The sequence below is a fragment of the Lepisma saccharinum genome, chromosome 10, assembly GCF_977018435.1.
Source record: "Lepisma saccharinum chromosome 10, izLepSacc3.1, whole genome shotgun sequence".
NCBI lineage: Eukaryota > Metazoa > Arthropoda > Insecta > Zygentoma > Lepismatidae > Lepisma > Lepisma saccharinum.
Window position 1 is genome coordinate 37177071 of NC_139238.1, and position 144179 is coordinate 37321249.

Consider the following 144179-nt stretch of genomic DNA (forward strand, 5'->3'; position numbering starts at 1 on the left):
TCTAAGGTGGCGCATTCAGCGGGGAAAGAGCTTGACCTGCAATGCACATTGACAAAGAATGTCAATGTCCAGCGGGCATTTCGGGCTGCTTCCCTAGAGTTGTCAGCAGCTCTTAGGACAAGGAAACGTGTCAAGGTCAAGTTAAAATAATGTCCAAGCTCTCTCCACATTCAATCTTCTCTTGTAGACTTACGCAGGTGTCTACTTCGAATTAAGCGAAACCAGTTTTGCCGAAGGGTCTTGTAAACAAATTCGTATTAAAAATTATCCGTATTTCGATTTATCCGTACTGAAATACATTATAAATCCTATCTTATCGGCTGGGGAATGGGAAGAACTTCGGATTAAAGGGTACTTCGTATTAACCAATATCGTATTAACGAGGTTATCCTGTAATTGATGATTAGAAGAATTTGATGAAGAAACTCATACCCAGGAACTTTGGTAGCAATGAAGAGAACTTGTATATTCAATTTTTCTTATCTGCAACATTATTATCTACATATTATCAAAAGCAATTATTATTTTCATGATGTGACCTGTTAAAAAAGTCTTCTTTATTAAATAACTTGTTCACGGTTCCAATATACAAAACATTCAAAACCAAATGCAGTCTTTCACAAAGACAATATGAGGCACACACATGTACTCGAAAAACTTTCTCCTTCCCTTCATATTTTGATATTAACATGCGCACAGTCAAGTTCACACACCATAAAATCTTCTTCAAAAAGGCATAACAAGTTCTTGTTCCAGCAACGGTTGTAATAAAAAAAAAACAGTCCTGATATTTTTCCCCCTGTGTAACGATTACTGTGGAATAATCATTCTCCGGCTGCTTCCTGGTCCTTATAATGGCGATACTCAGGCTTCAGCTCCCACATGTTCTTGTGAGGATTCTTTAAGTTGTAGTTGCAAACTTCCTTCAGTATCTCTTTCAGGTAAACCTGGAATTTAAAAGCACAGGAATAGAATGAGGAAAAGTGCTAGAAGGGCAGGTAAACAAAAATATGTGAGGTAGGAGACAGTAAACACTTACCCCAAATCTGAAATGATTACAATATTTCATAGCATTGCCGCATGTTCCCAAAGTAGAAACACAGACTATTGAAGCTGGCCATGGTACATAAGTGTAGCCAGAAAAAAAAAGACACATATAATGGGCATTGATATGAAGATGCTTTTGCCAGTGTTTACTCCACGCTAGGTGGCAGGTGAACTTCAGGAGGCAGGGGGTATAGTTGCGTACATGCCTGATATGCCATTACCCTGCAGGAAAAGGTGTCTGTGCATGAGGGTAATATATGGATAATGGCCATACGGAAACAGTTGTTAAAGGTGGTGTTGTGGCTGGTGGTGTGGGTGGTGACAGTGAGGTTGGAGTTTTGGGTTGAAGAATGGTGGTTTTTGATACTGAGGTTCAAGGGGGTAGAAGTTACCACAGATTTGGCAGATGAGGATGTTTATAAGGTTGGAGGAGTGGCAGGTGCCCTTCGGGTGAAGGGTGAAGTCACCAGCAGAGGTAGAGATCTGGAGGATGGGGAGGTGATGAATACAGGGTAGTTCTTACACCGGGGTTTGTTGCACCTGTGGGCTGAAGTTGGTGTATAATTTTAAAAAATACGTATATGACATCAAGTAGCAACATAATAACATTGCTCCATCTGTAGTTAAGGGCCTCATGAAGGAGTTGGAACCTGTCTGTCCACCCCCTTGAAAACGGTTATTGCTCAGATAAAATTAAAAGAAAGCTTTTCTTTTTTTTATATTGGGCAATTCCATTGTTAAAAGTTTTGATTTTACTTTACAAAGGTATTATTGGCATATTTTACATTTATATTTTGTGGATTAAGCTGATGTACTGATAAAAATATAATGTTACAGACATAACTTGCATTAGTACACACTTTCAGTTGACTATGTTATTTCTGTGAGATGAACAGGTAAACATGAAAAACTTCTTATGTACAAACAATGACAAAAGATAAAGCTTTTTATAAACTGGACAGTTGTTCTTAGTTCTTAATTACAGCACATATTTACATTATGGACATAGCTTTAATGTTGTCATCACAGCAGCAAGAAAAAATTAAACACACACATGCGAGGTTCAGAGCACAAGTGGCGTAACTCCACTCACGACAGTGTTGAGAATAAAGCAAATTTAAATAATGTAGTACTATGTTTAGCTGTTGAAGCACAAACATTGTGATGCATCTATGAACAAGAATTTGAAACTTGGGAGTGTACTTACTTCTAGCACTGAAAGGTTGAAACTTCACAGTTGTAAGTTATACATATACGTAACTCCATTTCCACGAAAAGTGGAGTTACTCTACTTGTTCTATGAACACCTCATATATAAAGCAAATGAGAAGGAATCTGAAATACCGGGTGTTTCAAAAATATTTGAGGGGTTACAAAAATTTATTGCAAGTAAACTATTGAACTTACGTTAATGAAACCAGTCCAGAACAATTGAGGAATGCAAACAGTTTGTGTGTGTGTGTATGTTTTGTTAAGCTGAAGGTTCATATCCCTTCTGCTAGGCGACACTCAAATCACCCACATCACTCACAATGTTTTGTGAAATGTTTTGGTCCCCAAAATCACCGGACCTTACACCGTGTGACTTCTTTTTGTAAGGTTTCATGAAAGACAGGGTATTCGTCTCACCGATGCCGCATGATATTGCAGCCCTAAAGGAGCGCATCATCGCAGCTATGGACACTTTCGACAGGCCAATGTTGATGCGAGTGTGGCAAGAGGTAGACTATTGTGTTGATGTGTGCTGTGTCACCTGTGGTTCACACATTGAACATGTGGGGAAAAAAAAAAAAAGTGGAAAAAAAATTTTGAGTTCCTCATTCATTCTGGACTGGTTTTATATTAACACAAGTTCAATACTTTACTTGCAATACATTTTTGTAGCCCCTCAAGTATTTATGAAACACCTGGTGTAAATAGATAAAAGATGGTGGCAATGCCATCCACATTTGAAGAAGTGACCAGTGGCCACAAAAAATTTAAATTTTCCAGTGTCTGGTGAGTGTTTCCTATTTCCTTCTCATTTGCTGGCTTTCTGGCTCTTCCTCCTTCCATTCACCCCCCCCCCCAATCCCCAAACACACACACATGTATGCATATATACATGCATTGTTGGTGATTTATGCTAAAATCACAGGTCAGTCCACCGACAAAAGGAAATTTGTTCACCTGAAGATCAGAGAAGAGGTGCTGTCGTAACATGGTACGTATTACAATAAGTATAGTTAAAAGCACTAGACAATAGATGATGCTAGAAGGTAACCACTGTGGACTAAACAAGGAACCTTCACTGAAAGAAAATTAGTCAGCACAATCAACAAGTTCAGAAATAACATAGCAGACTCAACAAGAAAGGCTCTAATACTGCACTACCACAATACTACCTAATACTACTGTAAACTACATCTGTACGGATTATCAAAAATAAGCACAAACCAGAAAGAAACCCTTTGTCCAATACATGCATATGCCAAACATATACATGGGGCTTTCCAGCATTGTGTGCGATATTGACACATAAAATGTAAGATTCTAGACATGCGATTGGATTAAAATATTCGTAATAAACTGATTTCATACAAGTATGAAGTACTTTGAACTAGCAAATGAAAAAATAGTATGATGACAGCACAAATGCCATTAACAAAAATGTGTTGTGTGTGTGATGTTTTAAAACTAGCAAGGTTTGATTTCATTTGACTGTGAAGCATGTGGGTACTAATAATATTTGTTGGTGAACATACAAATTACATGCATTCACAAACATTAACCTTAATGCATTAAAAACAATAATAATATCCAGATTGATTCATTTTGTTATTTACATGGAGTAGGACCATGGAATGCCCCACATACATGTACATGTCTATGTGTATGTGTGTATGGGGGTAAAAAGGTAAAGTGTTCCCCTGTGCTTAGCACCATGCCATGAAGGCATATAGGGGGTGTGGGGGTAACGCCCCACACTTTCTTGATCCGGTCGTGAGTGGGGGTGATGTGATCAGCATCACACCCCTGACCGCCTTTACCCCCCAGGGTTTCCCCCAGGTACCCATGTTATTCGACGCTGGGTGGGCGCCGGGGCCGCTTCCAACGTTAGAAAAGTTCCCGGATTTGAACCGGCCAGGCATCGAACCTGGGACCTTTAGCATGGTAGTCAGACGCATTACCGACTGAGCCACCGTGGCCACTGTGTATGGGGGAGCATTTGTAAAGTTTATTTCAATGAGGAATGTAGCCTGATGGGAGTTTCCACCCTGAGAATTGCCATTATATAATCTCTCAATTTCCTCCTCCGTGAACGTGCGGTCTAAGGTGCTGTGATTTGGACTCTGACTGTGGGACGGCATTGGTTGAAGTCCGCCTGGGTTCAGTCTCTGCATTCTCAGCCTGTGCATAGGTCCGGTGGCAACCCACCATCATGGGGAAGTTGAGGAGCTACGAGTGAGTAGCGTAACCCGGTCTCGGAAATCTCCTATAATGGCTGGGAGTTCGACGTGCTGACCCCACATCACCCCATTACCAGTTCAAGATCTCCACACCTCTAGGTAGGATTGTGGGAGGGAGACTGGCAGTCGGGAGATCAGCCTAGGACCTTCGAGGGCGGGTTATTATTACTTATTATAATCTCTCAACATATTTGGTCAATTTTGAAAAGAAACACTGAGTACACACACTATATAAATAAGGTAGTGTTAATTAAGCGGAACGGCAAGGAACACATGCAATTAAGGGAAAATGTGTCTGATGGGACACAAACACTGTCATCTTTATAAAAAAAATACTGGCGAATGACATATTGCAGGTAAAAGTACAGAATCAAAAGTGTAAGACAGAATATTATATTACACCCTTCATTAGTGCACACCAGTGACGTATTCTGGAAATTTGACCTGATTTACAGCAATAAAATCTTATTTATTGTATATATTTATTATACATGCCACCTAGATTAGTTATATGTAACAGAATAAAACACCATTACCACAAGTAAAACAAAAATATATAATATAAGTCAGGCAATTTCTATACTTTTCATAAAATCTACCTTTTTACCTCAAATTGGACCTAGATTTCGTTGCACCAAGGGAAATTTCACTACTGTCCCTACCAAGCATGGCACGGAAAGCAGAAAGGAACAAGAAGTTTTCTCCTGCCAATGTTGTTTGCAGTGGTGGAATTGATCCCTGCAGCCCATGCATATTTAAATAACCCCCTGCCCTGACATACAACCTGGTTTTCAGACAGATGCAATACATAAACCAGTCTTAAACTTCTTTAAATAATTTACTTTAATTCTGGTTTAGAAGCTTGTTTTAATAGTTCGTATAATACATAATGAATAAGGGGTGAATTTATATGCACTACAAAGGCCAAAATATGCATTAAAAGCAGGCAAAATATGCACTTTTAATTTTTAAAAGGTGTCCTAAAAATTGTACATTACTATCTATACAGGGTGATTCAGAATTCCTATTACACACTTCTGGGGATTGTAGAGGGGACTTAGTAGATCAAGTTTTGAGAAGGAACCTATGTCCGGGAACGTACTGTTTTGGTACTACACAGATGACAAGATCACATAATTTCACATCTCCCACTTCACGGTAGGCAACCCACATTGACAGAGGGTGCTGCTTCCATCCTCTGTTTACAATCCGGTGTGCTTCGACCTTCACGTCAGTTGCTATTCAGGCGTTGCGGAAGACAGTACAGTATGGTTGAATACACGTTTGCCGAGAACACCGACATGTTGTTAATTTACAGCAAAGCTGGACGTAATGGTAGAGCTCCGCAACGTCTGTATGCAGAGCATTTTCTGCATCGTGTCACTCCAACACATACCATTTTTGCCCGATTAGATGATGGAGATGTGAAATTATGTGATCTTGTCATCTGTGTAGTTCCAAAAGGGTATGTTTCCGGACATGGGTTCCTTATCAAAACTTGATCTACTAAATCTCCTCTACAACAACTAGAAGTGTGTAATAGGAATTCTGAATCACCCTGTATATGCTTTATGACTGCATCAATGGTGGTAAATGCTGTTCATTGAGGAATTGTGGCCATGACAGATGGCGAGAAGTTGATGTGTGTGACAATAATAGTGAAAGAATACTTTAATGTCCATGTGAACCACAAGAAATTATCCTTGATACCTAGATATATTAAATTTAATACTTAAATATTCAGAGTAGACTTGACATTATATTATTATTGTGAATAACTGTGGCACCGGTGGTAACCACATCATTGCTGAAGACATTTTTTCTTCAAGCTTTCAGTATTATACATTTCCTACTATCATTCATCCACAGCAAGCATGGAGTGGATGTAAACAGATGCATATGGGCAAAGATAAATTCTACTGGTTATTTCTAAAGGCAGCTCTTCCGAAGCATAAAAAAATACAGCATTTGGAAAAGGAATGCCATTTACCTAAGCTTCTATACTGAAACAGGGGGGGGGGGGTGTAAAATAAGCAGACATGAGAAATACGAAAAACAAGTCAGAACTTCACAAATCACATACTTTTGTTTACATTTACTTCATTCTTATGATGTATGGAGAATAGCACACACCAGTGTAGTACTTTTAAATATCGAGGGTAGCTACGATTTTTTGATTATGAAATTCCCCGACATTTCCAGGTTTTCCAGTTGAAAAATGACATTTTTCCAGACACGTTTATCATCACGATTTTTGCTCTTGAACCTTGTGTTTTTCAGTTAAATATATCATCCGTTAATTATGAATATTCACTTTTTTTTAGCAAATTCATTCTACACACAAGACCACGTGAAAATTCGAAGAGTAAAATGTTAAATTACAATTGGCATCAAATGTATTGGGTGCTACAATCACATGCATCTAGCCTTCAGGCTAAAGTAACAGAGGTACATTATTTCACCATAACAGATCTCCACAACATAAAATCAACAGAAAAAGTTCATAAACCATACACACTTTTTCATTTTCTGGAGGATTTATAGTGTCGTAGATAATGCTGCTTTTTTGCTTACATTTATAACTACACAGCATCTGGAGAAATTTTTGTTGCATATAGGAATTTTATAGAAAATGCCTACAAGACTAAGATCTATAAAATAATAGACGATAACCTCATGTTCACCAACCTTTTCGATAATTATGATCATATTGTCAATGTACTTCGATAATTATGATCATATTGTCAATGTACTTTAGTTATCCATCAGATACTGAACTGCAAGTTTTACTTTGATATTCTTTCTAATATCTAGTATTACAAAAGTGAAAATTTATTACAGAAATTCAAAGGAACCACAATTCTGCACAAGATTGAGAATCATAAGAACGAAAGAAACAAGTTTCTAAACTGAATCTTTTTTGGGAGTGGAATCACAAGAAATGAATCCAGAAGTGGAAGTGAACTGCTTGTTCATTTTGCAACTATTTCTCTTGCAGACTCCAAAATGTACGTAAATTCCAGACGATATGCAAAATTCCCTGACATTTCCCAGTTTTCCAGACACGTAGCAACCCTGATATTTCCACCACTGGTGCACAATAAAACTGCTACAAGTGGCAAACCTTAGTAAACATACATTACTTTAATGTTTATCAGATCTTACATGTTTTGGAAGACCCGTTGCTGTGTTGCTTGCCTATCTCACACACATCTGCCAAAATTTAAGAAAGAGTACATTGATAGAAATCTGAGCAGTAAATATAACTTACAATTGGTTGCCTAGTGATCTTCACCAGATCTTTGATGTTGTAGTACTGGTGCTTCTCAAAAGCAGCGAACAGCATTTCAAGAACCTTGTCCTTGTCGTCACGAGCCTTCTTGCCTTCTGCCTTTTTCTTCTCCTCCCACTCAAGCTGGAACAAAGAAATAAATAAGAGTTGTTTCTACATTGTTAGCATAGTTTTGGACAACACTTTCAGTACAGAATGGATAAGGCCCGCTTAAGGCGGAAGCATTCACTAACATTTTTGCTAGAATAAATGCTATGTAAATACTTCCAATTACAATGTATAATATATACACCACAAAAGGCACGTCGAATTACACCCTCTATGGCGAGTGCATGGAGCGTTTGAAACAACTAAAATATTCTTCCATACGTGTACTGTATACGTTATGAAGTATGTATTTAAGCAGCGCCATTGTTTTGTACCTAAAAACGTTTTACATGAAACTTAATTCCTCTACGTTGAACAGTTATTGGCTATTAAAAATATGGTGATACGTTGTTTACATCTCACTCACCACCATTACATCTGCACTTGTGACCTAGAAGTTGCTTCTGATAGGTTATGCTACGAAAAATGTTACAGAAATATGACCAATTCTATCCTTGAGAAATGCCATGAAATATGCCAAAAAAATTTCACTTTACACTGTAGCATTTTGGTCATGGCATAAACGTTAAGAAAAGTGCTACGGAAAATGCTTTTGTCTACAGCGGGTCTTATAATGTTAAAAAATCACAGGATTTGCACACTTGTGGAAGCTTCCATCATGGCTAGATATACGAGGGATAGTGTATAATAGAAGACATAGCACAAATAAAATTATAACTTTAAACTGAGCTTTCAAACATTCCTGTTCCCTTCTCCTGATGATGGCCTTTGGATACAGTCAAAAGCTCTGTTCCAATTTTGTTTGCGATTTTTCTTTCATTTTACCTACTTCAAGGTGAGTCAAAAAAGAATATTTTGAGTTTATTCCCCTGCCCTCTGTGGGCACTCCTGGTACTACCAGTAATTCAATTCCGTAAAAAAAAAAAAAAAAAAGTGCAGGATCTGGTATGTCGGTCAACTTATAATCTGTTTTTGTGAGAATCACATCAAATCTATACTTATTACTTAACTCTTTCACTGTGGGAATTTGGCACGCTGATATAGCTTTCGCTGCGTAGTTTTGGGGCGAAATTTTCAGAATTGCATAAATTTGTAAAAAATATATTCTAAAGTACTGATATGAATTCTACCACTATTCCTTCAACAAAGGACTATAGCCAGGAGTCGCCCTCCACCCCCCCCCCCCTTGGTGATAGATTTTCATTGTTATTTAAGTGGATACAGTGGCGTGCACAAGGGGAGGGTAGGTGTCAAACCCTTCCTCTTGGTCAAGGAATTCCTAAAAAAAAAGAACATCAAAAGCAGGAAAAGATAGCAAAATGAGGGCTGACTACTAAAAAAGTACACATACCCCCTCCCCCCCTTTTGGAAATCCTGGGCACGCCACTGAGTGAATAAATGATCCCTGTTGCCATTGCTGTTTACATACACACAGCCGTACACGTATTTCATTTGTTCAGAAGCAAAGCGAGTTTCTTTGGAAAACAGATCAAATGCCAGACACTAGATGGCAGCATATTCTGGTAATGCTTTTTCTTACAGGGGGTTGCCTTCGCTCGACATCAGCAGCGATGAAAATATTTTAAATCGACTGCAGTTGCTTTCAGCAGCAAAAGAGTTAAAACAGTTTTTATAAATTATGTAATATACAAGATACCTAGTACACATTTAAGTTTGAGTTTGTCCACTTTATGCACAGATAGGCTAACCGGGACTAGACCTTCAGTTTAATGTAGGATCTGACCCACTATGTGCATCCATCATGTACTGAACCAGAATTCCTTGATTACAAGGCAACAATGTTACCATGTCATCACATCAAGGAGGCCCCAAGAAGCTTTAGCTGATGATAGAATACAGTTCTGATAGTTGTCCTTAAAATGCCAATACACTTTAACTTGATGATACACTAGGTAGTAGATATCAGATATTTCCTGGACATCCATAGCTCAGTTTTGAGACTAGTAACCGAGCTTAAGGAGTGTACAACCAGAGAACAATGCACCATCATGCTGCTTTTTTTTTTTAGTGTTCTTGAGAGGTGTTTGTTTTACAAGCAGGGAACGGATTTATATGTAAATACATATTTCTGTATGAAGCTGAAGTCAGTTATATTTTGTACTATCTTTGCATATTGTGGCATGTAGTCTCAAAAAATTAAGTTTTTTTTCCCATATTTGTACATATTTTAGGTTTTGGCTCATATTTGACATATTTTAGTTATTTTTACATATTAATTCCACTTGCAAATAACTGGCAAAAGTCCAAAGCAAAATTAAACAAATGAAAGTTTACAACCTTTATATACCCTTCAATTGTGTTAATTACAAGTTTTCTGTCATGGGAACAATAATGTTTTTTTCCTCTTCAATTTTACACCCCAACTGTGTCAATAATAGGGCTCAAGCATTGGCTTCTGGTTGTTACAAATGTTAATTTGGCAATATTGGAAGGGAGTACATAGTCAAAGTGTTTTAAGTCCACTTTATGCACAGTAAGGCTAATCGGGACTGGACCTATAGTTTAAAGTGGGATCCGAACCACTATGTGCCTCCACCGGGTATCGAACCAACTTTTTGTTGCAATTGTTGGATTGTGTTTGGTACATATTAGGATTAATACATATAGTACTAAATTTTACTATAATTATGTAACATTTATGATTTTTTAAATCATTATTTTTTATTTATTATTAGTCAATACATGGCAAGTATTGCATAAAAGCTCATGTCCCTACCTCAACAGTCAATTCTTGTCCAGTTTTCATTCTTGTTATTACTTTTAACTTATGTAGTGTGTTTCTAAGGGTAGTGTCCTTCTTGTAACAAATGTGCAAATACATGAATTGATGACTTGGTCTGGAAAATTTTGTCTGTTGGTCTGGAAAACCTGGAAAAGGCAGGGAATTTTGTTTTTATGAAATTGTAGACACCCTGAGTGTTTTATCAATAGATATTTGAACCTATTTACTGATTTCCCTTCATAATACAGTGGAACTTTGATTTTATGTTTTTCAAGAGATTGTGGCTAAGGAAAGTAAATGTATCATGGAAGAAAATGAAATGTATGCAGTTTTAATTTTATTTTAAAATTATGTTAAGACTAGAACAGGCATATGGTACTGGTACTCCCCGACCTCATAGTCCTATGTTTATTATACACATGTGCATACATTTAGGAAAGTCGCTGTTGGAGAATCATCCCTAAAAACTAACCACGATATATCTTATAAAGTATTCTTATATTCGCATGTAACAGAACTTCTGTTGCTCATTTTGCTTTAATTTGTTTATGTATAACTTCAATTGTTTATTTTGTGTATATCCAATGCTTTAAGAAACCTGCACTCCCATTGGTCAATTCATATTGAGTGCGGTGTCTAGTTGCCGCCATCTTAGCGCGGTAGTTTGCTTCCGCCAGTGTGCGTGGAGAAGCCACTCGGGCAACAGCTAGAAACCGTGTCGCAGATAATTATGGACACCGTAAGCCTAACGTGGCTACGTTTCATTAGTGGCATGTTATTGTAACACCAGCTGCAAACCTCATGTAAACAGTTTTCCCTTGACAGGAGTGCAGGGAAGTGCAATCAAGTGTTATGTGTATATACCTTATAATACATAGTTCTAGTTATCAGTGTGTGTGCTTGTGTTTTCTTTACAACTCACAAGAGGATCGCGGTGAACTTATCCCTGTAGTGACACAATCCATTCCAGAGAGATGTAAGTGGTAACCTACAAATTCGCTTACATTTAGATCCTTCCGGTCCGGATCATCATTCATTTTTTGGTCCCTTACGGTCCGGAAAGCATACATTTCTGGTCCTTCAGGGCTGGACAGGTTTAGCAAAGAGTCGCATTTGAACAAGTCTGGATTGTATTAACTTGACAAGATTGTCCAAGATTGTTGTAAATCCACTTTTAACTCGGATTGGTTAATTGGGACTGAATCCGGAGTTGTAAGTGGAGTTTGAACCACTGTGTTTCAACCCAAGATCTGTCGACTGCTAGTTTTAATTTTAAGTTTTGTCTCCCTCATTTCACGATCATGTACTCAATAGTGAAAAATCCAGTTTTGGCCATCCCTACTTCACACGACTTGCAAGAACACTGTTATTTATCATCACTGACCTGCTCACGTGTAACTGGAATTATCAATGTAAGAACAGCACCTTTCTTAGCCTCTTCTTTGGTGCAATTCCTAGTAATTCGGATTGTAAATCACGTTCCTAACATTCCGGTAAAAAGTATTAGCAACTTGAAATGTTGTCTTTTCGATGATAGCCTTTGCTCTGCCAATTTTTTGGAACTTTTTATCAGACGGAAATATATGGTAAAAAATATTAGTATTTTTTGTTTTCTTGAGATAGTGCGGACATACGCTTACAGAACAGTAAGCTATTATCATTACTCTGACACTATAATATGAATAGCATAAAAAAATAACTGGAAATATATGAACACAAAGGAAAGAACACAGAAACATGTTTCCTTTGCTAACGGATACCAAACTTTACCCAGTGATCATTCATCCCTATGATGTCACATGTTTTACAACCACCTCGACTTGTCAAAAAGGGGCCTTATGACCAGACCTTCTGAGCCAAGCGGCAAACAAGATCGATAGACCTTGGTATCAACCCATGGTCTCTTGATCACAAGGCTAAAGTGTTACCACCAGGGCTGCGATTAATATGTACGAATGCAAATCGAAAAGTCTTTGTGCCTAATTGTTTTCTAGCTTGTTATAAGTGTTATTACAAAAGCGAAACATACGAGCGATGCAGTAGGCTTTTCTTGGAACGGCTCTATTGTAACTTCCGATTTCGTCCACGGCACGGTGCTGTTATCAGTTGGCAAGGATGGCCGGAGTGCACAGGAAGTTCACGCCATATGAGCAGTGAAGTGTTATTAGTTCTTTATGGTGCAAAGGACAAACAGCCACAGATATCCACAGGGAAATGGAGCCAGTGTATGTGGACAAGTGTTTATCAGTGCGAAGTATACAGTGGTAGTGCAAGGAGTTTGAAAATGGATGGGAAAATGTGGAGGACAATAAGCGATCGGGCCGACCTCGTTCCTCGCTGACACCAGATCGCCAAACTTAAGTCTTGTGGGTGGGAGATTATGGAGCATCCCCATACAGCCCAGACCTAGCCCCCGGTGATTACCATCTTTTTGGTCCATTGAAGAAGTTCCTGGCAGGACAGAGGTTCACGAATGACACTGGAGTGCAGAACGTTGTTCGTCATTGGTTCCGTGATCAGCCGGCCACCTTCTATGCAACTGGCATTGTGAAACTTGTGGTACGGTGGGACAAGTGCCTCAACAGGTGTGGTGGTTATGTGGAAAAATAGCTAAAACAGGGTGGCTACAAACAAGCAGAAATGAAATTCCCCGACTTTTCCAGGTTTCCCAGGACAAAATTTACATTTTTCCCTGACAATTACAAACTAAACTAAATCGATGTTTTTGCAAATGGAAATAATAAACTCATACAGATCCACGTATGGTTGTGTTAAGTACCAATATTATCTTCTATGAAATTGACTTAATTTCTCTATTCTCTATGATTTGAATTCAAACTGCAAAATAGCGAATTTGGAAAAATATTACAATTCACAAGCTAGGGAAGGATTACGGAATTTTGTCATATGCAGTAAGTTTAAAATAAAATACTTGATTATTTTTAAAATTACAACTAAATGAGATAAGAGTGAAGAGTGATTAAGAAATACAATTTGTAATTTATCAGTCTCCTTATACATTCTCGGTATTAAATGTTGATATTTCCACTGAGGTTTGGAACCCTCTGCTTGCATGAACCATCATGAGTGCGGACTCATTTTTCGATGCATAAAGCTACTTACTTCTCTGTTCTCTGCAAAGCAAACAACTTAACTCTTTCAGATAAGTGAAGCAATTAAATCAAACAAAATAAAGTGTCATATTTCCTTACATTATCAATGGGATTTCTGCTTCAGTACAGTATATCCAAGTGAAGTACTGTGAAACTGACAACTTGCAGTTATACCATAAATGCTGATGAAAAGGGTATGTAGGTATTAGCAATTTAACGCAAGGAATTTATAGAATTGCATTGTATAGGTACCTGATTTAGCTAACCACACATTAAAACAGGAACACTCTGTTAATAACAGCTTCTGGAAGTTCATATACGAGGGACGTCCTTAAAAAAGCTCCAAATTATGCTATACGCAGCACTAGTGGTTGGAGAGCGACACACACACATGCAGGCAGGAAGAAGTGGCATGTAGCTGTAATCTGGTACAGTTGCAATGCAGCCGTTTTAGGACAGTTCTAGGTTAACCCATTAGTGCCCAGTGCCCACATTTGTTGGCGCATGTTGGCAATTATTGATCATGCCCACAAAGTATGTAAATAAAAATTGATCGTGAAATTGTTGGTATTATTAGTTACGAGTTGGTAACAGTGATCTGCAGTAGCGTTATCAAATTGAACATTGCATTCGTTTTGGCGCGAGCTATTGTTGAAGTACGTTGTAGTTGATAAGTCTACGAGCATGGCGAGTTCCAGAAGGTAAGTTATTTTCTCATTGTTTATAAAAAGATCTACATACTATTTGTTAGGGTCATTTTAAACTACTATGATCTATGTTTATTATTATAAAGTAAAAGATTCTTTGAACTTCATAGCATAGTAACAGTAAGAGTTTAATTTTTACTGCCCACTTTTGTTGGCACTGGGCACAAGAGGGTGGGTGAACTTCTACAGCAGTTTTCGTAGCTACTTATTTTTAACATTGAACCGTAGACCTATATTTCACATGAATTGCAGTTTACACAAAAAACATAGGTTGCAAAAGGAACATAGAATATTTACTACATCGCATTTATAAATTATATACCAAAACGATTGAAGTTTATGAGTTTTCTTCATTGCGGAAACGGATTTCCTTTGTATGTGTTTTGTTATATAGCCATCGAATTTTTTCTAAATGGAATGGCATAAAAGGTAGGCTTGGAAATACTGTCATTTAATGCCTCCTTGCCGTTCGTTCTTTTCAAGTTGAATGACATTTTGTTTATATCTAATGGTATCAGATAAATACAAGCATTTATTTTTCTTTCCAGGCTAAATGTTGAAGAAATCGCAGCTCTTCTTGAAGAGGATGACGTACTTCATGCGGATGTGTATATTCAACCACCTGAAAATGCATTGGCCAGCGATGAGGATAGCGCTTCTGAAGAAGATTTTGATATCACACATTTATCTGGTAATCAGCTTCGAGGTGGAACCATTCCAGGCCAGGGTGCCTCAACAAGTAATACTGTTCCTGAACTTGGAGTAGGTGGTTCTGTTGTTACGGAACTGGTCAACAAAATGCCACCTGAAACTACAATTTCTTTGCGTCCCTCAGATTGTTTGACTCCTTACTTCAAAAAAGGCATGATGCAGTTGGTACAATCGAGTAAATCGAGTTGAAAAGGCGCCTCTCATTAATTCCAAAGTGTTCAAGAAGGAAATCCGTGGTTTGTATAACCAGGTCACGGGCACAAAATCTGCAGTAACTTTGGTGCAATACAATGACAACAACGTTGTAACTGTAGCATCGACGAACTGTGGTGTGCATCCATTGGGGAAAATTAAAAGATGGTGTCTAGCAGAAAAGAAGTATATTTTTATAGAACAGCCAGCTTGCATTGCGAGGTACAACACTTACATGAGTGGAATAGACCAAATGGATCAGAACATATCTTCTTACGGCATCACAATTCGAAACCGAAAATGGTACTGGCAACTTATTGCTTATTTTTTAAATGTTACAATGAATAATGCTTGGCAGCTGTACATTGTACCCATTGGACATCAGCAGGATCTAGATCTTCTCGCATTCACCCGCTTTGTAGTTCAGAATGATTTGTCTAGGTACAAACAAGAGCGTCCAAGGCAGTCACGAGTATCCACAACTGGGAAAAAACGAGTTGATAATATTCGACTAGATGGTGCTCTTCACATCTTAGAAACCAACAAAACACAAATACGATGTGGAGAGTGCAAGAAGAATACTTGGAAAAAGTGCAGAAAGTGCAACGTGGATGTCACATCAAATGTTTTGAACGGTTTCACAGTTACAAATAAACTTTTGAAAATTCGAAGAGATACTTTTCTAAATCCACAAATGTGCTTCAAATTTTATAAATTTATTTGAAGCTCATGTAGACGAAATATTTTGGGAGTAATTTACTAAGGAAAAAATCTACCATTATATATACAAGGAGATATTCTGTAATTTCTAGTATACTTCAGTGCATAAAATGTTGAACAGACCAACTGTACTTTCATAAATTTAGAACCTTTGCATTATAAATTACTTTAAAGCTCTTGTAGAAAAGTGACTTATTATAATTGCTCTATCATAATAAATATCAGGAGATCCATTAGTACCCACTGCCCACATTTGTGCGCAAGTAAACACCCCACCCATTAGTGCCCAGTGCCCACATTTGTGGGCCCCCCTCCACTCTTTAACAAGTAAAGATATCACATCGAAACTGAAGTTAAGCATAATATCTGACCTTCAATAGGCTTATATTCAAGTATAAAAGATATATCTGAAAAAAAATATTCTGGGCACTAATGGGTTAAAGACTGCAGCTCTCATACAGTCTCCCACTGACTGCGATGTAGCCTACATTGCATGCTCAGAATTTGGTACAGAGCCACCAGCAATCGTGTGAGGTGTGCAGACCGGACGTCGTGAGTGATAGTATGGTCAGACGACTGTGCAGACAATCAGGGAAGGCCAATCGAAAGTGCACAACCCCATACAGCTGAGTACACACGGGCCCTTTGCATCACTTCAGGTGAGAGATCTTGGACCACTCCCTGTACAGCCCTGGCCTTGAATGTACCGACTTTCATCTCTTTGTTTAACTGAAGAGGTTTCTGGCAGGGCAAGGATTTGACTGAGGTAGAGATAGTTCCAGTCTTTGCTGTCAGAAACATATACCATGGGCATACAAAATTTAGTGCTATGCTACAACAAATGCCAGAACAACGGTGGTGATTATGCCGAAAGTTAAGTTAGGAATCACTGTTACTAATGCAATAAATTACAACTGATATTCTTGTTTTACTTATGCCTTATCGGTAGGGACCTTAATACTTTGTTATTTTTTTCAAATTGGTGTATTTTCTTATTTTTTAATATACGGTGTTATTTTTCCCAAAATTCACATTTTCATTTTAGCGCATTTTCTGGCAAATATCTGAAATTATACCTTCATGGTGTTTTTAAGCTACTGTTTCAAATTGTAAGTCACATGGCTTACGCCTCTTCGTGAAAGTTTGATATCTTGAAAGTTATTTTCCATACCCGTTTTTTAAATTTTAAGGTAAGGATTTTAGATAATGGCATTTTCCACGTATATACTGAAGGGTGCATAATGACCATAAGAGGCGACGCACCCAAAAAATTAAAATCAATCAATCTCACGTGACAAATACCGATATACTATGGCACCAAAAATTGGTATCTTTTTTTGAATTGTTAGTGTTACGTTTCCCAAAATTCGCGTTTTTGTTTTAGAACATTTATCTGCCAAATATACCAAAACTTAATACGCCATTGTGCATTTAAACTATTATTTTAAATTATAGGTCACATGGTCTACGTATTTTCGTGACAGTTTGATATGTTGGAACAGATTTTTGAGGAAGTAAAAGTAAAGTGCTCCCCTGCACTTTTCCATGAAGGTGTATAGGGGTGTGGAGTTAGGGCCCCACACTTTGTATTAGTATTATTACTTAGTATTATTTCTTTGAAAATAATACTAAAGTTCGCGACCTCTCCCAAAAATAGTGGGGGAAGAAGGGGCAAACTACAAATTTTTGTTTTTTGCATTGAAATTCAGGGGTCGTACCCCCCCGGCCGCCTTCCTCGAATCGGCGTCCTGAATTGTACACGGTTGCAGGCTATGATGTTTTAGCTGAAAAACAAAACTTATCCGACGTAGATTCCTCCCATAGTGCCTGAATTATAACAATTTTCCTCCAAAAATGCAAATTACCTATTTTTCGTAAAAACAAAATCACAGTTTGGCTTATTATTCAACTTGTATAGCATCCAAGAACATGAACCATGTTTCATTCTCTTGAGAAGTCCATTCTTTGAAAAAGAATACGAAAGTTCGCACCTTCTCCCCAAAATAGTGGCAGAAGAGGGGGCAAACTCAGATTTTTATGTTTTTTTTGCATTGAAATTTGGGGGTCGTGCCCCCAAACCCCTTCCTCGGTTCGGCGTTATGAATTGTAAATGGTTGCATACGCTATGTTTTATCTGCAAAAACAAAAGTTATCCGAAGTAGATTGCTCCCATAGTGCCCAAGTTATAACAATTTTCCTCCAAAGAGTGTTCGAATTTAAAATTCCCGCCGAGAAAAATTTCTCTCTCTCTCTCTCTCTCTCTCTCTCTCTCTCTCTCTCTCTCTCTCTCTCTCTCGCTCTCCTCCTGCCATCACTGGTTTCTGGTGCCGTGGTTGTGTTGCATATAAAAGGGACCTAAAAGTTGAGGCCGAAACTTACGAACGAGATTTCCTGTTCCCGTGCAGAGTTCCATAACGATATCTTTGAATAAATAATTTTTTTAAAAAAATGTCAATAAAGACGAAATTCCGTGACATTTCCCTGACTTTTTTTGACACCTCAAATTCCCTGACTTTTCCCGGTTTTCCAGGTCTGTCGCCACCCTATAAAAGTACGTAGAAGATTGTGTATATCTTGTTTTTCTTTTATGGTTTGTAATCGGGCAATACATAGCTAGGCGCAAAGACTTTTTGATTTGCCGTCATACTAACACATGCATAAAATGACCCAAAATGATGCAAAGACTTCTTCATAGTGATTTCCTCATTTGTGTGATTTCAAATAAAAAAAATATTATTGTCTACTGCATTAATGCTTGAAAATGACAAGCCACAGAAAACCACTTGTGTGAGAATTAATTATTATTATTATTGCCTTGGTGTGATGGGCGACATTTGGCTACCATTGTTGTCTTCCGCAACAATAACAAGTACATACACTGCCAACAGACGATAATCCACATGACTCTTTCATTTGCTATGAACTTGAAGCCCATCAAAGCATGGCAATTTTAACAAAGAAAACAATATGCATTGCACTGAGCAGCAAAAGTGACAACCTCCTCTATACAATGCTCATGGAGCCACATCATTTCTTACTTTTGAACAATTCCAAATTGATGAAATATGAACAATATGTGAAATAAACCTCTTCAAATATGTAAAATTAAGTATTAAAGTTACAAATGTGGGAAAATATTGACAATAAAATGTCTTAAATCACTACAACATTATTATTCGTAAAGATATTACAAAATTTCAGTGGTAATTCGTCAAATTAAAATATGTATTTACATATACAGTATGTAACATTGTTATTCGTACACACAGAATTTCCGGGGAAAAAATGTCATTATCTACTAGTAAATATAATAATTTTCATATATACCTGGAAATTAATGTTATTGAAGGTTTCACCAACAAATGTCAATAAAAATGTATGTTCAAAGTGTATAAACAGAGCATGTAATTTGTGTGAAAAGACAAAAACATGCTGTTTCATGCAACATTGTTATTCGTACAGGCAAGAGTTTCAATCTTCCTCGCATACAGCGCCACCGCTATTCGGGCAATTTCGTGCAGTTTGCAACTTCATAACAAGTTTGAACATGCAGGCGCGCTCCCTGTCAAGCGGAATGCTGGCGTAGGTATTGTTGTAGGCCTATCGTCTATCTATCAGCATGTTCGAAATGGACAAGGTGAAGGAACTTAGTTCCGATCTGAAGGATGTTATTATAAATGTGGCCCTTAGAGGTTATTCGTTATGAAAAAATGGACAAAAAGTCAATAAATCACACTCCACAGTTCAATACATAGTAAACAAATTTAGAGAGGAAGGTTCAACACAGAATGTGCCGAGAAAACCAAAAGAGAGATGGTTGAATAAACGTGATGAACCCTTTATTTTAAAAAGAGTGCGAGAAAATCCCTGACTAAGTGATCCTCAGTTACGACCGTTAGTAAAAAATGTTGCTGGCAAGATGATGTCCGATCAAACTGTCCGACGTGCCTTGTGAAAGCATGGATATCATGGCAGAATACCACGAAAAAGGCCGTATGTAAATAAGGTGAATCGCAGGAATAGACTTTCATTCGCGAAAGAGCACATCCACAAGGACCAGGAATTTTGGGTAGTGTCATATGGTCAGACGAGTCCAAGATTAATATATACGGGTCAGATGGGATAAATAGGGTCTGGAGAAAATCAAATAAAGACAATGATCACATAACACAGATCCAACAGTTAAACACGGTGGTCGGTCATTAATGATTTGGGGCTGTATGTCGTCCAAAGGTGTTGGTACCATCCAGTTTATTGATGGTATCATGGATGCATATGTCTATTTGGACATATTGAAGAACAATGTAAAGCAGAGTGCCCAAAAAATCGACATGCCGCCTATCTACAGATTCCAACAAGACAATGACAGTAAGCATAAGGCGCGAGTTAACATGAATTGGCTAATATGGAATGTGCTCAAACTACTACAAACACCAGCTCAAAGTCCAGACTTAAATTCCATTGATCATTTATGGGCAATTTTGAAGAGGCGAGTCCATGAAGCAGGCGTCAAGTCCAAACAAGAGTTAAAAACTGTTGTGCAAGTCGAGTGGAATAAAATAAGCTCTGGTTAATTCTATGAAGAACAGGTGTCAAGCAGTAATTACAGCCAAAGGATACGCATCAAAGTATTAGAACTGTCAGTCAATTTGCTCTGAATATACTTTTTTCTTCTATATTATTAAGTGTACGAATAGAAAAGTTGTACAAAAAATGGCATGTTTCTCTTTCAGTTTCATTTAATTTATTATTGTCATTGGTTACACAGAATTTGGGTAAGATTTTATATTCCTAATGATATTAGTTATTGAATTGTAAAGAAACAATTTCAAAAGAGTGTATTTCCTTTCAGTTATTAAAGCATTTTCTTTGAAAATCCATGTGTACGAATAAGAATGTTACATACTGGAAATCCTAGCCCTGGATATCACTGTCATGCGGAGGTTCGGACAAGAACATGCTCTAAAAATAACAATTCTTGTATTTTTATGTTTGTGGTTTTTCATAACTAAAGGCAAAAAACAGACAGAAAGAGCAATACTCTTATAAAAGATTTGCAAACTTACATGTGTAACATTCCAAGTTTGGTATTATTTTACACTCTACTAAGCCAAGGCTCTCACTTGATTGTTATTATTTGTTTATAGTCATATGTCATTACAATAACCCCAACAGCATACAAGACCGTGAGTCAAGTACTAGTACGAAGGTAAGGATTTGGTGAAGATAAATTATACTGTCACCTGAATTCTGAAAACATATTTCTACTAAGCAAATCTTATGCATCTAATAGTTTTTCTACTTACATCATGTTTATGTTTAGAAATTGGTTTGTAACTTTGTACTATGCGATCCAGCTGCATCACTTTCCTTACTGGCTCTGAAGCTTTACGAATTCTAACTTTGTTCAACTCCATATACTCAGGATTTGCTGAAAAAATAGGGAACGCAATGTTACAATCATCTATCACAACTTCTTGAAATTATGAGTAAGTAAATCTTGCTTCATATTAGTCAACACACAATATGCAATCAAAAATAACAAATTATCACGGAACAATAATGAAAATAAGATTACTCAATAAATAGAGTTGAGCTCATGGCAATATATTTTCTGATTTTTATCAACACTGTAATAATGTAATGTTGCTCAAATAGTCATAAACTAAGGTAACACTATTATCTGAATGCATCAGTTTGAATGTAATCATCAATACCAACAGATACTTCTAGGTACCACGTGGAATCACCAAAAAAAGACACACGACCTTTCGCAGTGTCTAATTCATGCAAATATGTAATTTTAATTCATTTTGCAGAACCTTTGCGGGGCAAATGTGGGTTTTGAAATTATACGACAGCTAATTGACTATTTTAGTGTAATTATTTGAATATTTTATCAAATATATATTGTGCAATTGCAATGTAAATAGTTACAAACATGGTCATAACTTTAGGTGTAACGTTTGTTGGGGGCAGAATTGAGAAGATAAAAATAACATTCAGAATTATTTGCTAAATAACTGTGACAATTACAAAATAAAAAAAAATACTCTTATTACTCTTCTCCTTAGGCTCCTGGAGGTTAACAAAAGTACCCTAATTTTTTTTAAAAAATTAAAATTTTGGGGCCACCTATGAACAGAAATGTTCAGTATATTTTTGAAGGGCAACAAAACTTACAGCATTCTGATTATATATAAAAAATTAAATTAATAACGTTCATTTTAACAAATTATCCCCTATATGCCTTCATGGCATGGTGCAAAGCACAGGGGAGCACTTTACTTTTTTTTTTACTTTTATTCTGAGTGCAAGTTAAAGCGTTTTAAAGTGTTATCATTACTCCCATCACGGAGGCCGAGAGAGGCTCTAAAAATAACAAACATTAATCATTTTCTTTATTATGTAATTTTTCACAATTAAAGGGAAAAAAACCATGGAAAGTAAAATACATTTATAAAAGATTTGCAAACTTACAACATGGGCGACATTCCAATTTTTGAACTATTTTTCCCTCTAGTGTTAGTTTTTCAATTTCAGGAACTACACAGTCTGAATCTGTTGATGCTATAAGGAGAAGAAAAGTAAGCATTGGAAATAGAAAAAAAATACCTCATACTTACCACAAACCAAAACACTAAATTTACAGTAAAATGTACACACACAAATTCTGGACATCAATATTTTGGCAGAAACTATAGCTGATGCCATCAACGTAGTCCAGTCAGGGTCACATGCTTTCGGTGTTTTCCTGTGCCTCCTCCATACCTTTGCTCCTCTTGATTGATTAATTGATTGATTTGGTGTTTTGAGTCCACTTTATGTACAGAAAGGCTAATTGGGACTGGACCTACAGTTTAAAGTGGGATCCGAACCACTATGTGCCTCAACCGGGTATCTAACCCAGGACCCCTTGGCCCTCTAGTTGCCACACTTGGTCTAAGCTGCTCTGTAGACAATTCACACCTTGCACTATGCAGTTGATTTCATTTTTACAGCTGTTTTGTGTAAGGGTTGTTTGGTTTTCTATTTATTATTGGTGATATTCAGGAGCAGCATCCTACGTGTGGTAAATTAACTGGTGGAAATAAAGCACATATGCTTGCCAAATGGACATTAGAAAGCACAGTAAAATAATCATTGAAAACATTTACAAGTTTTTCAAGAATCTTGCCTGTAACAAAGAAGCCAGGAAGCTACTTTTACTTTAATGTAATAGTGGCAGTCTCCACAAATACCAGCATCTGCTGTCTCTTTTCCATCAGCATTGTTAAGAATGGTTCCCTCTTTTGTTAATTACCAATAGCTTAGTGTGAGTATATTTTCCTTTTTGAGCATTGTTGTTAAAAGCACCACTTAGTTCATTACAATTGTGACTTGGAATGTTATACACAACATAGCATACCAATGACTGTAGTAAAAACTTGCAAAAATGAAGTGCCTCATCCATAAGTGGTCGATTTGCGATCTTGCAACTGAAGTTCACTGGTTAGAGTCCCGGCCTTGTGTTCTTTGTGAGTGTCCCTTCATCAATGTCATCAAATCATTAATCATCCTCATCATCGTGATTGCTAAAAGTGGCAGAAAAGCTATGCTAAGTTACACAAATACACAAAAATTAAGTTAATTACTATGGTAGTCTTCACTTTCATTGGCATGTTTTCATAGAAGCCTACAAAAGTTGATTGATATTTGATGTGGTTGCTCAAGTATGCATGTATGTTTCACGTTTTCTTTATTTTCAACATTGTACCCCATAAATTTAATTCTGTAACCTCTCAGCACTCCTAGATGATTAATCGTGTCACCACCGCTGTGAGAGAGAGAGATATAGTGATGATTCTTATTGTGGATGAGGTACAAATATAACATTTTGTGCAATTTAACGGAAATATTTGGTTCCCCTGAAAGTAAATAAAGCCTGGCAAAAATCACAGGTAGCAAGCGATCAGATGACAATATTAGTCCAGGGGCATATGTCAATATTTCTATAGTCCGTGGGTTTTTGAATGAAGGGAATATATGCCTACCAGTAATATGTTGCTAGTGTGTACACAATAATGTACTACCAGGTGTTTTGCCCGCAATTGTGGCAGAAGGCCTGTGTAATGTCATAAATCCAAGATGGCTACCGTTTCATGCACTAAGAAAATCCATCATAACTCCTTTAATAGTGGTTTTGGGGGGAAAAAATTATAGATACATGTTTGTTCAGAATTGAAAAAGGAACAAAAGTGATTCTTACAGTTTTTTTCATAAGGGAAGAAATTACTGCCTGTGACATTTTATTGATGCCTACTATTGTGGCACATTGCCTGTGTGACATGATACATCCAAGATGGCTGCCTCTGCAGACATTAACAAACAAAACAACCCTATCTCCTTAACTCCTTTAGGAGTAATTTCGACCATTTGTAAATTCGTTGGGTTTTTACATGAAGGGAAGACATGTGTATGGAGGATGCTTTCATTTGGAGGCATGCAATCATGCTTTACCATTACAATGTGTAGAAACCACACATGACGTCCGAAATCCAATTTGGCCGCCTTGGAGGTTCTGCACATGATATACTGTCCATATCCTGATTTAGAGTTCGATTATCAGATTTTTCCACAGGCATTTTCGGTTAATAATTAAAAAGTGAAAAATATTATTATAATTTTTATAACTACAGTAAAAAAAAAAAATGTCAAGAAACAGCAATATAACGCCATGGATGTTCCCAAGGTAAAATATTCCGGAGGTAAAATAGTCCCCCGTTCGGATCTCTGGGTGGGGACTACTTTGGGAGGTCCCTGGACTAAGGATAATATCTACATTAGGAATAAGGATATTAAATTAGGCACCTGGAATGTTCTGAGCCTTTACCGGCCTGGGGCATTTCAGTGTACAGTTAATGAGATAGTTAAGTATAAATTAGATGTAGTAGCTGTCCAGGAAGTTAGGTGGCCAGGAGAAGGGAATTGTAAAACTAAAAATTATACTTTTTTCTATGGTGGTACTGAAAATCATAATTTTGGAACAGGCTTTTTCATAAATAATAGAATTATCTCGGCTCTTAAAACAGTAGAATTTATTAATGATAGGATATCATATGCAGTTTTACAGGGTAGGTGGTGTAAAATTATTTTAATAAACATACGTGCTCCAACGGAAGATAAAGATGATAATACTAAAGATGATTTTTATACAGAGTTAGAACAGGTCTTTGATAAATTTTCTCAGTATGATATCAAAATTCTGTTAGGTGACTGTAATGCACAGATTGGCAAAGAAGAGACATTTAAACCCACGATTGGTAAAGAAAGTCTTCATGAATTAAGTAATGATAATGGTATAAGATTGATTACTTTTGCAACCTCAAAGAATTTAATTGTGAAAAGTACCACTTTTAAACATAAAGATATCCATAAATATACTTGGTCTTCTCCAGATGGTAAAACTCATAATCAGATAGATCATATTCTCATTGATAATAGAAGGCATACTAGTATAATTGACGTTCGTACACATAGAGGTGCTGACTGTGCCAGTGACTATTATTTAGTAATTGCTAAATTAAGAGAAAGACTCTGAGTAATAAATCATAAGCAACAAAATCTAAAAGTTCTAAAATTTGATACAGGAAAGTTTACTGATGAAAGAATTAAGAAAGATTACCAAATTAAACTGTCAAATAGATTTGATGTTTTGCAGGATTTAAATGATGATGAAAATATAAATGAAACCGATGTAAATAAGAATTGGGAGCACATACGTAACGCAATAGAATCAGCAGCTAAAGAAAGTATAGGATACCATAAACCGAGAAAAAGTAAGCCATGGTTTGATAATGAATGTCATAATCTAATAGAAATAAGAAATCAGGCTAGACTTAGGTGGTTAAATAACTCTGATGATACAAATCTAAGCAATTATAATAGAATAAAGCGAGAAGTTAACCGCACGTTTAGAAGTAAAAAAAGAGATTATTTGAAAAGCAAAATTAACGAAATTGAAACAAACAGCAAAAATAAAAATATCAGAGATTTATATAAAGGTGTAAATGAGTTTAGAAAGGGGTGGCAACTTAAAGTAAACTTGATAAAAGATAAAGACGGTGATTTTCTAGCTGACCCAAGCGATATTCTAAATAGATGGAAGAACTACTTTAATGACCTTTTAAATGTCCATGTAGGAGATAAATCAGAAGTAAATGAAGTCCACACAGCAGAACCTTTAGTTCCAGAACCTAACTTGACTGAAGTTAAATATGCTATTAAAAGGCTAAAGAATAACAAAGCACCTGGCATTGATTTAATACCAGCTGAGTTAATTAAATATGGTGGAAATTCATTAATATGTCAAATTCATAAATTAATTTGTTTAATATGGAATAAAGAAGAAATCCCTCAACAGTGGAAAGAATCCATAATTGTTCCTGTGTTTAAAAAAGGTGATAAAATGAACTGCAATAATTACCGTGGAATTTCTCTACTCTCAACAACATATAAGATATTATCTAACATTCTTTTAACAAGACCATATGCTAATGAAATTATAGGTGATTATCAATGTGGATTTAAATGTAACAGATCAACTACAGATCAAATTTTTCACATCAGACAGACACTTGAAAAAAGTGGGAATATAATCAAAATGTCCATCAGCTATTCATTGATTTCAAAAAAGCATATGATTCGGTCAAAAGAGATAAATTATATAATATATTAGTAGAGTTTGGAATACCTAAGAAGCTTGTTAGTATGATAAAAATGTGCACCAGTGAAACAGAAAGTAAAATTCGTGTGGGTATTAATATGTCTGACAAATTTACAATTCATGATGGGTTAAAACAAGGAAATGCATTATCTCCATTGCTCTTAAATTTTGCCTTAGAATATGCTGTAACGAAGGTAAAAGAAACTAAAGAAGGACTAAAATTAAATGGTGTGACTCAGTTGTTAGCATATGCAGATGATGTAGACTTACTGGGGGATGATGTGAATACAATTAAGAATAATGCTAAAATATTTTTCAAAACTGCTAAAGAGATAGGTTTGGAAGTTAACAAAGAGAAAACTAAATATATGCTTACAGGCCGAAACCAAGTGTTAGGTAATAATCAAAATCTAATTATTGATAACAACTCGTTTGAACCAGTTTCCAAATTCAAATACTTAGGAGTAATATTAACAAATGAAAATTATATTAAAGAGGAAATGAAAAGTAGGCTTAATTCAGGAAATGAATGTTACTTCTCTCTTCATAAACTTTTGTCTTCTTGTTTAATATCTAAGAAACTAATAGTTAAAATATACAAAACAGTAATTTTGCCTGTAGTATTATATGGGTGTGAAACTTGGTCCCTTACATTGAAAGAGGAACATAAATTGAGAGTATTTGAAAATAAGATCCTTAGGAAAATATTTGGACCTAAAAGGGATGAGGAGACTGGTGAGTGGAGAAGGTTACATAATTTAGAACTACATAATTTGTATTCATGTCCAGATATTATTAGAATAATTAAATCAAGAAGACTTAGGTGGGCAGGCCATGTGGCACAAATGGGAGAGGAAAGAGGAATTTACAGGATTCTTGTTGGGAAACCTGATGGTAAGAGACCTGTAGGAAGGCCAAGACGAAGATGGAGGGACAACGTTGAGATGGACCTAAGGGAAATCGGTAGGGATGGAAAAGACTATATAGAACTTGCTCAAGATAGGGAAAGATGGAAGGCCTGTGTTGCTGCAGCCATGAACCTTCGGGTTTAAGAAGGCTAGGGAGTGAGTGAGTTAGTTAGTTAGTTATAACTACAGTAGTGTCCAAAAGTTAAGCATAACTAAGATATCAGAAAATGTTTTATTAATAATGTGACAGAACTGCATAAAACAGTGAAAATTAATCAAAATGTTATATGGTATACAATAGAGTAGAATACATGAAATGAACAATTGTATTTTAGTGGAAAGACACACATGCAAAAAATAAAAAAATAGAAGATACTTCCTTGACGAAAAAAAGAGGCTTGTATGGGGGTGAAGTTACCCCTAACAGCTACACAACCTTGCAATAATGTAGCATGCTAGTTACAAGGTGGTTCAAGAGTTCTACAAGCAGGTGATTCCATTTCCTATGAAGAGGAGTGCGGAGCTCTGGAAATGTCTTTTGGAGGATCTCGTAAGTAATGCATTGTGAAAGTAATCTGTTTACCTTGGTACTGTCTTGGCTTGCTTATGTTTATATTTATGTTTACATTTTGTTTATTTTATTTTATCTTGTTTCGTGTGTTCTTTTTAACACTAGGGTACTGTTTTACTGTTGTGTCTTTCTTGTTTAAAATGGCTTCTGCTGTACTGAAAATTGCAATAAATAAATAAATAAATAACTCGTCTCCTTAAGACACTACAGAATTTATGTCTGGGGACCTTGGTGGTCAGTCCATGCAGTGGACTTATTCACCTTCAAGAAAGTCATCCATGAGTTCGATGAGCATATGTATTATCATCTCTTCATCCTTGAAGTTGAAGTCTGAGCCGACTGCGCCTCTGAAAAGTTGCATACGTTGTTGGTGTACCTTGTTTCTGTGCCTCTAGGCAGTAAGAGTACCTCCAGCAGAGACGTGCAGCTCTGTACGCCCACTGAGCATGATGTCTTCCCATACCAGTATTCCATCTCAACCAAACTGATCCCTTTCCACGATATTCCTTGGATTAAGTCGTGATCGAGGTTTTCTCCAGATGAATGTACGACGGGAATCATTTTGCAAACTGAATCTGAACTGATCTGTGAAAGAGTACGTTCCTCCATTCGTTCAGGTTTCAATCTAGATGATGCTGACTCCACTGTAAGCGGGCCCTTCTGTGCACTGGATCAAGCGGGGCACACATAGAGACCAGCTGTCCTGAGTCTCCGGTACACAGTTTGGCGAGAGAAACTCTAACCCCTGAGGTGGCTGCAAGATTTGAAGACAGTTCGCTTGCAGGCATCGTCCGGTTTCGTCGTGCAGTTAAAGCCAGATATTGGCCCTGTTGTGGCGTTGCTACTTGTTGACAAGCTTGTTCTGGCCTACCATGAACATCTACTGTGTCTTGGAACTGTCGCCAAAGCCTGGAAATGACTGTGGCACAGTCAAGGCTGCCATAACTTCAGTCTGTGTTTGACCCGCTTCCAGACGTCCGATGATTCTTCTTTGACGTCTTTGTGCCATGTTCTTACTGTACATTGAACACTTTACCAAGAGATTGTCCTCTAAACACAATGAGCCTTCGATACAGAATGAGGCACTCGTTCTTCTGATATGTTGTGTTTTGTTTACCTTTCAATCATGGGCCTATCGGACACTAGTAGTACTGTTGCCTATGCCCGTAAGGTGAGATACACTCCTTGATGATTGATGTTGATCGTGCAGGTCTCCCCCTTTCATTTTTCTACTTCTTGGACACTGCCGTATTATGGTAAAGGAGTAATGATGTCACCTGTGACTTCCTCATTCAACATTCTCTGGAGCTCTAGGCAGTGTCAATATGACGGGAATGATCTTCTTGTCATCCTCATTTTCTCTTTTCCCATCAACAGCCTATTGAGATGGGCATATTTGGATGATCCTTTTCTGCTTTTATTTGACTCCAATACTTGGAAATAACTCCTTCTGATAAAAAGTGTGAGGGAAACTTTGTTTGGAGCAAGACGTGAGCCTTAAACATCCCTTTTCACGAACAGACACCATGGTAATTTGCCGAAATATTTGACTTTGGTGTCCTGCAAAAATCCTGTCATCATATTTGGGGTGTAAGAGACACCCAAATATCAACCTCACTTCCAACGAGTACACCCTGGACTGCATTTTGCAGACTAACATTGCTCTCACGTCTAGGGCCTTCCCGATTGCACAGTGGTATCGTTGTCGCCTTGTAATCAAAGGGTCCGGAGTTTGTTACCCAGTGGAGGCACATATAGCGGTTCAGATCCCACTTTAAACTGTAGGTCCAGTCCCAATTATCCTTACGGTGCATCAAGTGGACTTAAATAAAACACCAACTCAATTAATCAGTCAATGCTCTGGCATCTGGACCCATGGGACTTGAGTTGTGTCCTGCCCATATGTGTTTGTGATTGTCCTTTCATTTATTTCATCTTATAATTCATTTTAATCTTTGAAATAAGCCAAAAGTAGCAGAAACGAGAAGTAAAATAAATCAATTCATTCTTTCATTCTGTCATCTTGTTCATCGAATCCAGGAGAACCAAGATTTGCAAGAGATTCAAGCACATCATCCTCTGCGCCACCAAATGCGTTCAACAACCATTTTTTTTGCCTTCTTTGCAAGTACACACACAAACTGGGATTCCATTAATAGATAGTGTGAACGCTACCGCCAAAGTGACCCTCACACCTTTGACGAGGAGGAGTTACCTCAAAGTATTGGAGTGAAATAAAAGCAGAAAAGAAACATCCAAACCTACCCAGCCCAATAGGCTGTTGAATGGAGAAAGAAGAAAATGAGGATGACAAAAAGATCATTCTTGTCATATTCACACTACCTAGAACTTCAGAGAAGATTACAGTTGACATGTGGTTGCGGAAAGAGGAAATGTTCATGCATATGCCAGGATCAGTCCCTGTGACGTACTAAACTGTCTCTTTGTAGTGCAGATGAAGAAAATTGTGAAACAATGACTTACGGGACAGAGCCTCAGATAAGAGTGACGAGGAATTTGAATAATGTTACTATATTGATAAAATGATATTTTCCAAATGATTACAAGCACTCTCAATCTTGATGACAGGTGAGCTGCTGAAATTTCAAGACAATGCAGAATTCACAGACGACTCCTTTACTGTAATATTTATAATAATAATAATGATAATGATGATAATAATAATAATTAATATATTTCACTTGTTATTTATTAACAGAAAATCTGATAAACGAACTCTAAATCAGGTTATGGACAGTATTTCATGTGCAAAACCTTCAAGGTGGCCATAAGGGGGTCATGCGACATCAAAATGGGCTAGAATATCACCAGGAAAACAACTGTGACATTTGTTTTCACCTAACTTTAAATTTAAGGGTGATTCCCTCATGGGAGAGTGACACGTCCTTTCCTTTTTGCTTAAATGTTTATTGTTCAAATTATCGTTAGTATGGACCGGATATTGACTTACCGGTATGTACATATCTTGTAGGGAATTACGATTGTGTTTTGTCTTTACATAAAAGTTTAAAAGAGTGATGATGTGAATTGATCATGTCAAAAGTAGCACATTTCCTTTTTCACTAATCTGAACGAAAATGCCCCTAACACGTGAGGAACGGATTGCCATCATATTGATGTCAGGGGAGAGAAGTATGCGTGACATCGCCGCAGACTTCAATAACCGCAATCCTGCAAGACAACCGGTGTCACATGTGGCCGTCAGCCAGTTGCTGGCAAAGTTTCAAGATACTGGATCTGTGGACGACAAGCCGCGACATGGACGTCCGAAAACAGCCACGGATGAGGGCACTGCTGTAGCAGTGTTGACATCAGTTGCAAAGTCCCCAACCCATAGCACACGGAGACTGGCGCTGGAAAACAGTGTCAGCAGGGGTTTAATTCAAAGGATTGTACGTGACCACCACTGGCATCCGTATAACATACAGCTGCAGCAGCACCTTAGTGAGGACAATCCAGACAGGCGTTTGCAGTTTTGTGATTGAGCTATAGCACAACTGCAACGTGACCCTGCCGTCAGTAGCAAGATTCTGTTCAGTGATGAGGCTAATTTGTATGTGTTGGGGGATGGTGAATAAGCAAAATCTGCGGTACTGGTCACCCGAAAATCCACATTGGACAGATCTCAGCAAGGTGACAGGAGGAAGGAAGCTAATGCTGTGGTGTGGTACTTGGGGTTCCCAACTTGTTGGTCCATTTTTCATTGAGGGCAACTTAAATGCACAGGGCTACTTGCTTCTGCTACGGGAGCAGATCTTACCATCCTTACTGTCCGAGGATGGGAGCTTTCCTGAATGGTTCCAGCAAGATGGTACTCCACCGCACTATGGGATGATAGTCCGTCAGTACCTGGATCAACAATTCCCTCACCACTGGACTGGTCGCCGAGGGACCAGTCCTGCACGCTCACCTTACCTGATACCATTGGACTTTTACCTCTGGGGACACCTGAAAGCCATGGTGTATGCTACAAAAATCAGGAATCTGGCCCATTTGTGCACACGCATTGTGGATGCCTGTACTGCAATAACTCCTGAGGTTCTTCAGAATGTGGTAAGATCATGCGAGAGACGATTACGTGTGTGTTGCGCAAGAGGGACGTCATATTGAGCATGTGTTATAACTTTATGGTATTGTTAACTCGGCAACAATTAAAGTGAGGTGAAAAAAATGTCACAGTTGTTTTCCTGGTGAAATTCTAGCCTATTTTGATATGTCGCACGACCCCCTTCCCATTTAAATTTCTAAAGTTGATTTCAAGATGGCTGCCGACCATGCAGGTGACATCAATGTGGTTCCCTCTTGGCCAGGCAACGATTGGTCATCGTCATTTTCACGTTCCATGCTGCAGTGGCCTTGTACTGGGGGTGTTAAGTGACTTATTGAGCCACCCTGTATATTAAATTCAGGACAAAACTTTTAAATGGCAGAATCAACATCATTTCAGACTTCTGCATTATTTTTCACTCAACACCAGAAATTACAAATCATAAAGTACTCACGCAGTACATGAGAAAAGACGCCAAGCGTTTGATGGGTAACAGGCGTAACATCTAACCGATAATCTCGAGGAACTGAGTCTTCGTTCGATTCCTTCATGCACAGGATGGATTCTGCTAGCACCATAGACACCTGTGACTTTTGATGGGGAACCCTGGATAAATAAGTAAAGGACATCTTTTATTTAAAAAAACAAATTCAGCAAAAAATTAAATGAACTGAATACACATTACACTTCTACATCACCATGTTTGTTTGTTTATGTTTTAGTTCAACTTTTACTGTAACTATAAAGACACAACAAAGCATGCTGAATCAACTGAATACTACACATACCATATAGAAATGAGTTTGAGTCCAAAATTATACGATGTAGTGTGCAGGTTTCTGATATTGGCCTAACGGTTGCTATTGATAGTGTTTCAGTATTGATTTTAGCAATGATCATATTCGGACTCAAATTAGTGTGACATATGGAGAGCACCTTGTGACTTGCTATGCTTATTTTTAAGTTATACATTTTTTATTTAAGATTTGCAGAAAACAAGAAAATTTCTCACTCTGAAAAGAAACTTCACCTAAATGCCCTTTGTACTATCTAAAAAGAGGATGTGTCCAGGGAAAACAGGATGTATGATAACCCTGCTGTCGCATGAGGTGCAGCAACTAAAAACTGAATTGGTGCTATAAATGTAATTTACACTTCTTATTTGAGTATCATGCATGTTTTTACATACTAAAACCATGTATGCGAAGGTTACATGGAAATAGAAAAATTGAAGTTTTCTGTGAAATTTATGGAAGAATATTCTTACCTTGTACTGCAAATCAACCTCCTGGCATTTTAAAATGCCATCTGACACATAGTAATTTGTAAAAAGATCAGTGCTTGCTTGTGGTATTTGTTTTGGCCATTAACCCATAACTGGCATGGTGCCAGATTGTAACGCACATGGAGTGGCGTGGTCCACTATTTCCATAAGTTATCGAAACAATATCGAACTTTTTCACAAATTATCATCTATTTTGGACATTATTTATGGAATTATGATAATTTTTTGTCCACTATTTCCGTTATTGTGGTTTATATTACTCAATTTATGTAATGCTACAAAAATCTGTCCATTTTTTATAAACGGGCTCTGTAAATACATTTTCATGAGACTGTAAGATACAAAAAATAATTTAGTTGTTCAATCATCACAGAACATGCATGTAATTACCCAATGAAAACAAAATCACATAAAAAATTCTGCACAATGTCAAAATGTGGGGCGAAAGCTAATTGATCGTAGTGATAGTCAGCAGAGATAAGTACTTAATCACTTTTATCAGACTCCAGATCTGATAATTCACTTCCGCTTGCAACTTATTCAAGTTTATTTTTTTATTTCAAGAGTATTTTCACTAAAAAATGGATCGTCAACTCTGGTTCTCGCACCTGGTTCCTTGCCGAAGGACTTACGCAAATGGCATCACGTGTCCGTGGGACCCACGAGTGTCTATTGCTCTGAAACTAAAATGCAGCTAGCGAAGTGGTGCCGGCAGGTTATGTAATACTATTCCAAAATATGAGACTACCAAAAAGGAGAGGGAAGTGTGTGTTATTGCTTCTGAGAGGAAGAGGCTCTAGGCTGCGGGTCCCTGGGACCATGCCACGCTAGTTACGGGTTAATATTCTTAACGTCTTTCAGGAATTTAAGTACTCCAACCTTTCTACAACTTACAAGGAGAGGCTACAGCTTGGGAAATTGAGTTTGGGATGGGACTTTGCGCAGTGGTAGTATACCCTACACTTATTAATATGCCAAGGTAATGGTGCACTAGCCAGCTATTTCCAAGAAAAAGCACTTCAAAGTTTCAAAGCTTTACAAGCATGTCTCATGAGGAAAAGATATTCTCCAATTTCCAAGTGGGCCGGAATTTTCTGAAAAAGAAAATTTATACAAGGGTCGTTCAAGGTTGACCGGGATTTTCGTACGTAAAAAATCGATGAATAGCCGGATCATGATGAAACGTGCGGGTGACGTAATGTATTCCTTCGCGAGTAACTTGCGCCCGGCATGACGTATTTCGCGCATGCGCAGCAGTTGCAGCGAACATGGCGGCAAGCAGTGTGTCTGTGGCTGTGGAGCAGCGGTGTGTAATCAAATTTCTCGTGAAGGAGAAAGTGAAACCAGCTGAGATTTTCAGACGATTGCAAGCACAGTATGGTGAACAAAGGATGTCGCGGACAAGAGTGTACGAATGGTGTGAGCAGTTTCGCGAAGGACGGGAGCTGGTGACAAATGAAGCACATGGACACATTTGCCCGACTGCAGTCACACCAGTGAATATCGCACATGTTGAGCAAATGATTCTTGAGAACCGGCGAGTAACAGTGCGGGATATTGCTGCCGAGGTGAATATCAGTGTCGGGAGTGTTGAGACAATCATTCATGACCACTTACGCTTCCGCAAAATCTGTGCAAGGTGGGTTCCCCGCCAGCTGACATTCGATCAGAAGTGGACACGCAGGACGGTCTGTGAACAGCTTCTGAATCGGTTTCGAGCAGAAGGTGATGAATTGTTGCAATCCATCATCACGTGTGATGAAACATGGTTGCACAATTCAACCCCAGAGACGCAGCATGGAGTGGCGGCATAAAGGTTCCCCGCCCCCCAAGAAAAGCAAAACGCAGCCGTCCGCTGGAAAGATCATGGCAAGTGTCTTCTGGGACATGAAGGGCGTTATCCATGTGGATTTTCTGGACAAAGGGAGCACGATTAATGCCCAGTATTACTCCACATTGTTGAGTGGTGCTGTACGAAAGTCCATTCGCAAGAAAAGACCTGGGATGTTCTCTGGAAATGTCATTCTTCTCCATGACAATGCCCGCCCTCACACGGCCAATGTGACAACAACAACTCTGGCCGACATGCGCTTTGAAGTTCTGCCCCATCCCCCCTACAGTCCGGATTTAGCCCCCAGTGATTATCATTTGTTTGCACCCCTTAAAGACCATCTGGGAGGGAAAAAAATTCACGACAGACGAAGCACTGCGGAGCGATGTCCTCCAATGGCTACGACAACAACCAAGTTCTTTCTACGCCAAAGGAATTCGGGAGCTGCCAGAACGATGGCAACGGCGCCTCGGTGCGCACGGAGAATACTTTGAAAAACTGACATAGTTTGGTGTTTCTTCTTCTACCTATTTCCTCTGCAGAAATAAAAGTTCCGGTCAACCTTGAACGACCCTTGTACCTTTCACTACACAATATTTTGTCAAATATAACACATGGGTAATTTAATATGCAAAAGTTTGTAAAATGAGAACATTCAATATCTCAAATCAATCATTTTCGTAAATAAAAGTTTAAAAAACATTAAAAAGGAGGATTTTACTAAAAAAAGATAAATAAAATTTTATTTCATATCTCTTTCAATAAATCATTAAATAAAATATAATAAATAGTTGCTAGAGTTAATAAAAAGAATTGGGGGCAATCAAACCAAGAACCAATGAAAATGATACATTACCATGGGATAACTGTGCCACTTGGTAGTCAGACTCATGAGGCATGCTTGCAAAGCTTCGAAACTTTGAAGCACTTTTCTCAGAAATGGCTGGTTAATACATGTTAGCACCTTGGCATATCAATACCTACACGGTATGAAGTCCTGTCCAAAACTCCATTTCCCAAGCTGTAGCATTTCCTTATTAGTATATAAACTATGGTAACTGGTACTACTTAATGAAAAGAACAAAAGAAATCTTGTATTAATTGGTGATTGTGAAATGGAGGAATAAATCTTCTGCTGTGAAAATGCAATGCTGCCAGATTATAAAAATACGAACTCAAAATCTGCGAACACAGTTTATTCAGGGGTGTAGGATACTCGAGTAAATATTGAATTCAAATCACATTTATTTCTTCCACTTTTCACATGCCAATGCATGTACAGGGTGGCTCAATAAGTCACTTAACACCCTCAGTACAAGGCCACTGCGGCATGGAATTTCAAATTGGCGATGACCAATCGTTATCTGGCCAAGGGGGAACCACATTGACGCCACCCACACGGTCGGCGGCCATCTTGATGTCCGCCATCTTGTATTCAACTTCAGAATTTTAAATAGGAAGGGGGTCGTGCGACATATCATAATGGGCTAGAATTTCACGAGAAATGCAATGGTGAAGGTTCTTTCGACGTATCTTTAACCAGTAAAAAGTTAAGACTGAATTCTTGTACCAATTTGCTCCTTTTCGAGGTGTTAGAAAAATGACTTAAAATTTGTTTAGCGCTTCGGTAATGCATCGAGATCAAAGTGACGTCTATGGAGAGACGTTCGCATGCCATTGCACATTATTTTAATCGGATACATCCATGAAGAGCTGTGCATTATGAATGGTTGTCGCGAACAATTTACAGTGTGACGCTTCCATTGAATTAAAAGTCCTTCACAGTGACAAGGTTAATGTTTATGTTCATAAGGAAGTTCATAAACAGAATATTCGATGATTTTTATCTGATAACTAACTTTGGACAAAAACTGGTTCATAACGTTCCCATAAGTGTTCTGGTGTTCTTCCCTATTGATAAAACTCTGTAAAAAGTATCTTCTTCCATAAGCAAGGATGAAAAAAACTGTTTATTTAACAAATCCAAGTAGCCCTAAGCATTTAAGGTTCCGTTGATTGAAAATTGACTAACCAATCGTGTTCCACACAGCACGCCACACCATTAACTTATCAACACTAACCACTCAGCTTTGATCTGTCGAAAATGGGTTATCAAATAAAAATCATCGAATATTCTGTTTATGAACTTCCTTATGAACATAAACATTAACCTTGTCACTGTGAAGGACTTTTAATTCAATGGAAGCGTCACACTGTAAATTGTTCGCGACAACCATTCATAATGCACAGCTCTTCATGGATATATCCGATTAAAATAATGTGCAATTGCATGCGAACGTCTCTCCATAGACGTCACTTTGATCTCGATGCATTACCGATGCGCTAAACAAATTTTAAGTCATTTTTCTAACACCTCGAAAAGGAGCAAATTGGTACAAGAATTCAGTCATAACTTTTTACTGGTTAAAGATACGTCGAAAAAACCTTCACCATTGCATTTCTCATGAAATTCTAGCCCATTTTGATATGTCGCACGACCCCCTTCCCATTTAAAATTCTGAAGTTGAATTCAAGATGGCGGACATCAAGATGGCCGCCGACCGTGTGGGTGGCGTCAATGTGGTTCTTCCTTGGCCCGATAACGATTGGTCATCACCATTTCCATGTTGCGCGCTGCAGTGGCCTTGTACTGGGCGTGTTAAGTGACTTATTGAGCCACCCTGTATTGGCCCTTCAAATGTTCATAGCAATGTTGAATGTAAGGTAACTTTTCTGTCAAGTAAGCCATTTTTAACAAAAAGGTCACATTGTACAGAAATATCTAAAAGAAGTTTAGTATGAACTCCCACAGCAAAGATGTGAACTGATGAAATATAAATTTGGCAATGCACTAAAATTATGTTAACTGAATGAAATAGTTGTGTGATGAAGGAAGGATCATGTTTAGTGTAATCCACTTAATAACCACATGGAACATTGAAAATCACAGAGTTGAACAACTGGTATGACCATGGTGATATCTTGTGCATTTTTATGCAATTACTAACAAATTTTCGTAATAATATTTTAGAACTACAGCTGAGTAATTATTATGCCATACTGGGTATGATAAATCTATTTGCCCATTCAAAGCAGGTTTTTATTATCACTATTATTATTTTCAGTAACAGTAAAAGACTTCAATTAGTAATTTCGTTCATTTAAATTTTTTAACAAGATTGTAGAAGTTGCAAAATATTTACTTGGTATTACCACATTTTCTTCAGTAATTTAGTACAGAATAAGCTTTTATTCTCAATAATACTCACCGAGACTTCACAATTTTCAATTTCCCTACTTCAATATTTCCTGGCGCTTTATCCCATCTACTGGCGATGTACTTTGGCACCTGAAAAGCATTTCTCATATCAGATGTTTCTTTTAGTGAGGTAAAAACTAGTGATGTATCATCACTAACCAAGAGTATACTACACTGTTTACAGCATATATCAAGAATCAAAACCTGAAACGGATTGAAAACACAACCACATTTTCTATTTGCGTACCATGTTGTTATTCATGTGATTTTAGTAGGTTAGGATTGTTAGAATGTTGATGCCTTAATCTCCTGCACATGTGTACCACCAGTTTCCATGCGAAAATAATGCTTCAGACAGTGGCAAGAGTCATCACTTACACAACCTAATTGCTCACAAATTAACACTTTCTTGATCTTTAAAACATACAGACACAATGGTTTCTCAGAAATTTAAAATTACTTCCACAATCATTTCCAGTATTCTAGATGCATTCCTCATCCTTCTGCAAAACTTCCTCCCTAAATCAATGCACACCATCATAGTCATTAGCCAAAAGAAGCTACAAAGCAACATAAAATAAAACAAATCTACATCCAGTATAAAAATATGCTAGATCTGTATGTGTGTGTGTGTGGAGGGGAAGGGTTATGTCGTATTAACTTCACCAACAATCGATTGAATGATTTGGTTTATTTTACTTTGCATTCTGTCTTTGGCTAATCACAAAGATGAGGATGACTAATGAAAAATGATGAAATTAAGGAACATATTCAAAGAACATACACACACCGGAACCCCTGGCATCATAGCAGGCTGTGCTAACCACTCCACAATGGAGGTCGGCTTCACTAACAATCACATGGCAGTGTGCAAAACATGCCAATATTTAATTTAAAATGTATTATTTCAAACCATCAATTATATAAATTAGCTATTACACTTTGGGGAATAAAACTGAAAACCAACTGTGAAACATGATGATAAAATTGATCACACATGTTTGTAAAGTAGAAATCTACATTATTTGTTGTGAATCTCAAATATTAATTACATATTTTTCTTAAAAACAGTAATTACTTACTTTTACTAGCCAGATTCCTCTGCCACAATTTGACAGATCTAGCTCACGATCAGGATGATGGGTCTCTTTAGACATTGTGAATCCACCTGGAAAGAAATGTATTGTTAGCACAGCAATTGGTAATGAAATTATGGTTGCATAGTAATTAATTTTTTCAGCGTACTTTATTCTTACCCAACAAGTAACACCTACTTATGTCTTCCCAAGTTACTTGTTGGGGCCAAATATCACCACAATAGTTTCCATGGTTTGCATACAAACCATGTTTTACCACTCTTCTAAGGTTTTAAAACTCACTTGACACATAAGCTCCATCTACTTCACTGCACTTTTGATTCTCTTTGCACCGAAGCAACTAGTTGGTTACAAGGTGCAACACTGACTCATCTACTTCGTCGATTTGATGTCAAGTAGTATATTTGGTGTCTGCACCATTTGCACTATGTTCTGCAGCAGTGTGGCATGCGGTGTACGGTCACGTGGTGCATGCTAACTAATCAAATGAATGTTTAAAGCAGCAGACAGGCATATGTTGAATCTTCTGAACTTCAACACAGCTATTTGTCTACTTGGTTGAACGCCATTTCGTTGCACCAGCCTGACACCGGGGTACACCTGCACTACACAAAGTGTCAAAAAGTGCAGTGGACCAGATCTCAATGTAAAAAGTTCTGGGTTAGAGTCTTGTGTTGTTAGCCGATTTGTGCACCTATATCAACAATCATGGACAGTCTGAGAAGATGAAAGATTAAGGAAAGGGTCAAGGGAACCTGGACCATTAGGACAAACGATCGCAGATAGTTCATGAATTCCCAAATTAATTTGTCACTAGCATTAAAATTGGGGGGAGGGGAGCCAGGGAACTTCCCCCTCTCTACATTCTGTTTCCTAACAAATACATTCTTAACTTATTACCTGACCAAGAATTAACCCCCTGCATTTTCTACCAGTTTTGTTGTTAGTAACGAAAAAGTCAAAGTGAAAATCAACCAGTCCCAGTAGACCAGCCAAGAAACAAAAAGGCTTAAAAAAATTATTTTACCTGCATGGAATGTTAATGATTGGTACCCATCAATCAGTCATAGCTCAGACAGAAATACTAAGGTGGATGCCATATTGTGACCCAAAAGGTCAAATCAGAAAGTCTTCCAAATATAGTCATGTAATATATCAAAACAAAGGTATGGACGAGACAAACAGTTTGGTATATTTTTAGGTCAAAGTATAGATCTCGAAAGTATGTCATTAGATCAAAGTGCATTCCAATATTTCTCTCAGACCTGTAGCCGTTGGTTTAGCATTGGTGCTTGCTCTTAACATTCCATGGATTAAAAGGTTTTTTTAAAGCCTACTCAGGGACAAATAGCTCATGGTCCTTGTAGCCTAGACTGTATGCTATGTACTGTCCTGAAAATAATTTTATATACAGGGTGAGGCAAAAGTCCAGCAACACCCTGTTAATTTGAAAATGGCTTGACGGAGGATGATGAAACTTTGGATATGGGTAATGGGGGTGGAGGCACACTAGATGGGGCCAGTATGCACCATGGTAGCCATCTTGGAATTACCTCCAGATTTTCAAATAAGAAGATGGTCATGTGGCACGTCATATAAGATGTGCATTTTCTCAGAAACAAGAATATGCAGTTACTTTTCCCCTAACATTATTTGGTGAGGATATTTTGACAGTTGAAGTTCACATTTGGTGTAATGTAATGGATTGTTATTTATTCCTTCCAGGTAGAAATTGTTCTCATAAGTGTGGATCGCAGTGTCAGGGTTGTCGTCGCAGAGGATTTCCAATGCCCAGCATCCAGAGAGAGACGACATCTCACATACCATGTCGCGGAAGTTTAAAGAGACGTGATACGTGCATGACAGAGAACGTAGTGAACAACAGACGAGGAAGCAGCAACGGCTTTGGTGGAATCCTTGGTCAAGAGCCCAAAATGCAGTACCCCGACATTTGGCATCAGTGTCAGGAGCAGTCAGAGATCCATACTCCGGGTGTTGCATTCGAATAAATGGCACCCCACTGAGTGGCCAGTCCGTTCTCTGGACCTTACACCCCCTGACTTTTACCTTTGGGGCCATCTTAAAGTAATGGTTTATCAAGACAAAATCATTGACCTCTGACATCTTCCACCACCGGATCCAGCAAGCATGTGACTTTGTGGACCCTGCAGTGATATTGGGTGACCATGAGGACTGGCGTAAAACGTCTTGCAATTTATGTGCCACAGAACAGGCAACACATATCTTGTAGGATGCCAAATGTGAACTTCAACTGTCAAAATATCCTCACCAAATAAAGTTAGGGGAAAAATAGCTGCATATTCTTGTTTCTGAGAAAACGCACAATGACATGACAGATGAGCCCCTCCCATTTGAAAATCTGGAGGTAATTACAAAATGGCGGCTTCCAAGATGGCCACCATGATGCACACTGGTCCCATTTTGTGTGATCCCAGCCCCATTACCAATATCCAAAGTTGCATTGTCCTCCGTTGAGCAGTTTTCAAATTAAAACTGTGATGCTGACTCTTGCCTCAACCTGTATATTAAAAAGAAAAAGTAATGATATTCCAATAACAAACTTTCGTATGAAAGTTTTCATTATATGATGCTATTGTAAACGAACAGCAGAAATTCCAGATACTTTAACGATGCCAATAAACAACTTTATTCGACACACATACCAGGTATACTGGTTAATAATTCTTAATTTCGTCGCTGGATGGCGCTGGAAGCAAGGGTTGGTCCACAGTCTCAACTGTTACGTCAGTGTGTTGCCAGGACAGTACCTGTGAAAATGCCGTGGATGTGCAACCGAATGCGAGTGATCGTGATATTGGGTTTGTGTGGGAAACATGTTGTTGACCTTCAAACCAAATAAGGAGCATGTCCTGCTTTTCTTGTTCAATCAAAAGAAAAACACGAGTGAAAGCCATCGTATCCTTGTGGAAACGTACGGTGACAATGTCCTAACGCAAGACGCGTGTGTGCGTTGGTTTTGACGATTCACAAGTGGTGATTTCGACTTGAAAGACAAAGATCGCCCGGGCCAGCTGAAAAAATTCCAAGATGCCATTCGCAAGCACTGTTGGATGGAGACGATATGCAAACGCAACAACAACTGGCATAGAAGTTAAATGTTGGTCGCCAAACCATATCTGATCGTCTTCATGCCAAAGGAAAGATCCAGAAGGCAGGAAAATGGGTCCCACATAATCTGAACGACAGACAAATGGAAAAGTGAAAAATGGTGTGTGAAGTGTTGCCTTCTCGTCATGAAAGAAATTCTTTCTTGCATCGGATAGTGACTGGGGACAAAAAATGGATCTACTTCGAGAACCCAAAATGCAAAAAGTCATGGGTTGACCCAGGACAACCTTCAACATCGACCGCAAAACCGAAATGCTTCGGAAGGAAGACAATGCTGTGCATTTGGTGGGATCAGAAGGGTGTGGTGAACCATGAGCTTCTGAAACCAGGTGAAACAGTGAATGCCGTTCGCTATCATCAACAACTCATTAATTTGAACCATGCATTGATCGAAAAGCACCCAGATTGGGCGACAAGACACGGAAAAGTGATTTTGCAACACGACAACGCCTCATCACACACAGCAAAAGCATGGGCGTCTGGAAGGGGGTGCAAGGGGGGGCCATGGCCCCCCCCCCTGGAAAATGAAAGTCAAACAAAAATTATGTATTTCACACATAAAATTTCATTTTAGCCACAATAATATGTGTTAATTATTGCATGAACACCATAAATTCAAACTTAAGTAATTTTTTTTAGGGAAAATGTGACTTGTTTGCCCCCCTCTGGAAAAAAATACCTTTCTTGCCCCTCCCTGGAAAAAATCCTGCGGACGCCCATGAGCAAAAGGTGTCAGAGACACCATTTCTGCACTTGGCTGGGAATTCTTGCCCCACCTGCCATACTCACCAGACTTAGCCCCTTTGGACTACCACTTGTTTTCATCGATGTCACTCACTTTCCCAGCAACAATTCAACAATTACAAAGATGTCGAACAATGGCTTGCTGACTGGCTCACCTCAAAATGTGAATGATTTTTCTGGAAGGGCATCCACAATTTGACGGCCAGATGGGCACAATGTATAACTTGTTTTCTTTCGGATCAATTAAGAATTATTAACCGGCACACCTGGTACACTCAAGTAAATTTTGAAAATGATGGAAATATATCTAAGAATAAGCAACAACTGTTGGTATGAACACAAACACAAACTACAAAAAATTCAACAAAGAAACCGAAGCGTTCAGAAAATATCGAATCATACTTAAATTTTTGAAACTTGTGTTATGGCATCGAAAATTTGAGTTCTTGTAATCGGGACTGGGCCTTCTTTTTAAAGTAGGATCCAAACCACTATGTGCTTCCACCAAGTAACAAACTTGGGACCCCTTGATTGCAAGGGACATCGAAGTAACCTTGTTTATCTAGCTATTTCCATCCAATTATATTTTGTTTATTTTACATTGTTTATCTACCTCAAGGTCTAATCGACATAATGAACAATGAGGACAAACAAAATGATACATACATGACTTGACCAGGGTTTGAAGCTGGATCCCCTAGCTTGACACTGCCCAATCCATCATAAAGCCAGCTGTTATTTAGTTATCTTATTGTTAAAAGCAAGCAACCAGTTCACAAGACAAGAATACTCTCTTTTTAACATGCTGTGAGGTTGGCAACCCTGGAGATGATGACACTCGGCCTGCAACCACCCACCGCTCATACACTGGGATAGGGGGAAAGTAATGTATAGTGCCCGAAATGTTTGTAAAATGATAAAGAGGCCTCCAATGCCCTCTTCAAGTGGTAGGAGGCGAGTACAACACCGAGGTGCACTGCACAAATTGAAGATTTTCATCTTATGAATAGGTCCACAACAACTGAGAATGCTCATCAATTATGCAATCAGTTGCTCACATCAGCCATTCAATGAAAATGTCAGAACCTATGAACTGATCTCTTCTCACTGCCCGGTAGTATGCTTTTTCCATTCGGTATGGGTTCAGTTGTGTTGATTGTTTGCACGCCAAATTCTGTCCACAATTCATTCAACCCAGTACTTTGCTTTCATGAAGTTCACATGCGAAGACCACTTATAAGAAATAGAGGGTTATTCAAAATGATTGTTGGCATTTCAATATGACTTTCTGGAGCATGTAATGGAACATAAGGCATTTATAACAGCACCAATTGATGTAGACACCTAGTTTTCTTTCGTAAGTGTGCCCTGCTCTGGAATGCCAGACTGGAGTTCTGTACATTTATGATAAAAATACGAGGCATATTCGGAAAGTAAGTACCGAAAGGTGTAAGAAATAAAGTAAAATAGTTTTATATCTTTTTTTATTTGCATTGCATTCTACAGACCTTAAACTACTTTCCTACGTAGTTTCCACCAATTTTCAAGCGTGTCATAGCGTGGCACTGGTTTTTGTATCCTATCGTCATAGAATGTTCCCGCCTGTGATGAAAGCCATCCATGCACTCCTGATTTGACGTCATCATCCTAGTCGAAACGCTGACCACAATTTTCAATATTCCAGGCGATCTGTCACAATTTTGTAGAGAACTGTTTTCTTGAAATTCCATGGAAAGCAACGATATTGTGAAGCATCTGCTTTCACGAATTTCCACATCGACCGCATGCGCCAAATTCTCGGTCACAACAGATGGCCGACCGCTCCTTGGCTCATCGTGAACTGTTTCACGACCTTCTTTAGATCGGACTTCACAGTTGGCGGGCCGATTGATTTTCTTGAACATTTCAAACCTTCATAAACCTACGAAGGACAAGCATGACCTGCTCCCACGACTGCATGTGGCTTACTAATGGATGAAGGACGTCAACGAAAACTCACACGGTTGCGACTGCAGTGCTACAGCAGCAATATTTGCAAACGGTACTTACTACACGAATACGCCTCGTACTTTGTAAAGAACAGCTTATTGATATCAGAACCGCTCTGGAAAGCCAGAACAGAATTAACTGTGACTCTGCGATTATGCATTCCTGTTTACTATCCTGAGAAGTGTTAATAATGCTGTTGTACATTGTAAATACAATAGTCGTAACTAGAATCGTTAAATTTCACTGTACAATAAGGTAAATGTCATATTCTACTGTAGACTAATGGTTAAAAAAAATGTACATATAATGTAATATCACTCATGAGGTTCATGTCCACTGTTCTGGATCCCAGAACAGATACCACACGATGTATTGTATACACCAGGAGCGGTCCGTGAATTTTACAGCAAGGGAAGCACATGCCGTAAGAAATTGAAACTAGCATTATTATTATTATTATTATTAACTGTCCTTTATGAATTCTTCTATCACTAGATTGTAGAATCCATCTTCATTTTAATTTCAGTTTTCAGCTTCTTCTCAATTTCTGCAATAACTGTTACTTCGGCAAAGTGCTGAAAGTGACACTAGCACTAGACACCGGAATTGTTGAAAACAATTAACACACGTAACTTGAAAGAAAACAGAACATGACAAAGCAGGTTTCTTAAAATGAAACAAAAGTTATTGTCCTCCCTTCGAGATATCCGAGGAATTAGCGACACTTATTGCTCATCTGAGACGAGCAAAGACGAAATGTTGACCATTAACTTAATTTCAATGGACAGAAAGAGTCTTCAGAATAAACGTTTCTCGCGTTCTTCATATCCATTAGTTCTGATCTCCAGTTTCCGCTGTTGACCTTCTTGCAAGTCTATTCACCCATTTCATTTGAAGATAGGCCCTCTCGGATGGTATAGTGGTAACACCGTCACCTTGTAATGAACGGGTCTCGAGTTCAATACCCGGTGGAGACACATAGTGATTCGGTTTCCACTTTCAATTGTAGGTCCAATTCCGATTAGCCTATCTATGTATAAAGTGGACTTCAAATAAAAAGCATTTGAAAATAGGACGCAAAGCCAACAGTAGTTTTAATGCTCTTCTGCAACCAAACTATTATTACACATTGGTCTGGATTAAAATGAACACGTTGCTTTCTTTAATACACTCAGAGTTTAAACTAGGCTTTCAAAACTTCTCGATGTCAGGCCCTGGACGAAGAGTGTTTCCAGCACTCATCTATGCTTTTTCCAGCACCATCAGCTGGCTGCCGCAAGATGCTGAATGAGTTCTGCAGATTCATTCCCTTCGAGTCCATTGAAGCGCAGTGATTTGGCCAACTGTTTGAATAGCGCACATGAAATTCACTAGGACAACACACAGAACAAAATTTGCTGTAACTGAAGGGAAGATATTACAATATAAATATTTTTAGGCACATAAGAAACTGTTACGCTGGAATGAGTCGCGGAGCAGAAGGCTCCTTTTCCCCCAAAGTGTCACGAAATATGCCGAGGGTGAGAGACCTCCTACGGACAAGGAGAAACCTCTCGTTATTTTTACAACCCTAGAAGAAGATATGTGATAGAATGGTTTGAATGAAACTGTAAAAGTAAATTGACAACAAAAACACATTTAATAAATTAGCATGTGTTCTACTTTATAAGGGAATGAATCATTCCCTTCATTCCACGGAATATCCACCCATGGTATACACCAATTGTATTATATATATATATATATATATATTTTAGGTTTTCTTTATCCAATATTCAGGTCAGGTTTATCTAAGGAGGCCTTACACCTTTCATAGAATCACGCTACGCCACTGATATATATATATTGGATAAAGAAAACCTAAAAACATTTAACTAGCATATGTATTACTTAATGAAAATTCTCATTTATACTATAACTCGATCCGACGATCCTTTAGTCTGAACACCTCAATCACGTCGTCGTAGAATCGGGAGTTTCTGGTCAATGTCTTTGGCAGCTCCTTTTCAATGGATATCAGTCCCAAGTCAGATTTCCTTGCCTGAGTCTGTATGCTGCGTTGAAAAATGTATGAATCCTCTACAGTGCAGAAAACGACTTTTCCACCGACAAGCTTGAGGCAGGAGTAGTGAGGAACAATTCTGTTAGTTTGTACACTTGTTCCACAGCTTCATTCAAATGGGTAGTACGCAAGTACTCATGAAGTTCAAACAAACTCTTTACTCGATATTCAGCTTCAGAATAAATTACCTGTAGCTCAACTTTCAACTGGTAGCAATTGAAAAATTATGTATACAGCTTAGTTAAGGACACAAACTCTTCTTCTGGAAAGGTCATGTCATATTTTTATTCTTCTTATTATTTTTCTTTCACTAAAAAAGGCATTTGTGGGAAATGCGTAGAATACAATTTGCAAATGCATTCGAATATTACTCATTATCATGGTTACAATGTTTGCACAAATTTTGAAAAGCATATCAAGCAACTTAGTGAAAGGAAAAGGTCAAAAAAAAATTCTGTAAATCATAACGCTAAGTAGTATGCGCATGCTTTAACATTACGGGCAACTGGGATGCACACGCCAAACTTTGCGGGCACAGGCAGATCTAGGATTGCCAGTCATTCCTCTTTTATCGTTAACTTCGCTGCTTCTAATGGAGGTAATATCCAACATTATACCATCTCGTTTGTGAACTTAATAGTTAGTTTACACATTAAAAATGACACCCGTTTTGTTACATCTCAGTCAAGCATTGTTGAAACAACACGGGAGTCGAATTTCTTTGTTCTCTTCCGACTGTGACAAGCATATGAGTCATACGCAGCGGCAACCATGCCAGCGTAAGCTTCGCCTGCCTGGGGACAGAAATTCTCGCCAGTTAGCACCCACTCGTAATGCGCCTTACATCTGGCTCAGAATCGGGGTGCCCTGTCATTGGTTGAGAAGATACTACGTAAGCAAACACACCCGCCATGGGCGAGTCCAAATCATTTCTTCCATTCACCTACCGTAAGTCCTCTGAAGAAGCCTTACAGAGAAACAACTCAAATCAAAACAAGTCCTCAATTGTTTCGTTAAAAGTTCTACTTGCAGTCTGATATTTTTGTGTGTGTTCTATATAAATACGGAAATGAAATAAGTTTTCTTCAAAAATTTCAACTTGTAAGGTGGACTTACAAGCCTTACGTGGGCACTACGCCGCTGATATATATATTCCTATGTATAGTATTGTCAGCTATTATTATACTTATTATAAAATGCAACCAAATTGTAATAAATAGAGAAAATAAAGGTCACAAGAACTGTTAAATTTGGAGCAACCGACGTCCTGGTATATTCTTAGGAACCAGAACAATAAGCGCTTTTTTCGAATATATTGGGGTGGAAGCAGGCTTACTTGGGGGGTTACCCTCCACCCAAAACCAATTTTTCGAAAGTGCGCTGCTGTTGCACATTTGGCCACTGGAGGTGGGTATTACAAGATAGAGCATCATGACTCTGAAAAGGCTTTTCTCCGTTGAATTCCATCACAGGCAGTCAGTTACCATTGACCAACAAATTTCTCTGTAAGCCTTCTTTCGATATTGATCGTCAGGTGTTAAAGCTCGAAGCAGGATAGGCAATATGGCTTCATTCTTATTAGCTTTGGTTTACCGAGTTCCCAAGACTCTGTTGGAAAGCTTCTCTAATGTGGTTCACTTGTGCTTCCGGTTTTCCACTATGTCTCCTGAAACTGCACATCAACGGCGAATGGAATATGTTTGGACAACGACAACAGAATGACTATGATGAAACTCAAGCACAAAAAAGTCGTATGACCCACAATCTTGTAAAACCATACCTGATAGTGGCCAAATGCATAACTACAGGACACTGCCTATTATGAAAGAGAACTGAGTGTGTATCCATCAATCGGTGTGGTTATAAATTAAAATGTTTCGAGATATGCTCCAAAAAGAATATTGAAATGCAGACAATAATTTTGAATAACCCAGTGTAACATTCTCAAATTTGGACTATGACCTACTTCCAAGATCGATATTCTGACCTAAAAATAGTACCAAACTGTTTGTCTCACCCATACCTTTCTATTTATATATTACATAACTATATTTCGAAGACTTTCTGATTTGACCTTTTGGGTCAAAATATGACCTTGAAGTGACCTTGAAGGTCAATTTTTTAGTGGCATTCACCTTAGTATTTCTGTCTGACCTATGGCTGATTGAATTAATATGGGTGCCTGTCATCCACATTCCATGCAGGTGAACGTCACAATTTTGGTCTTTGGCTGGTCTACTATACAGTTTGTCAGTTTTTATACTAAAATTGACAATTTCACGATAAAGACTGTACTGTCAAATTTGGCTTCCTCTAAGAAATCACTGATAGAAATTAAAATTTGCAGACATGAGCACAGGGAACACCAATGGCTCTATGTACCTAGTCATATCATAAATTCTGTTACAAAAGCTTAGACAGGGATGGCAACACTGGTTGGCAAATGGTGAGAAAATGGAAGGAAGCCAAGGAAATAGAGAAGAAAGGTGAAGAAGACATAATGAACTGGAATGGGGGACTGAAGTTAAACAAAGAATGGAAGAAGGAGTTAGAAAGAGTGGAAAGGACAAGAGAGAAAGAGGAGAAGGGAGAAAAATGAAGGAAAAAGAGCGTGAGATATTCTATATGAATATCTCTTCACATTCTATATGAAAGTAATTATGTTTAGCCTTTTAGGTGAAAGTACAGTTGGAAAGTGAAAGCCACCTGCTAGAAAGTTCCTAACAACTTTCTAATAGTCTGGAGGGAGTAATGTTTGTGTATATATAATGCCCTTTTTGTGTATCTTGTTACTTTTGTACTTGATACAGAGTCTGGTGAAGACCTTGCTAGAAGGTTGGGAACGAGTTTACAATACCGGACCACTCTCCAATTTCTATGAAATTTCGCCTACTCACTAATTGTGAACTCCTAATCACGAATATGCTTGTAATAATTGGCGATCAAGTAAGTAAATCAAGAAAAAAACGAAATAAACTATGTTTTTTTTAACGTAACGTAACACAGTAGCTCCACGGAAGATGCCATTTTCCCAACATGAAGAAATCAACGTGCAATGCACTGTATAGTTCTCTAAGCCAAAATATTAATTTTTCTTTGTATTTATGCTAATGGAACCTAACCTAACAGGCCTAACCTAACCTCGTAGGGATTCCTCGTCGTGCATAAAGGAAGACCATTAAGGAATATCGAAAGATAGATGGTTCCGAATTGCTGTGTATGGGCAATCACCATGGTAAATCGCAAGGTTATTTTACAAGTTCTACACGTAAATGTACAATTTTAACAAGTGACCGCCAAATATGAACTACAGATACGTCACCAGGACACCGAAATTAGTAAGTAGGCGAAATTTTATAGAAATTGGAGTGTGGTCCGGTATTGTAAACTCATGCCGAAGGTTGAAACGTTTTAGTTTAGGTTTTTAATAAAATAAATTACTGCCTTGGTCAGCATATTTAGTTTTTCACAATTGGTAAGTACGAACCATCCGAAACACAAAATATCCGATTTTAATGTGACTCCGATATGACAGACATTTACTTTGCTGTACTTGTTAATGGAAGTTGCGGAACGAGTTTACAATACCGGACCACTCTCCAATTTCTATGAAATTTCGCCTACTCACTAATTGTGAACTCCTAATGACGAATCTGCATGTAATAATTGGCGGTCAAGTATGGAAATCGAGAAAAAAATGAAATAAACTATGTTTTCTTAACGTAACGTAACCCTACCATAAGAACAATAGCTCCACGGAAGACGCCATTTTCCCAACATGAAGAAATCAACAGGCAAGATAAGGTATAGTTCTCTTAGCTAAAATATTAATTTTTCTTTGTATTTATGCTAATGGAACCTAACCTAACAGGCCTAACCTAACCTCGTAGGCATTCCTCGTCTGTCGTCAACAAGATTGTTGTGCGTAAAGGAAGACCATTAGCTAATTAATTGCGAAAGAAAGATGGTTCCGAATTGCTATGTATGGACAATCACCGTGGTAAATCGCAAGGTTATTTTACAAGTTGTACACGTAAATGTACAATTTTAACAAGTGACCGCCAAATATGAACTACAGATACGTCGGTAAAAATTTACTATCCTTCGGACACCTCTATTTTTTCGGTTTCGTCAATTTTTGACATTGATACTTACGTATCTGCTTCGCGGAACATTCCTGAAGGTGTATTAACGTTGTTTTGATGAAATTAATTGCAATTTTTCACATTACCAGAACGTCTTTCTGGTAGGTGTTTTCCCTTGCCTGAGACACAATATCGCGAGTACACCTTCCTACATAATTGCGCGTCCGGCTTCTCTTTTGCCAAATTTTTGACATTCAAACTTACGTATCTGCTTCGCGGAACATTCCTGAACGTGTATTGACGTTGGTTTGATGAAACTAAGAGCAATTTTTCACCTAACGACTACTTCTTCCTCCTACCTTTCCGTTTGCCTCACACACAACATGGCGCGCACACCTTCGTAAATAATAACGCGTAGGAATGACGCATCGGCCTTGTTTTTTCTCGATTTTCAATTGTTATGCAGTGTTTCAACCTTCGGAACCCAAGAAATGCCCGTCGACAAACTTAATCAGATCTATTTCTTTTTAACTTTATTTTTCGCGTTCTGACACCAAATTTTAACTATGTATCCCAACCTAACTCAACTAACCTATCCACGCACCAATGGTTCGTGGGGCTAGCGCCAATGGTTCGTGGGGCTAGCGCCAATGGTTCGTGGGGTTTTCTTTTTCACTATTGAAACCATTGCGTGGCCTACTAACCTAACCACGCGCCAATGGTTCGTGGGGCTAGCGCCAATGGTTCGTGGGGCTAGCGCCAATGGTTCGTGGGGCTAGCGCCAATGGTTCGTGGGGTTTTCTTTTTCACTATTGAAACCATTGCGTGGCCTACTAACCTAACCACGCGCCAATGGTTCGTGGGGCTAGCGCCAATGGTTCGTGGGGCTAGCGCCAATGGTTTGTGGGGCTAGCGCCAATGGTTCGTGGGGCTAGCGCCAATGGTTCGTGGGGCTAGCGCCAATGGTTCGTGGGGTTTTCTTTTTCACTATTGAAACCATTGCGTGGCCTACTAACCTAACCACGCCCCAATGGTTCGTGGGGCTAGCGCCAATGGTTTGTGGGGCTAGCGCCAATGGTTCGTGGGGCTAGCGCCAATGGTTTGTGGGGCTAGCGACAATGGTTCGTGGGGCTAGCGCCAATGGTTCGTGGGGTTTTCTTTTTCAGTATTGAAACCATTGCGTGGCCCTACTAACCTAACCACGCGCCAATGGTTTGTGGGGCTAGCGCCAATGGTTTGTGGGGCTAGCGCCAATGGTTCGTGGGGCTAGCGCCAATGGTTTGTGGGGCTAGCGCCAATGGTTCGTGGGGCTAGCGCCAATGGTTTGTGGGGCTAGCGCCAATGGTTCGTGGGGCTAGCGCCAATGGTTCGTGGGGCTAGCGCCAATGGTTCGTGGGGTTTTCTTTTTCACTATTGAAACCATTGCGTGGCCTACTAACATATCCACGCGCCAATGGTTCGTGGGGCTAGCGCCAATGGTTCGTGGGGCTAGCGCCAATGGTTTGTGGGGCTAGCGCCAATGGTTCGTGGGGCTAGCGCCAATGGTTCGTGGGGCTAGCGCCAATGGTTCGTGGGGTTTTCTTTTTCACTATTGAAACCATTGCGTGGCCTACTAACCTATCCACGCGCCAATGGTTCGTGGGGCTAGCGCCAATGGTTCGTGGAGCTATCTTTTTAACTATTGAAACCTTTGCGTGGCCCTACTAACCTATCCACGCGCCAATGGTTTGTCCACACCCGCCACAAACTTTACAACACACCCACCACACGTCATTCTCCAAACCCTCGATCCACAGTTCTAACTCTCGTCGCAAACGCAGGGAGTTCGAAACACTGCACAACAACAAAACACAATCACGACGCGTCATGATAGTCACGACGGTGTACGAAGGTGATGGTGTACGAAGGTGTACGAACGTGATGGTGTCGGAAGATGTACGCGCCAAACGCTATCTCCGTCGGAGAATTAATTTTCAACGAAGAACATGAATTTCAGCTCTGAAACATTCCCAAATCACACAAAACACCTTCCCGATGTTCGACAATGCTACAGGAACTTATTACGGTAAGTAGTTTCTTCTCTACAAATAAATAAATGTGTCCGAAGGATAGTAAATTAGTACCGATTGGTTTAGTAGGTGCTTGCATTATTATTCTGGAGTTTGAAAATAGTTTCTACTTTTGATGATAGGCCGCAGAATGGTATCCCGTGTTATTCTTGAATAAATTATTGCATGGTACAAAGTTTTCATCATATCTTTTGTTAGCATATTCCTCAGGATCTTGAACAATATGAGCTAAACTTTTCGGATAATGTATATATATATGTTTATCCCACGATAGATTTGCATGAATACATATACCTAAAAATTTTCTCTGGAATTTCTTCTATTTGTTTTCCATTGTAATGAACAAGTAGTTTCTTTTCTTAAGTTCTATTAGGATTAAAATTGTGATTCATCCAGTCGGCCAAACTTTTCTTTGTGTCATCGGTTGTAACAGGTTATGCATATTACGATTAGAATATGTTAATTTGTGGATTAAGATTAGAATAATTCAAGTTTCATCTTCTGTTTCTTGGTTATTAACATATTAATTTTATTTAAATACAAATTACACTAATTACGAATAGCTAGTTTAACGAAAAAACTTACGTATTGATTGCCACGAAACGAACACAAATCTATTGCAATCGCATCAGCTGTTGCACCAGTTCACAGACTACTCGCTATCACATCTCAAGGAGAGGCACAGACTATATAGGTAAGTTTGTGGTTCAATCAAACTTCAAAGAGAGGGCAGTGATGTGCGTCTACGCGTAAACAACGATAGTCTACATTCTACACGTAGACTATTTCATACACGTAGATTACGTAATCTATGTAAACAGCATGGCAAAAGGTGATAATTTAGCAAAGGGTGCCGTGGAATTAAAAGAAAATTATACTGCGTATCAGTTGCTGATGTGTGAAAAGAACTTTTCATACTCTTTCTTCCAAATCGAAATATTCTAGTGTTTTATGGGGAAAAGACACTTTTGCTTCACGACTGCCATCTGTTGTTGTTTTTTGCATACTATTTATCTTCTTCCATAGTTGATAATAGAAGAGAAGATAAATTTTGTTGTAAATAAGATTCTTTTCATTTCGTTAGGAACCAATATAGTTGAAAATGTCACTTTCCCTTCATGAAACCCTTCAAAATTAATTTTAATGCACTTTAGATTGTCTACGTAGTCTATGTAAACTATAACCCAATGTAATCTACGCGTAGATTACGTGTAGACAACGCATGTAGACGTAAACTTATAGTCTACTGCACATCACTGAGAGGGAGTGATGCACCCAAAATTTTTCTCTTGCATCCTACGTGTAAGGAATGGATTTTTACATACGCTGGTGCAGAGGTTGTGGGTAGTTGGTGTTCCGTCGTGTTTGAAGTTTTTAAGTTCTCGCTGCGTAACAAAGAGAATAGACATCGGGATGGACAATTTGCTTGGCATTATGTTCCCCACCCCCTTCTTACCTCCATGTTCCCCACTAGGGGCGTACCCGGTAGAGGCACAAGTGGTTCGGATTCCACTTTAAACTGTAGGTCCAGTTCCGATTAGCCTTACTGTGCATAAAGTGAACTTTAAACATCAACTCAACACAACAACAACAACACTAGGGGTGTGCGGTGAACTATCACTTGTTAACTGGAAAATTATGTATTGTTCTGTAAATAATATAAATGACAAAGTGAAATTTTTAATGTCTGAAATGTCTAATTCAGCTGAAAGGGCATTTCCTCTAAAGTATGTTGTAGGCAAACTTACTAAACCCAAACCTACAAGGGTTAGAAGTAAAGAAATTGACAAACTCAAAGGAGAATGTGAACGTTTTTATGACTTTTATATTAGTACTGGTTCAAATGGCATGAAGAACCTGTATATAAATAGTAAGAAGAAATTATATAGATTAGTTAGGGAAACTAGGATTAAGGTTAATGATAATTTTATAAACAACTCCAGTAATAAGTCAAAAGCAATGTGGGATATTGTAAAAAAAGAGAGTAATTCCATACATGTGACCAGAAAAGATTTTAATAACCAACTTAGCGCCTCTGAACTCAACAATTTTTTTATTAATAAAGTTGAAGAAATCCTGAACAAAGTTTCATCTTGCCCAAGTAAAAATGATTCAAGTTTTTATTTAAATGGATTATTAAAACCTACAACTACTTTTAATTTTCATCTTGTTGAAGTAAAAGACATTGAAAGAGCAATCATTAAAATGAGTAGTAGTAGATGTGAGGATATTTATAACTTAAGCTCTATCATATTGAAATATGGAGTAAATTTTATAAAGGAACCTTTAACTCATGTTATAAATTCATGTATTATTGGGTGTGTTTTCCCTGAAGATTTGAAGCTTGTAAAAGTGATACCCATATTTAAAAAGGGTAATAAGTCTTTTCCTGATAGTTACAGACCTATTTCGTTGGTTCCAGTCATATCAAAAGTTTTTGAGATTGTCCTAAATAATCAGATTGTTGATTATTTTGAACAAAATAAGTTATTTAGTAACTCTCAATTTGGCTATAGAACTGGGCTAGGTACAGTTAAGGCTGCTGTCTCATTCTTGAAAAATTGTATATTAGGGTTAGACAGTAAGAAAGTTGTTAATGTGAAACTATATGATTTGTCCAAAGCATTCGATACTGTATCTCACTCTCTTCTGCTAAAAAAGTTAAGATTTTATGGTTTTGAGGATGGAGCGCTGTCACTTTTGCAATCATATTTAAGTGGGAGATCTCAGAGAGTAGTTTTTGAAGAAATGGAGTCAAACTTGTTACCTGTTAAACATGGAGTACCTCAAGGATCTATTCTGGGTCCTATTCTTTTTATTATTTACATAAATGATCTGCCATATAACATTTCAACACCCTTGGTCAGTAGTTACCTATTTGCTGATGATATCAATATCTGTTTGAACTCTGATTCTAATAATCTCTTAAGGTCCTCATTAAAATCTACTTCCGATATTGTACAGGACTGGTGTACTGCTAACTTGCTTTGTATAAACACTGATAAGATCCAAAACCTGGAACTTACATATAATAGTAATATTCATAATACAGGGCATGAAAAGAATTCTGTCACCTTTTTGGGATTCTTAATAGATCATCATTTGGAATGGGAGGATCATATCAGTAGAGTTGAATCCAGAGTTAGCAAAGGGGTTTATTTAATACGTAGGTTAAGATTGTGTGTAAGCTTGAAGGTTCTAAAAATTGTTTATTATGCACAGATACACAGTCACTTAAGCTATGGTACCTTACTTTGGGGTCATCAGCCTTCAATAAAAAGGTTATTAAAAATGCAAAAAACATGTGTAAGATTAATGTGTGGTCTTCCAAGCCGTGGCCACTGTAAGTTAAGTTTTGTTAGACTAGGTATTATGACAGCTCCTGCTATATTTATATTCCAATGCCTACTCTATATAAAAGAGAACATTCACAGTTATGAGGAGTTAGGGTGTTCACATGCCTATCAAACCAGAAATAGGGATTGTTTAGGATTGTTTAGATGTAATTACAAGAAGACACAAAAAACCTTCTACTACATGTCAGTTAAGTTTCACAATGCTCTCCCTCTGTCTTTAAGGCAACTGCCCTTTTTAGAATTCAAAAGAAAAGTACAAAAAATATTAACCGAAAACTGTATATATAGAGTAGAAGAATTCTTTGAAATTAATTGTATTAGGTAAAATAGTTATGATTGGAAAACAATAATGTTAACTACTAAATTTATGTAAGTGGTGTTACTTTTCTAAAATGCTTTTTGGATGTTTTTTTTTTTTTGTAAGATCTATAGATACTTTATATGTATATTTCTGACGATTGTAATACATGTGATGTTCTCAAATGTTTCTACAATAAAAAATATTATTATTATTATTATTATTATTATTATTATTAATTTCTTGGGTCGGGAAGGGATCGGGACGGGAAAAAAATTTGCAATTTCACGACTTTGAAATGTTCATAATTTCCCGAAACTCTGGAAATCTCGAATTCTATACGTCATTTTCACTTTAAATGATTGTTTTGGCATTTCTGGTACAAAAACGAACAATTTTCGATAAGTTCCAGACATTTTACAATGTAGAAAACGTCGAGTATTAACGACTTTTAAAATTGACCGTTCGGTATTTCCCGACTGCTAGGGATCCCGAAAAGTCGGGAATTTATTTCCCGAAGTCGGGATCGGGACGGGATCCCGCATACCCCTATTTCCCACTCTAATGCACTCCAATTGAAAAAATAGTAATTCTACATGGGATGGAAGGCGCACACGAATCAGGGGGGATGAGATATTTGAGTTTGGTTTGAGTTGGTGTTTTAAGTCCACTTTATGCACAGTAAGGCTAATCGGGACTGGACCTACGGTTTAAAGTGGGATCCGAACCATTGTGCCATGTGCCTCCAACTGCGTATCGAACCCGGCACCCCTTGATTACAAGGCAACGACGCTACCACTGCGGCATCGGGGAGGACGTGAGATATTTGGGAGAAAATAATGTATTTGGGGAAGATATTTGGTAGAAAATAATGTATACCGAAATTGTGGCGATATTTTATCATAAATCACATTATTTTATGTGACTTATAGGTTGCAAGTTACAGCAATTATTGCCATACCCAACCAAATGACGACAGAAAGTTTTCACCACAAACATTACAAAGGGTTCACCCGGGTTCGAGTCCTGCTCGAACCTGCATTTTTCACTGAAAATTTCTACGTAGTATATCTCCTGTGTGTGCCTAATCTACAATTACAAAATAAGTTCCTGAAATCATCGTCATTTTGCGAGAGTGAGACTGGTAGGACTACAGATCTCTAATTAGCAGACTGGAAACGTGCTTTTGTTTGAAGCCGCGCTTGGTGCTTCTTTTCTTGTGCATAGGCCAAAATGATAAAAATATGGCGAAAATGCGTATCCTCAACTGGCCCTGCAGATTAAATTGTGAAATGTGTTTCATGTATATTACTTTACATTTGTTGTTTTTGCATTTACTGCATATTCAGGGCATAGAATAGAAAAATATTTTTATTTACTATAGACCGAGGTTTAGCCTAGGCTGCTCTACCACCATACATATACACAATATGTAAAAGAAAAAAGGTATACTCTAATTTGTAAAATTCAAACTATGCAGATAGTACCGTATATTGAAATTTTATAATTTGCACAGGAGGCTAAAAAAGGGGTTAGGAAACTGGAAATTAATATGGGCGTAACTCTGATGTTCGGAGGAATTAACATGTGCCATTACGTAACAAATAATATTAGTGTGTCCGAGATTGTCTTTAAAAGTTAGTTGCGTAAGTGCCCGAACCAAAGAAGAAGATTTGAGTTTAAAAGCCTGGTCTTGTCATGCGTGTTTCTTTTCAAGTATCGCCTATGAAGTTTATTTAATTTCTAATCGTCGTAATTAGCGAAAACAGTAGAATAAACTATGAAAAATAAGAAAATAAAAATAGAAATACAAGTGATCACCAGTGGCGTGCCTGGGAGTGGTGGAGTATTTCTAAAAAAGGACTTCAAAGGCAGGAAAAGATGACAAAATGAGGGCGCTGACTCTTAAAATGTATATACGTTACCTCCAGTGTGCCAAATAACTGGGGGGATTGGTGGGGATTTCCCCCAGAAAAAAAAATATCCCGGCAAAATAAAAATATTTTATTCCTGCCAGGGATGTTTTTATCCCCCCCAAAGAAAATATATTGAAACATATGTCATACCATTTCTTAACAATGTAACAAACACAACTGAAAAATCATTCTTTTCCATTAATGGTCCAGTTATCAAAGATTTGCCTGCCGAAAAGTATGCAGCTTTTTGGATTTAAAGAGGACACCATTCTCCAACCTCACCACGTACTGATATTTGACACGTATTAAAGCGTCCACAAGAAACTTGTCGGAAGGTTAGGTGGACGATAAGTTTGAACTTGGTAGTAGGCTAGACATTTGGTCAAGTTTTCGGTGCTACTAGTTCGATATCTCTTTTTATGTATGAGTTGGGTTTTCTTAGAATGTAATTGCACCAAGTATTTCTAAATGACGTGAAAATGTTATCAAAATATTTAATGACCTAGAACCAGTGACGTGCGGTGACGTCGACACTTGGGGTAGCGATCAGTGGCGTGCTCAAGGTGGAGTTGGTGTGGCTCATGTACCCCTCCCCCCTTTAGGGCTCAGTATTCCTAGAAATAGAACGTCAATAACAGGAAATGATTGCAAAATGATGAATGAGTACTAAAAAAAGTACACGTAACCCCCACCCCCATTTGAAAATAAAAAAGATTTGATTTGACTACTAAGCCAGAGATCCTGGGGTTCGAATCTCGGCTTGGCCATGGGTATTCTGTGAGTGTGTCCCTTCATCAATTATATTGTATCATCTTTGCGATTAGTCAAAAGTGAAGGAAAAACGAAGTAAAATAAACCAAATCAAACAATCAATCAATGATTTGACTTGATTTTTGTTACTTAGCATCGCTTTTTTCTCACATTTGGTTAATTGCGAAGCTGATACGATAAATTAATGAAGGGACAAACACAAATAACACCCATGCCCAGGTCGGGCTTCGAACCCGGAACTCCTGGTGTCGTAGCGCGCTGTGATAACCACTCCTCCACGGTTGGTTGATTTGGTGTTTTAAGTCCACTTTATGCACAGAAACAAAACAGGTAACAAAACACACTTTTTTGAAGTTTCTTCAATAACATTCATTTGGCTTCTTGAGTTCTGACATACATTTTTCATTTCAAACTATTTCATTATTCACTGCAGAGTACAACACAGGAATAAGAATGCACGCTCATTACGGGTTCGAATCCCGGCCTGGATTATTCGAGATCCCTTCATTAATTTCATCACATCATCACATCATCCTCATTTTCGCGATCAGTGGCGCAGGAACGTTTTTCATTTAGGGGGGTACAAAATTCGAGCTCTATACACACATGCGTACATGGATATGGATATATATATATATATATATATATATATATATATATATATATATATATATATATATATATATATATATATATATGTGTGTGGGGGGGGGGAGCATCGTAAATACCATTTTAGAACAACAAACATAGGTTTCCTGTTCTATAATGCAAATTTTGCACACATAGTTTTTATTTAGGCTATATACAGATATTTATAATTTTATCGTTATTTTAAATATATGATTTTTAAACCTGTTGTAAATCTTTGTTCTCATTCTCGTCTCTGTCTCGACTCAAAAGTTGGTCAAAGTTTATTTTAGGTCCAGTTTATGTTCAGATAGGCTAATCCGGACAGGATCTAAGTTTAAATTGGGATTGGAACCACCAGTGGTGGCGATTAGGGGATGCGTGGAGGACACTTGCACCACCCTTTTTCCCACTTTTGCACCCGCACTATGCTAAACCTTATCTACCAAGGGAAAGTGAATTGTCCGCTACTCCCTCCCCCCATTTTGGAACCCAATCGCCGCCACTGGGAACCACTGTATATGTGCCTCTTTCCTGAATCGATCTAAGGACTGCTTGAGGGACGAAGAGACTCTTTATTTCGCCTCAAGTCATGAAATATATAGTATAAACAATGTATACATTGTCTCACAACGTATAGAGGTCATTGTAGCAAACAATTTTCCTTAATAATTTTTTTTAAGCTTGATTTATCATTTCTATGCTGTGAACCCTAGAAATGCCAATTTTATCCTGAATCACACATGAAACCAGGCAGCACAGACTTGCAACTGTAACTGACTGATTAACTTTGCAATTACAATAAACAAAATATATAACTTCTTTGTCAATAATGAGGTAGATATCCACTTTATATGTCTGAATAACTCACATAGTTACGTAAATTCGAGGCGAAACTGAGAGGAATTCGAAACTTGTACGTATCAGCACCATATTTATTTTCAACATAATCTCTATAGATAGGTTTAACTATACTTTTCCAAACATACCCTGCAGTGGCGTAGCGGCCGCCCCCGCAACACACGCAATGCAGGGGGCTCCGAGGTGTAGGCAATGTTCTATCTCTGTGTGCTCCTGAAATTCTACATAATCGAAAAAATCAACAAATAGTGTCGCTTATTTAAAAAAAAATATTTGCGAATCAGAAATCTGGTTCCCATTAACATATCATATGATGACGTCTGCAATAATAAGCAGTGGCGTGTTGTCTCAGCCAGAGGGGCCCGGGCAACTTGACATATGGGTGTCATCCGAAATGCAGAATTAACTTACTTCCTCACAGATGGCAATAGATAGGAAAATTCTCTCATCTCATACCTTTATAGCTACGCAATATGAAATTGAAATAAGATCCGAGATAAATTTCTCACATTGTCCACGCCTGTTACGTTTTACTTCAAAAGGCCCAAAACCTCAGGAGGTGGAGCCCAAGGACAATTATCCCTTTGCCCTTGTGTCCAGTAGCCCCTTCTTCGCCACGCAGGGTATACAGCAGATACAGTGCTCGAAGTGAAAATTCCTAGCGGCGAATTGCCTTGTTCGAGTTAGGGGAAGAGGATTCTTATGCAAATTATCCACGTGGGGGGATGCTTCATGATTTTTTTTCTTAGCTGGGGGAATAGCATCCCCCATGTCCCTTATACTCTCACACACACTCTTCGAGCACTGATGATCTATTAACAAAATGGTTCTTGTTTCATGAAAAGTATTTGCCCGACCCTGTGGCCGAGTGGTTAGCACATCGCGCTGCGATGCCAAGGGTCCCGGGTTCGAATCCCGGTCGGGCTTGGTTGTTTGTGAATGTCCATTCATCAATTTCATCATTTCATCACTCATCCCCATCTTCGCAAATTAGCCAAGAGGCACAAAACGCGAAGTAAAATAAACTAAATCAATCAATCAATCAATCAATGAAAAGTATTTAATAAATATCAGTGGTCTATCGAAAAGAAATGGCATGGTTAAAATTATGAATAATAATATTGAGGTTCACTAACACCAACATGAAATAGTGCCCGTGCGGTAACAACCTTTCCTCTTTCCAATGAGCATTTCAATGGGTGACACATTCTCAGTGAATAAAGTCCCATCGCCGCTTTATTATCTATCTCTCAAGACTGGAGTCCGCTGCTATTTCTTCGTAGCAGATTGAAATTTACCTTTTGATGATAAGTCGCTCTCTATCAACAATCTACAGGTCCAGATCAACCCCCATGACTGAAATGCTAAGTTTGTTTGAGTATATAACTCACTATTAGTATTATAAGGCTAATGTGAGCGACTCTTACATTGAATCTTTGCCTGGCGTAGCCAGGGGATGGCTTTTGGGGCTGAAGGTGCATCCACCTTAAAGTCCAAAAGAGGAGTGTTTAGTACCCTTTAAACAATTTCCCCAAACAGTATTTTTTGAATGTATGTATTATGTAACCTAATTTGTAAAAAATGTTTCGAACAAAGAATAGAAAGGATCACGAACAAAATATTTGGCTGTGTGAAGCCTCCCCACTCCTCAAAAAAAAAAAAAAATCCTGGCTGTGCCACTGCGGTGAAGTAAGAGAAAATATTTCTAATTTCTTCTTCCAGTTATTTAACAGAGATTCAGACCATTCTTAAGCCCCTATCACACGGAACTGGATTTCTAGTAGGAATGTCCTAGTTGGCGCTGAACTGACTTTCTAGGTAGAAATCATGGCCACCTGGCTGACTGCTTGACTGGTTTTGAGGAATAGGACATGTTCTAATTGCTACTAACTTTCTTCGACTAGATTCTGTGCAACAGCCAATCAGAGCAAAGTTTGACCATGTGAAAATAATCTGTGAGTTTGCAAAGTAGCGTTTTTTGTCTGTGATTTCCGAGTGCATACAGCACGAAAGGCATGTTGAGTTACACCGTCTATGGTGAGTGTACGGTGTTTACAATTGAAAAAGTTAAAATATTATTCCATACGTGTTTAGTAAACGTTGTAAAGTATGTATTTTATCAGCGCCATTCTTCTCTACCTAAAACCATTTAATACGAAGCGATATTCCTCTCGGTTGAATAGTTATCGTATTTTAAAAGTGTGAAGTGATACGTTGTTTACATCTCGCGCGGCCGCCATTATGGGAACGAAAGACTATCAAAACAAGTACCGTGTGAGGCGAAAACTAGCAAATGGGTAGCCAGTCCAGCGTCAACTAGAACATTCCTACTGGAATTCCAGTTCCGTGTGATTCAGGCATTATTTAGTTTTGAGAAACTACCACACTGATATATATCCTGAGTCGATGAGAATGGGAAGGCAGAGTATTTGCGGTAAAAGTTAATAGCCTATATTTTACAACCATTGTGCGTCCGTCCTACTCTGGCATCTTCTCGATTTTTTTTTTCACTAAGAGGTCCCCAATATTTTACTTTCAGGGGGGGCAGAGAACTGCGCTACGCCACTGATCCCCTGACAAATTAAGAAAAATAATCGGTGAGCTTCCTTAGGAAAACTGAAGAAATTAGCTGCTGAATGCTAAATATGACATACTACGATGTGAATATTTCAGTCTGTAGTTTCATTATTCCAAGTTGACTGTATAAGGTCATAGAAATATCTGCAAATTATTTATTTGTTAAAATTACATGGCATTTTCGGAGGATTATTTTTTTTATTATTTCGGGGCAAAATGAGGAAAATTTGAATTCTGCTTATAATAATGGAATATGAATATCTTTAATTTATCTGTTTCGAAAGTATTAAAAATCCACATCTTTTGTGACAATTGCATCAAAGAGGGGAAAAAAAGAAAATTTTTGACCAAGAGTGACTTGAAAAGTGAATTTTTGTTATTAAATAGTTAGTGTGTTTTACTATCTTATGGTTTTATGGAAGTTAGAAAACAAAATAACATGCTCTCTCTACCGTCCTTGATGTCTGTGATCATTTGATGCTTGAGTCTCATTTGAGACTAACGACTTTCTGGCATCAGGGAATTGCATTAAAATGCAAGAACAGTCACTTATATTTCTCCTATTGTAATTGTGCCTAAATTGTCAAAACTAGGCATAGGTATGTATTTAGTTGTTCAGTTTTGAACGATGAATACTTTCACGACTTGATAACATTTTAGAGTATGTTAAAATGTTGCCATGATTCCCTACTCTTTTTCTGTTAAAAAGAATCTTTCTCATTTACTCATTCCGATGTAACATTTATTTCCTGAAACTTATTGGACAAACATTTCAAATTTCAAACTTTACTGTATAGTTTCGATAAAATGTAACAATATTTGAAGGCCTCGGGTGTAAAACATGGTAAGTGACATTTTGGTCATTTTTGAGTTACAAAGTTAAATGTTGCCATCCTTTAATTTTCGAGTGAAATTGCCATGTCATACAATTTGCATTGGACGTAGTGAAGCCTTCTGAAATTGATAAACACAACATGAAAACAATTTATCTACAGCAGAGCATCTACTAACCATCTTCTGACCAAAATGTCACTTATACCGTGTTTTACACTTAAGCTCTTCATTTTATAGTGGAAGTACATAGTGTCTGAAAATTCCATTTGAAAAATTCGAAAGTGAAGCTCAGCGCTACTCTTCTGAAGCATATTTATATATTTTCTTCCAATCAATTACTTCTTTAGAATTGTGTACCCCCCCCCCAATAGAAGCTGAGGATTAGTTTCCTAAAACCAAACTTTATCATAATCAACCATTTTACACTCATTTTCATGTCCTTAGAAAAGTTTTCCCGCAGTGCAGATCAAGTGAACTAGGTTTACAGTGGTTTTAATTCTGTTCGAAAGGGAGATAATGTTTGAAAACAAAGAACATTTTGTGTTTAGCTACTAGAAAATAGTTTCATTGAACAGCTTCTAAAACAGTTTCTTTGAACAGCAGCGCCTTGCTCCTGTCAAATTACGTGAGGGGGGTACAAGGGGTACAGCCTGCATCAGGGATTTAGGGAGTACTGTACCCCCTTCAAAATTTAGGGGGGTACGTTGTACCCCTGTACACCCCCCCCCCGTTCCTGCGCCACTGTTCGCGATAACAAAATGTGGCAGAAAAGCGAAGTAAAATAAACCAAACCAACAACAATATGAACGTGCGTTCTCTTGCCCAAATAAATACATCCGTGGTGGAGGCCAAGAGATTAGTATATTAAAAAAAATAATCTAAAACGAGAGCGAGAGAGAGCCTGAGCAAATATTTGTAATTTAATCATTATATATTCCATATTTGAAAAAAAAAAAAATAAAGAAAGAAAGCATAACATTATTGTCTGGACATAACACGTTCCCATTTCATAAATAATAAAACTACATCCCATATTATACATACATATTGTACAACGTGTAAAAGGTTGTGTAAATACAGAGAACATAAGTACTGCAGAAAATTTTCCCTTGAGTTCCATATGGCCGAGTGCACCAACGCCGATTATTTCGAAGTTCAGATGAGCGGGATCAATTTTGATCCACTCTAAATGAACTTGGTTTAAAGATTTGCATTGCACCAACGAAAAACGACGTTCAAGAGATTCCGTTCAAATGATCCGAGATTAATTTGTAAGGCTATACCTGATTGGTTGGCTAAAACAAATGACAATCAAGAACCCCACCGAATAGTGTGATGTGTTAAAGTATCAACGTGTAGGAGAAGAAAGTAATTCGGGCCGCAAACTTATCTGAATTTGAGAAATGTACTGATCAACCTTGTCGAAGAGTACAAGGATGTAGTAGGGTGTAAAGAAATTATAATCTTAAAAAAGAACTGACGGCATAAGACAAAAGAAGAAGGAGAAAGCATGGAACCTTCTTCTACGGGACTTCAATGCCTTACGAAATGCATTCGCGAGAGAACAGCGTACGCTGAAACTCGCCCGCTCAATAAAGATATTTTTTATTATTATTATTACTGTATTGTGGAAAGTATTTGAATTTTTCATTTCTTAATTCTTATATATTTATATTGTCATGTCGTGTAGCAACACCATGTAGCAATATCGTAACATTGCTCTGTTCTAATTTACCTTGCACTTGCACATGTTTTGTGTTCTGGGATAGAAAGTACAGTATTTAGAAACATTTTGACTTTGCACCACAGAACCACAAATTATTATTATTATATTGGCATTTTTTAGTTTACATAGTTCTCGAATTATCAGCATTGTACATCCAACATCTCTAGCGTTTGCACGCCCTCGATATCACTTTCCGCTCTTTTTATATTCAAAAACAACTGCCTGCAGTCGAAGCGTCAGTATCGTGAACCAGGATCGGCCACCAAAACGGTGGCGAATGGCCGTTCAGAAGATAAACTCGTTTTGATGTTCCTAGATCGCGATCAAGTGTTGAACCGTCTTCGTGCAATGGAATTTTCCAGTGATCCTTTCCCGATCCGAGTTTAAAATTTTATCTTCGTTCGTGCACACGGCCATTAGAGGATTTACAAAGGAATCGAATGGAAACCAATCCCCTATCTGTCCTGTAGGAGATAGACTGGGGGACCTGAAACCACGGACTTTCAACCATTGCAGCGGGGGCGAGGGGGCAAGGGAGGTAGAGGCAGAAATCTTCCCTTTTCCTTCGGAAAACCCGTTTCTACCTGGAACTGCTAAGGCGAAAGAAGAGCGAGCTAGGCCAGTTTTGTCCGCGGATCACACCGAGGGACGAGAAGCGCGTGAAAAAAGAAAGTGTTGCATATGAACTGTGGCTTTAACAAAACAATAAATATTGTGATTTGAAAATAATTAGAGATGTGAGATTGATTAATCTATCTCTGCTAGACTAGCTACTCCTCACTGCACGTCACTGACTAGAACCAATACTCTAAAGTACTTAGAACTGCAAGGCAAAAATTTAGTTTACTAACTAGTAACATGTACATAGAAATTTACATACCCAAAAATCCTACCCCCATAAATAAAGTCACAAATACGCCACTAAGTGAGCATCCCCCCCCACACACACCAAGAAGCTTAATTCGCACAGTGATTACCCCCCTCCACTTTCGAAAATCCTGGTCACGCTACTGGTGATCACCCTTGCTTAAGTAGCTTTACTGTGAAGGTTGCAGGAGAGGGAGAAAAATATAGCAAAGCCAAAGCGATCAAACGTAAGAAACCGAGCCTCTTTAAATTTAATTGCTAAGACAACCAAACGCGCTCCACATCGAAATTTGAGTTTTGAAAATGACGAATGTATGTAATCCACTAACACTTCTTAGCTGTCTGTATTCATTACTAATATATATTTTTTAATTGTGTGTGTTTGACGAACGTAATTACACCAGGCATTTGTTGAAATTTTAGAACGATATTATTAATTTAATAATATTGAGGTATCTGCATGTGCTGATGCAAATTTCACAATATTGTTATGAGCATCTGATTAGGTATACTGAACATGGTAGTTAACATAGAAGTATGGATACGAATATATTCGTATCCATTGTCATCCTGGTTATAAGTCCTTATCCTCCCTTACATTCCTAATAACAATGTAACAACGGATAGTGTAAATAATATAGAACACTGAAAAGTATCACACTGGAGATGTAACAAATTATTATGAAATATTTTCATAATATGTACTCAGTCAGTAAGTAAGTTGTGAGAATACTTTAGGTGTATAATGATAACGTTTTGTTTTCTTAAGCACTGGGACTTTGTTCAATAAGAGGTAAATTATTGAGTAGGCTAGAGCCCCACAGGCTCATATAAGTTAGCGTCACTGACCGGGACTCCTTGATAATATTTCGAGTCTTTTGAAGTCAGTCAATACTGTTCAAAAAGTAGGAACACAGAATGGATAGAGTAGGGGTGTAATGAGTGACCCTTCCACGTAGTACGTATACCCTGGACTGCATTTTGCAGACTAACAAGACTCTGGCGTCTGGGCCCATGGCCAGTATGATTCTGTGTCTGCAGGGATGTGTGCGTGTTGTCCCGTTCTTTTGTCCTTATGTGTGCTGAGTGCCCCTTTATAGCCTCAGTTTTTAACCCAAGTAAGAATATTTTAATCCCTCGACATTACAGTTATGTTAGTTATATTTTAATTATGATAAGGTGTTGGACCCTGTTTAATGTAACGGGTGCAAAATAGCTTAAGTGCTGACACACCCAAAATTACTAATTCAATTAACTAGATTGATTGATTGATTGAGTTAATGTTTAAAGTCCACTTTATGCACAGTAAGGCTAATCGGGACTGGACCTACAGTTTAAAGTGGGATCCGAACCACTATGTGCCTCCACCGGGTATCGAACCCGGGACCCGTTCATTACAAGGCAACGACGCTACTACTGCGCCATTGAGGAGGCCCTCAATTAATTACAGAAGCCTATTACAACTATTGATCAGAATTTCGAAAGCACACCAGCACACTATTGCCTTACTATCATGGGTCTTTTATACTCTCACGGCGGCCAATCCTCATGCTGGCAACGGATGTGGGGAGCGGGAAAGCGACCAATACAGCGCGGCAAGAATCACAGCAACCTGTAGAACGATGTTCACGTAATACTTCCTCCCGCCGCGTCGTAACTCTAGGCGCCACCGCTGTTGTCTGGTTGGTCTGTGGCGTGTTCCCCGCTCCCCACTTCCCTTTCCAGCATGAGGACCGGCTGCCGTAAGAGTAGAAAAGACCTTTAGTAGCACTAGTACGCTACCTGTACAATGCTCAAAACACGCAATTATAATTTTCCACATTTTCCATAATATATTTTCTGAAAGGACAACGTAATACATCTATGCCGAGGTAAAATATAATGATAAGTTAACCCAACGATATCACCATCAATATCTGTAGGTTGGTTATTCTTCACTGACTATATTTCTGTGTATTAGTTGGGGCATTCTACCAGGGACCACCCATCGGGTACGTTAGTAGGTTCCAGACTCGGCACTGTCCCTCGTACATAACGACGTGTTAATAGACACGACCAGTAGCGAAGCGTGGACTGACGAAGGGGGCAAGCGATTAGAGACAGATATTATATACAGTGACGTAGCGACCGCTCCCGCAACCCCCGAAATGCAGGTGGGCCCTGAGGCGTAGGGGCCCCGTAATGTTCTCTCTCTGTGCTCCTGAAATTTTATATATTACTCAGAGAACTTCAAGAAAGTATCTCTTAATTTTATAAAAAATCGATATACGAAACACAAATCTGGTTCCCAGTAACGTATCATATGACGTATACGATAATAAGCAGCGTATTGTCCCAGCCAGAGGGACTCAGGTAATTTGACATGTGGGCCCCCTCCGAAATACAGAATGAACTTACTTGCTCGTAGATGACCATCGATAGGAAAATACGCTACGCAGTTTGTCGTAAACGTAGTGTAGGGTCAAGTGCCCATATTTCGGATACATAATTTCAAATTAGATTTTCAGTACCTAAATGTAAACAATATAAGCCATAAATGTGTTGATAAACATTGAACATATATTTATTAATGTTTCTGAAAGTTATATTAACATTTATAAGAAATACTTGGTATATTTTATGAAACAAAGAATTGTATGCATATTTTTTGTCTGACAAAAAGGTTGCCTAATGTCGGATAGGGTATTTCCTAATTTCGGATAGGGTTACTAATGAGTATTTGGAAAGGGTGCACAATTTCGGATAGTCAAAATTAGGTGCCCGTGTAACATCCGAAATTAGGAAACCCAGTCGCATATTCAATATGGCGATTCTGTGCGTTCCCCCTCTGAAATAATGTGACTGAAAGTACGTAATAATGTTTGCTGAATCTCTGAAGATTATATAAAATTTAGACAGAAGTGAGTAAATACTAATTTTCTAGTTGTAGGCCTTATGTTTGGATGGTGAAATATTACATCAAAACTCCGGAAAAGTCAGAAATATCAGCCACACACTAAAGAAACATTGCTCAAGGTCACGCACAAGGGTGAAACTGGGGGTCGAAGTAGAGTGTTAGTTGGCACTATCTGCACTTCGGCGCTGCTGTTCTAAGGTGGAAATTTCTTGGTATCCGAAATTAGGAACCTATCCGAAATATGGGCACTTGACCCTAGTGTGTCAATTATCTACAATTATGAATCCAGTATGAGCAGTGTTCAGTTGCTCAACCAGTCGATGCCTTATTGCTATACAATAAACAACCAAACTAGGTAATTCATGATATTTTACCACTAATATTAGTTACACGTGATATTTAAAATATAACTTCCGACGAAATATTTTCAAGCAGCCCCTTGCTTTTTCATATTGAAATAAAAGCTGAGATAAATTTCCCACATTGTCCACACTTGTTATGTTTTACTTCAAAGGTGGCCCAATATTCAGTAGGAGGTTGAGTCCAGGGGCAATTGTCCCTTTTACCTAAGGGCCAGTACCCCCTTTTCTGTAAAGCAGGGTGTATGAGTTAAATGTTACCATTGCGTATTTTGTGAAGTTCATTTTTCTGATATATTGAATTTTCTTGCACATTTCTGTCGAGCCAGTTCTACTTCTTCAATTTCTTACGATTCTGTGATCTGCAGTGTTCGAAGTGAAAATTCGTAGCTGCGAATTTCCTTGTTCGAGTTTTGGATCAACTTGAAGACAATGCAGTAGGTGGAGGAGGATGCTTATGCAATCTTAGCTGTAGGGAGATGCATTATGAAATTTTTCTTAGCTGGGTCATAGCATCCCCCCTTCGTCCCTCCCTCCCACACATACTTCGAGCACTGATGATCTATTAATAAAACGGTTTTTGTTATATGAGAAAGTCTTTAAGAAATATATGTTCCGTGGTCTACCGAAAAGAAATGGCATCGTTGAAATTTTGAATAATGATATTGAGGTCCACTAACAGCAAAATTAAACATCGTGTCCGTGTGGAAACACCTTTTTGGGGGCCCAGTCCTTCCAATCGGCATTTCATGACAGATTTTCAGTGAATAGTGCCCATCGCCACTTTATTATCTATCCCTCAAAATTGGAGTCCGCTGCGATTTCTTCGTAGCAGATTGCAATTGACTTTGTGATGTTAGGTCACCACTGACAATCTAGAGGTCCAGTTCAACCCCCAAAACTGAAATAATAAGTTTGCTTGAGTATATAACTCACTATTAGTATTAGAAGGCTAATGTGAGCGACTCTTAATCTTGGCCTGACCCAGCCAGGGGATAGTTTTGGAGTTGAAGGCGCATCCACTTCCAAATTCCAAAGAGGAGTGTTTACTAACCTTAAAAGAATTTCCCCAAACAGTATCTTTTAAATTGAATTGTTTGAATTGTTGTTATAAGTTTTTAAGTCCACTTTATACACAGATAGGCTAATCGGGACTGGACCTACAATTTAAAGTGAAATCCGAACCACTATGTGCCTCCACCGGCTTTCGAACCTGGGAATCTTGGTTACAAGGGAAGGACTTTACCACTACGCCATCGAGGAGTCCCATTATTTTTCTTTTGAATATCTGTGCAATTATATCTAACCTGATATTTTTTTAAAATATTTCAAGCAAAAAAATACGAAGGATCACGAACAAATTATTTGGCTGCGTAAAGCTTCTCCCCTCCTCCAAAAGAGAATCCTGGCGTTGAAGTAAGAGAAAATATTGCCAATTTCTTCTTGCAGTTATTCTCAGAGATTCAGGCCATGCTGATTTAGTTTCAAGAAGCTATTAACCTGATAAATTCGTATAAGTCGATAACACAAAATTGAAAGGGAGAATATTTGGGTAAAAGTTAATTTCTTGTACACTTCGCAACATCTTATTTGACCGCCCCGAAATAATTCTAAGTCCCGAAATCGTAAACTTAGCAACATTGCACTTCAGCTCCATTTGAGAGTAGCCAACTTTGAGTAGGTCCTTCCACTAGACGAAAAACGCTGCGGTGATAGGTTTTCAATTTAACACTTTCCATGAACTTAGAAACTATAAACCGCTATTATAATACGCAATCAAACAGAAATAATAAATTGGAAAAAGAACCTTGAAGGATATTTACGATTCTGCTTGCTCGACTTGAAATTTGGGGGGTTTGAAACACTGAATAGAGTTTTTCTCCACCTAGAGGAAATTGTCATCAAGTTTGTGCAGAAGGAAGCAAATTTTTGAGGAGTTTATGCGACATTTTATTTACAATACCTTGCATAATATCGAACAGTTCGCAAAAACATATATTTTACACGACTTGTCGAGAAAATGTGGTTGAAACACAGGAAGGCGGGAGTCTTCATAAACGTCAACACGTCATTAAGTTAACGTAGAGTAGTTGGTTAGACCCTGCTATCCTTATTTTTCGTCAAGCGTGAAAGGTCGCGGGTTCAAATCCCACCCTCTCCTCTTTCTTTTGTTTTGTTTGCTGAACAGATACCGTTGATATTAGAATATTTAAAAAAGAATCCGATGCACATTTGAGGGACGTCCCTTCTGCGCATATTTCCCCTTAGAAGTGGGAGATTTCCAGGATTTAAAGTTAAAACTTTTCTTTTTAGTTATTGTTCATATGTTGTGTTAACACACACATCATGATTAATTCACAAATCACATATATGTATTCAGGATGCAAAATGTAATGTTATTTAAGTTATGTATTGTTTGTTCTTCACTGACACCTAAAATATTGATTATTTGATTTCGATATACTAAAACAAACATATACAGTTATGTTAAGTAGTGATGTAGTGCAGTACTGTAATGAAAGAGAGCGTTTAATGAGTTCAAATTGCTAAGATTGGTAATTTTATGTCCGTTCCTTAGTAATGACTGTTGTCAATCCCCTCACCACCATCTTACCATGCGTCTAAAACTAATCGTAAATCGCTAATTAACATAAATAAATTGTTATTGCAACGAAGGCCGATTCGATAAGAAACTACTAATAAGTATTTATATAGTGAGTGACAAACAAAAAATTCAAAACCTCATAATGATCGTTAATTCCTCACTGCTTTGTATCTAAAATGTTTGTCTTTTTTGAACAGAAAGTACGAGTATCAGATATAACAAACCTTCCGCACTAACTTTGCAATATTCGAAACCACCATTAAAGACTTAGCTCTATGTAACTTGATTCTGCACATTCCACGTAGCATGTGACTTCCTCCTATCATCGAAATAACTTTCTCTTACTATTTCCTTTCACCTCGTGAGACCAATGTTAACTTCTTAGTACGGTGGATAAACTTTACACCCAACGATATACTCCTGAAAAAAATCCTGCCTAGGTGGAGAATCGAACCTACGTCTTCCCTCGTAAGAATCAAGCACGTTACCTCTTCTCCAGGTTTCTCACGTTAAAATTTGCTACCAGTTTGAAGAAACCAATTCACACATAATATCATATCTACAATTTCCTCATGGCAAATTTCATGAGGAAATTAATTCAGATAAAATCGAGAAACGCTGAAAGGGAAAAATGATGAACATGTCTATTGGCGTTTTGTCATATTTTGTAAATTGTTTAAAAATTCTGTGTTTTGAACAAGCAATCGTTTACTTACGAACAGGAGAACGAAAAGGAGTCATTTGAACCAGACGGGGGACTTCCGAGAGTGACGCGAAGGAAAGCAGACGTACACTTCGCAACATCTTATTTGACCGCCCTGAAAAATTTCAAAGTCCGGAATTCGTAAATTTGGCAGCATAGCGCTTCAGAGCCAACTAAGAGTAGCCAACTTTGCAACATTTTTTCTTCCTGAATGAAAACGCTCGTGATTTTTTTATTTCATTCTTTCACATTCCATAAAGTAAAGATATCCTAAAGCAGTAATAAAATATATGAGTAGACAAAAAATTTTAAGTAGAAATACGAATGTTGAAAATATTTCAAGATTCTTCGTTCTGAATTTGAAAATAGGAAAATGTATGTGCATTGTGAAACACTGAACAGGTTCTCATCCACCTGGAAAGAATTGCGGTCACATTTGAATGCAAGAAGGCAAATTTATGATGATTTTATGCGAAATGTTTAGTAAAGATACCTTGCACAACACCAAACGATTCTGCAAAGTGTATCTTTTCCTTGGTTCTTGGCGAAAAATGGTTCGAAACTCCGGCACAATGTTGCTTCAACTGAGATTAATGTGTTTTACTGAGCTTTCCGTTAGCAATCTCCTAGAGTAGTTGGTTAGATGACATCACTTTCGTTTTTTTACTGTTTTCGTCAAGATCGAAACATCGTTGGTTCAAATCCCACCCTTTCATTATTATTTTTTCCTTTTTATTTACCGAGTACGAAGTGTTCTAATAACGTAATATAATATTGTATGATATTACTGTAAATATTTATACAATGCATGCTCAGTGGCGGCGATTGGGTTTCAAAACTGATGGGGCAAGTTTGGGGAGGGGGAGGGCAAGGACAGTTTCATTTCCTTGGTAGATAATGTTTAGCATAGTGCGGGGTCATCTGCCCCTCCACACTCCATAATCGTCGCCACTGTGCATGCCTCATGTAATGCTTCTACTAATGTTTTTAATCTTTCAGTGATTGGCAGGATTTTAGGAAATACTTTTCCTTTCATTCAGCTGTTATAAGTTAATACATATTAAGAACTTACATGTCAACTTTCTGCATCCGGAAATGCTGGACATAAATTGCATAAATATCAACGGAAATATCCAAGAAACGTAGATAAGCATTCTCGTCCAAAGCCGTTTACTTCCCGAAAAAGATTTTGCAAAGAAGTAGGTTTGAACCTATGACCTTCCATTCCATAAGCAAACGACCCCGCTACACCACACGGTTCACGTTATTTTATCCACTCGGTTTGGATCCCACTTTAAACTGTAGGTCCAGTCCCGATTAGCCTTACTATGCATAAAGTTGACTTAAAACACCAAATCAACCAATTCATCTCCTTTCAGAGTGGGCCTTCTATGATACTGTAGTCGGCCAGCATCCGAGAATACAGTTCTGCTTCGCGTATACCAGAGTGTAATTTCATTTAATATTGTGACTAATTTTATTTAAAAACTACAGATTAAAGCGATAATAGTGTCCAGAAAAAGAACCTCAAAGTAGATCTTCACACAAAGTATTTTAATCCATTGCCAAACATTTCAGTTAAGAATAACATTCTGCTTTTCCATTGACCGTATTTTCGATTCATGGTGAAGTTGCTAAAAGGAATCTAAATATGTAAGTTTTACTAGTAAATGCATTTAAAATGCACGAAACAACAGGGGAGGAGAAAAATAAACCTCAAAAATAAGTAAAAATGCAACAAAAAGTTTTTACTGACAAATAAACTAAAAGCCAAAAAAAGCCCGAAAAATGCAAAAAAAAATGTAAAATAGAAAGCGTTTTCCGGCTCTAACTGAAGGGAAACGGACATAATATCAGGTTGGTTTAGCATTGTTTTTAAGGGTCAGAAAAAGAGTTGATTTTTCATCAACTTCCGGATCCTAATTAGTAATTATGACAATTGAAAAAGTTGGAGGTAGCTTACTTATAATTTTCTTGCTGAGGGATCGTATCGTCCCATATCTCCACTTTATAATACAGAAAAAAATCAAGTTCATATTTCGAAAATGACTTGGAGTTTTCCACCACGAAAATATGTTTTTCATTGTTTGAAGTTCGTTAGTATTATCTTTCAAGTTTTCCATTGTTTTAATTTCACACATATTTTATGTTTCATACGTTGAATATCCCTTTCCTCTCTCTTTTCATACAGTCTTTGGAAAAAGCTGAAGTTTCTTGTCAAACGGGGTCTGGTTCAAATGACTCCTTTTCGCTCTCCTGTTCCTACTTTAAACAAACAACAAAATACTTTGTAACGAAACGATTGCTTGTTCAAAACACGGAATTTTTACACAATTTACAAAATATGACAAGACGCCAATAGACATGTTCATCGTTTTTCCCTTACAGCGTTTCTCGATTTTATCTGAATTCGTTTCCTCATGAAAATTGCCATGAGGAAATTATAGATATGACATTATGTGTGAATTGTATCTTCAAACTGGTAGCAAATTTTAACATGAGCTATCTGGAGAAGAGGTAGCGTGCTTGATTTTCACGAGGGAGGTCTTAGGTTCGATTCTTCACCTAGGCAGCTGCGATTTTTTCAGGAGTTTATCGTTGGATGTAAAGTTTATCCACCGTGCTAAGAAGTTAACATTGGTCTCTGTATTTCACGAGAGGAAAATAAATAGTTGGAGGAAGTTATTTCGATGATAGGAGGAAGTCACATGCCACGTGAAATGCGCAGAATCAAGTTACATAGAGCTAAGTCTGTAATGGTGGTTTCGAATATTGCAAAGTTAGTGCGGAAAGTTTGTTATATCTGATTCTCGTACTTTCTGTTCAAAGAAGACAAACATTTTAGATACAAAGCAGTAAGGAATTAACGATCATTATGAGGTTTTGAATTTTTTGTTTGTCACTCACTATATAAATACTTATTAGTAGTTTCTTATCGAATCGGCCTTCGTCGCAATAACAATTTACTTATGTTAATTAGCGATTTACGATTAGTTTTAGACGCATGGTAAGATGGTGGTGAGGGGATTGACAACAGTCATTACTAAGGAACGGACATAAAATTACCAATCTTAGCAATTTGATCTCATTAAACGCTCTCCTTCGTTACAGTAATGCACTACATCACTATTCAACATAACTGTATATGTTTGTTTTAGTATATCGAAATCAAATAATCAATATTTTAGGTGTCAGTGAAGAACAAACAATACATAACTTAAATAACATTACATTTTGCATCCTGAATACATATATGTGATTTGTGAATTAATCATGATGTGTGCGTTAACACAACATATGAACAATAACTAAAAAGAAAAGTTTTAACTTTAAATCCTGGAAATATGCGCAGAAGGGACGTCCCTCAAGTGTGCATTGGATTCATTTTTTAAATATTCTAATATCAACGGTATCTTTTCAAAAAAAATAAAAATAAAGAGGAGAGGGTGGGATTTGAACCCGCGACCTTTCACGCTTGACGAAAAATAAGAATACCAGCGCCTAACCAACTACCCTACCTTAACTTAATGATGTTATACCCTTAAAAACATGTTGACGTTTATGAAGACTCCCACCTTCTTGTGTTTCAAGCACATTTTCTCGACAAGTCGTGTAAAATATATGTTTCTGAGAACTGTTCGATATTATGCAAGGTATTGTAAATAAAATGTCGCATAAAATCGTCACAAATTTGCTTCTTTCTGCACAAACTTGATGGCAATTTCCTCCAGGTGGAGAAAAACTCTATTCAGTGTTTCAAACCCCCCAAATTTCAAGTCGAGCACGCAGAATCGTAAATATCTCTCAAGGTTCTTTTTCCAATTTATTATTTCTGTTTGATTGTGTATTATAATAGCGGTTTATAGTTTCTAAGTTCATGGAAAGTGTTAAATTGAAAACCTCTCACCGCAGCGTTTTTCGTCTAGTGGAAGGACCTACTCAAAGTTGGCTACTCTCACCTGGAGCCGAAGTGCAATGTAGTAGTTGTATTTACAATATTATAAGCACCACTTACAAGTGTAGAAAAGGAGAGGCTATTTGATTGAATAATCCGATTTACCCATACTTAAAACAATGCCAAGAGGGGCCTATACCCCAATTCTTCAGGTGTGATATGCTCTTAATTTTAAGAAATTCTGAATTCAAGTGTAGAAAAGGTGAAGCCTCTCAGACAGATTTGCTTATACTTAAAACAATGGCAAGAGGGGCTCATACCCCAATTCTTCAGGTGTGATATGCTCTGATTTTTAAGAAATTCTGGATTCTAGTGTAGAAAAAGGAGAAGCCTCTCAGACAGATTTGCTTATACTTAAAACAAAGGCAAGTTCCCATATCATCTTATTGTTTATAGTGTGTTTTTTCTGTCAAAATCCCAAGAATCTTAAATCCCCCCCCCCTTCAGACAGATTCGGCCATGTGTGTAAAAGCTATATCTGTGTGATTGTTGTTTATAAACTTGTCAAAAATATTGCTTTTTGTATGAAAACATGCAATCCTGAATACAATTCTGGTTTTGTCTTGTTCTGTTAATATAAACACAAGTGAAACTTACAGAATATTTATTGCACAGTTCAAAATCCAATTTTGAATTGTATTTAGTTGATACAGAGATGAGGTTTTAAACCTGGTGAAGTGTGTTGTACATCAACATAATAGAGCAAAACTATCACCAAAACCTAGTTACTGCTGTTGTTTGGGTATAAAAGCACCAGCTCAGCCACTAACTGCTGAACCCAACTGATATTTTGTTTAGAATTTTGATTTGAACCCCAAGAAATTTTATATAATAAACAACAACAACAAAAATGCCAAAACAAAAATATTGCAATCAGTGTAATAAAAATATATCTAGTTCTCATTGGGCTAGGCATTGCCGTATTTGTGACCGTAAGAAATGCAGAAAAGCTACTAAATTGTGTCCAAGATGCCATAAAATATTAAGCAAGGCATATTACAAATGGCATAAGTGTAATTCTTATGTACAGTCATCAATATTGCCCTCACAACCATCTACATCTGGTCTGAAAAGAAAGCATGAAGCACCTGTTAATGCTAGACCAGCAAAGCAGCCACGCTATGAACCCATCCATAACAGTTTTAATGGCCAATTAAGAGATTATCGGTTTGTATCAGAGCCAAGATGTGGTATTAAGAATTTTTTGAACAGTGTAAATCCGGATGTGCAGGCAATTCTAAATGCACAAAATGGCTCTTATAAGCTGTCCCTCAAATTGTTTGCACAATATAAGAAGCCAAATGGCACAAAATTTACACAGCCCCACATAACAGAAACTGTACCTGTATATTCAAATGCAAATTTAGACAAAATAATAAGCAGTTTGATAGATCAATTGAATATTAAACACTCTGAATTTGCAGCAAAAGAGTCTGGATGGAGCCTATGCGGATCTCCACACAAGTTATATGTTAATATTTCTGAATTCAGCCCTTTACAAGGATCTACATATCTGCCATTACCTGCAAATATTAAAAACAAAAGAGCCGTGGTTAATATAGAAAATACCGACCAGAAATGCTTTTTGTGGTGTATATTAGCTGCTTTGTTTCCAGTTTCAAGAAATCCTCAGAGAATAAATTATTACAAACAACATGAACATGATTTTGATGAGGCAATGGAGGGTTTAGAATATCCAATGTCTGTTCAGAATATTGATAAATTTGAAAAAAGGGCCAGGGATATTAATGGCAAACAATTATCTATTAATGTATTTATTTGTTCCACTGGCCGTGGCAATTGCTTGATAGAACCTCTCAGAATCAGTACATTTGATGATGATTCTGCTGTTCCAATTGATTTGCTCTTAATTGAAGGGGATGGCACATATCATTACACTCTGATACATAATCTTGAAGCTTTAGTGAGAACACAACTAGACAAATCCAATACAATATTCAAGTTGTGCAGAAGATGTTTAAGTGTATTTGATGGTCAAAAAATGGTGAATGGGGTTCGGGAAGTGAATGCAGAAATTGCCAAAAACAAGTTAATTGAGCATCTGAAATACTGTGGCAACGATAAACCTGTTCATATGGTGATGCCCAATCCAAGTGAAAATGCAGAATTTAAAAAGTTTGAAGCCTTGTTGGAACACCCAGCATATATTGTCTGTGATTTTGAATCAAATCTCAAACCTCTTGCATTCTGCAATCCAGATCCTGAAGAATCTTCAATTACACCATACCAGCTACATGAACCTTCCAGCTTTTATTATGTGATTGTACAGGATGGTGTTGTTACGAAAAAAGATTCATACTTGGGGCCAGATGCCATCAAAAAATTTGCACATAGAATAGAAAATGAGTGCCGTGACATAGCATCTAACATCTTATTAAAATCAAAACCCATGTTGCCTTTAACAGAGAAACAGATTGAAGATTTCAACAATGCAGAAAAATGCCCGGTATGTGATTCTGAATTTTCAGATACAAAAATCAAGGTGAAACACCATTCTCACACAGATGGTAAATTCAAAATGGCCCTGTGTAATAGCTGTAATATTAAGATCAAGAGACCAAAATTTGTCCCCATATTTTGCCATGGAGCATCCAATTATGATTTCCATCATTTGATCAGATACGAGGGGTTTGACAAGCAGAATTTAAATATTTTAGCTGAAAATGATGAGAAATATATATCTATTAGCAAAATAATTAAAGTTAATGGTGCTCCTATTCACATAAGATTTCTTGATTCTTACAGAATTTTATCTGCTAGCCTGGCTACACTGGCCACTCAATTATCTGATGATCAATTCAAAATTACATGTGCCTTGTTTCCAAATCAGGACCTGAAATTAATTAGGCGGAAGGGTGTATATCCATATGACTATGTTACAGATTTTTCTAAATTTGATGAGTGTGCTCTGCCACCGCAACATGAGTTTTACAGCAAAATCAGAGGATCTGGAATCACTGATGAAGATTATCACCATGCCCAATTGATGTGGAACAATTTAAAATGCCAGACATTTGGTGATTATCACATTGCATATTTAAAACTTGATGTGACCCTCTTAGCTGATATACTTCAAGCATTCAGAAAATCTTCTATGAAAAATTATAGACTGGATCCAATATATTTTTACAGTGCCCCAGGCCTAGCATGGGCTGCAATGTTTTTAAACACCAAAAAGCAATTGGAACTGATCCAAGATCAAGACATGTATCTGTTCATGGAGCAATGTATAAGAGGAGGCATGGTGCAATGTTCTCAGAGATATGCCAGAGCAAATAACAAAGATATTTCTGGTTATGATCCAGCACGGCCATCAAATTATATATTGTATGTGGATGCAAACAGCCTGTATGGCTATGCTATGATGCAAAAACTGCCATATGCAGGGCTTGAATGGGTTGAAGATTTTAATATTGAGGATCTTCAGGACTTTGATGACAGTAATTATGGCCTATTCTTAGAGGTTGATCTGACAATTCCTGATGATTTACAGAACAAATTTTCTGATCTGCCCCCAATTCCTGAGGTTCAGTGCTCACCTGGCTCTAAACAGAAGAAGCTCATGATGACACTGGAGCCAAAACAGGGTTATGTCATATATTACAAGAACCTCCAGTTCCTGATGCATCATGGTGTCCAAGTGACCAAAATTGGCAAAGTTTTGAGGTTCAGGCACTCAAGATGGTTGAGCCAATTTGATAAGGCCTTGTTTAAATTGATGGTCAATTCTGTATATGGCAAAACAATTGAAAATGTCAGAAAACATACCGATGTTAAAATAATTACTGACCCCAGCCTGAGCAAAAAATTGATTGCAAAGCCTAATTTCAATTACAGAAGAATTTATGATGAAAATATGGCACTTTTCAACATGAAAAAAACAAAGATTAAGTTTGATAAACCTATTTATGTAGGGGCTGTGATATTGGAATTGGCCAAATCACATATGTCACAATTGTATTATGATGTGCTGAAACCTTTTTATGGTGATAGTGTAAAATTGATGTACATGGACACGGATAGTTTTGTTCTTGATATTAAAACAGAAGATGTTTATAAAGATATGTCCCAGCCTGAATTGTTTCAATACTTTGATACCAGTGAACATACAAGGATTCAACACCACAACAAAAAAGTGCCTGGCAAGTTAAAAGACGAGACACTTGGTGATGTTATTGTGGCATTTGCTGGGTTAAGTGCCAAGATGTATAGTTTTAAAACATGTAGTGGTGTTGTTGCCAAAAAGGCCAAGGGCATTGGCAAAGTAACTGTGGAAAAAGAGCTTGAATTTGAAGATTATAAAAATTGCCTCAAATCCCAGAGTTTAATCAAAACATCAGAATCCAGAATTCAGAGTGTGGATCACTTATTGACTAGCAATATTGTAAGAAAAGTGGCTCTGGACCCACATGATGATAAGAGATGCATTTTATCATGTGGCATTCATACTTTACCTTGGGGTCATTGTGATTTGAAAAATGGGATTCAATGCCCAATTACAGAGCATGATTTGAAATAAATAAACATGCCTATGAACTTATTTGGGTTCAAAAAACAAGGTATTATGGACCTGCCAACACCACAAGCCTCTCCTGATATAATATTTAAACTGAGTGGCTTGTTAATTATTCACCTGAACAGCATATTTACAGATATTGATGATGAAACAGGTAAAACATTGTACATATTTAACAATAATTTAAATCATTACCAATTACCTGTAGGTGGGCAATTGCAATTTATTACAACCCCTGAGGGTGATGTTAAAATTTCAGTAGGGAGAAATATTTACAGAATTAAGCACTCAAACATGGTTTCTGGCACTGTTTATACTGTTTCTGCTGGTGACTGCTTATATATTGAGGTCCCTGGATCTTATGACAAGCTTATACCCTTTTTTATAGAATTAAGAATCAGATACTCTATAATAAATAACCACTAAACAAAATGCCTAATGATATTTTTGGCCATACAAGACATGAAGATCACAGTGATGAGATTCTGATGCTTGATGTCAGAGTCAAGAAATTAAGAAGTGATTTACAAGCTTTACAAACCACACTCAATGCCAGTCTTCAATTAGAAATTACAAATTTGCAATCACAATGCATGGACCCTCTTCTTAAAATTGATTCTGAACTCAAATTGTTGCTTCAGAAATATACTGACCTGGCCACATTGGATAATTTTCAAAGTTTAGAAGAGGCTGTGGCAGCTCTTCAAGCCAAATTTAAGACCCAGGCCACCAATTCTGAGCAATTGAAACAACAATTGGAAGAGCAAATAAATAATGTCCAAGCACAGCTCCAAACAATTGTCAAAAGCATAAAATCACAAGAAGATTTTGATCTAGTGATTTCCACTCTAAAAGAACAGATTCAGTCACTGGAAATACCTAATCTGGATCCTCTGCACAATGCCATAGCCGAGGTTAAAGAAAAAATTGAGACACTTGAAAATTTTATGAACAATTTGCCATCTTCTGATGCTTTAAGTGCAATAACTCGCAGTGTAGCAAATATTAAGCTGCAACTTGAAACATATGAAGATTTTGGAAAAATTCAAAGCACCATAACCCATCTTGAAGGTACAATAGCAGCAGTGCAAAGTGATTTGGCAAATGTACAAGAATCTCTAGAATCCAGATTGCCTGGGATTGTAGATACCCTTGCCAGTGTCCAGCAACAAATCACAAAGCTTGAAAACCTCAACACTGAATCTGAACTATCTCATTTTCATCATTTGATCGATGATATTCAAACAAAACTTGAAATTTTACAACAATCCACACCCTCTCAGGCAGATATAGCCCTGCTCCAAAATGCTATGCAAAATGTGGCTGATGCTTCTGAATTAAACAATGTGAAATTGGCACTTGAATTTTTGCAAAATACAGTATCAAATCTTCCTACATCACAGGAACTTAAAAATATTAAGAGGGCAGTGAATCGCATATTGAAATCAGAAGATATCAAGAATATCCAGGCAGAGATCAAACATCTCACTCAGACAGTGGCCACTCTTCCAACCAATCAACATATTAATGAACTGCATGCCCTGTTTGAGGATATCAGAAGACAGGTCCATGATCTTACTGCTCAAAATTCAAAATTGGCAATTGTTGAAAATTTGCAACAAATTGTAGCTAATATCAAGCAACAGCTAGGAACCATGGAATCCAATCAAGCAAATGCTCTGTCTGTTTTTGCCACCCAGCTACAAGAAATTGTGCAACAATACAAGAAACTTGTTGTGGACATAAAAATTAAGCCAGGCCATGATGATGTTGTTAGGACCATCAATGAGCACCTTGAATCTGTAACAAGCAGATTGCTCACAGCAGAAAAAGAAATAACAGGCATAATCGAGAATCCAAAACATACAGTAATTCTTGAATTGTACAGCATCCCCAACAAAGAATATGATTCTCCATTTACACCAGGTGGCAAAATATATATGCTGTCCCCTGCACAATTTTATTACCAATTTTTTGTTGGGGGCACATTGAGACCAATCAAAATCAAATATTGGCTACAACCACAGGCACACCACTACCCCACCTTATCAATAACAAATGCTGATAACAAAGTGAAAATCACCAGTGTAGAATTAGAGGATTTTACAGACCCCAATACATTAGAAACAGTCTATGCTGAAGATGATGGCTCTTTGGAATTTAAAATACAAATAGGGGACAAATTATATTTAGAAAATCCTGCAGTATCAGCTGCTGAACATCCCATAGTTGCAATATTCTTGTTTACATAATATGTCTAGAAAAATTATTGTTGATGAATTACACAGACAGGCCAGACATAATTTTAAGAGACTCCCAGTAGTCACAAAAAGCATAGATGATTTATGGCAAAGCGACTTGATTGAAATGGCAAGTGGACAGTTGAAAAACTTAGACAAAATCAACAAGGGTTACAAGTATCTACTCACTGTTATAGACACATTTTCAAAATTTGCCTGGGCTGTGCCACTCAAATCCAAGACTGGAACATGTGTTACAGAAGCCATCAGAACAATCATCAATCAGAGTGGAAGATCCCCGCGCTATTTGCAAACAGATAATGGCAAAGAATTTTATAATTCAGTGTTTCAACAATTTATTAAAAGCCAGGCAATACAACATTATTCGAGTTACAGTGATCTCAAAGCCTCAATTGTAGAGAGATTCAACAGAACCTTAAAAAATGTTATGTATAAACAATTTACACTTCAAGGTAATTATAAATGGATTAATATTCTTCCAGAACTTCTACATAAATATAACAACTCGGTCCATTCCACAATCAACATGAAACCCTCTGAAGTAACTTCATCTGATGAGCAAAAATTGATCAGTACTGTTTATTATCCTAAATATCAGACAACAACAAGAAAGGCCAAATACAAGGTGGGGGATCAAGTAAGAATCAGCAAATATAAGTACTTATTCAAAAGAGGCTTTACAAGAAACTGGAGCACTGAATTATTTACAGTGGTTCAAATTAAACCCGGGACCCTTAACACATATATAATAAAGGATCACCGGGGAGAAATTCTCAAAGGCAGGTTCTATGAACAAGAGCTCAGCAAAACTAAACAGCCTGACACATATCTCATAGAAAAAATCATCCGCAGAAAAGGCAACAAGTTACTTGTCAAATGGCTAGGACTCCCAGAACACAGCTGGATCGATGCAAACAAAGTGATAATATGAACACCTGGGATGTTATAAAAAGGCTGCCAGAACCTGAACAGCAGAATAAGAGAAATGGAAAATTGCTGCCTGATAATATTAGGTGTCTTATTGTTGGGCCATCTGCTTGTGATAAAACTACACTAATGATTGATAATTTTTTATTGGCACCCAACTGGTTAGACTGGAAAAATAGGCACTTGTATGTTTTTTCTAAGAGCTTGGAACAATTAAAATATCAGCAGCTGATGAAGCTATATGATGGATTGGATATTGCCACTTTTGAACCAGATGTTAAGCCACTTCATGACTGTCTCGATAATTCTGTTGTTGTGTTTGATGATATTATATTGGATAATCAAAACAAGGTTAGGAATTTCTTTACACAGGGCCGGCACAAAAACATTGATTGCTTCTACCTGGCACAGACTTTTTCAAAAATACCCAAGCAACTGATCCGGGACAACAGCAATTTTATATGTGTGTTTCATCAAGACCATACCAACCTCAAACACATACATGATGAATATGTAGGTGGGGACTTGAGCTACAATGATTTTTCCAAGTTTTGCAGCAGGTGCTGGAACCAGGACAGTTATGGGTTTGTCACAATTGATATGACAAGAACACCCAATAGTGGCAAATACAGAAATAAAATCAACAATTTTCTAGACATTGAAACATAAATAAATAACCATGAAAAGGCCAATAATTGATGATCTTAAATTAAGAGATTATCTTGTAAAAAGATTTAAGGGATGGAAATCAGAGAACCGGGGAATTTATGAAAAACACAAACAAACAGAACAGCCCATAATTGATGCTATTGGTGAATTAGGTAAAAATATCAAAACTGTTACAGAGCAAAATCAAAATTTGATCACAGAGCTTGTACCTGTAGCTGCAAGAAACATATTAGATTATCCATTAACCCCACTTTCCAGTATTCATACACCTAGTCCTATTGCTCCTAGAAGAATTGAAGCCAGTCAGGATCCTATTGAATTGGGTCTTCTTGCTCAAAAATATTTAACCACACCTAAAGACAATAAAGATGAGGTTTTTGGCTTATATGCTGACACAGAGCGGGATGGTAGCATCATACACAGAATTGGCAATTTCAGAGTAACATTTATGGGGGATGATCTGATTGTATATTCAGAATCTCATCTTGGAGAAAAAGGTGCTTTTGTTAAGTACCCCGGAACACCTGAATTGTGGGAATTGATGAGTCGGAAAAGGCCTGGCAGCTATACAGATCAAGATTATGAATATTACAAAGAAATATTAATAAAATCAGATGCTCTATACCAGAACAATGATCCCACACAAAAAAGGGTTAAGTCTAGCAGTGGGGCAAAATACAATAATTTAATCAAGCCCATATGGTCACAAATCAAGACTGGCAGTGGAATCAAACAATACAACACCCTGCCTAAAGAATTTGTGTGGGTTGATGATGTCAGGAAACTTGTAGATAGGTTATTGGTGATAGCTGGGGAGGAAAATGCTGGCAACCACAATTTTTACAATGAAAAGGTTGGAATTATGGACATGATAAACACAAAATTGTCTAATTTTATAGTGAATGACACTAAGGGGATTGGATATCTCATAAAAATTATTAATACTCTACCCCCCAAATTTTGGAATATTTCTGAGGGTCGGGGCCTTGTTAATGACATTATAAACAAGCTGCCATTTGAACTACACATTCCAGGCTATCAATATTGTGGTCCCGGCACAAAATTGGATCATAGATTAAACAGAGGGGATCCTGGTGTTAATCCTTTAGATGCTGCTTGTAGAGACCATGACATAGCATACAACACACATTCTGATCTTGACAAGAGACATGTTGCAGACAAGAAATTAGAAGAGGCTGCATTTGGCAGATTTGTAAGCAAAGATGCTTCTTTAAGTGAAAAAATAGCAGCATTGGGAACCACCATAGCTATGAGCACCAAACAAAAATTGGGGTGGGGGTTGTGAATATGTATATAATAAACCTACAATGAAGGCCAAGGGTGTTATGTATCAAATACCTTATGCAGGTCTCAAATCTCTTAAAACTATTGACAGTCTTTTGACCAAAAAGCAGCGCAAGAAAAAAAATTCTTGTATTGCAAAGGGCCATGGTATGAAATTATTACTTAGCACCCCCAATTAAAAAAATTACAGCAATCAAGAAAAAATCACATGTGGGGGGATTTATATTTACCATCCCTGCCATCTTAGCTGCTCTCGGGGCTGTTGGGAGCTTGGCTGGGGGATCAGCTGCAATAGCAAAAACAGTAATAGATGCCAAGAAAAATAGGGCAGAATTAGATGAATTGAAGCGCCATAACCTGGCCATTGAGAAACAAGGGAAAGGTGTTAAGAGAGCCATGAATAAGTTTAAAAAAAACAAGAGCCGCTTACAAACCAAGATATTGAAGCTTTAATCAAGCCACTGGGCATCAAACATTTTAGAGGTGTGTACATGTCTGATTCTTTACCAGAACAACCACTCAACAAAGAGTGTGGCATTGTTAATTTGGATAAGTACAAAAATCAGGGCACTCACTGGATTTGCTATCTTAAATATTTAACAGATGAGGCATTTGTGTTTGATTCATTTGGAGGTGTTCCACATGAAAATTTAATAAAATATCTAAATTCAGCTAATCTTTATTACAATAATGCCCGTGTTCAAAACTTCAGAGATGTTAATTGCGGACATTTGTGTTTATCTGTTCTTAGATATATGTCTCAAATAAATAAACCATCAATTGAAAATTTTCAAAAAGCCTTGTGGTATCTGAAACATCATGGGGGTATTTCATCTCACCAGCCAAAATTCAATATTGAAACTCAAATTGCATGATGACATAGTGTATCCCAAAACAATAGCTCTCAGAGCATTTTATGGCATGTACCTAATCCCCAATATTACACACCACAACAACAAAATTGCAGTAGGGGATGAAAAAATTGTCATTACTCCAGGGCAGTATAATCTATCCACTCTAAATGCTCAATTACCCAGAGGTGTAGTGTTAAGTCAAAATTCTGTCACTCACAGAGTAGAAATTGTATCTGCCACAGAAACAGTGGATCTGGGTACTATAGGAGAGCTGTTAGGCTTTGAGAACAACACAAAACTTGAACCAGGCATCAAACACACTGCTATTAATATACCTAAATTCTTAGCCATAGAGACTCTGAATATTCACTGTAATGTGGCTGAGGGTATGATCACCAAATCAAATGGCATAGGCACTCACAAACAAACAGGCATTATTGCAACATTCAAACCTAATTCTGAATTCATGGAGCCCATCATCTACAATCCATCCCCAACATTATATTTTCCTGTGTGCCATAATAGAATAGATTATATTGAATTGATGGTCACTAATGAAAAAGAAGAATTAGTTGATTTTGCTGGAGCCACAACAACTGCAATCATAGAGATTAACATTTAAATAAAAATACATACAAGAAGAAAATGGAAAATATTGAGAGTTATGAGCTACAATCATTCCCTCCAAACAGGAGGACATTTGCAAATTTAAATCAACCCAACACACAGATTGAGGTTGATCTTGATGTAGGGGATGGCTTTATGCACCCCCACAGAGCAGATCTATACATCAAATTTGATGTTGTAAAGCTCGATGGTACAGATTACCCGGCAAATTCAAATATAAGACTTGTAGACAATTTTGTGCCGCATCTATTCTCTGAAATTGAGATCAGAAAGCATGGTGTTGTTATAAACAGAATAGATTATCCCGGCATTACCTCCACAGCTTTGGCCACATTAAAATTATCCAAAACCGAGGCTTCTTACTACAAAATAGGTGGATTTGAGGCTGGTGATAAGATATTATCTAAAAACCACACAGTGCTGTTCCCGATGCGCCTGCTGCCAGGATTCTTCTCAGATTATAAAGAAATTATGTGGAAGGGTGGTTTAAGAATCACATTTAGAAGAGCTGCAAATGATAATAATGCTTTGATGAGGTACAGTGCATTAAACTCTACAGGGGAAGCTCTGCCTAATACCCTACCAGATGCAGGCAAATGCATTATTCAGACTATGGAGCTAAGAATCCCTGTTGTTGAGTATGAGGCCAGTTATGCTCTTAAATACAAAGCTGATATAATAAAAAATCCACAAATTCTTCTACATTTTTATACATATCAATGTGTACAGAAGCCCGCAACTGGTTCTTATTATGAGTTTGATGCTACAAATTCATTCTCCAGTATTCAATACGACATGCCTGATTTTGTGGTGGTATTGTTTCAGACTGGAAGACACAATAATCAGGAAAAAAATTCAAGCAAATTTGATAACTGCAACATCAAGAACATATATCTTTAAAATGGCAGAAATGAGGTATTTCCTAGAGAAAATTACAATTTAGACATGTCCAAGGATGATTTCCTTAAATTATATGAGGCATTTACATCCTTCAAAAGGGTCACTACTGGCAATACTGACATGTATTACACATCAGATGAATTCAAGGCACAGAGACCCATGTTTGTAATTAACACTTCAAAAAGGAAACAAGTTGTGGTGAATGACAGGACAAATATTAAAATTATCTGTGAATTCCATGAGGCTTTACCTGATGACACCATATGTAGTGTTATTCTCATAGGTGAAAAATCATATGTTTATGATGTAAGAAATGAGAGGGTCACAGAGCAATTCTAGAAGATATTTGCTCTATTATCCTGTTGTACAACACACAAACCTCAACTGTATATCAGCTAGCAGTGAATATCTTATGTGTGGGCAGTTGTATGTATTTCACACATTTTATCAGAACTCAAACCCAAAGCCCCTGATTACAATGCAGCAATAGAATATGCCCACATTTTACTGGGTTCTGAGACCCAGAAGCTAAAACAGAAAAAATTGGATTTTGTCTGTACAATGAATTATTCTCCAAGTCTTTGCCTAGGCTCATATTATCAGAATAGAATTGCTTTTAGCATGAAAAGTAGTTCATTGTTACTGGGTCAGAAAATATGTATCTTTATCTCAATCTTTGTTACATTTTCCTTGTTACATTTTCCCCTGTTGCACAGAAAATATGTGTCTTTATCTCAATAATCTTTGCTACATTTTCCTCTGTCACACAGAAAAATTAATGGCCTCTTCTAGCTATGCAGATTATATCTCTTGCGTGCCGGCAAGACATGCAGGCAAAACATTAGTCTTTTGATAGATTAATATCAATTCATGCATTTTTCCGAGCTATAATTGCTTACCCCAAGCAATGGAATTGATCAGAGGTTGGAAAAAAGCAGGCAACAGCTCAAATTTGTGTATTAAATTAGATCTGTAAGTTATAGAGCATAGAAATATGGCCAAAAACAATATCAAAAAAGCAATATTTTTGACAAGTTTATAAACAACAATCACACAGATATAGCTTTTACACACATGGTCGAATCTGTCTGAGGGGGGGGGATTTAAAATTCCTGGGACTTTGACAGAAAAATACACTATAAACAATAAGATGATATGGGAACTTGCCTTTGTTTTAAGTATAAGCAAATCTGTCTGAGAGGCTTCTCCTTTTTCTACACTAGAATCCAGAATTTCTTAAAAATCAGAGCATATCACACCTGAAGAATTGGGGTATAAGCCCCTCTTGCCATTGTTTTAAGTATAAGCAAATCTGTCTGAGAGGCTTCTCCTTTTCTACACTTGAATTCAGAATTTCTTAAAATTAAGAGCATATCACACCTGAAGAATTGGGGTATAGGCCCCTCTTGGCATTGTTTTAAGTATGGGTAAATCGGATTATTCAATCAAATAGCCTCTCCTTTTCTACACTTGTAAGTGGTGCTCATAATATTGTAAATACAACTACTCAATGTTGCTAAGTTTACGATTTCGGGACTTAGAATTCTTTCGGGGCGGTCAAATAAGATGTTGTGAAGTGTACGTGGGCGACCTCCGCGTTTCTGCGCCTTTTCGTTCCGAGATAACGGCTACTTATTAGTGTTGCTCACGGGACGGGACATGTCCCGTCTCGTTTTCGAGACGAGACGGGACAAGCCTTTTGAAATTCGAGACGGGACGAGACGGAATGCCTTTCTCGTCTCGTTTTCGAGACGAGACACGAGACGGGACGGGACGGCTTTTGAAAAGTCTCGTCTCGTCTCGAATGTCTCGAAAACATAAAAGCAAAATTTTTAATCAGTTGCAAATACTTGTTTGCTTGGAATAAAGTATTTCAATTAGAAACGTTGATAAGCGTGTATTAAGTCAAAATAAGAAGACTATTCTAGAGAGAGGCATGAATGAATACCTAAACTTATTTCCTATACTCTTTCGAAACACAGCGTTGTTCCCCATTTTTTTTAAAAAAAAATTATTCCAGGTTAATAACTTTATGTTACGATAGTACTCCAGATACTAATACAATTCTGAATAACATCAAGTAAATGGGCAGGTAGAGAAGGTGGAAGGAGGGGCCAAAAGATCGTGGAATGTCTGCGTCCGAGGTTTATCTTGTAAAAATAGTCTCAGCTCTATAGGTTGGAAAGATAAACGGACCGACGGATATGGTTTATTTTTATTATTTAAATTTTACATCAAAGGGTGTACAGAAGTGATTGTTATTAGGAAGTAGGAAAAGCATTGTAGGAAACATGGCAGTACAAATTGATAAGGAGTTGTTGGGAAAGGTATTAAGGAGTCCAAGTTATAAGCAAGACTAAGAGAAGGAGATAATTAGGGACAAATAATCTTGCATTATCCCACTCCGAGCAGCTGAGAGCTAAAGAGGAGGAGAAAAGAAGTAATTTGGTGATTTTAGTGTTTACAGGGAACCACGACAAGATTTTACCACATGATTATTTGCACGGGTTGCGAAATTATTAGAATGTTATGGGAATCTCGGATATGTCTTTGTTGAGAAAATTCTTGTTGTTTCCCTCAGGCATTCTGCAGGTGATTGGATTCGATTTTTTTACGTCCGTTTGAAGATTATTTCCAATGGTTTTTTTTATTTCTTTATTTCTTATTTAAGGAGAATACTATTCCTTGGATTGTAATAACGAAATACTGAGACTGATATAGAATAGATTTCAAATGAAGGAAGTGCACTAAGTTCTGTATAATCGTCGTAGAAGGAAACTTTGTTTTATGAGGGGACTCCCCGATGGTACAGTAGTAGCATCGTCGCCTTGTAATCAAGGGGTCCCGGGTTCGATACCCGGTGAAGGCACATTGTGATTTGAACCCCACTTTAAACTGTGGGTCCAGTCCCGATTAGCCTTTCTGTAAATCAGATGAAGGAATGTTGTAGCTGTTCTTTTTATTCTGTAAATTTAGCCTTCAAGTTTATGAGCAAAATACATGTAGTATCTACTGTATTAACATTTTCACTTGTTATTAAACACATTTCACAAAGTAGTTTTATCGAACTTCAGAGGGAAGTTGACAGCAATGTCAGGGTGTATTCCAAGACTATTTTTCGCGGTTCCCCACTGACAGAGGTTTCGCTTTGAACAATGAACACCGTTGCTTCAGGGGGCAAACACCAAACATAGGGCGAGGTTGACCTGCAGTAGCGGGTACGTGCCATAAATCCAGGCCTAAAGTAGGAATGAAAGTTGATGCAAGGGAGGGGCAATAAAAATTCTGTAATTTGGTTTGCTTGCTGACAGGAAGTTTTGCAGGAAAAGCTGAAAAGGAAAACGGCAGACTTTGAATGAAAGAGGGACAGTGAATACAAGTTCTTTGTATTATTCGCAGACACACAAGCCTCCATTTCGAAGGTGAGGTTATCAGCAGCGAAGTTATTAGAGGGTTGGAAGCAGTGACGACGCCAGAGGGGGCAGGGGGACGCCCCCTGTCAGACACTTCGCCCCCCCACCCGGGTCCCCCAACTGAAGTTAATTAAATATCGAATAATAAGAGAGTTCATTTATAAGAGTATGACGATTTTCACCTTTTCAAAGTGGTGTATTCTGCATGATATCACTTTCCTGCTTATAATACCAACTTGATTAACAAATATTAATTTGTTTCGTCCAAGATTCGAGCGCCGACCTGGGCATAGGTGATTTCTCATTCATTTATGTCCTGTAATAGCTGAGATTAACCTAAGTTTTAACCAGTCTTAAGAACTGGGAAAAAGTGTTGAATGTGGATGATTTTAAAACATCACGAATATTTTCAGAACCACAAGACATCATCTGTAGTACGGGCAAATTATTCTAATCGTGGTCGTTAGTGACAACGCCAATTAGTAAAAGACATTCGAAGTTGATTCAAGATTTGGTTGGTTGGTTGATTTGATGTTTTAAGTCCACTTTATGCACAGTAAGGCTAAGCGGGACTGGACTTATAGTTTAAAGTGCCTCCACTGGGTACCGAACCCAGGACCAAAGGTGATCGAAGAAAACCCGACACTACATGTCAGTTGCTGTGGATTCATCGCGGTTTCTTACTATTCAGGGACTTGAATTTCGAGATGATGAGTCTGAGGAAACCGTAACAAAGGGAATTTCTTCGATAGTCTTGAAGTTAATTTCAAAATGAGGGGATATTATTCGGAAATGTATTGAACGTGAACCTTAAAATGCAAATTACACTTAAAATTCGATTCAAAACATATCGCGGGCAGGTAAAAGAACGCTTATTAGGATTTGCCATTCTTCAATCATTAAATGCAGGTTCGCTCTTTCTCGTACATATCAAAATCGAAAAACTTCTTCCCACAAACACCATAGGTTTTTTCTGTAATTGTGTAGCACAGACATACGTTGGAGTGGTAGAGTAAGAGTAAGTATTGCCAGGGTCAGAATATTTCTTGAATTGTGAGATAACTGTAACCTTTGTCTGATTTTTTATCCTGTGATAACGTTTCCCTGAAAGGTGAAACACAAATTTTGCCCAAAACTCTTCAGCGTTACGAAGATGGTTGTCCTTAAAATCTTTGAAAAGGCTTGCTCGAAACAGGATGCTGGATGCAAACTGCCTCATTTGGCTGTTCTTGCCATTGAGAAGAAATGTCAAGTCCTGGACGTACCAAAGGTGCGCAATGTGTTCTCCAAAGCACATAGAGCAGAATTCTCCTACAGGAGAATTGCACTTCACTAAGTGCCTCACATTGTTTCTAATACTTAAGAAGATTCATTTCTTCCAACGTCACGTTTATTTTGCAAGAAAATTAAACTCTTAGAAGCATTATTTTCATCATTTATATTATTATCTTATAACTTAAATATTTATATCAGTAGTTTCATCTCAAGAAAGACGATGAATTATAAAATTATGAATGTCTTTTTAATACTGAAATAGGCCACTAGAGACAACGCAACTTACCAATAAAAAAGAATTAATGTCTTTATTAAAACGAATCATGTGGAGATAAACTCGTAATCAAGAAGTAAATTTATGCAGTAAACATCCACTCTAAATAAAAGACACACACAAAACACCATACATGAATATAATAATAATTATTATTATAATTATTATTATATAAGTATATATATGTGTAGTGTTTTCGGGCGTTTTAATGTGACTGCCCCCTTACAATATTTTGTTGCCAGCCTCCCCCCCCCCAGTCAAATTTCCCTGGCGCCGTCACTGGTTGGAAGTAAATTTATTAGGACGAGGAAAGTAACATTAGCTGTTGACAGTGTTGCACCAAAGGACGTGATCTGTGCTACTGTTTGTATAAATGATAGGAAATTTAAGAAAAAATTTATAATTGTTGAGACTTGAGAGTTGTTTCCTTCATTTGATCGTAGGAAGAGGTTTTCTGAGACAGAGTGAGATTATTTTACACATACATGGGAAAGGGTGGTTGTTTAAAGATAGAGACGTATTTTGCACATTTTTTAAAAGTTCAGATAAAACGAGAATTTAGCCTTACTGTTATGAAAAGAAATTACTCAGTACGTGGAAATAATAACTTCACATTTATTGCACCTGGTGGGATGCAACACAAGAGTATTGCAGGAAGTCTATGAACGAGGATGAAGAAGGATATGTGAAATTTGACTTACCTGCGAGTGAATTAGTTTATTCTAATATTCTTAAGGTTGATATTGTTTCTTTTTGTTTTTTTTAAGTCCACTTGATTCGCAAATAGGCTAAATCGCGAACCGACCTACAGTTTAAAGTGCGATCCGACGCGAGGACCCTTCATTACAAGACATCGACGTTATTACTACGCCATCGGGGAGGCACCCAATTTACACAAATATGTTGATTCCAATAACACGTTATATGCATAATCTGATAATGATGCACTTAGGGTGCATCTAAACATATTTTTTTCAACTATAGCATGTCTAAAAGAATCATTGAAGTTGGGATTTTTATAACTTCAGGAGGCACGGCTCTGTAAACGTGCGATATAAAATTAATGCAGGTTTGCCTTCCATACGTGGTGGTTTTGTCACGTTTTTTCGCTTCGTAAAACATACACTTCTAGCATCCTACTGGGACCTTGCTCTAGCTAAACAAAAAAATATGTTTGTTTAGCATAATCGAGGGTTACATATTCCTGCCGAACTTACTAGAAAACAAGGATTCTATTGGGATCATACTGCTTTGAATGACAGTATCAATGAAGTTTTATGTACGCTACTACTTATAATAATGAGCATAAAATATTAATCAGGAACTTTATTTTTCGTCAACTGGATGTAACATCTTTTTTTGTTATTCAGCAAATATTCAATTCATCACCTTTTTTGACATTAATTTTCTTGCCAGGACAGCTGTTTTTATGCAGATTTTGACGATCTTAACTACACGTAAGCTAGATATTAGCTTATATTTGTGCTGTTATATTACTATTCTTCTACCATCTTTGTAACATGTCATGCAATAACAATAATAGAATTAATTAATTTACATATGCAAGTGAATAGACCTATGAATTATATTAATGCATTAATTTAAATATTTGCTTAATTGTTGTCGTTAATGTTATTATTATCATTTTTTCTGAAACACTTGGCTCGGTCACCCTCCCCCGACATATATTTCTAGATGCGTGCCTGCCGAAGGATAAATTAGATCAAGCGGTGGTGGTACCGGACTTGGCTAAAGGGAAAACAAAGAAGTATGTGCGTCATAAGCTGAGCATAAGAAACAGCACAATATCACAAAGAAACACTTTTTGAAACTTATGTCATAGAAGATGTTTAACAATATTAAGAACAATAAATGCTTTCTATTTGTAATATACTAAATATTGAAATTTTAAATAGTCTTTTGTGTTCGTACTACACATTTAAAAACTTTTTTGTTGCTCCCCAGCGCCAAGCTTAGAATTTAAAGAAAAATGTACATTTTCATAGTGCACGGAAGTTCGACATTCAGAAAGAAAGAAGGTCTATTGGAAAACATTTCAAGACTTCCAAAAGGTATAGCAGTAATGAAAAAGAGCACTCACTTATACCGTGTTTGTTACAACCTGTCCGGCTTCCCGCGGTAGCTGACCGCTGGCTTTTCTAGCATAAACCAAGCGGTGTTGCTGCTGAAGACCGCCTGAACTCCGTGCTGGGGAAACCCAAAGCCAGGCAGCAAATTAAAATACGCAACGTGGCAACAACGTCTACGTAAACTCCTCTCTTCTGGCTTCCATTCGCTCCTCGCTGCCCAGCAGACGACTTTTTTCTCGTTTCTCATTGGCACCAAAACTGTCGAGCGATCGCTAGCGCGGGAAACGGGACAGGTTCTAACAAACTTGGTATAAATGTACGATGGATAGACAGTTGTATGAAGCGAGAAAAACCACAATGTAGATTTCATAAGATACCTAGCAATCAGTAACCAACAAATTGCATTTTTAATATTAATGTCCTCATAATTAACGAACCTTATTTATTCTCACCACGCAATGGGTAAAATATTTGGAGCTTTATCCCACTTTCCGGAAAAATATTTCGTGTTTCTGCTACTTTTGACTTTTGTTGGCATGATATCCCGGATCACTTTTACGAGACGAGACGGGACAAAACGAGACGGGACGAGACGAGACGAGACAGAACCCTTCGAGACGGGACACGAGACGGGACAAACGAATATTTTCGAGACGAGACACGAGACGAGACAGCATTTTCATGAGACGGGACGGGACAGACCAAAGTCTCGTCTCGTGGGCAACACTACTACTTATGCGTTTCAGTGTACTGGGAATGAGTATATGTGAGTGTGTGTGAGTGTTGGTGTGTTGGTGAAGGGTGGAGGAATACTCTCCCAGAGAATTCTGGTAAGTACTGTGTTTTTACACACTTTTTACTTATGTGAACTGCCCTGCATATCTTCCCACGTTCGAGGAAGCTAACGCGAAGCACTTTGAACAGTCAGCAAAACAGCCGCGTGCTGTTATGCGATACGGTTTATTGAACCAGGATGACAAATTCTGAATTTCACTAAAGTGAAAAAACTGCAAATGCCCCAAGAAGGGGGCTCGAAGCATCAAACATCCCAAAGTCAGAAATCACAACAGAATGACACTCCCTCGTTTGTAATAGGAGGCCCGGTTTCGGACCGATCCATCCGGTTTGAACTTACTCGTGTGTAATGCTATGAACGATAAAAGGAAACGATCCCCAGAAACTCTAGAGGATCCCAGGAAGAGAAAAAACTTAGTGAGGAGTGACGGCTCCCAGACCCCCCCTTCCCCAAGTGTTGGTGCTCCTGCTGGTCAAGATACAATGAACGTTGCAATGGATAATATTCCAGATACAGCTGATATCCAACTGGGGTTGTTTATCAAGCTGTCCCTCGAATTAAATACCATTATAGCTAAAGATAGAAACATTCCTCCTGAAAATAAATCAACAATCCTCGAAATAGTAGCCAAAATGAGTCAGGTTCATCAAGAGACGGTGGCTGAAAACAAATCGTTAAAAACCGCCTGCGACTTACTTCAAAGTGCAGCAAAGACAGAAGGTAACGCTAAACCATCCTACGCATAAACAGCGGCGTCACCAGCTATCGTGCAAACAGGAAGGGCAGCTCAAATTCAAAAAACTGTTCAAAATTTGAAATACACTGTCTTCATTTCAGATGAGAACAGAAATAAAGATGCAAAAAAGGTTCAAGAAACATTCACAAAAGTGATAAATCCCATCAGAGACGGGATAAGGATTAAACAAATGAGACAAACAAACAAAATGCTGATTGTGGAGACAGATACAAAAGAGGAGGCGGACAAAATAATTAACCATGGGGAACTAGCCAAACATAAAATCAGGGCAGAGCTCCCCAAAAAAAGGAACCCACTATTAATACTGTACGAAGTCCCTGCACAAAAGGAAGAAACTGATCTGTACGAGGAGATATATTTATTAAACCTAAAAGACAAGATGACCTGGGAGGAGTTCATTAAAAAGTTTCACTTGAAGTTCAAGACTGGTCCACGAAATAGGGCAACCTGCCACTGTGTTTTCGAGGTGGCTCCAGATTTAAGAAAAATCCTTTTGAAAAATGAAAAAATCTTCGTCGCATTCCTGTCCTTATCCCTTAAAGATTACATTGTCGTCCCAAAGTGTAATAAATGTTGCGACTATGGACATTTGAGCCGGTTTTGTAAAGGAAAGGAAATCTGCGCCCAGTGTGGCCTGGAAAGCCATTCTAAGGAGGAGCAATGTCCTAAAAAAGATGGTCCAAAGATATGCATTGCTTGCATGAAAAGAAAAAAAGAATGTAATGGCAAGGACTGCCCCACTTACAAGTTACAGTTACAAAGGTTAATAGAGAGGACAGATTATGGATTGTAAATCGACTGTGAATTTTAGAACGACAAAGAAAAACAAAAATAGGAAAACTCCCAGCCGTCTTCGCCGTGACGCGGCTAGAGCGGCAGCTTACAGGGAAAGGAAAATAAAGGAAATTAAGCTACTGCTAGCCAAAATTGAGAAGAATAAAATGGACAATTATCAAAACATAAAACTACCAGAAACGTTTTTCGAACATATAGAATCTTCTGCCTTCACGACGCAGGGAAATGAAAGAACCATAAACTTCATATTAAAGAACAAAATATATCTAGATTCGAACCACATTAAAACACCAGTACAACCATCACAGCCTCTACTTAGCTCAAAAATACCCAACCTTCCCCCAAGTGTTTTTACCTATTTACCTGATGGCATAACTCTGCACAACCCCTTTGTAACCCCCCAGAATCGCCTCCTAATTAAATACTCTTTAGATACCCAGTAGTTCCCGAACCACCCTTCCCGCTCAATAACGAAATTGAAAGTGGAATACAAGAGGAAATAATAGTAACAAGCACAGAGAGAGATCAACATCCAGGAGTGAGCGACGCAGGCCCCTCTTACACTAATATGTCAGAGAAGAAAACGACGAAATTAAATCCGAACGCCCGTGCCTTTCATCCGGAGATCAAGTATAGTAATTTCAGTAAACCGCAGACTCTTCATCCGCCATTTTCTCCGGTGAGTGCTGAACCGCCTTTGGGTCTGGTCGTGGAAGAGAAATGCAGGCGCGGTTGGCCCTATAGCGCACAGGATCAGTGAACCCCCAGTAATATACGATAATCACCTCGAGAATGAACAATAAACAATGTCTTTACATTTTCACATTATTTCGCTAAAAATTCTACACAATAAGTCATGTATTTGTGCCCGTAATACGGTGAACTCTTTTGCTGAGAAGAAGAAACCGCGATTCGGCCGCCCTGATACAGACCCTCAGTTGAACCCCCACAGGACAGCTCTTGCCATTGTGAAAGCTTCGTGCGGGAGCAGAAGCTCGAGGAGGGTATAGGACAAAATACATGGAAGATGAGATTTGCAGAACCTATGTTCAACCCAACGGTCATGCGCAGTTCGTTCTCTCGCAGAAGGCGCGGGACAAGGCTCCGATCTCGCTGCTTCCTCCCTTCCAGTGTGCGGTTCAAGTTTGAAGCGCACACATTACATATTCAATATTCTCTTTGTATCATTTTTGTACTGAACTTCTTGGAATAAATGCAAAATTGTGGCAGAGATGGATGAGTGGAAACAAATAAAAGCTGGAATTAGATGCGATGAATTAAAATAAAGGAGATACATTACCAAAATAGCTCGTGCATGCATTCAGAGGTTTTTCCTTAAAGGTGGAAACACTTCGGGTTCGCGAAAGAGAAAGAATAGCGCGAAGACGTGACTCGCTGTCGCTCGGTGTCAATCGTCTCAAGTTTGTTAGTTTTTGAAGTGCTTGGATACTTGTTGGAAAGTATTAAGTGATGCTGCGAGTGAAGCGAGGGATGGACTTTACCTAGGTTATGTCACATGATGCAGTGTAGGCGTTGCAGTCCGTGCAGGTAAGAAATGACCGATATAAATGCACGTAATTAACGTAAACGAACTTCCTTGTCCACTGAAAAAAAGCGTGTGCTGGTCGACCAGCCCCAAATTTGAACAAAGCTATCTTGTATCAATGAAAGGGTCTCAGGTTCGATTTCTAGTATGCACATGCCATTAGTTGCCATTTCCCTTTAATAAATGTAGGACCAGTTCTGATTAGTCGGCATGGACGTCCGGAAGGGGAAAAGGGGGCAGCCCCCCATGGAAATTGAATGTAAACCAAAAATTATATATTACACGCATATAATTTAATTTCAGTCACAGTAATTTTTGGTAATTATTATAAAAGCGTTGCAGTAACTTCAGACTGAAGGAGTGTTTTTTGCTCCTCCTCAGGAAAAAATATATTACTTGCCCCTACTTGAGGACGTCCATTCCAACAAAACTCAACTTTTTTCATAAAGGCACAATTTATTGTAGTTTCAGCCCTAAATTTATTCGCACACCCCTAATACAAAACCTTATACTCCCATATAAAAAAAATTCTGGACAAATCTTTTAAGCCCGCCCCCCATCCTTTTGTTAGGCGAAGGAAGTTTATTTTGCGGAAACTGAATATATGTCACATGACTTCAGTGAACCCCCGGGTAAATAATGCACGAGCCGCGCCTGGAGAAATGTAAAATAAATCCAGCAAAAATCTACAACAACTTTGAAGAAGCGCTGAGACTAAGCAGGCTCGAGGAAAAAGAAAATTTGGTCACGGCTTTGAGGATTTTGATTAGAAATAAGCACGAAAAGGGAAAATCTATCACCTTCCCGTACCCGGAGGCGGTCGACATGATAACTCTAAAGTCTAACAATATTCCTACTGAAACGGATATAGCAATTCTATGGTAACTGCAACGGGTAAACAAGACCAGGTAACGTTAGGTCGAGCTCTTGGCTCATAAATTCCCCTAGCTTCCCTGGCCGAATCCTGGAACGGACCGTTAATAAACCACCAAATCTGTTGTACGGAGGAATTATCATCATTGCTGGAAAAAGTTTTTGCTCGCCGAGGCGTCTCCCTGGATATAAACGAAATTTACTCAGACTTCGCGAGGGCTCACGGGAGGGTGGTGTTTATCCCAAGAACAGAATGGCCGCAGAGCTTTCAGATAGCGAGACACCCTTAATTGAAAGGTACGTAAGCGTTGCACAGGCAAACCTAATGGGGGCAAAACTGTCAACCGCGGAAATTTTTGACTTCGCTAAAAACAAAAAACTGGATATTCTTGCCTTGCAGGAACCATATATTTTTAAAAACAAAATTCCATCTGCACCGATAGGGGCGAGAATTATAATGAATCATCAAAATGCCAAATCTGCAATAGTTATTCTAAACAGAGAGATTGTACCAATTAAAATCGCTAAATTTTCTACCAGTCATATTAACTATGTAGAATTATCCTTGGAAAATTTATCATTCATAATTATAAACTGCTATTGCTAATATAGCCATAATATCGAACAGTTTCTGGAAAAAATGGGCGACGCGTGCAACGTCTATAGCAACAAAAGTCTCCTAATAACAATGGATGCGAATTCCTCCTCCCCGTGGTGGCACGGGCGTGAGACGAATCCCAACGGGGAGCTGGTGGAGGAATTCGTGGCAGGAAATAATCTGTTTGTGGAGAATCTACCAGACAATCCTCCAACTTATAGAGGCAGGGCGGGGGCATCCAGTAACATCGACGTAACTTTGTCCAACAATAGATTACTGGGAAAAGTAAAAGAATGGAAAGTGAATGACATGAAAACTACTAGCGATCACAATGTGATTACTTTTAAAATATCCAAAAATTCAACGGAAGAAGAAAGATCACCAAAAATAAGATATGACTGGGGAAGAACAAATCAACAACTTTTAATTGAATCAATACACCTCCCCCAACAGGCGGACTCCACGAAAGCGATAGACGAATGGGCAAGAGTGGTGACAGAAACGATAAAAAACGCAATAGAAATTGCAACCCCTAAAAAACAGATTAAACATAACAACAAGCCGTGGAACAAAAAGCTAACTAAGCTCAGAGCATTCATGAGAAAAACACGGAAAATTTATCAAAAAACAAACATTAATGAAATGAGAATTAAAAACTTGGAATTATACAGGGCGGCCAAAAAAAGATATGAAAATGAACTAAGATCCTACAAATGTGAACACTGGAAAAATTTCGTTACAAACAAATTAACAATTGATAAATGGGGACTGCCGTATAAAATCGCATCTGGGAAAATTAAATTAGGAAAAGCTCTCTCAACACTAGAGAAGGAAGATGGAACACACACAATGAATTTGCGAGAGACGGCAGAACAATTACTGCATGGACTCCTGCCGGACGATGCAATGGAGAATGAGGACGACTACCACACAAATACAAGATTGAAACTCCAGGAGACTTACAACAATGATCCAATTCTGCCTTTCGCGGAGGAAGAAGTAGCTCTCCAGATAATGACGTTGAAAAGAAAAAAATCGTCGGGTCCGGATAATATTCCAGCAGAAATAATCCAGATGGCGGCGCAGAAGCTCATTCCAAACCTAACGTCCTTTTTTAACAGATGCTTGGAAGTTCAAAAATTTCCCACGCCCTGGAAGGAGGCTAACGGATGCTGATCGCGACGAAACGCAGTCGAGATCGTACCGCCCAATCTGTCTCATAAATGTTCTGGGAAAGGTTTTTGAAAAAATGATAACAAAAAGATTATTAGAATTCCTTGCTTTGAAACCAAATACAGGACTCCAATACGGCTTCACAAAAGGGAGATGCACGGAGGATGCAGTAAATACTTTATTAAACACGGTCGCTTCGAACGAAAACAAATACGTGGTGGCAACACTGGCGGATATAACTGGGGCGTTTGATAATCTGTGGTGGCCTCACTTACTCTGTACTCTCAGAGAAATGAAATGCCCGGGCACCCTGTATAGAATTCTGGAGGACTATTTCAGGGATAGAAAAGTCACCCTACATATTCCGGACCAAGATATCGCTAAAACAATGACAAAGGGTTGCCCACAGGGTTCCGTTTTGGGACCCCATCTATGGAACGTAAACTTCGAACCTTGCATCAAGACCTTGCAAGAAACACTGGAAGTAGTTAAGTGCATAGCCTACGCCGATGATCTGATAATTATCACCACAGGAAACTCAAGAGCAGAAATTGAGAAAAATACTACCACCGCGTTACAAAAATTGACACAATGGTGTGATAAAGCTAAATTAAAATTATCGGATACAAAGACCAAATACATAGTTTTGAAAGGAAAATTTAGCCAACATCGGAATCCATTAATAAGAATGAAAGGCAAATTAATAAAAAGGGTAACTGAGATTAAATACTTGGGAGTGACGCTGGAAGAGGGCTTACTTTTCAAAAGCCACATTGAGAACATAACCTCCAAAGGGGAAGCTCTTATGAACAAAATAGCTACCATTGCATCCAACAGCTACAGACTTCCTCCGTCAGTTATTAAAACTTATCTAGTGTCCATCTACTTTTCAATCATCACTTACGGGGCATCGGCGTTTGCCTCGTCGTCATTGCATAAAATAACGTACGTTCGTAAGCTAAGATCATCTTACAGGAAAGTAATTCTCAGAGTTACCTGGGCTTTTAAAACTACTTCGTCGGAAGCGCTGTTTGTCATGATGGAAACTTTGCCAATTGATTATCAAATTAAGCTGAGGGCAATGACTTATCACTTCAAACGTGGGAACGAGAGGGAGATAACCGAACAAATGGGAGAATTCCTCCCCACCGTCCAGGAGATCAAGGCGAAGATTCATCGAGACTGGCAGCGAGAATGGGACGAGTGCGAGAAGGGTAGAAGACTGTATAACTTCCTCCCCTGCACGCAGGAGAAAGTTTTTAACAGGGACGTCACGCCATCCAGAGGACTGATACATCTTCTAACAGGGCACGGACCATACGGAAGTTACCTCACAAAAATAGGTAAAAGGGAAACCGACGTATGCCGAGACTGCCGGATGGAAAGAGACACGCCAGAACATAAGAGTTTTTTCCTGCCCCGCCTCTGATGAACAGATAATATCGGCCAGAAGAGACCTGCCGAATAACAACATCTTCGAACTGATAAGGAGCGAACATGTAAAGAAGTTATGCGACCTGAGAGGTACCTGACGGAACCGGAAACCCGGTGCCCACCAGCCCCCCCTCCTCAACAGGAGCCCCGCAGAAGCAGCAGGATACGAAACCAAGTCCCCACACCCCTTCCCCGGAGACCGTCACAATCGCGTCGGGAGCAGATACCAGAGGAAGAAGAGGAGTCGGCACCGGAAGATTCAACCCGAAGGAGAAACTTCAGAGTGTCCACTGGGAGAAGAGGAGCCGCCGCCAGGAGAGGGTTACGCCCGTCCAATCAGCCTGGGGAGAGGCATGAAGGTTGCCCGGAGAGAAGTCGTCGAAGATGAAAATGACCTAAAAACCATCTCTAGGGATAAAATAATACAATAGCATAATAACGAAAAAAAAAACAACTTTAAAAGTAATATCAGAACCCCACATTAAATCGTGACTAAATTTTCTTTAATAATACATCAAATATGAGGGACCATAAACTCTTAGAAATTTAACTTGAAAATTGCTAGACCTGGAATCTGCTGGAATCCAGTAGGCACCAAAGAGACTTAATATAAAAGGAAATTTCGAAAACACAAACAAATTAAATTTAAATTAATTTCTTAACAATGTAAGTGTAGTAAAAACCATGAACATACATTTATATACTTATTATTAATTATTATAATCTAATATAAAAGTTTGTTTATCTTTTCCCTTTTTTTAACTTTTATTATTATTATTATTATCAAGTCTACATATAATTATTTGCGTATTTTATGTCATATTTATTTATCTATTACATAACTAACAATTACAGTTTCCGCATAATTAGCATGCTATCAAAACTTAGTACCCTGTATTACTGATTCACGTTAAATTTTGCGGCTGTGATTTCATTCTGAGATCTCATAGCAGCCCCAGTCTGCACGGACATTGAACCTCGCACGGCCACTGTCGCTCGCGTGGAATGCAGAGTCAGCTTCATGTCGCATAACCAAGTTGAGTGCTGACGCCGGTATCTTATCGGGCGTGTGTCCTCAACACATAAATGCAACAACGGCGAGATAAATAAGAAACTACATAACCTCTTACAGTAAGTGTATATTAGGAATCGACATCCACTAAATTAATGAACTAGCCCAGTATTTCAGTGCATTTAACTTTATCCAAATAGCAAAATTCTCCCCACACACTACAATAAAGCCTGATCTGGAAACCAGACAGGGAACTTGCGTCCGTGCAGACTAATCCAAGCAATCATTCACCCCAATCTAAACTCTCACCCCATCATACTCTCCCCTCAAGCTTGAAACAGTTCTGGATACCAGAATGGTTGTCCCTCCTGTAGATAGCATTTCCTATCGTATTATCTGTACGATAACTAAAACTAACCAATAAACTAACATAAATTAATCCATAACTACTATTAACAAGTTTAATTAATTACCAATCATACAAATGCACAGTAAATTTCAAGAAATCTTTAAGACTTGTTCCGGTCACCAGAACGGTCTATTAAAATAATACAAACTAAAAATTATTAAATGTAGCTATGTATAGAGTCTCCATGTATTTTCTTTTTCTTTTTTGTACTTGTATTTTATGTATGAAAATAAAGACGAGAAGAAGTAGGATAAAAAGGCGGGGGAACCGTTTAAATTCAGGAAACTGACGTCCTGGTTTATTTAAAGGTACCAGGACATTAAGAGCATACCCTCGAAAATACGCGGGTGGAGGCGGGCTACTTCGGGAGGTTTCCCCCTTTAGATATGTATATGTGTTTCAAAAAGTATTATATTATAATGAGATGTAGTGAAAATGTCAGTGGTGAAGCTCCTATGAGGCTTTTGAGGCTTAGCCTACCCAAAAAAATGTTGAAATTAAAATGTTCTTATACCCTGTAACAATCAAAGTTCGTTAAAACGAATTAAACTATGTAATCCGAACGTTTGGTTCCGCCGATCCTTCCATATATCTCGTCAGGCAGGCCAGAAAGAGAGAGCGCGTTCGGGCCGAACTCGGAGGCTTTTGACGAAAAGCCTCGCGTTTAAAAGGCAGCTACAGCGTGAGCTCTGTGTACTGGGAGGGGAGGCTAAGGGGAGGGGACCGCCGATTCGCTGGGTAAAAGCGGCTAGCCTCAGGACCAAACCTGTTGTGCTTCTTCTCGTGCAAAGTGCGTCCGTCGTTCACGCGCTGCATTGTTGAATGTTAATTTACTTCAAGTGCATCCGCGCGTGTGTTTGTGTGTGTGTCACATAGTGTATTTATGTTATAAAAATATAATACTGTGAAATTGTGTTGGAAACTCTAAGATGATTTGCAGTAAAATAAATGTAAGTGGACAAGACTTCGTGGCTCTCAGTTCCTTAACCTACGAAATATTGGACACACTGACTGTGCAACTGGAAATACGTTTTGGAGATCTTGAAAAGATAAAATTTGTTGAATTGGTAGACCAAAATAGCTTTGGGGAATATAAACTACATTTTCCTGTGATGAAATTAATTAACCTTCTGTCCACATATCCATTTTTCAACAAAGAACGATTAAAAAATGATTTAAAGAATATCTGTGCTGATGAAGAAAAGCATTTACCTCCTGCAGACCTTCTAAAATTCATAGTTAGCAATGATCTTCAAACAATCTACAAAGAAGTAACACAACTTATCAAGTTGGTCTTGACGTTCCCAGCTTCCTCCGAAAGAAGTATGAGCACCCTCAAGAGAGTAAAAAAAAATATATCTCCGTAATTCAATGAAAAATGAAAGATAAAGTTCTCTCAGTCTCAGTACAATAGCCAATGAAAAAAAAAAACTGGTTAAAGAACTTTCTATTGATCAAGGCTTCAAGCAAAGAGGAATTCATACTTTTGCGACCAACAAGAATCGACGCATGAACCTGCTGTATAAAAAGAAATATAAGCAGATTTTTCAGCCTACCCAGTATTTACGCCTTAGCTTCGCCACTGGAAAATGTAGTGATCCAATGAAATGTATGATAAAGTTATGAATGTATACATTCTAAAGGTCAATAAATAATGGTTGCTGAGTCATTTGAACCAGACCCCCTTTGAGAAACTTCAGCTTTTTTCCAAAGACTCTATGAAAAGCGATAGGAACGTATGAAATATAAAATATGTGTGAAATTAAAACAATGGAAACTTTGAAAGATAATACTAACGAACTTCAAACTATGAAAAACATATTTTTGTGGTGGAAAACTCCAAGTCATTTTCGAAATATGAACTTGATGTTTTTCTTTATTATGAAGTGGAGATATGGGACGATACGATCCCTCAGCAAGAAAATTTTAAGTAAGCTACCTCCAACTTTTTCAATGGTCATAATTACTAATTAGGGTCCGGAAGTTGATGAAAGACCAACTTTTTTTCTGACCCTTAAAAACAATGCTCAACCTGATATCATGTCCGTTTCCCTTCAATTAGAGATGGAAAACACTTTCTATTTTACAATTTGTTTTGCTTTTTTCGGCCTTTTTTGGCTTTTAGTTTATTTGTCAGTATTTTTAACAGTTTTTGTTGCATTTTTACTTATTTTTTAAGTTTATTTTTCTCCTCCTCTGTTGTTTCGTGCATTTTAAATGTATTTACTAGTAAAACTTACATTTTTCGATTTCTTGACATGGTCCTTTTAGCAAATTCACCATGAATCGAAAATACGGTCAATGGAAAAACATAATATTATTGTTAACTGAAATGTTTGGCAATGGATTAAAATACATTGTGTGAAGATCTACTTCGAGGTTCTTTTTCTGGACACTATTATCGCTTTAATCTATAGTTTTAAAGTAAAATTAGTCACAATATTAAATGCAATTACACTCTGGTATATGCGAAGCAGAACTGTATTTTCGGATGCTGGCCGACTACAGTATCATAGAGGGCCCACTCTGAAAGGAGATGAATTGGTTGATTTGGTGTTTTAAGTCAACTTTATGTATAGTAAGGCTAATCGGGACTGGACCTACAGTTTAAAGTGGGATCCGAACCGAGTGCATAAAATAACGTGAACCGTGTGGTGGAGGGGGATTGTTTGCTTATGGAATGGAAAGTCATGAGTTCAAACTTACTTCTTTGGAAAATCTTTTTCGGGAAGTAAACGGCTTTGGACGAGAATGCTTATCTACGTTTCTTGGATATTTCCGTTGATATTTATGCGATTTATGTCCAGCATTTCCGGATGCAGAAAGTTCTTAATATGTGTTAACTTATAACAGCTTAATGAAAGGAAAAGTATTTCCTAAAATCCTGCCAATCACTGAAAGATTAAAAACATTAGTAGAAGCATTACATGAGGCATGCACAGTGGCGACGATTATGGAGTGGGGAGGGGCAGATGACCCAGCACTATGGTAAACATTATCTACCAAGGGAAAGAAACTGTCCTTGCCCTCCCCCCTCCCTCCACCTTGCCCCATCAGTTTTGAAACCCAATCGCCGCCACTGAGCATGCATCGCATAAATATTTACAGTAATATCATATAATATTATATTCAGTGGCGAAGCGTTGAGTTGCTAGGAGGGTAGGCACAAAAGTGCGATAATTTCCATTACTTGCTTAAATCTGTAAAAAGAAAGGAAGGGGGGGGGCTATGTCATGGAGAGTGGTTCAATGTCTCTCCAGGCCGCATCTTTACTTGACAGTGGCGTGACGTTATCAAAAGTGTTGTTACAGACCATCAGTATGATAATTATGTCTTAGGCGTTCTCCTCCCGCCCACCAAATGCCATCGATCTAGATTTTTGTTAATTTCGTTTTTTTTTGTTTTTTTTCTTTTTTTTTGTATTTTTTCAACCCCTGATTTATGCACGCACCTCTAGAAAGAACTACTAATCATGAGACATCGCGGAAATCCAACGAATAGTGCTCGAGCCCTGTTGTCAATTCTTCATCACTTTTTTTCTAAATTTATTTATTTATTTTCCAATGAGGTGAAAAGGGCTAGAAGAACCCCATAATTTTCGGGTCAGTATGACGTTTGTTCCGTGAGCAGACGACAGAATTCCGCACTTTCAGCGACTGCCAGTTTGGTACGTTCTACTGTTGCCAACTTAGTTTTTTTTAGCAAGACTTCCTCGCACCAAGGAAAACACCATTGTTATCTGTTGTCTAACTAAAGGAATGGTTGTAATTAATTCCAGTCTTGGCTTTCTAGATAAATGAATTTCTGACACCTGTATGTGCAAGTAAACTTAATTTAAATTTTGGATATTTTCGTCTCAGTTGTTCTGCTCTATGTTAACCGTGACGATGAGAATATATGGAGAATGAAATGAAGAGGATCAGGAAACATTGACATGACCACAATTAGGTCACCTGGCTTCGTAACGTGTTAGGATGACCACTACGGGCCTTTCAAGAAAAAACATACGTAAAGGTGACCTATCTTATTCAGTGTGAATACGTCGCATCCTAGTTTGTTCTACCCACCTTTACGTGATAATAGAACATAGGATCCTTGTTTGGGACCCTTCTATCATGGCAACACGAAAGGTTACTAATGTAACATATAAACAGGTTATAATAAATGTAGTTGCTTGAGAGAATAGAATCCCAATTTTTAGGCGCAATTTAGCTCTTTTCTGCCAATCCAAGGTGACAACACTGGCCTGTTCCGACAGACCTGAAACAGACCCCGGGATAACCCCACAACACTCTTTGTCCTAAACACAAAAAAAGTCTTCCTTTGCATTGTACTCTCATTTACTGCCTTCTTCTCTTATCCCTTCAGGGTAAACGAAACTGCCTACCTCTTCGCTTGTATCGGCTGCATAAAAAAATGTCTGCTTGTAATATCTATTCGACGACAGTGTTAACGCATTAAATAACGTTTCAACAACTTTTAATTTTTTAAAAAAATTGCTGTAACTTGCCATTGCTACTTGCAAAGAAAAATAGAGTTGAAAACATTTTAGAAGTTATTCTTATAAGAAGAAAACATGAAAGATCAAAAGTGGGCCCTACCTTACCGATGATTACATCTTCACTCAATTAAGAACTCCATTTTTCTTGCATTTTAGTCCAGCACTTCCTTGCATAAATCTGATCGCTGAACACGACACGAATCACAAACAAAACTCTACCGCCACGAACCTCGCACTCGGAGTCACGCTCCCTTGTAGCGTCCTGAGCAGGAGGCAAGTTTTCACAGAGAGGGAACAAACAAGCGAGGGAATCCCCTTTCACGATAAAAATAAATTATTCTATTTCCAGTGAAAGTAAAACTACTTTGTAAATATAAGGCGTAACTATCATTTTAATTTACATAATTTGGTATGAAGACTTATTTTAGAAATATAAGTTCTTTAGACTTTCTGTTTACGCTACGGTGTTGGGTGAATCGACAAGACCATCAGCACTCTCACCAGAAAACGAAGTCAGAACTACAGTACTCCGTAATTTTCAATTTCACTTACTCTTGTCGATGAAAGGAAGGAAAACCCAAGTTTCGTACAAAATATGGAGAATGTACAATGAAATAGAAATCTCTCTGCACGAACACAGGCTAATGTTTATAAAAAATGCTGGTACACCACAAATTTCCAACCCTGGCGGAAATGCAGTGTTGCTGACATTCTGTTCGTCCTAGTGGGTAACACCGCGAGGCCGGCCTCAGGAGTACGTTAAAAGCATACGTACATTACTCGTAAGATTAGACTTCCCGCATATACGACCGTACAACAGAATGTGAAGAGAAGAGGCCCCAGCAAATGTGCCTCACTCCGTGGAAAGTTCGTATACTAGACAGGGTTAGAATTTTTTTGTAATTATCATAAATGAAAATTCCAAACTTTTGCATTTCATTGCATATGTTTTGACGAAATAAGTAAGCACAAATTTAAAAGAGTAATAGCTTGGTAGGCCCGGCCTCCTGGCCTCCTAGGACGCTTCGCCACTGATTATATTACGTTAATAGAACACTTCGTACTCGGTAAACAAAAAGGAAAAAATAATAAGGAAAGGGTGGGATTTGAACGTACGATGTTTCGATCTTGACGAAAACAGTAAAAAAAAAACGAAAGTGCTGTCATCTAACCAACTACTCCAGGAGATTGCTAACAAAAAGATCAGCAAAACACGTTAATCTCAGTTGAAGCAACATTGTGCCGGAGTTTCGAACCATTTTTCACCAAGAACCAAGGAAAAGACACACTTTGCAGAATCGTCTGGTGTTGTGCAAGGTATCTTTACTAAACATTTCGCATAAAATCATCATAAATTTGCCTTCTTGCATTCAAATGTGACCGCAATTCTTTCCAGGTGGATGAGAACCTGTTCAGTGTTTCACAATGCACATCCATTTTCATATTTTCAAATTCAGAACGAAGAATCTTGAAATATTTTCAACAGTCGTATTTCTACTTAAGATATTTTTGTCTACTCATATATTTTATTACTGCTTTAGGGTATCTTTACTTTATGGAATGTGAAAGAATGGAAAAAATATCACAAGAGCGTTTTCATTCAGGAAGAAGAAATGTTGCAAAGTTGGCTACTCTTAGTTGGCTCTGAAGCGCTATGCTGCCAAATTTACGAATTCCGGACTTTGAAATTTTTCATGGCGGTCAAATAAGATGTTGCGAAGTGTACAGCTGAGGATGGGTGCGTCCCACTCTGGCATCATTTCGATATATTATATATATGTATATATATACAGGGTGTCATTTTATTCGCGCACACGGAGCACGGAAACGTATAAAGGACATCAAAACAAACAACTTTTCATAGTAACATTTTTCTCGTTGGTGCTTCGATTCGACGCTACAGCCGTTCAAAAAAGACCGTTTTGCCGCCTGGATGCTGGCAACACAACACAACATTTGATCGTATCTGTGACGTCATTTCCTGCTGCAAAACAGCGCACGGCAGGATTGCAAGAAACACACAAATTTTGTGAAAAATGACAAACTACCAACCACATTATTAGCTGTAAAACGAAGCGAGAAACGCGTCCAGAAGACCGAACATCATAGTCTATCAGCCAGAAGATCAGCAGTCATCTCAGGGGAAGGGGGAAGTGAACCAACGATATGAGAAATGGTAAAAAAACGTATTCAAAATGAAGACTCAATATCGGATTTTGTCTCAGCCTACATGTCAAATATCAACAACAATAAATGTTATTGGATTTGCAGCTTACATGTAGCTGTTTACGACCAGCTACATCTCAAATATTTGCAAATCTCGTTGTAAGGTTGATATCTTCAGGTTAGTGTCCAGATGCCTTGTGGTACTTTTGTGCTGATAACGGAAGTATCCGAGGTTCACGTTGTTACATTACGGCCAAAACACGCACAACCACAGTAACCTAATAATGCATCAGCAGCGAATATACTGCCCTGTTCACAGTGTATCCGGTGCATAGATAAACACAGTCGTCTAAGAGCTTTTATTACTACTACAGTAGAGCGTCGATTATCCGAACGTCGGTCAACCGAACGACCGCTTAACCGAACTGTGTACTCGCTCGCACCTGTTACTCTCCCACCATACCGTCCATCATCCTCCTCACTCCCAAACCAAGTTTCCCACAGTAGTCGCCGCACTGAGCCACCGCTGGCGGAACATTGCTATTAATGGGGCCTTCATAAGGCGCTGCTGACCGGCCAAGCCGCCAGTCGCTGTGTTTCAACAATCAGCACACTTCTGTCGGTGTATGTATTGTTCATGCAAAATGCGTATGTAATATGTACATATTTTTGTTTAATAAACTGTACCACATACTATATATTCCTACTAAAGTTGCCTTTGTACGTTACTTTGTAATACTTAAAGAGATGCCTGTTTTTATGAATAAATTTACTGTACAGTACTTCTTTTTGGCAAATAAACATGTACAGTTCGATTATCCGAACAAACCAGTTTTCCGAACACCCATGTCCCCCAATTACTTCGGATAATCGACGCTCTACTGTACTTATATCCCTGTATTTTCAACCATTTTTGCCACTTGTCTTATAATGCTCTGAACATACGTTTTGCTTACCTTTGGAACTTTGAGTTATCTCATTTCTATTTTGTCATCTGTAGTGTGTGTCACAGACAACTGGTATCAGAAGGACGAAGTGGATAGACTAAATTGTAGATGCCAACTTGGTAACTAGATTTGAAAATATTTGACATGCAAGGTGAGACAAAATTCGATATGACCACTTCCACTTGAATTCTATTTTCTTTCTACTATTTTTCGTATCGTTTATTCACTTCCTGTTAGGTTACAGAACGTTTTTTTTCGTTTTGTTTTACGGTACATAATGTGGCTGATTGTAGCTATGTCATTTTTCAGAGAATATATGTGTTCCTGGCAACCCTGTAACGCATCGCTTCACGACGGGATATGACGTCACAAATGCTATCAAATGTTGTGTTGGGTTGCCAGCATTCAGGCGGCAAAACGAGCTTTTTTGAACGACTTTAGCGCCGAAATGATGCACCAACGAGAAAAATGTTACTGAGAAAAGTTGTTTGTTTTGATGTCCTCTATACATTTCCGTGGTCCGTGGGCGCCATTAAAATGACACCCTGTATATATATACCTATAAAAATTATTTGAACAATCTGTTTTCTTTTCTATTCCAGGTTGTTAGTACCCATGGCTGACAGACTCACATTGGAGGAGAGAAGAGTGGTTGCAAGCTTAATGGAAGTTGTGCAGTCGGCGACAGAAGTGCGTCGAAGGTTTGCAGAACAATTTCCAAATATACAACCACCAACTCGTTTAACAATATATCGCATTTACCAGAAGTTTGTAACAACTGGATCAGTAGCAGACAATTATCACGGAAATGCGGGGCGACCTTGAACTGGCAGAAGTGAAGTAAACATTGCTGCAGTGCAGGAGGCCATACTACGGAGTGCATCAAAATCGACGAGACGTTGCAGTCTGGAAACAGGGATCCCACAGAGGACAGTGAACCGAATTCTATCCAAGGACCTTGGCATGCGACCATATCACTTACAAATCGTTCAAGCTTTGACTGCTCGGCAGAAAAAGGTACGAGTAGACTGCTGTGAGATTGTGGAAGAAATGTCACGGATGCAGCCGGGCATTGTTAGTCAAATGATTTTCAGTGATGAAGCTACCTTTCATACCAGTGGTCATGTTAATCGTCATAACACAATTTTCTGGGGTACTGAAAATCCACGTATCGTTCGTGAGTATGAACGTGCATCCTCGAAAGTCAATGTGTGGTGTGCCGTGACCGCTACTGGTGTACTTGGTTCGTATTTCTTTACAACCCAAACGGTGAATGCAGATGACTACTTGCAAATGCTGAAAGAGTTTGCCATTGATAACATGTCCCTACAACTTAGACAATAAGGGTATTTTCAACAAGATGATGCACCGCCACATTTTGCTTGTACCGTTCGCGCTTATCTTGATCAAAAGTTCCCCAGGCGTTGGATTGGTCGCTGCGGACCGTTTTCATGGCCTCCCTACTCTCCGGATCTCACACCCTGTGACTTCTGGTTATGGGGTATCATAAAGGAGCGCGTGTATAGTACAAAAGTGAGAGACCTCGAAGAACTCAAGGACAGAATAAAAGGTGTGATATCCAACATTTCCCCCGAAATGTGTGTTCTGGCACTAAATTGTACTGTTGAACGTTGGTTTGAGTGCATTAATTGTGCTGGTGGTCAGGTTGAGACTCTGTATAACGAAAACTCTGAGTAAATACTCTCTCAAATAGTGTTCACATAATTTTGACTCACCCTGTACACACACACACACACACACACACACACACACACACACACACACACACACACACACACACACATATACAGGGTGTCATTTTAATGCCGCCCACGGACCACGGAAACGAATAGAGGACAAACAACTTTTTTCAGTAACATTTTTCTCGTTGGAGCATCGTTTCAGCGCTACAGTCGTTCAAAGAAGCCCGTTTTGCCGCCTGAATGCTGGCAACCACACACAACATTTGATTGCATTTGTGACGTCATATCCCGTCGTGAAGCGATGCGTTACAGGGTTGCCAGGAACACACGTATTCTGTGAAAAATGACATAGCTATAATCAGCCACATTATGTACCGTAAAACAAAACGAGAAAAAAACGTTCTGTAACCTAACAGGAAGTAAATAACCGATACAAAAAATGGTAGAAAGAAAATAGAATTCAAGTGGAAGTGGTCATATCGAATTTTGTCTCACCTTGCATGTCAAATATTTGCAAATCTAGTTACCAAGTTGGCATCTACAATTTAGTCTATCCACTTCGTCCTTCTGATACTAGTTGTCTGTGACACACTGAACAGATGACAAAATAGAAATGAAAGAACTCAAAATTCCAAAGGTTAGCAAAACATAATATAATGTATATTCAGGGGATTATGAGGCAAGTGACAAAAATGGTTGAAAATACAGGGATATAAATAGTAGTAAAACAAACTCTCAGACGACTGTGTTTATCTACGCACCGGATACACATGTAATAGTTTGCAACTGTGAACAGGGCAGTATATTCGCTACTGATTCATCATTAGATTGTTACTGTGGTTCTACGTGTTTTAGCCGTAATGTAACAACGCGAACCTAAGATACTTCCGTTATCAGCACAAAGTACCACAAGGCATCTGGACACACCTGTAGATATCAACCTTACAACGAGATTTGCAAATATAATTGACATGTAGCTGGGCGTAAACAGCTACATGTAAGTTGTAAGTACAATAAAAGTTATTGTTGTTGATATTTGAAATGTAGGCTGAGACAAAATCCGATATTGAGTCTTCATTTTGAATATGTTTTTACCATTTCTCATATCGTTGGTTCACTTCTCCCTTCTCCTGAGATGACTGCTGATCTTCTGGCTGGTAGGCTATGATGTTCGGTTTACTGAACGCGTTTTTCGCTTCGTTTTACAGCTAATAATGTGGTTGGTAGTTTATCATTTTTCACAAAATTTGCGTGTTCCTTGCAACCCTACCGTGCGCTGTTTCGCTGCAGGCAATGACGTCACAGATACGATCAAATGTTGTGTTGGGTTGCCAGCATCCAGGCGGCAAAACGGTCTTTTTTGAACGGCTGTAACGTCGAATTGACGCACCAACGTGAAAAATGTAACTAAGAAAAGTTGTTTGTTTTGATGTCCTCTACACGAATGTGTGTTCCGTGGGCGCCATTAAAATGACACCCTGTATATATATATATATATATATATTATTTATGAGAACACATTAAATACATTACATAATCAATTCATCCGCCTCATAACAAATCAGCAATGAAAATAATACAAATTTTGTCTCCTTTTCCTCAAAAGAATTGTTCGTGCATTTAAGACAAAACTTTTTAGCAGCAACAGTTTGAAGTAGGTACATATTTGGTCTTACTTCTCTCACGGGTAATTTAGAATGCATTACAGAATACAATCATATTGGGATCGAAGCGAGCAAAAAAAAAATTTAGATCCAAATTTTCGGAAACTGAAAACATATTGACTTAATAGGGTGCAAATAATTTCACGGGGCGCCATGGCACTTTCTTTAACACATTTTTTATTTAATTTAGACCGTTTTGACCCCGTAGCTATGGCTCTGAACTTGTACTACAGACATTGCGAGCGAAGCGAGCAAGAAAATTGTACGAAAATTTGATATCAAGGGGGGGGGGGCAATTGACCCTCTGTGCCCCCCTGCAAGTTTCCTTGGCCGTCTGGAAGAAAAATGCAAGAAACACGTGAAAACTAATTCCATCTTGAGTATCCATTTGTCCTGCTATTCTTAGATTCTGCTGGTCTTGTTTTTTATTTAACTATCCCCCCCCCCAGAATGGTTTCCGTTCAAGTTTGGGGGGATAATGCCCACTGCCCCTCTGTGGTTGCGGGACTATTTGTGAGTGCTTCTACATTAATTTCACGCCATCACTCATTGTGGCGATTAGCTAGAGTGGCAGAAAAACAACACTAAGTAAAAAATAAATTAAATATTCATTTCCTCTCTCGATTGCATGAATCACTATCACCAAATGGTAGACTTGGGACACAAAAAATTAAGCAGTTCAGACTTCATAGCAACACATCCACGAAAAACATCCAAACACATTAGGCACCTTTAATACAATACTTCTCAAAATGTTACAACTGTTCTAGATACTGAAAATTACGAAATCATTTCCCGAAGTCTCAATCAGGAAGGGATTCCCTCGCTAATCCTAGTGCGACGTTATTCGGAATCCCACACACCTCAATAAATCACAAAATCAATAAGTGTATTTGTTATGTTGCTAGAGTAATAGAGGATATAATTATAAAGATTAGTGAGAATATCAGGTAGGAATGTGTTCTGTATTTTTCACAGGGGGACAAAGCAGGCTCTCAGGGGGGGGGGGTAGTTGCCCCCTGCCCCCAACTAGCTACGGGCCTGAATGGCAGTCGCGTCAGATGTAAACAACGTACCACTTCACACTTTTAAACGACGATAACAATTCAACCGAGAGGAATATCGCTTCGTATTAAATGGTTTTAGGTAGAGAAGAATGGCGCTGATTAAATACATACTTGACAACGTTTAGCTTTTTCAATTGTAAACACTGTGCACACAGCATTGACAGTGTAACTCCACGTGCCTTTCGTGCTGTATGTATTGTACATTGTAATTGAAAGAATTATTTCGTAAGAAAGAAGAAATGCTCTAGAATTTATTAAAAATCGAATTACTAGAAATTAATTTCGTTTCATAGCTTTCATAAATACTACTTAATAGTAGTAGTGGTATTAGTAGTATTATTAGTAGTAATTGAACTAATTAATTATAAGTATTATTAATTAATTATGATAATTTAATATTATTTAATTAAGGTTTAATAAAACAATGGTAATGTGAATTTGGAGAAAGTTTTAGATATAACCCCCCCTTGATGAAATCCTGCGTACGCTACTGCCATTGGCGTGCCCAAGGGGGGTTGGTGGGGGTTATAACCCCCCCCCCTTTGGCCCAGTATTCCTAAAAAAAGAACATCAAAGTTAGGAAAATATGACAAAATGAGGGCTAACTACCAAGAAAAATTATACATAACCCCTCCCTTTTGGAAATCCTGGGCACGCCACTGGTTGCCCCCTAGAACAGTTTTTTTTTTTTAGCCGAAACAGAAAAACACGTATTTCTTCCTTTGGGTCCCTCTATACACTTGTCAAGTTTCATGGAAATCGGAGGGGGAGACAGGGGTCAGATCCCACTTCAATTTGTACTCATCTTGACATTTGGGGGGCTGTCCCCTAAAACAGTTTTTTAGCCGAAACAAAAAAAAAAACATATTTCTTCCGTTGGGCCCGTCTATACACCTGCCAAGTTTCATGGAAATCGGAGGGGGACACTTAGATAACCTCCCTTGTTAGTCTTACACTTTGTAATTATATAACACTGCATATATTATAATGTTTTATTTTAATTTTTAAAACTGTAACTGTAGAACAATTGTATAATTTTTGTATAACATTTTTATCTTGTTAAATGTGTTAAAGGTTTCATCCTGGAATGGAATGTTTCACATTTATGTGTGTTTCCATTTCCAATACATTCGAATGAATACATATTTGTTTCAATGGAATTTACAAAATCACCTCTGACATTTTATGTTAAACAAGTAAGATTATTTTTGTGCACGAGTGTGTTAGCCGATGAGTAGCAAATTATTTTAGGAACAACACTTGAAAAAAAATTCTTGTAGGACTAACTAATGAAAAATTTCTTTGTAATCGAAGATCATAATACCTTTTAAGGTGTGGTAATATTATAATGGGATTGAGATACGAAACTATCGGATCCGGATCAAGATCCGGATTTTTCGGATCCGGATCCGTTTGGCCATCCCTAGTTTGAAGTGGAAGGCTCCGTTATTGGTCCACTGAAGGTCACTTCTTCCTTTTTGGGAAGACACCCTACCCTCCTTTTTCCCCACTTTTTTTTGACAAATTTGTCGTTTGCAAGCTTGTGCGATGGCGGTCAATATGCCCGTCCGACAGCAGGTTCATTCATTATAGCCTGACATTTTTATGGCTTGACCGGGCTCCATTCAATTAGCAAGGGTCCTTGTGCACTGTGTTTTTACCGTTTTGTTCCACGTATGACGCTCAACTTCGCCCGTCCACCAGTGTTGCCAACAGCACGAGAGAAAAACGGGCTAAATCGCATCCAAAATGGGGCTAAAATTCACATCCAAGGGGCTAGATTTACAAAGGTGCGGCTGCGTACTTGAAAAAAAATCTGGTTCTTAATTCTTGGGTGTTTTGGTACAAAATTCCTGAAACTTTTTCACAATTTTGGTTGTGCTGTACTGGAAGGTGTACATGCTCTTTTGTGTTTTTCAGTCGCTGTATGTCTATCCAGAGCATACAAAAACATTTACTGCCATCTCCCTCAACGGCAACCAACCATCCTTTGCAATTTTCGTTTTCAGCCACTCGAAACGGAATTTCCGCAGGTATTGGGTTCTCGGGATATTCCTCCTTCATATATATGCACACGCACTCACACACACACGCGGCCGCACGCACGCTGGTCGAGCCTCACTGTTACCAACGATTCGTCGATTCCGCACCGCATTTCTGTGAACTTTCAAGAACCAGATGCAATGCAACTGAACAAAGATTCGCATTTCCTGGAATCGACGCTATCCGTAATTCGCCTCGGGCTACACAGAATATCAAAACTAGAAACAAGGGGATGTGACAATGTGCACTTGCTACCTGCTACCCAGGAGGGGTCGCAGGACGAGCTTGCAGTGTTGCAATGGTTCTTATTAAGCTGAAAATATGAGTTTACTTTACTGAAAATACCAAAAAAACATATAATTACTGAAAGGGCTAGATTTGTAGCAAGATTTGTCTCTGTAGGGCTAAAAAGCCCCTTGGGGCTTTTGCTGAGTTTTGGGGCTGAGTACGTACTCAAAAGGGCCAGTTCTGGCCCCAAAAGGGCCAACTTGGCAACACTGCCGTCCACTACAAAAATACCTTCGTGCGCATGCGTCACCGCAAGCTATTGCAGGAGGTGGGGGAGCCCAGGCTGCCGTGAGAGTCTCGTTTTTCATAGGAGTAGGGCGGGAGGGTTACAGAGGGGGGAGCATCAGCACTGAGGAGGGGTGACTGGTCCGTGGGGGATGTAACTCAGGCCGGGAGGGACGTAGACAGTGTTGCCACAATCTGTAAGCACAATTTCCCTTTGAAAGGGGCAAAATTTCCCTTTTTCGCCCATTTTCCCTTCATCTAATTATAATTATTATTATTAATAATAATAATAATAAATATTATCGTTGATTCATGTTCGTATGTATGTATAAAATGTTAAATAATTTAACTTTTAAATGCTACGACCCAGTGGTCCCGGTTCGAATCCCGGCCTGGGCATGGCTGTTTGTGAGTGTCCATTCATAAATTTCATCATATCATCACTCATCCCCATCTTTGCAATTAGCCAAAAGTGGCAGAAAAGTGAAGTAAAATAAACCAAATCAATAAACAATAAAATCAATAAATCATAACTTTAAATGTATTTTTTTGGAAGATTTAGATTTTATTGCTAAACCAAGTCAATTTTTTCGTTTTGAGATGAAGGCTAAAACTACGTTAAAGGAAGTTGGCAACTTTAAGCAGAGATTAGATTTAGGGAGGCCAATGCCCTTTTGTCTTCATCACACCATCAGAAGAAAATTAAAAATATTCTACACAAAATGCTGTTCTAGTAAGGCGTAGATGAAACGTCACTTCCTTTAAGTATGAAGAGTTTGTGTGGAAAATCACATTTTTGCTACCCCATCAAAATTTTTAAATTTGACGCATGTGTATGGGGGTTATTCTTGAGTAAACAAAAAAATATAGTACATACCTGAGTAAATGTTTCATTCTGGTAAATTTCACATATTAGGTGGAACTTCTAAAACACAGCAAGTTTTTTTATTAAAATTTAATCCATTGAGTCTGAGAGGTATGTTATTCACTTCTTGCCACTGCGCACGAAATTTTTAAACTTGTTTCCGCTGTGTTTTCTCATCTTCCGATAATTCTCCACGACGTTTTCTAATATATTCTGGAGTTGCAGATCGTTTCCTTTGCTCCCCTTGTTCTTCCATCGTCCAAGACAGACACAACCTTCCACCAAACACTCGCACACGAATAACCCAGTGGGCCTCCCCATGCGCAGTGGTAGCGTCATTGCCTTGCAACCAAGGGGTCCCGGATTCGATACCCGGTGGAGGTACAAGTGGTTCGGATCCCACTTTAAACTGTACGTCCAGTCCCGATTAGCCTTACTGTGCATTCAAACCAAACCAAACGAATAACCCAGGTGTCCAATGAAGACTGAAGTACATATAATCAGTGGCCAGGAACGGGGGGGGGGGGGGGTACAGGGGTACATTGTATAAATCCGTAAATCACGTTGTACCCCCGGTACCTCCCTTAGATAATTTGACAGACGCAAGGTGCTACTGTTAAAGGAACATATTTTCAATTCGCTCAATAAAAAAGGTTTAGGTATATTGTTTATAACTTACAAGCATTATCTAATTTATCTTACTTAGCTACCACAGAAATTCAAACCATTGTAAACTTATTCTACTACATTGTGCTTGCTACTATGTAGTTAGTTCATTGACTAGTGTTCTTGGAAACCTATTTAAGGAGATGAAAATTTTGTAAAATTTGTGTGAAACAATGGAATCAGATAAAGTTTACTCTCCGAAAATCACGCTCCAGATGAATGCTCCTTTGCGTAAGGGGGGGGGGGGTACACTTTTCTAAAGAAGTGGTCGCGTCGATTCAAAGACAATATATAAATCTTCATCAGAAGAGTATATGACTGACCTTTTCTTTTGAATTTTTCAAATGGAATTTTCCGAAACGAAATACTTGCACAAATGAGACGAGACATTGGGGGTACAATTTACTCCTGTACTTCATAACTTTGTAAGAGGGAAAACTATACTTAAACCTATATATTAAGAGATTTTTGAACATAGAGATGATACTGAGACAAGAAAAGTCTGTGTTTCCTCTCAATTTTCGAAACGAGACTGAAATAAATCTCTGCAAAATCAAAGCGAGGAAATACTTGATGTCCGAGATGATCTCGTTCGAAACTCTGATATCATATTTGAAGAAATTTGTAAAAATAAATGTAAATTACTGTGTCTCTTATCAGACATACCAAGCGTATAATTTATTGACTTCTTCTTTTCAAAATGTCGTGTATTTTTTACTGTAATTGCAAAGTTAATGCATTAGTAACAATTGCGAGCCTGTGCTGCCCGGTTTAATCTAATGGGTGTCCCAAAAGTAACCCAGATTTTTAATTGTGCGCCATTTTTTTCCCGCAGGGTTGGCAGCGTTCTGAGAGGTCACATGTTGTAGGAAGAACATTGTGGTTAATCAATATGGAGCGCTACATGACGAAGGAGCGAGTGACGATCGTTAAAATTCGTTACAAGTATGGAAACTGTAGGCAAATTACCTGACATTCTCGATAGGAGAAGTGACCCAAATGAAACAACTGTGTGACCTCACACCGGGCGATTTTTCTCCTCTGGGGATTCATTAAGTTCAAAGTTTATGCTGCGAAGATAACAACGATTCCTGAATTCAAAGCAGAAATTCAATGAACTATCGACGACGTTGACCCACAGTTATGTGAGAAAGTTATTCAGAATTTTGTCAAAAGAATTCGAGTATCAAATGTGTCGTGGAGGATATTTTGTCAGATATTCTCTTACACATTTAATGGCAATGTTCACCCTTTCATATAATGTAATAAATTTACCAACTAATAAATATGTAAAATGTTTTTTCCTGAAATTAATTCCTGCGTTACTTTTGAGACACCCTATATTTATAATATAATTCCGTATTTCGACGGTTTACAGCATCGAAACAAGATATAAAGCAGAAAAACGTTATTAAGAAAAGTTTTGCTTTAATGACATATACGTTGTGAAACTTTCAGTGGTGACACAATGTGCGTGTTGCTTATACTAAACATTTCGTGGGTCAGGACGAGATATCTCGCCTTGTAATTGAAGTGTCCAACATGCACAGAGCTTTGGATTCCACTTTAAACAGCAGATTCAGTCCCGATTAGCCCATGAAGTGAATATACATAGAATAAGTTTTAACAACTTCTGAGTGGACACCGAACAACAACAAAAAGAAGCACATACAAGAACGAGAAGGACCTCACCACACAGGAGACGAGATGAGGCTGTGACAATTCTAGACTCGTCTCATCTCGATATCAATCCTAGGTCAAATGAAAGGTTCCCCTTTCCTAGACATTAGAACAGGGTACAATTTGTGATTTTATCAGAGGACGACAACTTACTTTTACCTAAGTATTAGATATAGTACTTAGAATTGGACATTAATCGCTTAAAATCTAATTTTGATATCGAATGCAACACAAACACAACGCCATTTGAAGTTAAACCCTAAAGTCAAACTGGAAGAAAATTACATTAGTCAAATGAATGCACGGGATTAGTGTTGCCCACGAGACGAGACTTTGGCCTGTCTCGTCTCGTGGAAATGCTGTGAAATGCTGTCTCGTCTCGAAAATATTCGTTTGTCTCGGGACACATGATCAATCTCGTCTCGTCTCGAATTTTTAAAAGCCTGTCCCGTATCGTCCCGTGGGCAACACTACACGGGATAAATGAGACTCACTGCAGGTCCTATGGTTTGCCAGTTAGCTTGTCAAGGCCACTGTGTTATCTAGACTAGACTTCATTAAATTTATTTTCAAAGTTTTCTGCATGAAAGCCATGTACTAGGGGTATAAGGAAAGTATAAGTATGTTTAAAACTTCTAAATTATTTTTCTAATCAGCTAAGGTTAGGTTTATGACATTTCACATTCGGTTGGTAGATATTGGTAGATTTTTGATTGTATTCACAAGGTCTTTGAGCAAGATGGGAATGTTTGATTGAGTGATTTGGTTTATTTTACTTCGCATGCCGGGATTCGAACCAGGGACCTCTGGCGTCGTAGAACACTATGCTAATCACTCCGCCACGGAGGCCGGCAAGATGGGTATGTGTTTTGGATTTTCTTTGTAGATTCGAAAATCTTTAACTGTGATGCGCACATGCTTTTGCTTACATTAAACTTCATATTATCCACCGAAGATTGAAAAGAGAAATAAAACAAATTTCGAGCGTTTGGCTTTCCTTGCTTGCTCTGAGATCTGAAGGATTTCTGTTTTGTATATGTAATGATAGTACTTTCAGTGCTTGAAGTGTTACAGATAAATGCTTTATCAAATGTTTTACAAATATTCCAAACTTAGACCTCTTACGAGTTGATCGGGAACCATCTGAACTCAATATTTTTTAAAAAAAAATACAACACCCGAAAGATGTCTGAGGGAATACCGAATACATGGCTTCTAGAAGGCATTGGATGTGGTACACATCTGCCATAAATTGTTTAAAGATATTTTTATGCTTAGCTCTGGGACCAGGCACGTATCCAGGAATTCCTTTCGGGGGGGGGGGGGCTCAACACCATTTTTAAAGGGTTTAATAAGAACCTCACAATTGTATGTTTAAGACCAGTGGTGGCAACTGGGTTCCAAAACAGGGGGGGGGGGGCGGAGGGCGGTGCACGGAAAGTTTACTTTCTCTCGGTAGAAATGGCTTAACATTAAGAGGCCATAATGTTGAGGCAAAAAAATGGGGAGCAACTATCCCTTAAATCGTCGCCACTGTAAGGCTGTCATTTTAATCAGAACGTGAAATCGGAACGTTTTTCTTTTTTCCGCTCGACTCCTCTGTTTCCATGCATTAACATTGTGTGCCGGAACCATCTCAGTATGTGTGTTTGTCCATTTCTTCTCATCAGGCATAAAAACATCTATGGTGTCTTTGAGTGTTTTTACGAAGCTGTTACACATGCACGGGATGGACAATTCACTCGACAACGCGAGATTCAAATTGTGGCCTGCCAACTGGACGCAGATAGCTCTCGAATATGTATCTCTGATTCGAGCATGAACACCACTAACGTGTCTTGTCCTCCCATGTTTGCAGCTCTTATAAAAGCCGAAACACACCAAATTGTTCAGATTCAGGCCTTAGCACTCACAAGTGTTCAAAAATGCCTGTCACAGCTTCCGGAGTCTTGTCGTATATCCACACGAAACAAAGGAAGTCTTCTCGAATAAAGCTGGATCACGAAACAATTAATGCACAATGAAAACCTTTCCGTTCCCAACACATCTAATGTTTCGTCTCCCAGTATGATCAAATGCTTATTCATTTATCTCCAGTGACGTGCCCAAGGGAGGGTTGGTGAGGTCATAACCCCATTTGACCCAGTATTCCTTTTTTAAGAAAAAGAACGTCAAAGAAAGGATAAAAATGGCAAAATCAGGACTGACCACCAAAAATAGTATGCGTAACCCCTCTCCCTTCCTAAAATCCTGGGCACGCCACTCTTTATCTCGGACACATTTTTTAATATTAACTCACCAGAAGTTTTTATCATTCCGTATTGAAGATTGAAGTAAGATGCGTTCTTCCTGCAGGTTTGGATATGATCCTTTAGGGTGCTGTCGTCTGCCTGCCTTCACACCTAACCTTAACAAGGACCTAATTTTCCATCCTTGTGACTTGGATTTTCAAGACTTAGGAAGGTTTCAGACCGAAGGGGCACACAAGGCCGCACAAACCTAACCCTTATTAGGCCACTGTCATTGTCACCTCGAAGTACTAGCGGTAGAAAGTAGGAGCCACAGATAAAACAATCCGACGCATGTTCACATCCCAACTCACCTCAAAATAGATGCATAAAATGAACTTAAAACCTAAGTCATCCGAGCACAATTTAGTTGCATTTAGCAAAATTTAAGAGTTTAATCAGCATACTTTTTCTGATTGGGAGGTTGGCAACGCTGGACACACGGTACAAACTGGACTTCACATCTGTTTCTTGCCCACCGCGGGGTGTCCAAGGATGGGATAGCAAAGGCGAGGGTAGAAAGGCAAAGACAACTTGTTCCGAGGGCGAAAAAATGTTTATATCACAGTTACAGCGCCTTGAATAACGTAGTGTGGAAAACGACAGAAGAAACTGGTTCCCGCGACTGATGAGAACATAGATGGCAGTGCGATCAGAATAGATGCTAATTTTCTTATGAAAGTAATGCGGCTTTGTTAGTTTTTGGAATATATTATGTAGATTTGTTTGTCTTGAAAGGCGGTTCGTGAATTGATGGAAACAGTTAAATTTGTGGAGTGATTTGCAGTGACGAAATGGCATTAATTTGGAAAGAACAGTAAAATAAAATTAATAAATAAATAGCATGCGTGCGTAACACAAGAAGAAACATCGCAATGTGATTCCGGAAGTCAGGTCTTGGACGGTGTATTAGAGTTTATTTTTCTATGTTATTAGAATATAAATAGTATCCTGAGAGATATTTCATACCGAGGCGACAAACCACAAGTGTCGCTTCAAAGCGAGCAGTCGGAAATCAATGCAGCCTTTCGAACCGTAGGGACACAAGCTCTGACTGCACCGTTTCCTCAAGGAGATTTTACACCAAAGCGACACGCGACAAACGATACGAGGATTTCACACCAAAGCGACACGGGTCCTTCGGTCCAAGGCAACTTTCATACCGAAGCGACACATGTTGCTTGGAAAGGAGCCAATCAAGAGCAACATTTCACATCGCAGCGGCATGACCGGAAGCACAGGCCAGCGTTTGGTTGGTGAAATCCTCAAGCCATAAGTGTCGCGTGCCGCTTGTCGCTTTGGTGCGCAATCTCACTAAAGCAACACACTAATTGCATCTCGTATGCGCGAACAACAAACCACTGCAACATGCTGCAAGCTATTGACGAAATGGCCCAGTTTGAGCGCCAAAGCGACACGTGTGACTTATCGTGTCGCCTAGATCTGTTGTTGTAATGTGCGGTTTTTCGTGTCGCCTATCTGTTGTTCGCACAATTAGCAGCGAACGCTTGCCAATGGACTGAAGGCACCATGTCGCTTGTCACTTAGTTGGGAACATGCTAGTTTACAGTCTGGAAGTGTGTGTCACTAGTGTGACAGTGTGAACATCCCGTGTAGCTATAGCTACGTATATATCCATTATGCATTGACCGTATTTTTGAGAAATGGGCAATTTGCTAAATAGGTTGAGTTGTTTGATTGAGTTAGTGTTTTAAGTCCACTTTATGTACAGTAAGACTAATCAGGACTGGACCTACAATTTAAAGTGGAATCCGAACCATTATGTGCCTCCACCTGGAATCAAATCCGGAACCTTGATTACAAGGCGGCGACGCTACCATTGCGCCATCGGGCAGGCCAAATTGCTAAAAAGACTATGTCAGGAAATTTAAATATGTTAGTTATGACAGTAAAAGCATTTAAGCAGTGGAAGAGAAAGATAAACCTCAAGAATTTAGACAGATGCAACAAAGATGTCAAAAAATAATGAAAATGACATGAAAATTTAAAAAGTCGAACATTGAAAAAATGCTTAATTAAAACAATGTTTTCTTGTTCTGACTGAAGGGAAACAGACTGATATCAGGTTTAGCATTATTTTTCAAGGCTCAGAAAAAATGATGTTTTATCAACTTCGTAGCCCTACTTATAACTTTATCGTTATTATCTCATTAAACGCCAATGATATTTTCTTTACTAGCATTTGATTTGAAGAAGTAAAAGCAATAAATGTACTGCCTGCATGTCCAATCTTGGTAAAAATGTAGCATTTTTTATAAAATATAGTATATTTTAAAAAAACAATAATAATATATCTATTGCATTTCTTGTTACCCCGATGACACAATTATAGAATTGAGTTCTATTAGATTGGTCATCAAGTTAAATATTATTATAATGTCAAGAAAGAAAGTCTTGAAGCCCCCCTTCTGAATTTCCATCAATTCGAGCACGACTCTCCAAAATGTCAAGAAGTGACAGTAAATTAACGATGAACATGGGAGTAAATTGCAACTGTTTCCCCCTTTGGCGCTTAAAAATAAGCATCCTCTTTAACATCAGCACCTAGTGTATTATAGAATGCATTTTTTTCCGGCAGAAGAGGATACAAATATATTGTATGTAGCAGTGGCGCAGGAATGTTTTTCATTTGGGGGGGTACAAAATTCAGCCTCACATATTACATATATATATATATATATATATATATATATATATATATATATATATATATATATATATATATATATATATATATATAGGTACCTATACCTAACAGGCACGTATCTAGAAATACATTTCGGGGGGGTCCAACCAAGTGTCGCAATAATAATCAAAATAAATAATAACAATAATTAGAATACTTATATTTAATTAAATTAAAATATTAATTAAATATGTAAATTAATTCATACTGTTTTGTTATTATTACATGAATAGGTAAAAGATAGTAAATAATAGAGATACAACAGCACGCCCTCATTATCTAGCTAAAGTGTAGTTAATATCGCCAAGATTTGCATAAAAACAAGAAACACACGAATGCCCTGTTATTTAATGCAAAATTTGCATAAATATTTTTTCTTTGTTTTTCTTAGAATTTTTTTAACATATTTTAAACCAGATAACAATTCAGAAATATATAAAGCTCTCGACCTCGTTCTGGGTTTATTTGGATTTAACAGAACGGAAAATCAGGAGTTCGAAATGTGAAAATTGCGAACAAAGATACATCTATTCATTTTAATGCAGGTTGAGATTAAAGGGTTTGATTGATTGATTGAGTTGGTGATTTAAGTCGACTTTAGGCACAGTAAGGCTAATCGGGATTTGACCTACAGTTTAAAGTGGGATCCGAACCACTATGTGCCTCCACAGGGTATCGAACCCGGGACTCCTTGATTACAAGACGACGACGGAGATTAAAGGGGCTGAGGAGGATCTTGAATCACCCCAACCAGGAATAATCATCTACCACCCACTGGATATAGAAACCACATTATTGAATATATCATACTTAATAGAGGTCCAGTTCAGTACATTCTGTTTCTAAAGTCCCATACCTACGCATAAAAATATCTATAAACAATTTATGGCAGATGTGTACCACATCCAATGCCTTTTAGAAGCAATGTATTTGGTATTTTCTCAGACATCTATAGGCCGTGGTATTAAAAAATAAAAATAAAACTAACAAGGGAGTTTATCTAAGTGTACCAGTCCGATTTCCATGAAACTTGGCAGGCGTATAGAGGGGGCCCAAAGGAAGAAATACGTGTTTTTTTGTTTCGGCTAAAAAACTGTTTTAGGGGGCAAAACTTCCCCTCTAATGTCAAGATGAGGACAAATTGAAGGGGGGATCTGACCCCTGTGTCCCCCTCCTATTTCCATGAAACGTGGCAGATGTATAGAGGGGCCCAAAGGAAGAAATATGTGTTTTTTGTTTCGGCTAAAAAACTGTTTTAGGGGGCAAAACCCCCCTCAAATGTCAAGATGAGGATAGATTGAAGTGGGGATCTGACCCCTGTGTCCCCCTCTTGTATCCTTGGCTATGGATATCACCTATATGATATCTAGGTGATGCTTGATAGGATTATGGTTCCCGTGTGCGGCTATTTGATGCTCCGTTACCCTGCTTTAATTCGTCTATTGTTATGCCCATGCCTATCCGGGAACAACGGTGTCTATGAATTCGGCATCTCTCTACAATTGCACTGCGTTTGGTACCGACAATCACACAGTTCTGTGCTGTGTGTGTTCCAATTATAATTATATGAGCGTGTTGTTCCTATGCCAGAGTTACGTGGTTCGGAGTCAGATCCCCACTTCAATCTGTCCTCATATTGACATTTGAGGGCGGTTTTTAACCCCTAAAACAATTTTTTAGCCGAATTAAAAAAAACATGTATTTCTTCCTTTCGGCCCCTCTATACACCTTCCAAGTTTCATGGAAATCGGGGGGAGGGACACAGGGGTCAGATCCCCACTTCAATTTGTCCTCATCTTGACATTTGAGGGGAGGTTTTGCCTCCTAAAACCGTTTTTTAGCATAAACAAAAAAACACATATTTCTTCCTTTGGGCCCGTCTATATACCTGCCAAGTTTCATGGAAATCGGAGGGGGACACTTAGATAACCTCCCTTGTAAGTTGAGATGGTTCCCGATCAACAAGTAGGATGTCTAACTTTGAAATATTTGTGAAACATTTGACAAAGCATTTATTTGTTATGTAATTAACTGATGGCACTCTTCAAGCACTGAAACTATTATCATTAAAAAACAAAAACGAAATTCTTCAGATGTCAAAGGAAGCAAGGAGAGCCATACGCTCAAAAGTTCTTTTCCATCCTCAATCTTTGGTGGACAATGTGAAGACCCGACCAAGGTATTTTTTTTTTTTTCGTATATAGTGGTATTAAATGCCGATACATGCGTGTGTTTTAGAGTGGCATGTCAATTTCTCGTTTATGTGAAAAGGTAAACTATAAAATAAGCAAAAGCATGTGCGCGTCACAGTTAAAGATTTTCGCATCTACAAAGAGAATCCAAAACACATTCCCACCTCGCCGGCCTCTGTGGCGGAGGGGATAGCATAGCACGCTATGACGCCAGAGGTCCCAGGTTCGAATCCCGGCCCTGGCATTAGTGTTATTTGTGAGTGTCCATCAATATCATCACTCATCCTCATCTTCGCGAAGAGCCAAAAGTTGCAGAAATGCGAAGTAAATGAACCAAATAAATCAATCACACGTTTCCATCTCATTCAAAGACCTTGTGAATCCAATCCAAAATCTACGAATGGTAACTGCATTGCATTTATCTCCTGCATTCATCTGGCTTGTGTTGCATTCGATATCAGAATTAGATTTTAAGCAATTTATGTCCAATTATAAGTATACCTAATACATAGGTAAAAATAATAAAAAAAAATGAACCTTGTTTAAATGTCTAGGAAAAGTTTCATTTCACCTAGGAATGATATCGCGATGCGATGAGTCGAGAATTGTCACAGCTTCATCTCGTCTCCTGTGTGATGAGGTCTTTCTCATCCTTGTTTGTGCTTATTTTTGTTTCGGTTTCCACTCTGAAGTTATTAAAACTTATTATAGATGCAGATAGGCTATTCGAGACTCTATTTTCAAAAAAAGTCTTAATATGTAGATTTAAGTATAGTTTTCCGAACACCCTCTTACAAAGTTATTAAAAATATGTGTGTGAGGTACAGGAATACATTGTAACCCCCCCCCCTCGCCCCAGTTGGTCTGTCGTGTCTCGTCTCGTTCGTGTAAGTATTTCGTTTCGGGAAATTCCATTTTAAATATTCAAAAGATAATGGGATCAATTATATACTCTTCTCATGAAGATTTGTATCTTATTTTCGAATCAACGCGACCACTTCATTAGAATAGTGTACCCCCCTTACCCAAAGGAGCATTCGTCTGCAGCGTGATTTTTTATGGCAAATCTGATTCAATCGTTCCACACACATTTTAAACAATTTTCATCTCCTTAAAGAGGTTTCCAAGAACAGGGGCGCCGACTTGTCAAAATTATTGGGGAGGCTCTGATCACTGAAATAAATTAATGAATGACTCCCTCCCTCCCTTTTTTAAAAATAAAAATTACGTCTTCGTATAGCAGTTTTTAAGCAGCTATTATATTCCTCATGCAAATGAAATGTAACATGAGAAACGTTTAGAAAATGTTTCAAAGTCTCTTTATGTCTTTTGTGTCTGTTCATTTGTTTTTTAGATAACAATTAACATTTTTATTGAAAAGTATGTATTTACATTAAGAGACCAACCTAAGAGTTTTATGTCGGCCTCGGTAGGCGAGCGGTAACTAGCTTTGATCCACAGGTCTCGGGTTCGAGTCCCGGCGAGGGCATGGGTGCGTTTTAATGTCCGCAAAAGACATATAATGGGTTGCAAATAACCTTAGTGTTGACGTACGCATAAAATAACGAATATTTACAATACATTTAACAGTTTTATTTAATTATTTACATAAATGCTAACACAAATCACAGGAAAATATTTTTACTTTTTTGTTCTTGCTTTAATATTTAACTTTATAAATTTAATTTTGCAATAATAAAAAAATAGCATGTACACTAAGATATAAAGTTACATACACAACAAAAACATGTGAACATGATTTAAAAATAAAGCAAAAGTTGCTCTATGCAGTGGGTTATTTTTTTATGAACTCATTAACGAGCGGTCTCGGGTCCAAATTATCAAGCACAGTTTGATGTATGTGGAGTATCGCTAATCTGCCTAGTCTCTTCTGCCTCATTGTAGATCTCAAATATGTCTTTAGTCGGCGAATAGCACTGAATGACCTTTCGGCTGTGGCTGTCCTCACTATCGTGAGGACCATTATGAATTTGGCAACTTCAAGCAGAAGCTCCTGGAGGGTGCTGTCTTCCAAAAGACACTTCCTTATGTCACGCATGGTACCACTTTCTTCTGTTTGGCGATATCACCAAGCATGGACATGTGTAAGGAGGGCCTATCGGCATCCAAATCTTGGCGAAATAATTCTCACGTTTGCTGAAAGTTTATGGTGCAACTGTTCACAGTTGAGATGCATTCTTTCTCTACGGCTGTTATTTTTTGTAGTCCTGTAGTTTCATGTCCTTGTTTAACACATGATTTTGCTGTGTCACACACGTCAGTGTATATTGATTTATAATACTATTTTGGAGTGTAGAACTTGTGATGTTTGGCAGCATCAGGATTTTCAAGTCTCTTAGGGACGTGACGTTGCCGGGGCAATTCTGGCTCATCAACTAGGCTCGGTTTGCCCTCTGTGCATTTCAGTCAGAACTGCTCAAAACACATTCGCTTTTAGTAGTTGTATTTACAATAGGATGAGCGCACTTATAGCGTAGAAAAGAAGAGGTTATTTGATTGAACAACCCGATTTGCCTATACTTAAAACAATGCCAAGAGGGGCTTATACCCTAATTCTTCAAGTGTGATATGCTTTTAATTTTAAGAATTCTGAATTCTAGTGTAGAAAAGATGAGCCTCAACAGACAGATTTGCCTACACTTAAAACTATGCCAAGTTCCTATATGATCTTATTATTTACAGTGTGTTTTTCTGTCAAAATCCCAGGAATCTTGAATTCTAGTGTAGAAATGGTGAGCCCCCCTCAGATTGATTCCGCCATGTGTACATTGATATAAAGTTCATAGCTCCTGGGTTCTGAGACCCAGTAGAGTATGGTGCATAGCCCCATGGTTTTTATTGCCTTGTAATCAAGAAGCTTCTGGGTTTGAGTCCTGATAAAATGTGAAGCCTCCCCTGATTGCAAAGTGTTAATATTGTTGCTTTGTAAACAAGAGGCTCGGGTTTGAGTCTTGATAAAATATGAGATTGAAATACATGTGGCAAAATAATATCTCCACACGTGAGATTTTGAGAATAATTACTGCTAGTTGATATACAACTGATAGCTTCCAGATCTGAAACCTGGTAAAGTGTGTTATACAACAGCATAAAAGAGCAAAATTATTTTATATTGGGGATCACCAGAGCCTAGTTATTGCTGTTGTCTGGGTATAAAAGCACCAGCTCAGCTATTAACTGCTGTTATAATTGTTTTGGCATAGTTCTGTTTTTTTTTGGACCTGGAAATTTTATATAAATAAACAACAAAAATGCCAAAACAAAAATATTGCAATCAGTGTAATAAAAATATATCTAGTTCTAATTGGTCTAGGCACCGGCATATTTGTGACTCTAAGAAATACAGAAAAGCCACAAAAATGTGTCCAAGATGCTATAAAATATTAAGCAAGGCATATTACAAATGGCACAAGTGTAATTCTTATATACAGTCATCAATATTGCCCTCACAACCATCTACATCTGGTCTGAAAAGGAAGCATGAAGCACCTGTTAATGCTAGACCTGCAAAGCAGCCACGCTATGAACCACCTATTCATAGCAGTTTTAATGGCCAACTTAGGGATTACCGGTTTGAATCAGAGCCAAGATGTGGTATTAAGAATTTTTTGAACAGTAAAAATCCTGATGTGCAGGCAATTCTAAATGCACAAAATGGCTCTTATAAGCTGTCCCTCAAATTGTTTACACAATATAAGTAGCCAAATGGCACAAAATTTACACAGCCCCACATAACAGAAACTGTACCTGTATATTCAAATGCAAATTCAGACAAAATAATAAGCAGTTTGATAGATCAATTAAATATTAAACACTCTGAATTTGCAGCAACAGAGTCTGGATGGAGCCTATGCGGTTCTCCACACAAGCTCTATGTTAATATTTCTGAATTCAGCCCATTACAAGGATCTACATATTTGCTATTACCTGCCAATATTAAAAACAAACAAGCCGTGGTTAATATAAAAAATAATGATGAGAAATGCTTTTTGTGGTGTATTTTAGCTGCTTTGTATCCAGTTTTAAGGCATCCTGAGAGAATAAGTTATTATATACAGCATGAACATGATTTTGATGAAGCAATGGAGGGTTTAGAATATCCAATGTCTGTTCAGAATATTGATAAATTTGAAAAAAAGGCCCGGGATATTAATGGTAAACAATTATCTATTAATGTATTTATTTGTTCCACTGGCCGTGGCAATTGCTTGATAGCACCTCTCAGAATCAGTACATTTGATGATGATTCTGCTGTTCCGATTGATCTGCTCTTAATTGAAGGGAATAGCACATATCATTACACTCTGATACACAGTCTTGAAGCTTTAGTCAGAAAACAATTAGACAAATCTAAGACAATATTCAAGTTGTGCAGAAGATGTTTAACTGTATTTGATGGTCAAAAAATGGTGAATGGGGTTCGGGAAGTGAATGCAGAAATTGCTAAAAACAAGTTAATTGAACATTTAAAATACTGTGGCAACCATAAACCTGTTCATATGGTGATGCCAATGCCAAGTGAAAATGCCAAATTCAAAAAGTTTGAAGCCTTGTTGGAACACCCAGCATATATAGTCTGTGATTTTGAATCAAATCTCAAACCTCTTGCATTCTGCAGCCCAGATCCTGATGAACCTTCAATTACACCATACCAGTTACATGAACCTTCTAGTTTTTATTATGTTGTTGTACAGGATGGTGTTGTTAGTAAAAAAGATTCATACATGGGACCAGATGCTATCAAAATATTTGCACATAGAATAGAAAATGAGTGCCATGACATAGCATCTAATGTCTTATTAAAATCAAAACCCATGTTGCCTTTAACAGAGAAACAGATTGAAGATTTCAATAATGCAGAAAAATGCCCGGTATGTGATTCTGAATTTTCAGATACAAATATCAAGGTGAAACACCATTCTCACACAGATGGTAAATTCTTAATGGCCCTGTGTAATAGCTGTAATATTAAGATCCAGAGACCAAAATTTGTCCCCATATTTTGCCATGGTGCATCCAATTATGATTTTCATTATTTGATCAGATACGAGGGGTTTGACAAGGAGAATTTAAATATTTTAGCAGAAAATGATGAGAAATATATTGCTATTAGCAAAATAATTAAAGTTAATGGTGTTCCTATTCACTTAAGATTTCTTGATTCATACAGAATTTTATCTGCTAGCCTGGCTACACTGGCCAGTCAATTATCTGATGATCAATTCAAAATCACATGTGCTTTGTTTCCAAATCAGGACCTGAAATTAATTAGGCGGAAGGGTGTATATCCATATGATTATGTTACAGATTTTTCTAAATTTGATGAGTGTGCTCTGCCACCACAACAAGAGTTTTACAGCAAAATCAGAGGATCTGGAATCACTGATGAAGATTATCACCATGCCCAATTGATGTGGAACAATTTAAAATGCCAGACATTTGGTGATTATCACATGGCATATTTAAAACTTGATGTCACTCTCTTAGCTGATATACTTCAGGCATTCAGAAAATCTTCTATGCAAAATTATAAACTGGATCCAATGTATTTCTACAGTGCCCCAGGCCTAGCATGGGCTGCAATGTTTTTAAACACAAAAATGCAATTGGATCTGATCCAGGATCAAGATATGTACTTGTTTATGGAGCAATGTATAAGAGGAGGGATGGTGCAATGCTCTCAGAGATATGCCAGAGCAAATAACAAATATATTCCTGATTATGATCCAGCACTGCCATCAAATTATATACTGTATGTAGATGCCAACAGCCTCTATGGTTATGCTATGATGGATAAACTGCCATATGCAGGGCTTGAGTGGGTTGAAGATTTCAATATTGAAGATCTTAAGGATTTTGATGACAGTGACTATGGGCTGTTCTTAGAGGTTGATCTGACAATTCCTGATAATTTACACAACAAATTTTCTGATCTGCCCCCAATTCCTGAGGTTAAGTGCTCACCTGGTTCTAAACAGAAGAAATTGATGATGACACTGGAGCCAAAACAGGGCTATGTCATATATTACAAAAACCTCCAGTTCCTGATGAATCATGGTGTTCAAGTGACCAAAGTTGGAAAAGTTTTGAGGTTCAGGCACTCAAGATGGTTGAAGCCATATATTGATACAAACACAGAGCTTCGAACATCTGCAATGAGCCAATTTGATAAATCTTTGTTTAAATTGATGGTCAATTCTGTATATGGCAAAACCATTGAAAATGTCAGAAAACATACTGATGTTAAAATAATTACTGACCCCAGCCTGAGCAAAAAATTGATTGCAAAGCCTAATTTCAATTACAGAAGAATTTATGATGAAAATATGGCACTTTTTAATATGAAAAAAACAAAGATTAAGTTTGATAAGCCTATTTATGTAGGGGCTGTGATATTGGAATTGGCCAAATTACACATGTTAAAATTGTATTATGATGTGTTGAAGCCTTTTTATAAAAATCGTGTAAAACTGATGTACATGGACACGGATAGTTTTATTCTTGATATTCAGACAGAAGATGTTTATCAAGATATGTCACAGCCTGAATTGCTTGAATATTTTGATAGCAGTGAACATACAAGGATTCAACCCCAAAACAAAAAGGTGCCTGGCAAGTTAAAACATGAGACACTTGGTGATGTTATTGTGGCATTTGCTGGGTTAAGGGCCAAGATGTACAGTTTTGAAACATGTAGCGGTGCTGTTGCCAAAAAAGCCAAGGGCATTGGAGAGTAATTGTTGACAAAGAGCTTGAATTTGAAGATTACAAAAATTGCCTCAAATCATGTAGCACAATCAGAACATCAGAAAATAGAATTCAGAGTGTGGATCACTTATTGACTAGCAATATTGTAAGAAAAGTGGCTCTGGACCCACATGATGATAATAGACGTATTTTGTTATGTGGCATACATACTCTACCATGGGGGCATTGTGATTTGAGAAGTGGCAATCAATACCCAATCACAGAGCATGATTTGAAATAAATAAACATGCCTATGAAGTTATTTGGGTTCAAAAAACAGGCTATTATGGAGCTGCCAACACCATCACCCTCTTCTGATATAATATCTAAACTGAGTGCTTTGTTAATTATTCACCTGAACAGCATACTTACAGATGTTGATGATGAAACAGGTAAAATATTGTACATATTTAACAATAATTTAAATCATTACCAATTACCTGTAGGTGGTCAATTGCAATTTATTACAACCCCTGAAGGTGATGTCAAGATTTCAATAGGGAGAAATATTTATATAATTAAGCACTCAAACATGATTTCTGGCACTGTTTATACTGTTTCTGCTGGTGACTGCTTATACAGGGTGTTGCAAAATACCTGTTACAACGCTTGGGAGGTGATTCGACAAGTAAAAACAAGGAAAAAATGCCATGTGAAAAAATGTCGAAATCGGCACCGTTTTCGAGTGACAGGCGTGCGAAAATCGCCTCACACCATGTTTATAGCACAATAACTCAAGAAGGAAGAAAGATATCAATGTCGGAATAAAATAATACAAACAAAATCGTACCTGACGAATACAATGGTGCAGCAATTGAGGCCCAGTGTAAATTGCGCAAGGGGACTCTCAAAGAAAGTGGGGAATACCCTGATGGAAAATACAAGAAATTTACTACTATCTTCTACAGAATGTTGAGATCGGAATGTAGCTAGTAAAAAATGACGAAGTATGTCCACATGTCCCACTACTGCTGGGACACCGTCCCACACCCGGGAAATAGGAAAAAAACTGCAAATCTCCTGTTGTACACGGTTCACATTGCGGTACGAAGAAGAAAAGAAACCAATTTGTCGCATGTCCCACTACTGCTGGGACACCATCCCAAATGGAAAAATATACGGGAAAATCATAAAAAAACGTTTTCAATCCCTTAATGTTGACACACTACTTTGCAGTACGAAAAACAAAAGTTAAACAATGGCCACATGTCGTCAGGCTGTACATACTACAAGAGAGCCCCCCAAAGAGGTCCTCAGCACTTTCCACAGGGGTTTCATGCACGAGCCTTTTCATTTCTCCTCACACAAAGAAATCCAGTGGTGTGAGGTCGAGGGAACGAGGTGGCCACGGTAAAGGTCCACCCCTGCCAATCCAACGATCGCCGAGAATATCGTTGAGTAAGGCCCTAGCTCCCCGTTCGAAATGTGCGGGGGCGCCGTCGTGTTGAAACCAGATACGTTGTCTACCTGCCAGTGGCACGTTTTCCAAACGTTCAGGAAATACGTCATGTAGAAACACCCGATAATTCCCACCACACAAATTAGAGGGCAAAATGTACGGGCCTATCAAGTGGTCACCTACTACGCCACACCACACATTCACTGCGAACCTATGTTGATGATGGCGCACAATGATTGCATGCGGATTCTCCATATCCCAGACGTGGCTGTTGTGGCTATTGAACATGCCGTCCCTGGTGAACATTGCCTCATCGGTCCACGAAACTATTGTTGGGAAATCTGGAATGGCAAGAGTTTGTTGCACCTACCATTGGCAGAAATCCATGCGTAGGGAAAAGTCCGTGGACAGTATGTGGTGCACTTTATGCAATTTGTATGGGTGCAATCCCTCCTCCTGAAGAACGCGGAACACATTGCTATGGTGGGTTTGTTGCGTACGAACAATGACACGTGTGCTGTTGTCAGGACGGTCTCGTATCGCGTCCAACACGTCATCTTCAAATAGTAAAGTGTACACAGTGCGGGGTTTTCCACAATCCCACCTACGGGGTAGTAGAAATCCAGTTTAACACAGTCGAGCATCAAGTCTTTGAAAGAGTGCATGTGCTGGTAACCGCCTATTAGGAAAACGTTCGTGATACGAACGCCGTGCTTCACGGCTGTTTCGGTTTGCCTCTCCATAAACGAGATGCATATCAGCAAGCTCGTGGGTTGAGTACTCCACCATTGTTCTGTTCGAGAACTGCCCAGCAACAGGGGCACTTTCCCTCCGAGTGACGGATCACAACTACCGTGATTAGCGCCCACGTAATGTCACACAGGTGTCCACGCAGTTGTTGCAAACCGAGAAAGAACACGAGAATACGTACTCTACGTACAATATTCCTTGGCGCAATTCAACCATACACACACACGCCAGACTAAACTCCACGCTGCGAGACGCAGAACAAGACAGGAAGAACAACGGTCGACTACACTCTCTACGTAGTATCCACCAACGCTAATACGTAACAGGTGACCTACACTTCCAGAGCCTCTAGTGGGGCTTTCTGTATCAATTAGCTGAAATGAATCTAAGCGTAATCTGACTGCCTAGCGTCATTTTCGGGTGAATTTCCTATTTCTAGAGTGTGGGACGGTGTCCCAGCAGTAGTGGGACATGTGGACATACTTCGTCATTTTTTACTGTCTACATTCCGATCTCAACATTATGTAGAAAATAGTAGTAAATTTCCTATATTTTCCATCAGGGGATTCCCCACTTTCTTTAAGAGTCCCTTTGCGCAATTTACACTGGGCCTCAATTGCTGCACCATTGTATTCGTCAGGCACGACTTTCTTTGTATTCTTTTAATCCGACATTGATATATTTCTTCCTTCTTGAGTTATTGTGCTTTGAAAATGGTGTGAGGCGATTTTCGCACGCCTGTCATTCGAAAACGGTGTCGATTTCGACATTTTTTTACATGGCATTTTTTCCTTGTTTTCACTTGTCGAATCACCTTCCAAGCGTTGTAACAGGTATTTTGCAACACCCTGTATATTGAGGTCCCTGGATCCTATGACAAGCTTATACCTTTTTTTATAGAATTAAGAATCAGATATTCAATAATAAATAACCACTAAAACAAAAATGCCTAATGATATATTTGGCCATACAAGACATGAAGATCACAGTGATGAGATTCTGATGCTTGATGTCAGAGTAAAAAAATTAAGAAGTGATTTACAAGCTTTACAAACCACACTGAATGCCAGTCTTCAACTAGAAATTACAAATTTCCAATCACAATGCATGGACCCTCTTCTTAAAATTGATTCTGAACTCAAATTGTTGCTTCAGAAATATACTGATTTGGCCACATTGGATAATTTTCAAAGTTTAGAAGAAGCTGTAGCAGCTCTTCAAGCCAAATTTAAGACCCAGGCTAACAATTCTGAGCAATTGAAACAACAATTAGAAGAGCAGATAAATGTCAAGACACAGCTCCAAACAATTGTCAAAAGCATAAAATCACAAGAAGATTTTGATCTAGTGATTTCCACTCTAAAAGAACAGATTCAGTCACTCCAGATACCTAATCTGGACCCCTTGAATAATGCCATAGCCGAGGTTAAAGAAAAAATTGAGACACTTGAAAATTTTATGAACAACTTGCCATCTTCTGATGCTTTGAGTGCAATAACTCGGAGTGTTGCCAATATTAAGCTGCAACTTGAAACATATGAAGATTTTGGAAAAATTCAAAGTACCATAACCCATCTTGAGGGTACAATAGCAGCAGTGCAAAATAATTTGGCAAATGTACAAGAAACTCTAGAATCCCGCTTGCCTGGGATTGTAGATACTCTTGTTAGTGTCCAGCAACAAATCACAAAGCTTGAAAACCTCAACACTGAATCTGAGCTATCTCATTTTCATCACTTGATTGATGATATCCAAACAAAACTTGAAATTTTACAACAATCAACACCTACTCAGGCAGATATAGCCCTGCTCCAAGATGCTATGCGTGGTGTGGCTGATGCTTCTGAATTAAACAATGTGAAATTGGCACTTGAATTTTTGCAAAATACTGTGTCAAATCTGCCTACATCACAGGAACTTAAAAATATTAAGAGAGCTGTGAATCGCATATTGAAATCAGAAGATATCAAGAATATCCAGGCAGAGATCAAACAACTCACTCAGACAGTGGCCACTCTACCAACCAATCAACATATTAATCAACTGCATGCCCTGTTTGAGGATATCAGAAGACAGGTCCATGATCTTACTGCTCAAAATTCAAAATTGGCAGTTGTTGAAAATTTACAGCAAATTGTAGCTAATATCAAGCAACAGCTAGGGACCATGGAATCCAATCAAGCAAATGCTCTGTCTGTTTTTGCCACCCAGCTACAAGAAATTGTGCAACAATACAAGAAACTTGCTGTGGACATAAGAATCAAGCCGGGGCACGATGAGATTGTTAGGACTATCAATGAGCATCTTGAATCTGTAACAAGTAGATTGCTTACAGCAGAAAAAGAAATAACAGGCATAATCGAGAATCCAAAACATACAGTAATTCTTGAATTGTACAGCATCCCCAACAAAGAATATGATTCATCATTTACACCAGGTGGCAAAATATATATGCTGTCCCCTGCACAATTTTATTACCAGTTTTTTGTTGGGGGCACACTTAGACCAATCAAGATCAAATATTGGCTACAACCACAGGCACACCACTACCCTACCTTATCAATAACAAATGCTGATAACAAAGTGAAAATCACCAGTGTAGAATTAGAGGATTTTACAGATCCCAATACATTAGAAACAGCATATGTTGAAGATGATGGCTCTCTGGAATTTAAAATACAAATAGGGGACAAATTATATTTAGAAAATCCTGTAGTATCAGCTGCTGAACACCCTATAGTTGCAATATTCTTGTTTACATATTATGTCTAGACAAATTATTGTTGATGAATTACACAGACAAGCCAGACATAATTATAAGAGACTGCCAGTAGTCACAAAGGGCATAGATGATTTATGGCAGAGCGACTTGATTGAGATGGCAAGTGGACAGTTGAAAAACTTAGACAAAATCAACAAGGGCTACAAGTATCTACTCACTGTAATAGATACATTTTCAAAATTTGCCTGGGCTGTGCCACTCAAATCCAAAACTGGAAAATATGTTACAGAAGCCATCAGGACAATCATCAATCAGAGTGGAAGATCACCGCGCTATTTGCAAACAGATAATGGCAAAGAATTTTATAATTCTGTGTTCCAACAATTTATTAAAAGCCAGGCAATACAACATTACTCGAGTTACAGTGATCTCAAGGCCTCAATTGTAGAGAGATTCAACAGAACCCTAAAAAATCATATGTATAAACAATTTACCCTCCAAGGTAATTATAAATGGATTAATATTCTTCCAGAACTTCTACATAAATATAACAACTCGGTCCATTCCACAATCAACATGAAACCCTCTGAAGTAACTTCATCTGATGAGCAAAAATTGATCAGTACTGTTTATTATCCTAGATACCAGCCAACAGCAAAAAAAGCCAAATACAAGGTGGGTGATCAAGTAAGAATCAGCAAATATAAGCACTTATTCAAAAGAGGCTTTACAAGAAACTGGAGCACTGAATTATTT

General features: G+C 38.2%; 1 protein-coding gene across 2 annotated transcripts; it reads right to left on the reverse strand.

The window, feature by feature from the left end:
- Window positions 1-535: 535 nt before the first annotated feature.
- On the reverse strand, window positions 536-54605 carry TfIIFbeta (transcription factor TFIIFbeta). Of its 2 annotated transcripts, none has more exons than XM_083130440.1 (8): window positions 54492-54605; window positions 39793-39878; window positions 38721-38800; window positions 32790-32941; window positions 22563-22652; window positions 21389-21513; window positions 7768-7911; window positions 536-947 (listed from the first exon to the last, which is right to left on the reverse strand). In XM_083130440.1, exons 2-8 carry the CDS (start codon window positions 39865-39867, stop codon window positions 825-827), a joined length of 789 nt encoding a protein of 262 aa, XP_082986566.1. In that variant the 5' UTR covers window positions 39868-39878; window positions 54492-54605; the 3' UTR covers window positions 536-824. The 2 variants fall into 2 exon arrangements, with proteins under 2 accessions (XP_082986566.1, XP_082986567.1); XM_083130441.1 differs by lacking the exon at window positions 54492-54605 and adding an exon at window positions 43747-43765.
- Between the last annotated feature and the right edge of the window lie 89574 nt (window positions 54606-144179).

What these genes read in the sequence shown, in the direction of transcription:
- TfIIFbeta (XM_083130440.1), bottom strand. Translation starts at nt 39,867, where the DNA reads ATGTCTAAAGAGACCCATCATCCTGATCGTGAGCTAGATCTGTCAAAT. An exon ending in GAGGAATCTGGCTAGTAAAA is followed by an intron (nt 38,801 to 39,792) that starts GTAAGTAATTAC and finishes AATGCTTTTCAG; the next exon opens with GTGCCAAAGTACATCGCCAG. An exon ending in ATTGGAATGTCGCCCATGTT is followed by an intron (nt 21,514 to 22,562) that starts GTAAGTTTGCAA and finishes CTATTTTTTCAG; the next exon opens with CAAATCCTGAGTATATGGAG.